Source organism: Calliphora vicina, chromosome 2, assembly GCF_958450345.1.
Source record: "Calliphora vicina chromosome 2, idCalVici1.1, whole genome shotgun sequence".
In the NCBI taxonomy this organism is placed as follows: Eukaryota; Metazoa; Arthropoda; class Insecta; order Diptera; family Calliphoridae; genus Calliphora; species Calliphora vicina.
In genome coordinates, this window is record NC_088781.1 from 137,224,538 (window position 1) to 137,368,716 (window position 144,179).

General features: G+C 24.5%; 1 protein-coding gene across 1 annotated transcript; it reads right to left on the reverse strand.

Annotated features, from left to right (window-relative positions):
• Positions 1 to 13,400: 13,400 nt before the first annotated feature.
• Positions 13,401 to 74,875, reverse strand: obst-B (obstructor-B). Its single transcript, XM_065500082.1, has 5 exons — positions 74,805 to 74,875; positions 47,929 to 48,115; positions 42,162 to 42,280; positions 13,828 to 14,224; positions 13,401 to 13,759 (listed from the first exon to the last, which is right to left on the reverse strand). Exons 1-5 carry the CDS (start codon positions 74,842 to 74,844, stop codon positions 13,609 to 13,611), a joined length of 894 nt encoding a protein of 297 aa, XP_065356154.1. The 5' UTR covers positions 74,845 to 74,875; the 3' UTR covers positions 13,401 to 13,608.
• Positions 74,876 to 144,179: the final 69,304 nt, after the last annotated feature.

Below are 144,179 nucleotides of genomic sequence, written 5' to 3' on the forward strand. Positions count from 1 at the left end.
TCCTTTTTTCATTTGGACCAATATTTACTGAATTATAGCCATTTTTATGTTTTACTTGATTTTCATATAAAAATCGATTTTTGGTTGAAAATAGAAGTGATCACAGATGATCGTCCTTTTTCCATTTGGACCAATATTTACTGAATTATAGCCATTTTTATGTTTTACTTGATTTTCATATAAAAATCGATTTTTGGTTGAAAATAGAAGTGATTACAGATGATCATCCTTTTTCCATTTGGACCAATATTTACTGAATTATAGCCATTTTTATGCTTTTCTTAATTTTCGTATAAAAATCGCTTTTTGGTTTGAAATATAAGTGATCACAGATGATCGTCCTTTTTCAATTTGGACCAATATTTACTGAATTATAGCCATTTTTATGTTTTTCTTGATTTTCATATAAAAATTGGTTTTTGTTTGAAAATATAAGTGATCACAGATGATCGTCCTTTTTTCATTTGGACCAATATTTACTGAATTATAGCCATTTTTATGTTTTACTTGATTTTCATATAAAAAACGATTTTTGGTTGAAAATAGAAGTGATCACAGATGATCGTCCTTTTTCCATTTGGATCAATATTTATTGAATCATAGCCATTTTTATGTTTTACTTGATTTTCATATAAAAATCGATTATTGGTTGAAAATAAAAGTGATCACAGATGATCGTCCTTTTTTCATTTGGACCATTATTTAACGACTTATAGCCATTTTTATGTTTTACTTGATTTTCATACAAAAATCCATTTTTAGTTGAAAATAGAAGTGATCACAGATGATCGTCCTTTTTCCATTTGGACCAATATTTACTGAATTATAGCCATTTTTATGTTTTACTTGATTTTCATAAAAAAATCCATTTTTAGTTGAAAATAGAAGTGATCACAGATGATCGTCCATTTTCCATTTGGACCGATATTTACCGACTTATAGCCATTTTTATGTTTTACTTGATTTTCATACAAAAATCCATTTTTAGTTGAAAATAGAAGTGATCACAGATGATCGTCCTTTTTCCATTTGGACCAATATTTACTGAATTATAGCCATTTTTATGTTTTACTTGATTTTCATAAAAAAATCCATTTTTAGTTGAAAATAGAAGTGATCACAGATGATCGTCCATTTTCCATTTGGACCGATATTTACCGACTTATAGCCATTTTTATGTTTTACTTGATTTTCATACAAAAATCCATTTTTAGTTGAAAATAGAAGTGATCACAGATGATCGTCCTTTTTCCATTTGGACCAATATTTACTGAATTATAGCCATTTTTATGTTTTACTTGATTTTCATACAAAAATCCATTTTTAGTTGAAAATAGAAGTGATCACAGATGATCGTCCTTTTTCCATTTGGACCAATATTTACTGAATTATAGCCATTTTTATGTTTTCCTTGATTTTCATATAAAAATCGATTTTTGGTTGAAAATGGAAGTGATTACAGATGATCGTCCTTTTTCAATTGGACCAATATTTACTGAATTGTAGCCATTTTTATGTTTTACTTGATTTTCATATTAAAATCGATTTTTGGTTTGAAATATAAGGGATCACAGATGATTGTCCTTTTTCCATTTGGACCAATATTTACTGAATTATAGCCATTTTGATGTTTTACTTGATTTTCATATAAAAATCGATATTTTATTGAAAATAGAAGTGATCACAGATGATCGTCCTTTTTCCATTTGAACCAATATTTACTGAATTATAGCCATTTTGATGTTTTACTTGATTTTCATATAAAAATCGATTTTTGGTTGAAAATATAAGTGATCACAGATGATCGTCCTTTTTCCATTTGGACCAATATTTACTGACTTATAGCCATTTTTATGATTTACTTGATTTTCATATAAAAATCGATTTTTGGTTGAAAATATAAGTGATCACAGATGATCGTCCTTTTTCCATTTGGACCGATATTTACTGAATTATAGCCATTTTTATAAAAATCATATAAAAATCGATTATTTATTGAAAATATAAGTGATCACAGGAGATCGTCCTTTTTTCATTTGGACTATTATTTAACGACTTATAGCCGTTTTTATGTTTTACATGATTTTCATATAAAAATAGATTTTTGGTTGAAAATATAAGTGATCACAGATGATCATCCTTTTTCCATTTGGACCAATATTTACCGACTTATCTCCATTTTTATGTTTTACTTGATTTTCATATAAAAATCTATATTTTATTGAAAATAGAAGTGATCACAGATGATCGTCCTTTTTCCATTTGGACCAATATTTACTGAATTATAGCCATTTTTGTGTTTTACTTGATTTTCATATAAAAATCGATTTTTGGTTGAAAATAGAAGTGATCACAGATGAACGTCCTTTTTCCATTTGGACCAATATTTACTGAATTATAGCCGTTTTTATGTTTTACTTGATTTTCATATAAAAATCGATATTTTATTGAAAATAGAAGTGATCACAGATGATCGTCTTTTTTCCATTTGGACCAATATTTATTGAATTATAGCCATTTTTATGTTTTATTTGTTTTTCAATCGATTTTTTATTGAAAATCTAAGTGATCACAGATGATCGTCCTTTTTCCATTTGGACTAATATTTACTGAATTATAGCCATTTTTATGCTTTTCTTAATTTTCGTATAAAAATCGCTTTTTGGTTTGAAATATAAGTGATCACAGATGATCGTCCTTTTTCCATTTGGACCAATATTTACTGAATTATAGCCATTTTTATGTTTTACTTGATTTTCATATAAAAATTGGTTTTTGTTTGAAAATATAAGTGATCACAGATGATCGTCCTTTTTTCATTTGGACCAATATTTACTGAATTATAGCCATTTTTATGTTTTACTTGATTTTCATATAAAAATCGATTTTTGGTTGAAAATAGAAGTGATCACAGATGATCGTCCTTTTTCCATTTGGACCAATATTTACTGAATTATAGCCATTTTTATGTTTTACTTGATTTTCATATAAAAATCGATTTTTGGTTGAAAATAGAAGTGATTACAGATGATCATCCTTTTTCCATTTGGACCAATATTTACTGAATTATAGCCATTTTTATGCTTTTCTTAATTTTCGTATAAAAATCGCTTTTTGGTTTGAAATATAAGTGATCACAGATGATCGTCCTTTTTCAATTTGGACCAATATTTACTGAATTATAGCCATTTTTATGTTTTTCTTGATTTTCATATAAAAATTGGTTTTTGTTTGAAAATATAAGTGATCACAGATGATCGTCCTTTTTTCATTTGGACCAATATTTACTGAATTATAGCCATTTTTATGTTTTACTTGATTTTCATATAAAAAACGATTTTTGGTTGAAAATAGAAGTGATCACAGATGATCGTCCTTTTTCCATTTGGATCAATATTTATTGAATCATAGCCATTTTTATGTTTTACTTGATTTTCATATAAAAATCGATTATTGGTTGAAAATAAAAGTGATCACAGATGATCGTCCTTTTTTCATTTGGACCATTATTTAACGACTTATAGCCATTTTTATGTTTTACTTGATTTTCATATAAAAATCGATTTTTGGTTGAAAATAGAAGTGATCACAGATGATCGTCCATTTTCCATTTGGACCGATATTTACCGACTTATAGCCATTTTTATGTTTTACTTGATTTTCATACAAAAATCCATTTTTAGTTGAAAATAGAAGTGATCACAGATGATCGTCCTTTTTCCATTTGGACCAATATTTACTGAATTATAGCCATTTTTATGTTTTACTTGATTTTCATAAAAAAATCCATTTTTAGTTGAAAATAGAAGTGATCACAGATGATCGTCCATTTTCCATTTGGACCGATATTTACCGACTTATAGCCATTTTTATGTTTTACTTGATTTTCATACAAAAATCCATTTTTAGTTGAAAATAGAAGTGATCACAGATGATCGTCCTTTTTCCATTTGGACCAATATTTACTGAATTATAGCCATTTTTATGTTTTACTTGATTTTCATACAAAAATCCATTTTTAGTTGAAAATAGAAGTGATCACAGATGATCGTCCTTTTTCCATTTGGACCAATATTTACTGAATTATAGCCATTTTTATGTTTTCCTTGATTTTCATATAAAAATCGATTTTTGGTTGAAAATGGAAGTGATTACAGATGATCGTCCTTTTTCAATTGGACCAATATTTACTGAATTGTAGCCATTTTTATGTTTTACTTGATTTTCATATTAAAATCGATTTTTGGTTTGAAATATAAGGGATCACAGATGATTGTCCTTTTTCCATTTGGACCAATATTTACTGAATTATAGCCATTTTGATGTTTTACTTGATTTTCATATAAAAATCGATATTTTATTGAAAATAGAAGTGATCACAGATGATCGTCCTTTTTCCATTTGAACCAATATTTACTGAATTATAGCCATTTTGATGTTTTACTTGATTTTCATATAAAAATCGATTTTTGGTTGAAAATATAAGTGATCACAGATGATCGTCCTTTTTCCATTTGGACCAATATTTACTGACTTATAGCCATTTTTATGTTTTACTTGATTTTCATATAAAAATCGATTTTTGGTTGAAAATATAAGTGATCACAGATGATCGTCCTTTTTCCATTTGGACCGATATTTACTGAATTATAGCCATTTTTATAAAAATCATATAAAAATCGATTATTTATTGAAAATATAAGTGATCACAGGAGATCGTCCTTTTTTCATTTGGACTATTATTTAACGACTTATAGCCGTTTTTATGTTTTACATGATTTTCATATAAAAATAGATTTTTGGTTGAAAATATAAGTGATCACAGATGATCATCCTTTTTCCATTTGGACCAATATTTACCGACTTATCTCCATTTTTATGTTTTACTTGATTTTCATATAAAAATCTATATTTTATTGAAAATAGAAGTGATCACAGATGATCGTCCTTTTTCCATTTGGACCAATATTTACTGAATTATAGCCATTTTTGTGTTTTACTTGATTTTCATATAAAAATCGATTTTTGGTTGAAAATAGAAGTGATCACAGATGAACGTCCTTTTTCCATTTGGACCAATATTTACTGAATTATAGCCGTTTTTATGTTTTACTTGATTTTCATATAAAAATCAATTTTTGGTTGAAAATAGAAGTGATCACAGATGATCGTCCTTTTTCCATTTGGACCAATATTTACTGAGTTATAGCCATTTTTATGTTTTAGTTGATTTTCATATAAAAATCGATTTTTGGTTGAAAATAGAAGTGATCACAGATGATTGTCCTTTTTCCATTTGGACCAATATTTACTGAATTATAGCCATTTTTATGTTTTACTTGATTTTCATATAAAAATCGATTTTTGGTTGAAAATTTAAGTGATCAAAGATGATCGCCCTTTTTCCATTTGGTCCAATATTTACTGAATTATAGCCATTTTTATGTTTTACTTGATTTTAATATTAAAATCGATTTTTGGTTGAAAATAGAAGTGATCACAGATGATCGTCCTTTTGCCATTTGGACCAATATTTACCGACTTATAGCCATTTTTATGTTTTACTTGATTTTCATATAAAAATCAATTATTGGTTGAAAATAGAAGTGATCCCAGATGATCGTCCTTTTTCCATTTGGACCAATATTTACTGAATTATAGCCATTTTTATATTTTACCTTATTTTCATATTAAAATCGATTTTTGGTTTGAAATATAAGTGATCACAGATGATCGTCCTTTTTCCATTTGGACCAATATTTACTGAATTATAACCATTTTTATGTTTTACTTGATTTTCATATAAAAATCGATTTTTTATTGAAAATAGAAGTGATCACAGATGATCGTCCTTTTTCCATTTGGATCAATATTTACTGAATTATAACCATTTTTATGTTTTACTTGATTTTCATATAAAAATCGATTTTTTATTGAAAATAGAAGTGATCACAGATGATCGTCCCTTTTCCATTTGGATCAATATTTACTGAATTATAACCATTTTTATGTTTTACTTGATTTTAATATAAAAATCGATTTTTGGTTGAAAATATAAGTGATCACAGATGATCGTCCTTTTTCCATTTGGACCAATATTTACTGAATTATAGCCATTTTTATGTTTTACTTGATTTTCATATAAAAATCAATTTTTGGTTGAAGATATAGGTGATCACAGATGATCATCCTTTTTCCATTTGGACCAGTATTTGCCGACTTATAGCCTCTTTCATATTTTACTTGATTTTATGTTTTAATGTGATCACAGATGATCGTCCTTTTTCCATTTGGACCAATATTTACTGAATTATAGCCATTTTTATGTTTTACTTGATTTTCATATTAATATCGATTTTTGGTTGAAAATATAAGTGATCACAGATGATCGTCCTTTTTCCATTTGGACCAATATTTACTGAATTATAGCTATTTTTATGTTTTACTTGATTTTCATATAAAAATCTATATTTTATTGAAAATAGAAGTGATCACAGGTGATCGTCCTTCTTTCATTTGGACCAATATTTACTGAATTATAGCCATTTTTATGTTTTACTTGATTTTCATATTAAAATCGATTTTTGGTTTGAAATATAAGTGATCACAGATGATCGTCCTTTTTCCATTTGGACTAATATTTAACGACTTATAGCCATTTTTATGTTTTACTTGATTTTCATATAAAAATCGAATTTTGGTTGAAAATATAAGTGATGACAGATGATCATCCTTTTTCCATTTGGACCAATATTTACCGACTTATCTCCATTTTTATGTTTTACTTGATTTTCATATAAAAATCGATTTTTTATTGAAAATAGAAGTGATCACAGATGATCGTCCTTTTTCCATTTGGACCAATATTTATTGAATTACAGCCATTTTTATGTTTTACTTGATTTTCATATAAAAATCGATTTTTGGTTGAAAATAGAAGTGATCACAGATGATCGTCCTTTTTTCATTTGGACCAATATTTACTGAATTATAGCCATTTTTATGTTTTACTTGATTTTCATATTAAAATCGATTTCTGGTTGAATAGAAGTGATCACAGATGATCGTCCTTTTTCCATTTGGACCATTATTTAACGACTTATAGCCATTTTTATGTTTTATATGATTTTCATATAAAAATCGGTTTTTTATTGAAAATAGAAGTGATCACAGATGATCGCCTTTTTTCCATTTGGACCAATATTTTCCGACTTACAGCCATTTTTATGTTTTACTTGATTTTCTTATAAAAATCGATTTTTGGTTGAAAATATAAGTCATCACAGATGATCGTCCTTTTTTCATTTGGACCAATATTTAACGACTTACAGCCATTTTTATGTTTTACTCGATTTTCATATAAAAATCGGTTTTTGGTTGAAAATATAAGTGATCACAGATGATCGTCCTTTTTCCATTTGGACCAATATTTACTGACTTATAGCCATTTTTATGTTTTACTTGATTTTCATATAAAAATCGATTTTTGGTTGAAAATATAAGTGATCACAGATGATCGTCCTTTTTCTATTTGGACCTATATTTACTGAATTATAGCAATTTTTGTGTTTTACTTGATTTTCATATAAAAATTAATTTTTGGTTTGAAATAGAAGTGATCACAGATGATCGTTCTTTTTCTATTTGGACCAATATTTACTGACTTATAGCCATTTTTATGTTTTACTTGATTTTCATATAAAAATCGATTTTTGGTTGAAAATATAAGTGATCACAGATGATCGTCCTTTTTCTATTTGGACCTATATTTACTGAATTATAGCAATTTTTGTGTTTTACTTGATTTTCATATAAAAATTAATTTTTGGTTTGAAATAGAAGTGATCACAGATGATCGTTCTTTTTCTATTTGGACCAATATTTATTGAATTATAGCCATTTTTATGTTTTACTTGATTTTCATATTAAAATCGATTTTTTGTTGAAAATATAAGTGATCACAGATGATCGTCCTTTTTCCATTTGGACCAATATTTACTGAATTATAGCCATTTGTATGTTTTACTTGATTTTCATATAAAAATAGATTTTTGGTTGAAAATAGAAGTGATCACAGATGATCGTCCTTTTTCCATTTGGACCAATATTTACTGAATTATAGCAATTTTTATGTTTTACTTGATTTTCATATAAAAATCGATTTTTTATTGAAAATAGAAGTGATCACAGATGATCGTCCTTTTTCCATTTGGATCAATATTTACTGAATTATAGCCATTTTTATGTTTTACTTGATTTTCATATAAAAATCGAATTTTGGTTGAAAATATAAGTGATCACAGATGATCGTCCTTTTTTCAATTGGACCATTATTTAACGACTTATAGCCATTTTTAATTTTTACTTGATTTTCATATAAAAATCGGTTTTTTGTTGAAAATAGAAGTGATCACAGATGATCGTCCTTTTTCCATTTGGACCAATATTTACTGAATTATAGCCATTTTTAATTTTTACTTGATTTTCATATAAAAATCGGTTTTTGGTTGAAAATAGAAGTGATCACAGATGATCGTCCTTTTTCCATTTGGACCAATATTTACTGAATTATAGCTTGATTTTCATATAAAAATCGATTTTTGGTTGAAAATAGAAGTGATCACGGATGATTGTCCTTTTTGCATTTGGACCAATATTTACTGAATTATAGCCATTTTTATGTTTTACTTGATTTTCATATAAAAATCGATTTTTGGTTGAAAATATAAGTGATCACAGATGATAGTCCTTTTGCCATTTGGACCAGTATTTAACGACTTATAGCCATTTTTATGTTTTACTTGATTTTCATATAAAAATCGGTTTTTGGTTGAAAATATAAGTGATCACAGATGATCGTCCTTTTTTCATTTGGACCAATATTTACTGAATTATAGCCATTTTTATGTTTTACTTGATTTTCATATAAAAATTGATTTTTGGTTGAAAATATAAGTGATCACAGATGATCGTCCTTTTTCCATTTGGACCACTATTTACCGACTTATAGCCATTTTTATGTTTGACTTGATTTTCATATAAAAATCGATTTTTGGTTGAAAATAGAAGTGATCACAGATGATCGTCCATTTTCCATTTGGACCAATATTTACTGAATTATAGCTATTTTTATGTTTTACTTGATTTTCATATAAAAATCGATTTTTGGTTGAAAATAGAAGTGATCACAGATGATCGTCCATTTTCCATTTGGACCAATATTTACTGAATTATAGCCATTTTTATGTTTTACTTGATTTTCATATAAAAATCGATTTTTTATTGAAAATAGAAGTGATCACAGATGATCGTCCTTTTTCCATTTGGACCAATATTTACTGAATTATAGCCATTTTTATGTTTTACTTGATTTTCATATAAAAATCGATTTTTGGTTGAAAATATAAGTGATCACAGATGATCGTCCTTTTTCCATTTGGACTAATATTTACTGAATTATAGCCATTTTTAAGTTTTACTTGATTTTCATATAAAAATCGATTTTTGGTTGAAAATAGAAGTGATCACAGATGATCGTCCTTTTTCCATTTGGACCAATATTTACTGAATTATAGCCATTTTTATGTTTTACTTGATTTTCATATAAAAATCGATTTTTGGTTGAAAACAGAAGTGATCACAGATGATCGTCCTTTTTCCATTTGGACCAATATTTACTGAATTATAGCCATTTTTATGTTTTACTTGATTTTCATATAAAAATCGATTTTTTATTGAAAATAGAAGTGATCACAGATGATCGTCCTTTTTCCATTTGGACCAATATTTACTGAATTATAAACATTTTTATGTTTTGCTTGATATTCATATAAAAATCGATTTTTTATTGAAAATAGAAGTGATCACAGATGATCGTCCTTTTTCCATTTGGACCATTATTTACCGACTTATAGCCATTTTTATGTTTTACTTGATTTTCATATAAAAATCGATTTTTTGTTGAAAATATAAGTGATCACAGATGATCGTCCTTTTTCCAATTGGACCAATATTTACAGACTTATAGCCATTTTTATGTTTTACTTGATTTTCATATAAAAATCGATCGGTTGAAAATAGAAGTGATCACAGACGATCGTCCTTTTTCAATTTGGACCAATATTTACTGAATTATAGCCATTTTTATGTTTTACTTGATTTTCATATAAAAATCGATTTTTGGTTGAAAATATAAGTGATCACAGATGATCGTCCTTTTTTCATTTGGACCATTATTTAACGACTTATATGTTTTACTTTAGTTTCATATAAAAATCGATTTTTTTTGAAAATAGAAGTGATCACAGATGATCGTCCTTTTTTTATTTGGACCAATATTTACTGAATTATAGCCATTTTTATGTTTTACTTGATTTTCATATAAAAATCGATTTTTGGTTAAAAACAGAAGTGATCACAGATGATCTTCCTTTTTCCATTTGGACCAGTATTTACCGACTTATAGCCATTTTTTATTTTACTTGATTTTATGTTTTAATTGATTTTCATATAAAAAATCGATGGTTATTTACCGACTTATGACCACTTTGATGTTTTATTTGATTTTCAGCTATTTATTACTTTCATTTAACAAGTTTTCTTGTTTAAATTTTATGTTTCAAAACTTTGCTTACCTTTACTTTACTTTTCATTTCACATTTATGTTTAAATTAATTTAAAATTTTAAAACTTTAAACATTTTTCCAACTCATTATTATTTTGCTACTATTCTCTTGACTTACAAATATATGCTATCAAAGTTACTGCTCAAAATAAGTTGATTCTTCAGCAAAAACAGCAAAAAAATCTATATATTTAGATGAACAATTTACGTGAAAAGTGGAAGAAAAATATTGCATGAGCGAAGTGTACAACTATGAAAATTTCAAAAACAAAGTGAGTGTATGAGTTAAAATGGATGGAGTGCTGCATTAGAATAGGTCGAATCTCATATAGATACCCTTCATCACATTGTAAAGAATTTAAACTTTTAATAAATGCAGTTTTAAATACAAAATTAAACAAAATTTGTTCACAACATTTATAGATATTGGATTATAGATAAATACACAAGAAAATGTTTTAACAAATTTAGAATTTTTGTAAAATAAAAAAATTTTTTTTTTTTTGGAATTTTATTTAATTTCAATCTCTTCAATATAATTCCTGAACATTAATTCCAATACGTTTAATTTTTGTGAATAACTCCATTACATACTTTCATAGAACCTCTTATTAATATTAATCTTGCGTTCATGGTAAAATTTTTAAATTAAGTACTACGAGCGTATGATTAATATTAATTACAGGTATAATTGAAAAACTTTCGATAAATTTAAAACTATTTGAGATATTTTAAAATTTTGAACCATAATTTATTAACAATACTTTAAGGCTTCTAAGTAATTATTTTTAAGCAATTTGAAATGAATAAATTCAAGAAAATAATTAAATCCAAAAAAAAAATATTTTTTAAAATTTTAACAATTTCCATTTAATGATTTTTTTGTAATAATAAGTAGTGATAATACAAATAAAAAGTCTATTTTTGGCAAAATAACGGAAATATAGCCATTTTTATGTTTTACTTGATTGTCATATAAAAATCGATTTTTGGTTGAAAACAGAAGTGATCACAGATGATCGTCCTTTTTCCATTTGGATCACTATTTAACGACTTATAGCCATTTTTATGTTTTACTTGATTGTCATTATTTTAAATATAGTATTTATTATATTTTGAAGTGGATGGGCTGGACGTATGATTAATATTTATTTGAGGTACAATAGAAAAATGTGAAATTATTTTAGAGCTCTTTGAGATATTTAGAAAACGTTTAACTGGTTTTACTGAACAATATTTAAAGTCTTGTAAAAGAAATTATGTTAAAGAAATCAGAAATATATTGAATTTGAAAAAATTGCTTAAAATTTTAATGTTTGTATTTTTTTGTTAAGAGTCTTTTTGTTTATAATTAAAATAAAAACCAATATTTGCGGATATTATAAGAAAATATTAATAAATATAGTAATTAAGACAGGTTTTTATTAAATTTCAAAATTAGCAAACCTGAACGTATGAATAATATTAATTAGGAGTTTAGTTAGAAAATGTTTAATAGTTTTGAAACTAATAGAGTTATTAAGAAGATTTAAACTAATTTTGATTAAAAACACTTGCAGTTTTCATAAAATAAACTTAATCTTTTTAAAAAGTAATACTTTTTGGGATATTTGAATCTTTCAATGTTCCAGAGTCTCTTTGAAACCTTGTATATTTAAACGAAAATTATATTTTCTATTAAAAATATAAAACATTTCCCAATAGATGTAAAACTTCAACTAAATTTATTTAATTCTTATATTCCATTACATTTCATCTTGGACAAACCCAACACAACTACCTTAAACTTCTGGCATTAGATCAAAGCAGCAAAACATAGGAAAAATATGTGCATACTTACCAAGACGCCACTGAGCTTATCTTGCTTTATTTTTATTATTATTATTTTTATCTGCTCTTATTTTTTTTTTTATTTTCTTCTTGAAAATGTATTAACAATACTTTTTTTTTGCTGCTGCTGATAGTTTTGCCAGTTTGATGGCAAAACTAGCAAAAGTTTATGTAGCATACCGTTAGGGGTTATGGGAAAATGTTGAAGTAGAAGGGGTAAACTACTTAATACTTTTATGTATTTGTTTTTGTTTTACATTAAAACTCTAAGTTTGTTTGCGTAGTTGTTGCTGTTAGTATTATTGTTGCAAGTGGATGTTGTTAGAAGAAAAGCACATTAAATGTATGAGTATTTTGAGTATGCAACTAACTATTTAAACTTTATGGCACATTCATTTATACATTGCTTTGGTTTGGTTTGGTTGGCTTCTTCTGCATTCAACATTTTAAGCATTTTGTATTCTGTATCTGCTATAAACTGAGATTTATGCATTTTTATCATAAATTCTGCAGCAGTAACGTTTTTATTATGAGCCATATAAACGTTTTTTTTTATTATATTTTCTTTTCTGTTTTTTTTTTATTTTGCAACATGTTTTCAGGGTGATTATAATAATGACATTGATGAGGAGAATCATGTAAATTGCAATAATGATGATGAGAGCAATGACGATGATGAATTTTTAACTTAAAGTTGAAAATTTTCTTTTTATTTCTTTTTTGTTTTGAAACCTAAAGTGTTCAATTGTGTGGAAAATGTGAAGGTCAATTTGTTTAAAGAGTAATGGTAGTTAAATCTATAAATAATGTTCTTTAAAGCAGGCAAAATGTGAAAAATCTTTAGGCATCTTGCGAATTAAAGTTTGATTTCTGATTTTAATTCTGGCCCATTTAATAAAAATTCTTTAAAATTCCTTTTTTCTTATGGGTCTAAAACAAACTAATATTTTTTTTTATTTTTTATAAAATTTAGTTTTTACTTCATTTTTCTTCTCATTCAAATACATAATTGTTTATACAAAAAATTTAACAAAAACATCTAAAAAATTTACAATTAACACACAATTCTTTTGCAAAACTAAAGCTAAACTTTATTATTTTAAATTAAAAGCTGCAAACAGCAGCTTTGCTGCAACACTCCAACAAATAAATTATTATTCTTCCTCCTCCTCCTCTTTAGCAACCACAGGAGCGTTCTTACGTCTATGAGGACCGCGTACACGTGTGGGTTTCTTGGCTTTGGGCTTGGGATTTTCCAATTCTTCCAATTCGGCATCGCTCAAACGATCCTTATACCAATCGGCACTAAAAAATAATAATAAACCATAAATAAAATCAGAAATTAATTCCTTAGGAATTTATTAAAAACCAACCATTCTGGCACATTACGAGACCACTCGCACAATTTCTTCTGTTCATCGAACACCTGACCCAATTTGCAGCCATTTCTGCGTGGTATCACACCATTCACACACACATAAAAGAACTGGCAATCATCGGGATCGGCATAACGGGGATGTGTGGCTGCCTCGGTTTCATTTACTTTGGGGCACTGGAATTCGAATATGTCTTCGGATTTGCAACCAATCACGCCCACCTCATCGGGCCAGGTGCAGATGCCGGTTTTGGGATTGAATACCAGACTTGAGGGGCAGGTGATCATATTGAATTTACCATCAACACAGTAGTAGAATTTATCGCAAGTGCCGGGTTTCTCGTGGCCGAAGTAGCCATTTTTACGGGGACAATGTTCAGAGGGTTGGGGAGTTTCTGTAAGGGAAATAAATTAAATTTAATTAATAAAATATTTCTTTAAAGCTGCTAAAATAATGAAAAATATTTGAAGTTATAATTTGGAAATTTGGATTTTTTAAAACTATAAAAAACTCAAGTAAATTTTAAATAAAACCTGTTTCATTCTATATTAAAATTTTTTTTTAAGATTTTCTGTTAATTAGTATTTTTTTTAAAAAAAGTAGTATTTTTAGTACTTTTTTTTTAAAAAAGTAGTATTTTTAGTACTTTTGTTAAAAAAGTAGTATTTTTAGCACTTTTTTTTAAAGAAAGTAGTATTTTTAGTACTTTTTTTAAAGAAAGTAGTATTTTTAGTACTTTTTAAAAAAAAGTAGTATTTTTAGTACTTTTTTTAAAAAAAGTAGTTTTTAGTACTTTTTTTAAAAAAGTAGTATTTTTAGTACTTTTTTAAAAAAGTAGTATTTTTAGTACTTTTTTAAAAAAGTAGTATTTTTAGTACTTTTTATTTCATTCATATAAAATAAAAATTTTAATACATATAAACATATGTTAGCTTAATTTTTAATTTGTTTAAATTTAGGACCTACTTTTTTTTTAAAAAAGTAGTATATTTTAATACTATTTTAGTCTCCTATAAAAACCTGTTTCATTTTATATTGAAATTTTTTTTTAAGATTTTCTGTTAATTAGTAATTTTTTAAAAAATAGTAGTATTTTTAGTACTTTTTTTAAAGAAGTAGTATTTTTAGTACTTTTTTTAAAAAAGTAGTATTTTTAGTACTTTTTTAAAAAAGTAGTATTTTTTTTAAAAAAGTAGTATTTTTAGTACTTTTTTTAAAAAAAGTAGTATTGTTAGTACTTTTTTATTTCATTCATATAAAATAAAAATTTTAATACATATAAACATATGTTAGCTTAATTTTTAATTTGCTTAAATTTAGTACCTACTTTTTTTAAAAAAAGTAGTATATTTTAATACTATTTTAGCCTCCTATAAAACTCAAATTAATTTTATATAAAAAGTTTTTCTAACTGAATTAAGGCATCTTTTATGAATATTTTACCAATTTAGTATTTTTAAAAAAAGTAGTATATTTAATACTATTTTAGTCCTATACAAAACTCAAATAATTTTTATATAAAAAATGTTTTTAACTGAATTAAGGCCTCTTTTAAGAATTTTTTCCAATTTAGTACTTTTTAAAAAAGTAGTATTTTTAGTACTTTTTTTTAAAAAAGTAGTATTTTTAGTACTTTTTTTTAAAAAAGTAGTATTTTAAGTAATTTTTTAAAATAAGTAGTATTTTTAGTACTTTTTTTTTAAAAAAGTAGTATTTTTAGTACTTTTTTATTTCATTCATATAAAATACTAATTTTAAATACATATGAACATATTTTAACTTAATTTTTAATTTGTTTAAATTTAGTACCTACTTTTTTTAAAAAAAGTAGTATATTTTAATACTATTTTAATCTCGTATAGAACTCAAATTAATTTTATATAAAACATTTTTCTAACTGAATTAAGGCATCTTTTATGTTTTTTTTTTATCAATTTAGTGTTTTTAAAAAAAGTAGTATATTTAATACTATTTTAGTCCTATACAAAACTAAAAAAATGTTTTTAACTGAATTAAGGCCTATTTAAAGAATATCTCCCAATTTAGTACTTTTTCTAACTGAATTAAGGCCTATTTAAAGAATATCTAACAATTTAGTACTTTTTCTAACTGAATTAAGACATAATTTTTGAATTTTTACCAATTAAGGCCTCTTTTAAGAATTTTTCTCAATTTAGTACTTTTTAAAAAAGTAGTATTTTTAGTACATTTTTTTTATTTTTCTAACTGAATTAGGGCATATTTGATGAATTTTTACCAATTTAGTACTTTTAAAAATAGTAGTGTATTTAACACTATTTTAGTCCTGTATAAAACTCAAATAATTTTTATATAAAAAATGTTTTTAACTGAATTAAGGTATTATCTAAAATTTTTAACAATTTAGTACTTTTAAAAAGTAGTATTTTTAGTACATTTTTTATTTTACCCCGAATAAAGTAAAGAATTTGAAATATAAAACTATGTTAACTTAATTTATTAATTTTGTATAACATTTTGCAAATTAGTAATTTTTTGAAAAAAGTAGTAGTTTTAATACTCTTTTACTTTTCTATAAAACACTCGTAGATTTTAAATAAAGCATATTTCTTTACTAAAAAATATTTTTAAACAATTTAGTATTTTTTTAATAAATAGTATTTAAGTACTTTTTTATACTATTCCTAAAAAATAAAAATATTAAATATAAAAATTGTTTACCTTAATTTTTCATATTTTTATTAATTTTACTAAATTTAGTACTTTTTAAAAAAGTTTTTTTTTAATAATTTTTTATTAAGGGTTTTATTAAAAACAAAAACTTTTTAATATTGCATTATTTAACTCCTTTGACATGTTAGTTTGTTTTTTAAGTTTTTTTTTCGCAATTTGGTAGTTTTTTTAAAAAAGTAGTAAATTTACTACTTTAAAATAGTAAATTTCAAATATATAAAAATATATTAACTTTATTTTTTATTTTTAATAATATTTTTCAAATTAGTAATTTTTTAAAAAAGTAGTATTTTTTTTATAAGCTTGCTTCTGTATAAAAAACAAGTAAATTTTAAATAAAATATGTTTATTTTAGTATTAAGAAGATTTTTTTGAATTTTTTTTTTATCAGTTTAGTACTTTTTAAAAAAGTAGTATTTTTAGTACTTTTTTCTTATACTCTTGAAAAGTACTACATTTTGTAATATAAAAATTCTTTATCATAATTTTTTATTTTTCTTATAATTTTTTCCCATTTTAATACTTTTTTAAAAAAGTAGTATTTGTAATATTGTTTTAGTACTGTTCATAACTAAAGTAAAATTTAAATAAAACCTGTTTCATGCTGTATAAAAATATTATTTAAATTTTTGTTCAATTTTGTTACTTTTTTAAAAAAGTAGTATTTTTAGTACTTTTTTTATTTTAAGAGTAGAAAAGTAGTTTAAAACACATTTAACTATAAATACAACAAGATTAGACTTTATATTTTAAATAAAATATGTTTATTTTAGTATTAAAAAGGTTTCTTAGATTTTTTTATCAATTTAGTACTTTTTAAAAAGGTGGTATTTTTAGTACTTTTTTCTGATACTCTTGAAAAGTACTACATTTTGTAATATAAAAATTCTTTATCATCATTTTTTATTTTTCTTATAATTTTTTCCCATTTTAATACTTTTTTAAAAAAGTAGTATGTATTTGTAATACTCTGTACATAACTAAAAAAAAATTTAAATAAAACCTGTTTCATGCTGTATAAAAATATTATTTAAATTTTTTTCAATTTGTTACTTTTTTAAAAAAGTAGTATTTTTAGTACTTTTTTTATTCTTAAAAAGTAGTATGAAACACAAGTTAACTATACATAAAACAAGTTTTGACTTGCATTAAGGAATTTTTTTACGATTAGTTTATCAATTTAAATTTTTTTTTTAAAAAGTAGGTTTTTTAATACTTTTTTATTTTACTATTAAAAAGTCTAGTAGACTATGAATAAAACTAGTTTTGCCTTGTATTAAGGAATTTAGTACTTTTTAAAAAAGTAGTATTTTTAGTACATACTTTTTTATTTTAAGAGTAGAAAAGTACTTTAAAACACATTTCAACTATAAATACAACAAGATTTGGCTTGTATTAAGGATTTTTTAAAATTTGTTTATCAGTTAAGTACTTTTTAAAAAAGTAGTATTTTCATACTTTTTTATTTTACTCTTAAAAAGTAGTATAAAAGCCTAGTGGACTATGTATAAAACTAGTTTTGCCTTGTATTAAGGATTTTTTAAAGATTTGTTTATAGGTTTAGTACTTTTTAAAAAAGTAGTATTTTTAATACTTTTTTATTTTTTTTTTAAAAAGTAGTTTTTTTAATTTTAACCATAAATACAACAAGATATGATTTGTTTTAAAGATTTTTTAATTTGTTTATCAGTTAAGTACTTTTTAAAAAAATAGTATTTTAATACTTTTTTATTTTACTCTTAAAAAGTAGTATAAAAGCCTAGTAGACTATGAATAAAACTAGTTTTACCTTGTATTAAAGAATTTTTAAGGATTTGTTTATCGGTTTAGTACTTTTTAAAAAAGTAGTATTTTTAATACTTTTTTATTTTTTTTTTAAAAAGTATTTTTTTTTAATTTTAACTATAAATACAACAAGATATGATTTGTTTTAGAGATTTTTTAATTTGTTTATCAGTTAAGTACTTTTTAAAAAAGTAGTATTTCTAGTATTTTTTTAGCATACTCTTAAAAAATAGTATAAAACATGAGTAAATTACAAATAAAATAAGTTTTAACTTGTATTACTATATTTTCTAAGATTTGTTTATTAGTTTAGTACTTTTTAAAAATGTAGTATTTTTAATACTATTTTATTTTACTCATAAAAAGCAGTAAAAAACACTAATCTATAAATAAAACTAAGTTTGAATTGTATTAAAGAATTTTTTAAGATTTGTTTATCAATTTTGGTACTTTTTAAAAAAGTAGTATTTTTAATACTATTTTATTTTACTCTCAAAAAGTAGTAAATTTTATGTATAACATGTTTTAACTTAATTTATGTTTTTTTTATAAATTTTTCCCAATTTAGTAGTTTTTTAAAAAAGTAGTATATTTAGTATTTTTTTATTTTACTCTTAAAAAGTAGTAAATTTGAATTATAACAATATTTTAACTTAGTGTTTTATTTATTTGTAAATTTTTCCCAATATTAAATAAAATGTGATGTTTCAACTTATTAACAATAATTAAGGCTATTATCATGATTTAGTATCAATTTAGTACTTTAAGTACTAAATTATATGTCTAAATATCTTACAAAAACAACAAATTGTCAATTAGATTTAAAATGTTTCACACATTAAAATGACTAGAAAATATGCCTAAAATTTTGCATAACTTGCATAACTCCTATGAACATAATTCTCAAATGTTACCAAATCTCCTGTTCACTTTTCACGTTTCATTGCAAAAAAAAATGTTTCATTAAGTTTATAAAAGCTGAAATTTGCAACAATATTTCATTGTTAATTTGTGTAAATAGTACACAATAAAACCAACACAGCCAACCAACCAAACACTCTAAAGAAATGTTAAAGCAAAAATGTCTAACGAAATAAAGTCTACTACTACCATAACTGTCAATTAATCTTGATAACATAATAGACTCTCAAAAAATATACCACACATTGCCATAGAGACACATATAACCGCAGTGGTTTTTTGTTCTCCAAACATTTTTCTTACAAAAGTTACCTGAAACTGCAACACAGAGTTACAGGGAGTCTAAACCAAACATTTTTTGCTGTAACAGAAGTTACATTGTAACAAAGTCACTTATAGAAGATTGCATACAATGACTTGCTTTCAAGTATTTGCTCATAGTGCTACAGTACAGAGTCTGCAAGTGTAAAAATTTCCTAAAGTAGACAAACATTTTGTGTAAAATTCATTTGTATTTTTATTTTTTTTCACCATTTATGTCTTTCTTCTTTTATTTTTAGTCAAACTCAAAAGGTTAGTAACACTTTTGTTTGGGCAACAAAATTGTGTGTATTAGACATGTTTCATAACCAATATGCTTTGACACAGACACTCTCTATCTCAAACACACAAACACCTAAACAAAAATAGCTTGAAATATATAGGTGTATGTGTGCTTGTATTGAAAGGACAATTACGTTTATTTTTGCCTTACAGGAAGGAGTTTTTTTCCCATTTGCTTTTACGAGTTGTATGTTGTTTTGTTTGTTTGTAGGAGTAACTGCATTTAAACTGGGTATTTGTAAAGGTTGCAGTATATTTAACTCAATACTTTTCCTATGTACACAGAGTTCGTTGCAAACTTTGTTCACTCATTTGCAGCAGACAGTGTTAGGTGGTCAGTCTGACTCCTAAAAGTATGCTTTACTTTGTTTTAACTGTTTTTATGAAAATTTTTGTTTAGATGTGTGTTGTTTTTTCATCTATAGAGCATAGCGCCGCTACAAATGCTCTCGACCATGCATAGTTGACATTTTGTAAATATTAACCTTTTATTGACTAAAAGATTTTCTTAACTTAGTACGAAATTCTTATAAAACTGGAACTAAAACTACTCAAAAGACTTAAATTATGCTTAAATCTTTATAATTTTGATAATTTGTTACTGCTTTACTTAATAGAGAATATTTAAAAAAAGTAGTATTTTTTTAATTTAGTACTTTTTTTAAAAAAAAAGTAGTATATTTAATAAGTACTATTATACTTTTGTATAAAACAAAAGCACATTTTAAATAAAACTTGTTTCAATTTGTTTGAAGCTATTTTGAAATTTTTTTTTTATAAATTTAAAAAAAGTAGTATTTTTAGTACTTTTTATTTTACTCTTAAAACGTAGCCCATTTTAAATGAACACATATTTTAACATATTTTCTAGTTTTTTTTAATAAATTTTACCCAATTTAGTACTTTTTTAAAAAAGTAGTATTTTTAGTACTTTTTATTTTACTCTCAAAACGTAGCCCATTTTAAATGAAAACATATTTCCTAGTTTTGTTTAATAAATTTTACCCAATTTAGTACTTTTTTAAAAAAGTAGTATTTTTAATACTATTTTTCTCCTCTTTAAAATACGATAAAAACTGTAAATAAAACAAGTTTAACTTAAATTAAGCCATTTTTTAAAATTTTTATCAATTTAGTACTTGTTAAAAAAGCATTAGTTTTAATAATTTTTTAATTAATTCTCAAAAGGTAGTAAATCTAAAAAATAAAATAATTTTTACTAATTTTTTCCATTTTTTATACATTTTATCAAAAATGCAATAAATTTTTTAAAAAGTAGTATTTTAATCCTGTATAAAACACAAAAATATTTTGTATAAAATTTAGCTCCACTAAATTTTAAATAAAACATGTTTCAACTATTAAATTTTTTAATATTTTTTTCATTTAGTACTCTTTTGCAAAAAGTAGTATTTTTAATACTTTTTTATTTTAATTTTAAAAATGGCAAAATTTTAAACGGAAAACAATTTTAGATTATTTTTTGATTCTTTTTAATAAATTTTATTGAATTTAGTACTTTTTGGAAAAAGTAGTATTTTTAATACTTTTTTTATTTTATTATTAAAAAGTATTTTAACTTAATTTTTGTTTCTTTCATAACTATTAACTACTTTTTTAGAAAAGTAGTATTTTTAATACAATTTTAAATCTGACTAAAAGACAAGTAAATTTTTTACAAATCCTGTATTATTTTGCATTAAAACATTTTCTGTGATTTTTTTTATCAATTTAGTACTTTTTTAAAAAAGTAGTATTTTTAGTACTTTTTTTATTTTGCTCTCAAACTGTAGTTTTGAAGGCATTTTCTATGATTTTTAATCAATTTAGTGCACTTAGTACTCATTTAAAAAAGTAGTATTTTTAATACTATTTTGCTCCTCTTTTAAAACATAAAAAAAACTTTAAATAAAACTGGTTTTAACTTAAATAAAGCCATTTTTTAACAATTTTTTAGTACTTTTTAAAAAATTATTAAATTTAGTACTTTTTTATTTATTCTCAAAATGTAGTAAGTCTAAAAAAAAAAATTTACTAACTTTTGGCATTTTTTTCAAATTTTATTCAAAAATGTACTAAATTTTTAAAAAAAGTAGTATTTTTAATGCTATTTTAAACCTGTATAAAACACAAGTAAATTTTAAATTAAACTTAGCTCCACTAAATGTTTTATCTATTAAATTTTTTAATATTTTTATCATTTAGTACTCTTTTGCTAAAAGTAGTATTTTTAATATTTTTTTTATTTTATAAAATTTGAAACGGAAAACAATTTTAGATTATTATTTGGAGTTTTTTAATAAATTTTATTCAATTTAGTACTTTCTGGAAAAAGTAGTATCTTCTAATAAATTTTATTCAATTTAGTACTTTTTGGAAAAAGTAGTATTTTTTTAAAACTTTTTTATTTTACTCTTAAAATTTATTTTAACTTAATTTTTGTTTCTTTTATAAATTTTACTCAATTTACTACTTTTTTAGAAAAGTAGTATTTTTATTACTATTTTAAATCTAACTAAAGCATGAGTAAAGTTTTTATAAAACCTGTAAATTTTTGTTTTAAGGCATTGATTAATTTGATTTTTAATCAATTTAGTGCACTTAGTACTCTTTAAAAAAAAGTAGTCTTTTTAATACTATTTTACTCGTCTTTAAAACATAATAAAAATTGTAAATAGAACTGGTTTTAACTTAAATAAGACATATTTTTTAAAGATTTTTATCAATTTAGTACTTTTTAAAAAAGTATTAAATTTAGTACTTTTTTATTTATACTAAAAATATAGTAAATCCAAAAAATAAAATTATTTTTACTAACTTTTGTCATTTTTTATAAATTCTATTCAAAAATCCCCAAATTTTTTAAAAAAGTAGTATTTTTAATCCTTTATAAAACACAAGTAAATTTTAAATAAAACTTATCTCCCCCAAATATGAATTAACATGTTTCAATTATAGCATTTTTTAAGATTTTTATCAATTTAGTACTCTTTAAAAAAATGTAGTATATTTAATACTTTTTTATATTGTTCCTAAAATGTAGTAAACTTTAAAGTAAATTTCAATTGTAAAATGCTACATTTTAATTTAATGCTATTTTCAAGATTTTTAACAATTTAATACTTTATTGTATTTGCTATTTGCTCTTAAAATGTGGTCAAATAAATTTAAAAAAAAGTAAAATCTTTAAAACACTAAAACAGTTTTCTAGTTTAAATTAAGGCAATTTAATACTTTTTTAAAAAAGTAGTAGTTTTAGTACTTTTTTATTTTATTTTTAAAAATTACAAAATTTTAAATGGGCATGAATTTATTTTTTAATAAATTTTACTCAATTTAGTATCTTTTCGAAAAAGTAGTATTTTTAATACTTTTTTATTTTACTCTTAAAAAGTACAAAATTTTAAATTGACAATTATTTTAACTTAATTTTTATTTCATTTATAAATTTTAATCAATTTACTACTTTTTTAAAAAAGTAGTATTTTTAATACTATTTTGCTCCTCTTTTAAAACATAAAAAAACTGTAAATAAAACTGGTTTTAACTTAAATAAGACATTTTTTAAAGATTTTTATCAATTTAATACTTTTTTAAAAAAGTATTAGTTTTAGTACTTTTTTAATTTATTCTAAAAAAGTAGTAAATTTTAAAAATAAAATTATTACAAAACTTTATTTAAATTTAGTTTCATTTAACGAATTTTTTAATATTTTTATCAATTTAGTATGTAAAAAAATTAGATTATTTTTTTTTTAATTTTTTATAAATTTTTCTCCATTTAGTACTTTTTGGAAAAAGTAATGTTTTTTAATACCTTCTTATTCTACTCTTAAAAAGTATTTTAACTTAATTTTTGTTTCTTTTATAAATTTTACTCAATTTACTACTTTTTTTAGAAAAGTAGTATTTCTAAATCTATTTTACATCTGCCTGAAACACAAGTAAATTTTATATAAAACCTGTATTATTTTGCATTAAAACATTTTTTTATGATTTTTTATCAATTTAGTACTTTTTCAAAAAAAAGTAGTATTTTTAGTACTTTTTTATTTTGCTCTCAAAATGTAGTAAATTTAAATGAGACTCATATTTGAACTTAATTTTTAGTTATTTTATCCAATTTACAAACATTTCATTGCCTATATGGGTTAATAGTTCGCTTTTTCTATGTGTTCTAGCACGTTTATATTGCATATTAACACGAAAACAGAAATTCTTAGTAGATTTTACAGCCTTGTTTTTAAGCAGCAACAATAACTGGTTGGAGGAAAAAAAATGCTGTTACACTTTGTTAATGTCATCTACTTTAAAACTGAACAAGATTTTCTATAAAACAAGCTCTCAAATACTCATCATGCAAGCACACATAGACATGGTTACAGGATACCCAAACATCCCAGTATTCCATTCCATATACCTACAAACACGAACAAACAATGATATTTTGTGAGCACAGGTTTCTATTTATGTACGTGTGTGTTTGTAAACTAAATTGTGCATTAGACTCCTCGTACAAACACATGCATAAAATACATGGATGTGATGGTGTAATTGTAAGCCTGTAAGTGTAGTCGCGTAAGTATTTGTGTGTGTTGCATTGTTCATCATGTTAAACGACAATTTAAGTGGTGTTTAGTGGGGTTTAGCTCTTGGAGACGTTGGTTTGAAATAACAGCCAGCCACTACTATAAAACAGTGTTTTTTCCCCGTTTCCTTTTTTTCTAGTTCATATTTCTATCGTGGCTGATTTTGTGTGTATGAGAGTGTTTGTGATAGAGTGTTTATTTTTCTGTATGAGTTGCAGTGTATTTTATTGAAGTTTTTGTTTCAGTGTGTGTGTGTGTTTTATTTTTTTTTTTGTATTGGTTAAAAGTAGTTTGTTGTTCTTAGTACTTAAAGGGATTTGAAAACTAGTTTCCCTATACAACTTTGCTTTTATCAATTTTTGAAAAAGGATTTTTTCTCATTTGATTTTAAATAAACAAGAAATAAGACTTTGGCGTTGAAAGCATAAAGTTAAGGGGACTATACAATATGATAGAAGCAATTTAAAACAAATTTATAATAATTTAATAAACTTTTTGATTTATTTTATAAAATTTTTCGCAATTAAAAACATTTTACAAAAAGTAGTATTTTAAGAAATATTGAAAACCGCTTTAAAATAAAAATAAAATTTAAATGAAACATGTATTAAATAAATTTAAGGTATTATTTTAAGATTTACACAATTTATGACTTTTTTGAAAATAGTAGTATATTTAATACTATTTTTTATCCTATAGAAAACACAAGTAAATTTAAAATTAAACATGTTTTAACTTGTATTAAGCAATATTTTTAAATTTTTTCTCAATTTGGAAGCTTTTTAAAATAGTAGTATTTCTAATACTTTTTTATTTTAATTTTAAAAAGTATTAAATCTTAAATTAACTTGCTTTTTGAATAATTTATAACATTTCTATGCTACTCTAAAGACTTAGTAAATTCGAAGTAAAAAAATTTTTTTTGAAAAAGTAGTAATTTACAAAATAAAAGGAATATCAAAAATTTTTAGGCATTTGTATAGATTATACACAATTTAGTACTTTTTTAAAAATAGTAGTATTTTTATACTTTCCTATAATACTCTGAATCAGTAGTAAATTTAAGGAAAATATCTTTGAACAAACTTTCAGTTATTTTTTTAATTAATCAATAGTAAATTTTAAAGAGGTCAACTTTTATCTATGATTCTGTTTTTTAGATATAACACAATTTAAACTTTTTTGAAAAAGTATTATTTTTAATACTTTTTTATGCTCTCTAAAAAAGTAGTAAATTTTTCACAAAATGTATTTAAACTTATCTTAAGGCATTTTCCGTAAATTTTACTAAATTTAGTACTTTTTTGAAATAGTACTATTTTTTATGCTCTCTAAAAAAGTAGTAAATTTTTAAGAAAATCTATTTAAACTCATCTTAAGACATTTTTTGTAAATTTTACTAAATTTAGTACTTTTTTCAAAAACTACTATTTTTGATATCTTTTTTATGCTCTCTAAATAAGTAGTAAATTTTTAAGAAAATGTATTTAAACTCATCTTAAGACATTTTTCGTGAAGTTTACTCAATTTAATACTTTTTTGGAATAGTACTATTTTTGATACTTTTTTTATGCTCTCTAAAAAAGTAGTAAATTTATTAAAAAATGTATTTAAACTCATCTTAAGGCATTTTCCGTAAATTTTACTAAATTTAGTACTTTTTTGAAAAAGTACTATTTTTGATACCTTTTTTATGCTCTCTAAAAAAGTAGTAAATTTGTTAAAAAATTTATTTATACTCATCTTAAGGCATTTTCCGTAAATTTTACTAAATTTAGTACTTTTTTGAAATAGTACTATTTTTTATGCTCTCTAAAAAAGTAGTAAATTTTTAAGAAATTGTATTTAAATTCATCTTAAGACATTTTTAGTAAATTTTACTAAATTTAGTACTTTTTTCAAAAACTACTATTTTTGATACCTTTTTTAAGCTCTCTAAAAAAGTAATAAATTTTTAAGAAAATGTATTTAAACTCATCTTAAGACATTTTTAGTAAATTTTACTAAATTTAGTACTTTTTTGAAATAGTACTATTTTTTATGTTCTCTAAAATAGTAGTAAATTTGTTAAAAAATTTATTTAAACTCATCTTAAGTCATTTTCCTTAAATTTAGTACTTTTTTGAAAAAGTACTATTTTTTATGCTCTCTAAAAAAGTATTAAATTTTTAAGAAAATGTATGTAAATTCATCTTAAGATATTTTTCTTGAAGTTTACTTAAATTAGTACTTTATTGAAAAAGTACTATTTTTGATACCTTTTTTATGCTCTATAAAAAAGTAGTAAATTTATAAGAAAATGTATTTAAACTCATCTTAAGGCATTTTCCGTAAATTTTGCTAAATTTAGTACTTTTTGAAAAACTACTATTTTTTATGCTCTCTAAAAAAGTAGTAAATTTTTAAGAAAATGTATTTAAATTCATCTTAAGATATTTTTCGTGAAGTTTACTTAAATTAGTACTTTATTGAAAAAGTACTATTTTTGATACTTTTTTATGCTCTCTAAAAAAGTAGTAAATTTTTAAGAAAATGTATTTAAACTCATATTAAGAAATTTTTCGTAAAGTTTACTCAATTTAATACTTTTTTGAAAAAGTACTATTTTTGATACTTTTTTAATGCTCTCTAAAAAAGTAGTAAATTTTTAAGAAAATGTATTTATACTCATCTTAAGACATTTTTCGTGAAGTTTACTCAATTTAATACTTTTTTGGAATAGTACTATTTTTTATGCTCTCTGAAAAAGTAGTCAATTTTTAAGAAAATGTATTTAAATTTATCTTAAGACATTTTTCATGAAGTTTACTTAAATTAGTACTTTATTGAAAAAGTACTATTTTTTATACCTTTCTTATGCTCTCTAAAAAAAGTAGTAAATTTTTAAGAAAATGTATTTAAACCATCTTAAAACATTTATCGTGTAGTTTACACAATTTAATACTTTTTTGAAATAGTACTATTTTTGATACTTTTTTATGCTCTCTAAAAAAGCAGTAAATTTGTTAAAAAAATATATTTAAACTCATCTTAAGGTATTTTGCGTAAATTTATTACTTTTTTGAAATAGTACTATTTTTGATACCTTTTTTATGCTCTCGGAAAAAGTAGTAAATTGAATTTTACTCAATTTAAAACATTTTTGGGGAAAGCAGTTTTTTAAGAACAGGAATCAGTTCTGTAGATTCTTATTATGCAATAAAAATATAATGCTGTATATGTTTATACACTATTGTTTTTAGGGGACGATATATTTATGCAATTTTGAATTATTTCTTAAGTTAATAATAAATTTCTTTTAGATTTCTCCTAATTTCGATATTATTTTTTCAAGCAATAGTTATTTTTTAACATTAAATTTTGTTCTACTTTAAGAACAAATCTGTTTCTAACATTTCTATTCTCACATATTAAGAAACTAAAATAGCAAAGAAATTAAACTTTATGCTAATGCGAAATAAATCACCTCGCTGTATGGCCACCCTCTTACACATTCTAATTTGTTTCTTTTTTTTTGCTCAGAATTTCATTGATAATTCCCATCACTTACGAGTTAATGAATTGATAAATTATCATCTACACAAAAACCAAAGCAACAAACGACTTAAAAACAAAATTCCCATCAAAATCATAGATCAATAAATCGCATTCCCCAATGTAACATAAAACCAATATTAAGCCAAGAAATATGTGTGTCACTTGTGTGACTACAAAAACTTTTGGAATGAAAAAAATAATAGAAACACACAGTAGAGAAAAATAAATAATGATACTGATGCATAAAGAAACAAACATTCAAACATATGCAGAATAATTGTACATCACAACGTATATTGAATATTAATATGCAAAACCATCATTCACAGCCAACAAACAGTCAGTCAAACGAACAAACACACACACACATTTTTATGTACAAAACAAAGAAGAAAGAGATACAAATTCAACAACACACAAGTTGAGAAATTTTCCCTATTGCCAATACAATAAATTGCTGGCGTCTTTTGTACACATTACATATATTACAGCTTAAACAACAACAACAACAACAGCAACTAATAACTAGTGTAGTTGATCATGTTTATTGGTCGATGAGGTTTGACCACATACAACTCAATTAGTATTCACAATACAACAAAGCAACAGCAGTAGTAACAACAACAACAACACCAATGACAACTACAATAATATTTTCATGACAGCAAAAAGCAAGTAAACAACACAACAACAACAACAATAAAACAAATAACTATAAAAACAAGTTTAAATTTGAGCATAGCTACAGCAACAACAACAACAAATAAACAGAAAAAAACTTTATGCTCACACGACTACAAGAGACATTTTTTATTAAAGTTCGTGTTTCATTGTTTTACAGTTCGTCGTTGGTCGACCATTGTTTTCGTACGTGTACGATACATGATATCGATGTTGTTGTTGTTATTGCCATAGTTGTTTACTTTTTGTTGTTATAATGTGTACAAAAGGAGTAGTGTGCATGTTTGTTTGTTTGTTTATTTTGTGTGTATGAATTTTGTAAATATTGTTTTTTGATCATTTGCTAGAGATGAATGTTTAAACATCATCATGTTTTACATGAGTTTGTATGTTGTAGTTGTTGTTTATAATTTGTAAAATGGAGTGCGTGTGTACATGTGTGTTCTCATATCATATCATTTACTGTTGTGTAGTTCATGTTCGTCTATACATATGTATATGTTTATTTTGTGTTTCATAGATTTATTTGCTTTTAGTCTTGTAAATTTGTCAATTTTTGCAAAGTTGAATTTTTTTTCTTAATTTTTTTTCCCCAGTTTTCATGTGAAGCAAATGTTTGTTTGCTCTTTTTTATTTTGGTTACTTAAATGTGTGTGCTGCTGGTGTTCCAGAGTTGAATGTATTGCAAAATCTTGTTTTTTTCCATTGACATTTTATCATTGTCACGTACATTGTAAACATAAATAAATGACCACTAAAAAATACAACAGCTACAACTCACCAAAAAAAAAAAAAAAACATTTGCAACAATAAGTATTAACTATAAACACAAAAAAACCCAAGAAAGTTTTTTTTTTATTTGATAAATGTTTGTTAGTAACTTGTCTAAAGTTTGTTTTTTTTAATATATTAAGCTAAAAAAAGAATTATATGTAGGGGTCATCACACTTGCACAATAAAATGGAAAAATTTTAATTTTATTGAAAAAGTTGCTCCTTCAAAAATTGTACAATAAAGTACAAAATTATTTCAGAAAAAAATTAGAAAAATTTCTAAAAAAAAATTTGCTACATAATTTAAACAGTACTACATATTTTTATTAAAACCTTAACAAGTACCTTAGAAAATAGCTCAGAAAAGTTTCAGATTTTCAGGTATTTATATAGAAAATGGCACAAAATAAATACCAGAGAATAAAAATTACATTTTATATGAATTTCACTACGATATCGAAATAAAAAAAAAGTGTATTGAAAATACCACTCCTTCAAAAAAGTACTAAGTACTAAATTTTCAGTAATATCTTAATAAATACATACATACCTCCACATAAATTAAATTTATATTGAAATTTACTGCTATTTTAGAATAATGAAAAATGGTATAACATACTATTTTATCAAAAAACAAGTAAGAAAGTATGGTCGGTCAAGCCCGACCATATAATACCCTACACTAAATAAAAGAGCAAAAGCATTTTTCTTTTAAAATTTCAATAATTAATATTTTTGAGGGATTTTCGGAAGTCTATATTAAAGTTAACTATGTTGAATTTTGTGAGTATACCAACATTTTTAAGCGCTTTATGCACGTAAAAGTGATTTTCGGAAGCGGGTCTATATGGGAGCTATGACTAATTATGGACCGATCGTAACAAAATTTGGTGACATGAATTTTGTGTATATAAAACTTATTTGGAGCGCAATTTGTGGAGATACATTTATAAATTAAACATTTATGACCGCTAAAGTCCAATTTCGGGAGGACATTTGTATGGGGGCTAGGTGAAATAATGGACCGATTTCAGCCAATTTCAATAGGCTTGGTCCTTGGGCCGTAAAAATAATATGTACCAAATTTGATCGAAATATCTTCAAAATTGCGACCTGTACTCTGCGCACAAGGTTTACATGGACAGCCAGCCAACCAGACGGACGGACGGACATCGTTCAATCGACTCAGAAAGTGATTCTAAGTCGATCGGTATACTTTAAGGTGGGTGTTAGACCAATATTTTTGGGCGTTACAAACATCTGCACAAACGCATAATACCCTCCCCACTATGGTGGTGTAGGGTATAAAAATCTTAAAAATTTGCCCAAACTGAAATAAATATATATTTTTGTAACAATTTACTACTATTATAGAAGGAAACAGAAAAAAGTATTGAAAATATGTACTACTTTTTTAAAATAAAGTATTATATAATGTCAAATCTTTAAAAAATATATAAAAAAATTTTTAAATACATGTTTTTAACTAAATTTAATGATATTTAAGAACATTACAAAGAGTAGTGAAAATACTACTAAAAATTAATAAATTAAGTAAAATCTTGGAAAAGTATCTTTAAAAATACCTAAATGGTAATCGAATATAGCTCTCTTACTTGTTTTACATAAAATTTACTAGTATTTTAGAATAATGTAAAAAGATATTAAAAATACTACTTTTTTTAAAAAGTACTAAATTAAGTAAAATCTTTAAAAATATATAAATAAATATACATTTTACTACTATTTGAGAATAGTATTAAAAATACTACTTTTTTAAAAAAGGTGAAAAAAGTAAAATTTTTTTAAAAAGCGTTTAAAATTCAGTAAAATCCAAAAAAAACAACTCAACAATTAAATACATAATCTAAACTAAATTTACTACTATTTAAGAACGTTACAAAAGAGTAGTAAAAATATTACTTTTTTAGAAATGACTAAATTAAGTAAAATCATGGAAAATATTAAAAAAATACCTAAATAATAATCAAATAATTTGTTATACATGCCATTTACTACTATTTGAGAATAATGTAAAAAAGTATTAAAAATACTACTTTTTTAAAAAAGTACTAAATTAAATAAAATCTTTAAAAATATATAAAATATTAAAAAAATATACATTTTACTACTATTTTAGAATAGTATTAAACTTTATTTAAAAATGTGAAAAAAAGTATTAAAAATTCTATTTTTTCAAAAGCGTATGAAATTTAGTAAAATCATAAAAAACAGCTCAAAACTTATTAAATACATGATCTAAACGAAATTTTCTGATATTTAAGAACATTACAAAAGAGTAGTAAAAATATTCTTTTTTTAAATATTACTAAATCAAGTAAAATCTTGGAAAAGATAAAAAATCTTAAAAAAAAATTACCTAAATAATAATAAAATAATTTTTTACATACAATTTACTATTTTTTAAGTATATTGTTAAAAAGTATTAAAAATACTACTTTTTTAAAAAAGTGCTAAATTAAGTAAAATCTTTAAAAATACATAAAAAATCAAGTAAATAAACGTTTTATAAGTAAATAAACGTTTTATTTACTACTATTTTAGAATAGTATTGAAAATACTACTTTTTTAAAAAAGTACAAAATTAGAGTAAATTTCAAAAAATAGTTCTCTAAATATAAAATATTAAACAAATATACATTTTACTACTATTTGAGAATAGTATTAAAAATACTACTTTATTTAAAAAATGTGAAAAAGTATTAAAATTTCTATTTTTTCAAAAGCGTACGAAATTTGGAAAAATCTTAAAAAAACAGCTCAAAACTTATTAAATACATGATCTTAACTAAATTTACAGCTATTTAAGAACGTTACAAAAGAGTAGTAAAAATATTCCTTTTTTAAATAATCTTGGAAAAGATAAAAAGTCTTTAAAAAATACCTAAATAATAATCAATGAATTTTTTTACATACAATTTACTATTATTTTAGAATATTGTTAAAAAGTATTAAAAATACTACTTTTTTAAAAAAGTGCTAAATTAAGTAAAATCTTTAAAAATACATAAAAAATCAAGTAAATAAACGTTTTATATAAATTTTACTACTATTTCAGAATAGTATTAAAAATACTACTTTTTTAAAAAAAGGTGCAAAATTAGTTTAAATTTCAAAAAATAGTTCTCTAAATTACTTTAAACATGTATTCTAATAAAATACAATTATTTAACTAAATTTCTATATCGTTGTTCACTACTGAGAATTTTGTTTACCACTAATTGTTATAAATTTGTTTGCATTTACCTACTGTACATTACCATTTATTTTTATTATGCTATTTTGCCTGTAAACTCTAAGACCTTTAGCTACTAACATTAGACATTAATATTTATCTAGTTTCATTACAAATCTCAAGAAAATTAACAAAGTTGAAAGAAAACATTAACATGAAAATAAAAATATAATACTCTTAAGAGTAAAACCTAACCATAACATAATGAAATTTAACAACATACATAGTTGTAAATAGTAACAAATACTTTTAATATAAACTAAAAAAACCGCAAAATTGATATACTCACTACAACCGCAAACTGGTGGTCAATAACCGACAACATTTTATATGGATGCCAGCGTATAATGCAGAGATGTGTGGACAATTTTTAGACAAATGTCTATATGGTGTTTACTGCTCATATATACTTATATACTCATTTATTTATTTTTTCTAGTATATATTAAAAACATGTTCGTACATGCATGTCTTCACATGTGTTAAGTTTTTAATATAACAAACACGTATACTATTACAAAATTCCAAAACATATATTCACACACTTGCATTTTGTATGTGAAAAAATAAACATAAAAACTACACAAATCTACCCACCGTCGAAACAACAAATAAAATAACAACATTATTTGCATATAAACAAATAATCAGCAAAATAGCAACAACAAAAGCAAGAGCAATAGCAACAGTATCAGTAATAAAACACAGTGGAATTAAGTAAAGTAATAGAAGAAAATTTCAAAATATTTACAGATTTGAAAAAAATTTTAAATTTTTTCGTATAGAAAACTGTCTTTTGTAAAGACTGTTTTCCTATACAAAACTGTATTTATGTTGAAATCAACTTTCCGTAGTTCTCAAATAACGTACATACATGATTCATACATCAAAATATCGGGAATTCTCCCGGCTCATTTGTTATTTAAAATCATGAAAATCGGTCCATAAATGGCTGATATATAAGCTGAAAATCGAGACAACCTCAATTTTTGGCCTATTTTTTATCTATATCTGGATTACTAAGTCACAAATATAGACAATATGGATATCTAACAAGTAAGAGCTATATTCTGCCGAATCTGATATACCATTCACCAAATTATACTTCAAAATACAAATTTTAAATATTTTTAGGTAAACAAAAATTTTTTTTTCCAAAGTTTTTTTTTGTAAAAATTTTTTTTTTCGAATTCTTTTTTTAATTTTTTTTTTTAAATTTCAAATTAATTTTTTTTCTTAATTTAAAATTTTTTTTTTGGTTTTTTCAATTTTTTTTTTGTGAAAAAAAAAATCGGTTTAAAATTTGACCTATTGTAGGTCCAACTTACTATGGTCTTATATACGTCGTTGCAAAGGTCTTTGAAATATCTATCATTAGATATCCATATTGTCTATATTAATGACTTAGTAATCCAGATAGATATACACACAGCCTCAAAAGTGAGTAAACACTAGAGAATTTTTTGATTTGTTTAAGATCATTTTAATCACTATAGTTCGATTTAAATTTTTTTTTTCAGAATCGAATCTATTATTCCACCCAATCTCCAACAAACCGAAACATTTAAATTTTAATCGATGGATAGATTTTAGGATTTTCATTATATTAAAAAAAAAATCATATAATTTTTGGTGTTTACTCACTTTTGAGGATCACTGTAGGTCAAAAATAGGTAAAAAATCGAGGTTGTCCTTGTTTTTTCCTCATATCTCAGCCATTTGTGAACCGATTTTGCTGATTTTAAATAGCAAACTTCTCGAAAGCATGTCTGACAGAACTATTGAAGATTTGGATGCCGAAGATATCTGGGTTCTACAGAAAATTGATTTCAACAGACAGACGGACAGACAGACAGACAAACGGACATTGCTATATCGAATCCGCTATCTATAAGGATCCAGAAAATATATACTTTATAGGGTCGGAAATGAAAAATGTAGAAATTACAAACGGAATGACAAACTTATATATAGCCTTCTCACGAAGGTGAAGGGTATAATAGTAATAGATATTTCAGTTATAGTCCATTGCAACGATGTATATAAGGCTATAGTAATTTGGATGTACAATGGATCAAAATCGGGAAAAATATTTTTTAACCCGAATTTTGTTTACCAAACAAATTTTCTTTTTATTTTTTTATAATTTTTATACCCTACACCATAGGGGAGGGTATAATGCGTTTGTGCAGATGTTTGTAATGTCCAACAATATTGGTCTAACACCCACCTTTAAGTATACCGATCGACTTAGAATCACTTTCTGAGTCGATTAAACGATGTCCGTCCGTCCGTCTGGCTGGTCGGCTGACTGTCCATGTAAACTTTGTGCGCAGAGTACAGGTCGCAATTTTGAAGATATTTCGATCAAATTTGGTACATATTATTTTTTCCACACAAGGACCAAGCCTATTGAAACTGGCTGAAATCGGTCCATTATTTCACCTAGCCCCCATACAAATGTCCTCTCGAAATTGCACTTTATCGGTCATAAATGTTTAATTTATATATGTATCTCCACAAATTCCGCTCCAAATAAGTTTTATATATAAAAAATTCATGTCACCTAATTTTGTTACGATCCGTCCATAATTAGTCATAGCTCCCATATAGACACGCTTCCGAAAATCAATTTAACGTGCATAAATCGCTTAAAAATGTTGGTATACACACAAAATTCAACATAGTTAACTTTAATATAGACATAAATCACACGACCCAATTTCATGGTGATCGGTCCATAATTGGTCATAGCTCCCATATAAGGTCCACTTCCGAAAATCACTCAAAAATATAAATTTTTGAAATTTTAAAAGCAACTTGTTTTTGCTCTTTTACTTAGTGTAGGGTATTATATGGTCGGGCTTGACCGACCATACTTTCTTAATAATTTGTTTTTTTTTACCTATTTCTCAAAGGTTTTAAAAAATGTTTCCCATCTGAAGTCATTGAGTTTAACACACCATCGTTTTCACTGTCTTTAAGTTTTCCTTATATTGATAACATCTGCTGAAAGCCTAGCTCCTGCTTTATTAATATTCCAAATTTTTTCTCCTTTACAGCTCCACTGTGCCTTCGACACCACAACTTAAAATTTCCATTTATATGTGAACACAATCACTAAAGCTAATATACAAATACATGCGGAATATTCACAACATTGAGAGTAAAATTGAAATAAACAATAACAAAAATCCAAACAAGAATTTTATGAGACAACAACAACAACATGTTAGAGCAACAACGCCAATCAAAACTAACAACATGTGAGTACTAAATTTAATGTATATTTTTGCATTAAACAGGAGAAAGGCCAGTAGGTTAAACGAATTGAATCTTTAAAAGAAAGGAAATCAATAAAATAGTTTTTAGTAAGAGATCTATTAGCTTCTTTTAACTTTATAGGATAGTTATTAGAGGCAATTGTCCATTAAAAAAGCTGTTTTAAAAGTGAGACTCAAAAACCTTTTACTTTTGTAAAGAGATGATCTCTTTCAGGTTTTTATAAGTTTCTCAAAAATTTAATTTTCTCCTAAGTCCTTGTTTTTTTTAGTACAACAAATTGCTCAATTTCAGCTTCATTGAAATTCCTTTCACAAACCATTTCAGACAAATTTGAAAACATAACTTGCTAATTTTGATCCAATTCTTGTAAACATCTGCATGTCAGCCATAGAGTTTCTAAATTTCTAAATGAATTTTAATGTTTTTTATTTGGTATTCCAAAGACGCTTACTATTTGCAGTAGTTGGCTTTTTAACATAAATTGTTTTAAGTTTGGTTGGAGTTGTGAGTTGTTTATGTCCTCACATAAATTCAACACTCTTTTAATTTCTAGGTTGATATAATTTAAGCCATTTTCTATATTTTTATGTTATTTTCCTACATATTTCAAAACTTTCCTTTAGATTACAAATAATTTATTTAGTTTAGTTTTTGTTATTTACTATTTATATTATTAACTTTGTGCAAAAAAAAGGAGTATATTGTTTAACAAAAAAGCTTAACTTTTAAATTGCATGTTGTGTTTTTGTGTTTAACTTTTTAATGTAAAATTTCAAACTATTTTTCTAATTTACTTTGGACTCAAAATAAATTAGTTAAACGTTCTGTATGTAATATTTAGAAATGTTCAAGTAAAACCCTAAAAATATTGAGCTATGTTTGTGTAAATCACTCTAACTTCCAAAATATAAAACCGAAAGTAATGAGTTTCAGCTAAAATATTTACCAATCTCCTGGGCAGTTTGGTATTAAAAATCAGCAAAATCGTTTAAGTAGAAAAAAAGTTATCTTCGAAAATGTGAAACAATTTAAGTTTGTTTGTGTAAATCACTCTCACTTCTGAAATATAAAACCAAAAGTAATGAGTTTCAGTTAAAATATTGGCCAATGTCTTAGGCAATTTGGTATTGAATATCAATAAAATAGTTTAAGTAGAAAAAAAGTTATATACGAAATTGTGAAATAATTTCAATTTGTTTGTGTAAATCACTCTCACTTCTGAAATATAGTACCGAAATTAATGAGTTTCAGCACGAATATTTATCAATGTCCTAGGCTGTTTGGTATTGAAAATCAGCAAAATCGTTTCAGTACAAAAAAAGTTATACACAAAATTGTGAGACAATATCTTAAACAAATTTGGTTATTTTATGAAATACTATTTTCAACATTGTTAATGATGTATATCTTGTTGTTGTAATGTGTAGATTATTTCGGATCAATAATGTTGTTGTTATTGTACAACAACATGCTTACATTAACATGAACTTAATGGGTGTTTGCTCGTATGTATGTTGAGACAAGTATAATTTCTGAAATTTTCTTTTGTATTTAAACTTGTTTTTGTCTAATTCCCCCTTCAGACTTTTTCTTCCATTCTAGTTAATTGCACAAAATTTAATGAAAATTAGATTTTAGTTTTGTACAGTCATCAATATGGAAGCGAGGGTGATTCTTGTAATTTTGTTGATTGGTGTAGAGTATTTAAGATCCGCTAAAGCCACTTTTAAAATTTAAAAATAATTTTATTTTTTTCTTTCCCATGCAAACTTTTTCTTGTATTAAAACTAGAGTTATGTGTTGTAGGGAGTTTGATGTTTTGGTAGTTTTTGAAATAAAATTCTATAGAAGTTATTTTTAATGTGAGGTTATATTTGAGCATTAGATGAATGTATTAAAAAACAAATAGAGGTTTTGTTATATAGAATGTAGAATTGAAAATAACTACAAAACCAAATAAATAAATTATATTTAAATTAAATGAATATAGCTGATTAAATCGTGATCTATTTGACTTTAACTAAAGTTCTTGGAAATATAATCTGAATTCAATGATCAACAAATAGTTTAAATTAGTAATCGGTATTTGCAGCAATAAAGGGCCGATTGCAATCAAAAACTACTTGTTGATTTTTATTATTTTTTAATAAATGTTTGGTACTTCTTAAAAAAAGTGTTTTTACTTTTTCCAAAAACTACTTTTAGTTATTTTTTTAAAAAGTATTTTTTTACTACCTTTTGTAAAAAAAATACTTTTTTGAACTTTCTTTAAACGTTATTTTGAGTGCATTTTTTTAGAAGTTATTTCTTAAAAGAACTATTGATACTATTTTTACTACTTTTCTTAAAAATTCATATTTAGTACATTTTAAACCTTTTCCTTAAAATAACCTTTTAGTATATTTTTCAAAAGTTATATTAGTACTATTTTAACTACTTTTTTGAAAAAGAGTTTTTTACAATTTTCAAAAAAATACGTTTAAGTAATCTTTCCAAAAAGTACTTTATAGTAGTTTTTCAAATAAGTAATTTTTCAAGAATTTATTTTTCATACATTTCCTAAAAAGTACTTTTTAGTACATTTCCTAAAAAGTACTTTTTAATACATTTCCTAAATAGTACTTTTTAGTACATTTACTAAAAAATCCTTAGTACTTTTTTAAAAAAGTACTTTTAGTACATTTCTTAAAAAGTACTTTTTAGTAAATTTCCTAAAAAGTACCTTTTAGTACATTTCCTAAAAAGTACTTTTTAGTACATTTCCTAAAAAGTACTTTTTAGTACATTTCCTAAATAGTACTTTTTAGTACATTTACTAAAAAGTGCATTTTAGTACTTTTTAAAAAGTGCATTTTAGTACTTTTTTAAAAAGTGCATTTTAGTACTTTTTTAAAAAAGTACTTTTTAGTACATTTCCTAAAAAGTACTTTTTAGTACATTTCCTAAAAAGTACTTTTTAGTACATTTCCTAAAAAGTACTTTTTAGTACATTTCCTAAAAAGTACTTTTTAGTACATTTCCTAAAAAGTACTTTTTAGTACAATTCCTAAAAAGTACTTAGTGGTTTTTCAAAAAAGTACTTTCCCTTAAAAGAACTATTTAGTACTTCATAGTAATTGTTCCAAAAGTATTTTTTTAAAGTACAATACTTTTAAGTAATTAGGTAAAAAAGTACTTTTAAGTAATTCTTACAAAAAGTACTTTAATGTCATTTTTTCAAAAAGTTTTTTTTTGTACTTTTTCTAAAACGTATTTTCTATCAAAAGTACTTTACATTTTTCAATAAAGTACTTTTAAGTAATTTTTCCAAAAAGTACTTTTAAATTATTGTTTCAAAAAGTACTTCTAAATTATTGGTACAAAAATAACTTTCAAATAATTATTTTCCAAAAAGTAGATTTTAGTAACTTTTTGAAAAAGTAATTTTTAGTACCTTTTTTATTATGTACTTTTAGTACTTTTTTTAATAATTTTCTCAAAAAAGTACATTTAAGTAGTTTTCCAAAAGTACAAAAAAGAGCTTTTCCTTAAATGAACTATTTAGTACTTTATAGTAATTGTTCAAAAAGTATTTTTTTTAAAGTACAATACTTTTTTTTAGGTAAAAAAGTACTTTTAAGTAATTCTTACAAAAAGTACATTAATGTAATTTTTTCAAAATGTTTTTTTTAGTACTTTTTCTAAAACGTATTTTCTTTCAAAAGTACTTTACATTTTTCAAGAAAGTACTTTTATGTAATTTTTCCAAAAAGTACTTTTAAATTATTGTTTCAGAAAGTACTTTTAAATCATTGTTTCAAAAAGTACTTTTAAATAATTTTTTCCAAAAAGTAGATTTTAGTACCTTTTTGAAAAAGTTGTTTTTAGTACCTTATTTGTTATGTACTTTTAGTACTTTTTTTAATACTTTTCTCAAAAAAGTACATTTAAGTAGTTTTCCAAAAGTACACAAAAGTGCTTTTCCTTAAATGAACTATTTAGTACTTTATAGTAATTGTTCAAAAAGTACAATACTTTTAAGTAATTAGGTAAAAAAGTACTTTTAAGTAATTCTTCCAAAAAGTACTTTAATGTAATTTTTTCAAAATGTTTTTTTGTACTTTTTCTAAAACGTATTTTCTTTCAAAAGTACTTTCCATTTTTCAAGAAAGTACTGTTAAGTATTTTTTCCAAAAAGTACTTTTAAATTATTGTTTCAAAAACAACCTTCAAATAATTTATTCCAAAAAGAAGATTTTAGTACCTTTTTGAAAAAGTAATTTTTAGTACCTTTTTTATTAAGTAATTTTAGTACTTTTTTAATATTTTTTTCAAAAAAGTACATTTAAGTAATTTTGAAAAAGTACATTACATATAGTAATTTTTCAAAAAAGTACTTTTCCTTAAAAGTACTATTTAGTACTTTATAGTAATTTTTCCAAAAAAAGTATTTTTTCTAAAAAGTACTTTTTTTTGTAATACATTCTCTCAGAAGTACTTTTTTCAAGAAAGTTCTTTTAAGCAATTCTTCTTAAGTAATTCTTCCAAAAAGTACTTTAATGTGATTTTTCCAAAAAGTTGTACTTTTACATTTTTAAAGAAAGTACTGTTACGTAATTTTTCCAAAAAGTACTTTTAAATTATTGTTTATAAACAACTTTCAAATAATGTTTTCCAAAAAGTAGATTTTTTTTTACCTTTAGTAATTTTGAAAAAGCAATTATAGTAATTTTTCAAAAAAAGTACTTTTTCTGAAAAGTACTATTTTGTACTTTGTAGTAATTTTTCCAAAAAGTATTTTTTTCTAAAATGTACTTTTAAATTATTGTTTCAAAAATAACAATGAAGTAATTTTTTCCAAAAAGTACTAAAATTTAGTTTTTAGTACTTTTAGAACTTTTTCAATACTTTTTTCAAAAAAGTGCATTTCAGTGATTTATAATAGTTTTTCAAAAAAGTTCTTTTAAGTAATTTTCCTTAAAAGTACTATTTAGTACTTTATAGTAATTTCTGCAAAAAGTATTTTTTTCTAAAAAGTACTTTTATTTAATTTTTCCAAAAAGTAGTTATTAGTACTTTTTCTAAATACATTCTCTCAGAAGTACTTTTTTTCAAGAAAGTACTTTTAAGTATGTAATTGTTACAAAAAGTACTTTTAGTCATTGTTTAAGCAAGGTTTCTGTCAGTAAATAATTGTTTAAAAAAAAGAATAATTTTAGGTACTTTTGACATGCTGCAAAAAGTACTTTCTTTTCAAATTCAATGTTTATTCAGAAATACTATATCCTGAATTTATACAAAACAATTTTGATTTTAATGAATTTTTAAACGTATTTTAAGTAAAAACCATTTTTGGTACTTTTTGATAAAAAAAAGTACCAAAAGAAGCTTTTTCTTTCAAATTCATAAAATAAGTGACAAAATTTAATTTCTGAATGTATAGAAAAATATAATATAATAATATAAAAAACATATTGGTACTTTTAATGGCACCCTTATTTATTATAATATAAAAAAGTTCTTCTATAAATTGTTATCCTCTCCCTTCTCTCATGTATATTTTACAAAATCCCTGAAGACCATTAATTTATTTAATAAAAAATAAACTTCCGCTACTACCTTTTCAATTTATACTTTTAATTTCCTTAATAAAAAATAATTGGAATTATTTATCAAGGCAATTAATTTAAAACTTTACAAAATACTTATTTAAGCAACATAAAAAACTCTAACCCTAGCTATAATACTTAAAATACAAAATAAATAAATATAATTTAACAAAAAACTACATTAAATATTAAACACTCAACACAAACCCTTATAAAAAACCTAAAAACTTATCTTACATTAAATTAATTTCTCAGAAAACAAAAACCAACTTGCTTAAATTGGCCAGCTCAAAACAAACAAAAAAAAATTATCTTAAACCACATTATTTAACAAATTAATGGTCAATTTTGGTTTAAATATTAGTAAAGATAAAACAAAAATGAAAATAAATAAACTTCAACTTAAAAAAGAAATTGTAATAAAATACTTAAAATATTACACAAATAACAATAATTTTAAACCAGAAATTGTTATTAAATCTTTTTCAAATCTATTTCCTCATTAAATATTTATGTTCTTTGTTTATCAAGGGAATATCCCTTGATAATTCCAATTCCAATTGCCGTAATTTAAAATTAAAATTTCAAATATATTACTTACGCAATTCTGATCTCTTACTGCAATCGATATTATAGGGCAAATCGCATTTCTCATCATTGGGACTGTAATCGTTAAATACCATGCCATCAGCGCATAATTTTTCAGTCGCCACACCATCACTGTAATTAATTTTTGGGGAGTTAGAAAGATACATAGTGATTAAATTAGACAGCATATCACATGTTAAAGAAATAAATATAGAAAAAACAATAAATGTAGATTAGAATTTGGTGACACACTAGTATCAGGGGTATACAAACACACAAATAATATATAGGTACACTAACACAGATATGGCTAATTAGAAACAATTGAATGTGCATTTGATGATGGTTTACACTAGCTGGTGATAAATATTTAATATGTGGCACAAACCTGTTTTATTCGTTTAAAGATTAAAATCAGCCTTTTAAAGCCCCCCAGAAAACTAACCCAAAATTTACACAAAAACTGTAATTTTACACAAAGTGTTTGATTTCATAAAAAAAATCAAATTTTACAAAAAAAGCTTAAATTTCAATTAAATTTTACACAAAAACTAATTTTACAAAAACACAAATATTACACAAAAACTGTAATTTTACACAAAATGTTTGATTTCATAAAAATATTCAAATTTTACAAAATGATTAAATTTCAATTACTATATGATGTAAAAAGCCAAATTTTACACAAAAACTAATTTTACCAAAAACACAAAAACTTTATTTTCACTCCAATACACTAAATATAACCAAACAAAAATATATTTCAGGCAAAAATAATGCACAAACACAAATTTTAAACAAAAACTAGAATTTAACGCCAAAATAACTAATTCGAAAAAAGTACGCCAATTTCACACCAGAACACTAATTTACAGAAACACTTAAATTGTACTTAAAAGCTCAAATTTTTCAGGACAAATCAAATTGCGCACCAAAAAAAGGGAATTTGAAACAAAAACGCTAATTTCGCATAAAAACATTAATTTACAGAAATACGTAAATTTTTACACAAAAACTCTAATTTCACACAAAAAACACAAATAAATGCATACCAGAAATGCTATTTTTTGAAAAATCTTAAATTTTACACAAACAACTCTAAATTTAAAATTGTGTAAAATTAGCGTCTTTTGAAAAAAAACATTAATTTACAGAAATACGTAAATTTTTATACAAAATCTCTAATTTCACACAAAAGACACAAATAAATTCATACTTAAATTTTACACAAACAACTCTAAATTTAAAATTGTGTCAAATTAGCGTCTTTTCAAATTCAAATTTTGTATGTAAAATCAAAATGTATGTTCTGTCAAAAACGCGTTATATTACTACTGCAATCATTAATTTTACACAAAATACGCAAATTTTACAAAAAATCGAATAATTTATAAAATTTTAAATCCAAATTAATTTGAAACGCTTATTTTATACTAAAACTCTGTAATTTAATAAAATAATTACACTTGTACACCAAAACTCAAATAATATAAAATTCCATTTTCACACCTAAAATTCAAAAGTCTTAAAAAAATACATACTATCATTTTACACCAGAACGAATTTAAAACAAAAACGTTAATACTATACAAAATTTTAATTTCTCACAAAAAAAAAAAAACAATAAATTTCAATAATTATTTAACTTAAAAATTTATATTTACTAATTTTACAGAAAAAATTAAATCAAAATTTAATTTCAAAAACATTAGTCTAAAATGCTAATTTATGACAAAATTTCCAATTACCCTTCAAGAAAACGCTTATTTCTCACAAATTTTACAAAAAAATTTAAATTTTACAAAAAAATTTAAATTTTACAAAAAAATTTAAATTTTACATAAAAATTTAAATTTTACATAAAAATTTAAATTTTACATAAAAATTTAAATTTTACATAAAAATTTAAATTTTACATAAAAATTTAAATTTTACATAAAAATTTAAATTTTACATAAAAATTTAAATTTTACATAAAAATTTAAATTTTACATAAAAATTTAAATTTTACATAAAAATTTAAATTTTACATAAAAATTTAAATTTTACATAAAAATTTAAATTTTACATAAAAATTTAAATTTTACATAAAAATTTAAATTTTACATAAAAATTTAAATTTTACATAAAAATTTAAATTTTACATAAAAATTTAAATTTTACATAAAAATTTAAATTTTACATAAAAATTTAAATTTTACATAAAAATTTAAATTTTACATAAAAATGTAAATTTTACATAAAAATGTAAATTTTACATAAAAATGTAAATTTTACATAAAAATGTAAATTTTACATAAAAATGTAAATTTTACATAAAAATGTAAATTTTACATAAAAATGTAAATTTTACATAAAAATGTAAATTTTACATAAAAATGTAAATTTTACATAAAAATGTAAATTTTACATAAAAATGTAAATTTTACATAAAAATGTAAATTTTACATAAAAATGTAAATTTTACATAAAAATGTAAATTTTACATAAAAAAATTCATAAAATAAAAAACGCAGAACTTCATAGAAACTTAATTTCACCAAAGAAAAAAAAAACGCTAAATTCATATCAAATACGCTTATTTTGCGTACAAATTCATATTTTTCTTAAAAACGCAAAGTTACGCAAACGTAAATTTACACAAAATTTTAATTTAAAAAAAAAACCCTAAATTTATTTCAAAAACGCAAATTTTATATGAAAATTAATATTTCTTTAAAAAAAATCTAATTTGACACAATTTATATGACACATAAAAATCTAAATTCATACCAAAAACTCTGGTTTTATACAACGCTATTTCAACATTAAAGGGCTAATTTTAAAACAAATGCAAAATTTAAAATTCAAATACAAAACGACTACAAATGGAAAAATTTAGATTTTTTCACTAAACGTTAATTTTACATCCAGCAAATAATTAAAAAAATCTAATTTGTAAAAAATTCACAAAAAAACGATAAATTCGTGAAAAATTCCAAATTTTATATAAAACTCAATTTACACTAAATTATCTAAATCTTTAGCGTTTTTGGTGAACAAAAATTTCTTGGAAAAACGATAAACTAATAATGCTAATTTTACACTAAAACGCAAATTTACACAAAAACTATAAAAACGCAGATTTTACGCTAAACCGGCTATTAGACATAATTTTACATAATAACGCCAAATTTACACAATCGGATGTTTTGATAGATAATTATGAATAAGTGAAAAAAAAGCAAAATTTTAATTTAGAAATGTGTTTGTCATTCTGTTCAATGATCAAATTGGAGAAATTAAGTCAATATCATAGATACTTTTAATTGTTCAATGGTTTTTTGTCTAGCTCTTTAAATATTTTTGAAATGATGTTACGTTGTTTTGCATTTTAGATGACAATATAAACACTATGTAAAAGGGCAAAAACATTTTTGTTTTAAAATTTCAATAATTTATATTTTTGAGTGATTTTCGGAAGAGGGCCTTATATGGGGCTATGACCAACTATGGACCGATCACCATGAAATTAGGTCGTGTGATTTATGTCTATATGAAAGTTTACTATGTTGAATTTTGTGAGTATACCAACATTTTTAAGCGATTTATGCACGTTAAAGTGATTTTCGGAAGCGGGCATATATGGGAGCTATGACTTATTATGGACCGATTGTAACAAAATTTGGTGACATGAATTTTGTATATATAAAACTTATTTGGAGCGGAATTTGTGGAGATACATTTATAAATTAAACATTTATGACCGATAAAGTCCAATTTCGGAAGGACAGTTGTATGGGGGCTAGGTGAAATAATGGACCGATTTCAGCCAGTTTCAATAGGGTTGGTCCTTGGGCCGAAAAAATAAAATGTACTAAATTTGATCGAAATATCTTCAAAATTGCGACCTGTACTCTGCGCACAAGGTTTACATGGATAAAAATTGTAATTTTACACTTTTAAACAAAAACGCTGATTTTACACCAAAAATTAGTTTTGACTCAAAAATCAAAATTTCTTAAAACGTTACTAATTTCATTAAAATTTAGTTTCAGAACATCGTTAATTTCTATCAAAAAATCCTTGACCTTCTACAAATTTCTTTAAAAAAAATAAAATTTCACACCGAATGGAAAATTTTACACAAAAAAAAACGTAAAATTCACGCAAAATGCTAAAACTCCAAATACGACAAATAAATACCAAAACCGTAATTATACACAATAGCAAACATAAAAATTGTAATTTTACACTTTTAAACAAAAACGCTGATTTTACACCAAAAATTAGTTTTTACGCAAAAATAAAAATTTCTTAAAACGTTACTAATTTCATTAAAATTTAGTTTCAGAACATCGTTAATTTCTATCAAAAAATTCTTGACCTTCTACAAATTTCTTTAAAAAAAATTCAAATTTTACACCGAATAGAAAATTTTACACAAAAAAAAAACCGTAATTATACACAAAAGCAAACATAAAAATTGTAATTTTACACTTTTAAACAAAAACGCTGACTTTACACCAAAAAATCAGTTCTGACTCAAAAATAAAAATTTCTTAAAAACTTTACTAATTTCATTAAAATTTAGTTTCAGAACATCGTTAATTTCTATCAAAAAATCCTTGGCCTTCTACAAATTTCTTTAAAAAAAATAAAATTTCACTCCCAATAGAAAATTTTACACAAAAAAAAACGTAAAATTCACACAAAATGCTAAATCTCAAAATACGATAAATAAATACCAAAACCGTAATTATACACAAAAGCAAACATAAAAATTGTAATTTTACACTTTTAAACAAAAACGCTGATTTTACACCAAAAATTAGTTTTTACGCAAAAATAAAAATTTCTTAAAACGTTACTAATTTCATTAAAATTTAGTTTCAGAACATCGTAAATTTCTATCAAAAAATCCTTGACCTTCTACAATTTTATGAAAATTATGCCAGTGTAAACTCTGCTTATCCAAATATTTCATACATTTTGCCAACTACACTAATAAATTACTGTGCAAAAATGTTACTGAATGTGTATGTGTGTGTGATTTTCTAAATCTCCAAACACACATATTAAATATTTTCTCTTACATACACACAAAAACATTCACACACTCCTAGTAAGTACATACATCCCCAGGGGGCGTATGTGAAATGGAGATTTCAAAGGTAATTCTACATTTAATTGAGTGTTTCTTTTATTTTAGTGTGTGAGAGTGTTGTTTCCCCTTGTTACATCACTCGCTCTGCTGTAGCTCTGGGTTTATAGAGATTTTTTGTTGTTGTTGATGTTGTTGTTGTTTTTACATTTAACGCTGGGGGAATTTTCTTAATGTGTTTTTACATCATTTAAACTCTAGTAAATGCAGGGGTGGTAGAGTGAGAGTGTCTATGGCAAATTTTGTGTATTAAATAATGTTGTGTGTGTGTTTATTAAGAAGTGCTTAGGGATTTAATGATTTTACACAAATACTCTAACAAATAAACTTATACATTTCTAAACAAGGTAATTTTTTTTGTGTTCTTGTTGTTGTTAATTTTGCTATTGGCTTTGCTTGTGTTCGGTTTATTAATGTCCTTAATTTGAAAAAGTGTTAAAGTAATTATATTTTATTAAGTGTCAACACAAACATAATTGACAGCCAAAATAATTTGTAATAGAGTCTGGGAGTGTGCTTAACAGGCATTTGAAGGGAAATTGCTTAGGAAATATGTAAACAATTTAAGGAAATTAATTCTTTTTAATATAATTAATGTTTTCTCTTTTTGTTATAATGAATAAAAATGTATACTTACACACAAGCATAATATTTATCACATTGCTCATCGCTGGGAAAGAAACCAATGGGCTCGGGACACTGTTTGGTGGGCTTGTAATCCTCTGCTACTGGTGGTGGATCGGTGGGTCTTTTGGGTAAATGCCTTTGGGAGTGTGGATGACCGGCACCCGCTCTAAAGCCGGGACGTTGGGCCACAGTGCAACCTTAAAAGAAAATCAATAAAAAATTATATATTAGAAATTTATGGGAAATAAACATGAACTAGGAAATTGAAATTATATTTTTAGTAAACACGTCATTTGTTGCAAGTGTTGAGTTACACAATAAATATGATTTTATATATTTTTTTTTAGTTTTTTCATTTTTCTCAATTCTCTGATGATATAAATTATGAAACGGAAATGTGATTTATAATTTTTGTAAGCCCTACACAAGTGTTTTAGGACTTAGTAAAGAGTTTGAAACAATAATTTCATATTAAACTAAGGGCCTCATTTTATAAAACGAAACGACAAACGTTAAACAAATTTTATATGGAAAATATTCAAGTTTCAAACCCTTTCCCCAGTATTCTTCATACAAATTGCTTACGTTTCGGAACGCTTCGTTTTACAAAATGAGGCCCTAAAAGAAATTTTCAATTTTTTTTTAATAAATTAGGGAAATTTAGAATTTTCAAAAATTCGAACTTAACTTCGAAGTTATTATTTTTAGCCAAAAATAATTAATTTAGCTTTTTTATAGTAAACAAAAGCATTATTTTGTATTTTGACAAGTTTTAAATTTTGGAAAACAAATAATTCCAAATAATAATTTCAAATTCTTTAATATTTAGCATGAGTATTCAAAATATTATTTTGTTTTAGAATATTTGCAAAAATTCCTAATTTATTTAACTTTATAACAAATTTGTGTAATTTTTTGAAATAGAAAAAATTTAATTTTTAAATTTTTACAAAATTTAAATTTTCGAACATAACTAATTTCAAGAAAAAATAGTCGAATTTACATTTTTCCTTATTATTTTGCATAGTCATAAAATTTTTTATCATTTTATCTTAATTTCGAAAATTCGAACTTGATTTCGAAATTCAAATTTATGTTCGAAAATACTACTTTTAGCTTGTTTATTAAGAAAATAAAGATATTTGTTTGTTTTAAAGAAATTTACACATATTTTCGATGTTCGAAAAAAGCAATTTTAAATTTTCGTTTCATTTTGTCAGGTTTTCAATGTTCGAACATAAACAATCACATGAAAAACTAATCAAATTTAATTTGTATGGTATAATTTAGCTTAAATATAAAACTGTAAACTTTTTAGCTTAATTTCGAAAATTCGAACATGATTTCGAAATTTGAATTTATATTCGAAAATACTACTTTTAGCTTGTTTATTAAAGAAATAACGATATTTGTTTGTTTCAAAGAAATTTACAATATTTTCGATGTTCGAAAAATGCAATTTTAAATTTTCGTTTAATTTTGTCAGGTTTTCAATGTTCGAAAATAAACAATCACATGAAAAACTAATCAAATTTAATTTGTATGGTATAATTTAGCTTAAATATAAAATTTTAAACTTTTTAGCTTAATTTCGAAAATTCGAACATGATTTCGAAATTTGAATTTATGTTCGAAAATACTACTTTGAAAATAAAGATATATGTGACATCTTACATTTTATCGATGTTCGAAATAAGCAGTTTTTAATGGTTTGCTTAATTTTTTTAACATTTTGCCATATTTTCAAGTTCGAAAACAAATAAACACAAGAAAAACTGGTGAAATTTAAATTTTTTGTACTATTTAGGTGGAATATTAGAATTGTAAACATTTTAGTTAAATTTCGAAAATTCGAACTTGATTTCGAAATTTGTATTTATGTTCGAAAATACTATTTTTTGCTTGTTAGTTATGAAAATAAACATATTTGTTTGTTTCAATGACATTTACAATAATTTTCGATTTTCGAAATAAACAATTTTAAATTGATTGTTTAATTTTTCAACATTTTGCCATATTTTCAATATTCGAAAACAAATAAACACATTAAAAACTGGTTAAATCTACATGTTTTGTATTATTTAGCTGGAATATTAAAATTGTAAACATTTTACCTTAATTTCGAAAATTCGAACTTGATTTCTAAATTCGTAAATACTATTTTTTGCTTGTTGGTTATTATAATAAAGATATTTGTTGGTTTTAATCACATGATCACTTATTTTGAATATTCGAAATGAGCTGTTCCCAATGTTTTGTTTTATTTGTTAATATATTTTCAGGGTTTCAATGTTCGAAAATAGCTAATCACAAGAAAAACTGCTAAAATGTACATTTTTGGTATTATTTATCTGGAATATTAAAATTGTAAACATCAAGTTCGAAAATTCGAACTTGATTTCGTAATTCGAATTTATGTTCGAAAATTCTACATTTTGCTAGTTAGTTATGAAAATTAAGATATTTGTTGGTTTTAATCACATGATCACTTATTTTGAAATAAGCTGTTCTCAATGTTCGAAAATAGCTAATCACAAGAAAAACTGGTAAAATTTAAATTTTTGGTATTATTTAGCTGGAATATTAAAATTGTAAACATTTTAGCTAAATTTCGAAAATTCGAACTTGATTTCGAAATTCAAATTTATGTTCGAAAATTCTACTTTTAGCTAGTTAGTTATGAAAATGAAGATATTTGTTTGCTTCAATTAGCATTTTGAAAAGTTTTCAATGTTCGAAAGTAAGAATAGAAGATAAAATTTTCTGTATTTTATCGCATAATCATTAAAAATGTTTAGCCTAAATTTTCAAACTTGATTTCGAAATTTGAATTTATATTCGAAAATATCTAAGTTTAATTTTTTTACTATGATAACAAAGTGATTTGTAAATTTGTGTTCATTTTTACATGTTTTGAATTTTCGAAATTAAAAATTTTGAAATTTTTACTTTGTACTGTATTTTATTTTGTGATTATACAAATTTTTAACTTTTAGCTTAATTTAGAAAATTCGAAATTTCAATTTATGTTCGAAAATTCTATATTTTCCTTCATTATTATGAAAACAGAGAATTTTGTTAATTTTGTTGTAATAGTTACATAATTTCTATTCTCGAATTTATGAAATTTTAAATTTTCAATGTTCGAAAATAAAAAATCACAAGAAAGTCTTTTTTCTTCATTGTTTTGTTTGCATTTTAGTTTAATTTCGAAAATTCGAACTTAATTTTGAAATTTCAATTTATATTCGAAAATGCTTTATTTTACTTCATTATTATGAAAACAAAAGAATTTGTTAATTTTAGGTTAATTATTCCATAATTTCCATGGTCGAAATTATATTTTTAAAATTTTTCAATGTTTGAAAATAACAAATCACAAGAAAAACTGGTAAAATTTACTTTTTTCTTCATTGTTTAGCTTGAACATGATTTTTTTTGCATTTCAGCTTAATTTCGAAAATTCGAACTTAATTTCGAAATTTCAATTTATGCTGGAAAATACTTTATATTGCTTTTTTATCATAAAAACAAAGAGATTTGATATTAAATATAGTTTTTTTCTGTATTTTAACGCACAAGTAACAAAATTTTAACTTTTTAGCACAATTTCGAAAATTCGAACTTAATTTTGAAATTTCAATTTATGCTGAAAAATACTTTATATTGCTTTTTTATCATTAAAGCAAAGAGATTTGCTATTAAATATAGTTTTTTCTGTATTTTAACACATAAGTACGAAATTTTTAGCACAATTCCGAAAATTCGAACTTTATTTCGAAATTTCAATTTATTCAATATTGTTTATTTCTCCATACTATTAAGAAAACAATGAGCATTTTTTATTCAGTAACCTTTTTACATATTTTGCATTTTTTAATTCAAAATTTTTCGAATATTCGAACTAAATTGTGCAATTTTTGATTTAATTAAATAGTATTATCAAAATTTCAATTTGTTCCTCTCTTTAGATTTGATTTGTTTTATATTTTATTCAAAAATTCAACGAATTTTTATACATACTTATTTCAAAATTATTTTATTGTAAATATCTTAACTTTATTTCGTTTCAAAATTCTTTTATATTCCAACTTTAACTATATGTGTAGAGTCCTTAAAATTCTTTAAGCTGGTATCAAAAATTCTTCTTTTGTTTTGTTTATATTCTTTACAAACTGTGTAACACATGTCAAGTATAACAATATGATCCTTTAAAAGTTATCCCGGTTTTTTTTTTCTTTGTTTGTTTGTAAATAGAATTCATACATTCATATACATACATATGTATACATAAATATGTTTGTATGGAGAAAAATACAATTACAGTGTTCAACAGCCACTGTTACAATTTCTCTACCACTGTCACGTTATTTATTATTTACTGCACCGAAAAAAAATTGCTACTGTTATTTATATAAAAGAAAAATAAGCTAAAAATGCAACAAACACAATATAAAGTTGAAAGTGTCAGTATGTCAGTGTATAAAAATCAAATACAGTGAAACCGTTAAAGATTGAAAAAAAAACATTTTAAATATTATAAAAAAAATTCATGAATTTTTAAAAGTTTTTATTATTATTTTAAAAAGAATATTTTTTTTTCTAAAAATTTTTTAAATATAAAATTTACCTCTAGGGAATTTTTATAGGTTTAAATCTAATCAAATTTAAAAAAAGCCCTTAAAATTAAAATATCCCTCTAAGGGAATTTTTTTAAAAAAAGAAAATTTAGAAAAAGTTTACAAATTCGTTTTAAAAGTTATATTTTTGTTTTAAAACAAATAAAATTTAAAAAAAATCCTTAAAATTAAAATTTTCCTCTAAGGACATTTTTTTAAAAAATTTAGAAAAATTCGTTTTAAAAGTTATATTTTTGTTTTAAAACTAATAAAATTTAAAAAAAAATTCTTGAAATTAAAATTTCCCTCTAAGGAAATTTTTTTAAAAAAGGGAAATTTTGAAAAATATTTCCAAATTTGTTTCAAACGTTATATTTTTGTTTTAAAAATAATAAGAATTTTGAAAATTACCTTAAAATAAAATTTCCCTCTAGGGAATTTTTTATTAAAAAGGGAAATTTTTAAAAGTTTTCCAAAGTTGTTTTGAAATATATTTTTTTTTTGTTTTAAAAGTAATAACAATTTAAAAAAATTCCTTAAATCTAAAATTTTCCTCTAAGGGAATTTTTTTAAATGAAGGGAAATTTAGAAAAATATTTCCAAATATGTTTTAAATGTTATATTTTGGTTTTAAAAGTAATAATAATTTAAAAAATTCCCTTAAAAACATAATTTCCCCCTAAGGGAAATTTTGTTGGTTTTAAATCTAATCAAATTTAAAAAAAACCCTTAAAATTAAAATATCCGTCTAAGGAAATTTAAAAAAAAAGAAAATTTAGAAAGAGTTTACAAATTTGTTTTAAACGTGATATTTTTGTTTTAAAACTAATAAAATTTAAAAAAAACGTTAAAATTTCACTCTAAGGAAATTTTTTTAAAAAAGGGAAATTTAGAAAAATATTTCCAAATTTGTTTTAAATGTTATATTTTTGTTTAAAAATAATAAGAATATTGAAAATGACCTTAAAAATAAAATTTCCCCTTAGGGAATTTTTTATTAAAAAGGGAAATTTTGAAAAGTTTTCCAAAGTTTTCCAAAGTTGTTTTGAAATATATTTTTTTTTTGTTTTAAAACTAATAAAATTTAAAAACAAATCCTTAAAACTAAAATTTCCCTCAATGGGATTTTTTAAAAAAAAAAGGGAAATTTAGAAAAATGTTTCCAAAATTTGTTTTAAACATTATATTTTTGTTTTAATGGTAATAATAATTTAAAAATTTCCCTTAAAAACATAATTTCCCTTTAAGGAAATTTATTTATTAATAAGGGAAGTTTTTCAAATTAAAAAATTTTTTTCTGAGAGAAGAATTTTTTTAAAAATTGTATTAATTTATTTTTAATGTATTATTATTGTTTAAAAATTAAACAAAATTTAAATAATTCTTTAAAAATAAAATTTCCCTTTTAGGAAATTTTTTATAAATAAGGAAAATTTTTAAATAGTTTGAAAATCATTCTTAACTTTTCATTCATGTTTCAAAAACGAAATTTTTTATATAAAATTCTATAAAAATAAAAAAGGGAATTTTTTATTTTAAGAAAAAATTATAAAAAAATTTTTGAAAAATAAAACTTCCGTCTAATTGGGCCCATACACAACACCATCATTATTGAGCAATGAAGTGATTGTGCAATTAAGCTTGAAGCACACATTACTCCAGCATGCTGGTACAAAATTAATTTTTTATCAAAAATTTTGTGGAAAAGTTTGTAATGAATAATGATAAACAAAAACGAAAAATGATAAAAAAAAAACGTGTTTGCATGAAGAAATGATTAGAAAACAAAGGAGAACTAGGACACACTAAACTTCTAAAAGAAGATGGTACATTTTTCTTCTCTGGAACGTTCCTGATCTTCCAAAAATGAAGTTTATCGTAATACCACAACGAAGACTCCAAAACATCATCTGTTCCTGCAGTATTCGAAAATCGTTGATTTTTTTTACCATTCTTGCTCTTGGCCCACATCTTTCAATTGTTCTACCATTTTATTGTAGCATTGTTTTTTTAATTCATATGCAAGGCATTGTTTTATAAACTTCGATAAATTCTCCCCAAAATATTTTTTTTCTTTGGCATTCATATTTTTTTTTTTTATTTTTTGATGTTTATGTCTGACGATTTAAATTTTATGATCTAATTTTACAACACACGATTCAATCAAAAAAATATCAAACTATTTTTGATAAAGCACCAGCAGCTGGTACAATCACACCACAAGCTCATACACGATCAATCAGCTGGCACAATCACTTGATTGCATGGGCCCTATAAGAGAATTTTTTATTATTAGAAAAATTTAAAACAAATTTTGATATTCAATTTGTTTTAAAAATTATATTTTTTTGAAAAATTTCTTAAAATAAGAATTTCCCTCTAAGGAAATTTTTAAAATTTAAAGAAATTTTTTTGAAAATTCAAAATTTTACCTTTAAAAAATAAAATAAGGAAATGTTATTCAAACAAGGGATGTTTTGTTTAAGTTTATTAAATATTAAGTCCTTTTTGTAATGATTTTACTGTTTATTTATTTTTTTTTTCAGCAACTCTTTTCTTTTGTTGTATTTATTTCCTTGATTTCTATCTAGTTGAAATTTCTATTTTATATAATTTTTTTTTTTACTTTATTTTCCAAAAAAAAAATATATTTTATTCTTTGCTATTGCACAATTTTTGGTATTTATTTTGTCTTTATTTTTACAATGTGACATTACAAGGGCTTGTTTTAGTTGTTTGATTCTTAAGTTAGATTTAATTGTTTTATTTATTCTTTACAACTACTATTCATTATAGATGTCAATTGAAAGACTTTTTAATTTAACCTAAGTGACAATAATTTAGAAATTGTTTTAAAATTTTCAAAACCAATAAATACATAGTTTTGAAATGTGTCATTAAATTAATTAAATGTTTAAATATCAAAGTTTAATTCAAAAACATTTAACAAAGAAAAAATCATTATACAAAAATTTATTTAAAATTTTAAAATGTTTGTAAGTTTTTGAATTTTGTGTTTAACATAATTACAAATAAATATTATTTGGAAAATTTTACTACAATATAAACACAGTCTATGACTATTAATATTTAGTTTATAAGACTCTTTTCCCCTTCCTTTCCTTTTCCAAAAGTATATATTTCCGTTTGTCTCAGTCTTTAAATAAATATTATTTTTCTGCATAATCACTTCTCACAAAATGACTTTCTATTCAATGAATGAACAAAATACGTTATATACTCATTCAATTAATTAAAATAAAATTAACTTTATGTTAGTTTATATTTACATGACGTATAAACTTTTCAAGTGAAAGTGTTTTGTTTTGATTTTTTTATGCCAACATCATTATAATCATTAGACAATGATTAATTATTATGATTTCTTGCTTAACTTAGCATTTGACATTTGCTATGCATATGAATGAATACATGTAGTTTTAGTAAATACGATTAATAATTTATTTAAACAAAATAGACATAAACAAATTATAGTAGCAAAAGTTTAGTCTAACATTTCAAGGTTAGAGGAGATTTAAGGAGAAACTATGAATATAAATAAAAAGGTGTAAACATAATTTTGACACTGTTTACAACATTGTTTACCTAAGGTAAATCATATTTTATTTAATTTAGCTAACTGCAATTCATGTATTTTGAAATAAAATCACTTTATTTCTTAAATTATACATTATTTACATACATTTTATCGCATGTAAATAATGTAAAATTTAGTATTGTTTCCATAATTTTCATTTTACACCAAAGGTTTCTTAAAAATGAGTATTAAAAGAATTGTTGACATCATGTAAATTATGTAAGATAAGGTTTTTATATGTAAAATTAAATTATTTACTTGTATATGTCACAAATTAAAAGCTTTTCTTAATAATTTTTGTTACAATTAATTCTTTACATTGTTATTATAATATTTTACACCATGTAAATAATGTATACCTAAACAATACCAGCTATAATTCACTTAATTAATAATACTAATGATTTAGAAAGAAAATTTTACACTGTTTACACATATTTTACATAAGGTAAATTATGTAAAATTTAGTTTTTCTTATTTTTTTCACATAACTAAACAATTTATTTAGTAAATATGTTTCAAATGAATTATTGACATGATGTAAATTATATAAAATATTGTTTTTATATGTAAAATTCAATAATTTACTTATTTTCTAAACAAATGCTTGAATTTTTGTAGACAATTTTGTTAAAATTAATTCTTTACATAGTTGACCTAATATTTTACATAAGGTAAATAATGTTTTTTGTAAGTGTATTAACTATAATTCATATATTTATTATTAAAATTACTTAAAAAGGGAAATTTTACATTATTTACCTAAATTTTACATAATGTAAAATATGTAAAATTTAGTTTTTCTAAGAAATTTTACTTATTAAATCAGTTTTCTTATTAAATATGTGTATAGTACCTTTTAAGTGAATTATTGACATGATGTAAATTAGGTAAAATTTTGTTGGTATATGTAAAATTCAATAATTTACCTATTTTCTAAATAAATTCATGATTTCTTCTCATAACTTTTGTTAAAATCAATTCTTGGTTGACACAATATTTTACATAAGGTAAACAATAATTTCTTTAAATTAATTAGCAATAATTTATGTATTTAGTTACAAAACTACTTTTAAATGGAAATTTTACATTGTTTACCTAAATTTTACATAATGTAAAATTTCGAATTTCTTGCATATTTCATGTATTTAAGCTATTTCCTTAATAAATATCAGTACATAAGTAATTCAGAGAACATTTTTATTACTTTTCTGTATGTAAATTTCAATTATTTACATACTTTTTTTGAATATTTTTTTCCACTAAGTAAAGCTATTTCAATAATTATTGTTGAAAATAATTCTTTACATTGTTAATCTAATATTTCAAATAAGGTAAACTATATTTTCTTTAACTTAATTAACTAGAAATCATTTATTTTGTCATAAACCCCCTTAAAAATTGAAATTTTACATTGTTTACCCAAAGTTTACATTATGTAAATTTTCGAATTTCCTTTATTTACACTTATGTAAACGAGTTTTTTTTAATAAATATGTGTAAAATGTTCACTTACAGAATTTTTTACATCTATGTAAAATTCATTTTACTTATGGAAATTTTTGAGTTTTTATGAACTTTTGTCCTTTAAGACACTTTAAAATATTTTTTACTAAATTTAATTATTTACATTATTGACACAATATTTTACACTAGGTAAATAATGTAAAAATAAAACATTTCCCAACCTTACTTAATTACAAAAGTTTTTTATATAAAATTGGCTTAATATTTAGTTTAAGGGAAGATTTTACACAAATTTTACATCATGTAAATTATGTAAACAATATTAAATTTTTTATATTCTAATTATTTACTCTAGTTTTTAAAAGAAATATGTAAAATAATTTCTTAAATAATTTTTTGACACAAATTTTACATCATGTAAATTATGTAAAAAATTTAACATTTCAAATATTGTACATATTTACTTTAGTTTTGTATACAAAATTTGCACCTTAAGTTCTAAGTCATAATTTGACACATATTTTACATGATGTAAATAATGTATTGTAAAAATGTGTAAATTTCACACATTTTACTTGTTTAAAAACTTGTTAAAAATATTAATTGTGAATATTTGACACACGTTTTACATGATGTAAATAAAGTAAAAAAAAATTAAAAAATTTCATTCAAATATTTTACATATTTATCAAATTTTTTTGTACAAAATTTGCATCTTATTGATAATTTGACTCATATTTTACATGATGTAAATAATGTATTGTAAATATTAGTAAATTTCACACATTTTACTTATCAATTGTGAATATTTGACACACGTTTTACATGATGTAAATAATGTAAACAATTTGTAAATATTTACCTTACACTTATTTACTCATGTTTTTACACAAAATTTCCAAAATAAGATCTTAATGAATATTTTACACAAATTTTACACCATGTAAACAATAGTAAATTTCTCCCATTTTACTTATTTACTCACTTTTTTCATAAAAATTCTGTATAATAAGAACTTAACTAACATTTGACACAAATTTTACATGTAATGTAAAAATCATCATCAAGAAAATCTTTAACATTTCACTGATTTCTTAGTATTCAAAATATGTTCTTGTTTTTAGTGAATATTTTACATCATAATGTAAAAAATATTTTATTTCACTTATTTACTTATTATTTAATTCAAAATGTGACTTTTGTGAATATTTGACACAAATTTTCAATTATGTAAATCTGTATAAGTTCTTTATAAACATTTGCCACAAATTTTACATCATGTAAACAATTTAAAAAGTTAATAAATTTTGGTATTTTCTTTTTTAAAAATATTTTAACTACTGATTTTAAGCTGATGGTACCTTTGTTTTAATTTCAATTTCTGCTTAGTACCATTTTTTCCCACAAATAAGTAAATTTTGCAAATATTTGTTCCTTAATCAAGCAACAATAACTTCCGTCAAATACCAAAACACAGCAGAAAAAAACTTCATACACTTTATAAAATAAAAGTTGTTCATGTTGTGTTTTTGTGTTTTTTAAATAAATGTGTAGCTCTTTTTTACAATCATGGTCAACAGGTTGTTGAGACAATTGAGTCTGTCCGTCCAGACAGAGATAAAATACATACTTACAGCCAAACAACAAACAACTTGTGAGTATTTTATATCTGAAACAAGATATAAAATTATACACCCTGGCAATAAAACTGAAACTAAAAACGTGCAGTTGAACAAAAAAGTAAGCAACCAAAAAACAAACATGATCCCCAACAGATGTGTTTGACTTTCAACTGTCAAACAATTAGTGCACAACGAGATTTTGTGTTTTTTTTGGAATTTTTTCACGGATTTTTTTTTTTTTGCTAAAGTAAAGTTACAGGTAAAAATAGCAACAACAAGATTTAACATTGAAAAACAACTTGCAGCTATAAATACTATGTATGTATAAAGGTGCTAGTGACAGTGATTCCACTCCAGATAGCATTAACAAGACACTAAATGCAAAGCAATATCATTTTTTTTTATTCAGACTCCCCTTGAAATTGTTAATACGGGGTGTAAACTGTGTTCATGAAATTAAACAAACCATGAAATGCACTCTAAATATACAAGGTTGAGATTTAAGTGTTTAAATTGAACTTAATTTAGGAATAAACTTGATAATATTGAAAATAAATAAGTAAAATTTGAAAAATGTTGTAATATTTACATTATTTTTATGAGGTAAAGAAGTGTCAGATATTCCTTTGAAACTACCTATAATCATGTTAGTGTTAGCTTTTTAAATTATTAAAAATTTTAATTCTAACTATCTTACTATGTAAAATATGACATTTTTTCTAAAAATACTCATTAATTTATATTAATCATACGCCACAGAGTTTCTAAAATTAAAATTTAATATTTTATATGCTATATTTTAAGTTTTAATTAATTTTCTCAAGGAAAATGTTTTAGCGTTCAATAATTGACACAATCTAAATAATGCAAAATAAATTTTATAGATGTAAATATTAAATACTTTAAGTTTTCAAAAAAACATTCACTAAATTTTCATTTAAATCAAAATATTTTGTGTAAAATCTGTGGTTTACATTGCTGTCATACTATTTTACACAATGTAAACGATTTGTTTCACAACTAAACCTTTAATAAGCCAGCTATTTATGAAGAATAGCTCTTGAAAATAAGGATTTTACATTGTTTACACATATTTTACATTATGTAAATAATGTACAAATTAGTGAATTTATCTTATTTAAGTAGTTTTTCATATGATATATGAAATAATTTCTAATTGATTTTTTTTTACAAAAATTTTACATCATGTAAATAATGTAAAAAATAGTAAATTTCTTATATTTTGCTTATTTAGTGGATTTTATTATACAAAATTTGCTTAATAATTTCGAGGTAAATATTTGACACAAATTTTACATGGTGTAAATAATGTAAAAAAAATATAGAATTTTTTTCATTCACTTTTTGTATATTTTACTTAATTTTAAAAAATATTTTTTAGAAATTTTACATCATGTAAATAATGTAAAAAATATTACAAATTCTCATACTTTACTTATTTACTTAATTTTTTTATAAAAAATTTGCACATTAAGTACTTGAGGATAATTTGACATCATGTAAATAATGTAAAAATTAGGAAATTTCACACATTTTACATATTTACTTCCTTTAATCGAAATATTTTATGTAAAATCTGTGGTTTACATTGTTTTCATACTATTTTACACAATGTAAACGATTTGTTTAACAACTAAACCTTTAATAAGCCTGCTATTTATGAAGAATAGCTCTTGAAAATAAGGATTTTACATTGTTTACACATATTTTACATTATGTAAATAATGTACAAATTAGTGAATTTATCTTATTTAAGTAGTTTTTCATATAATATATGAAATAATTTCTAATTGATTTTTTTTACACAAATTTTACATCATGTAAATAATGTAAAAAATTGTAAATTTCTTATATTTTGCTTATTTACTGGATTTTATTATACAAAATTTGCTTAATAATTTCGAGGTAAATATTTGACACAAATTTTACATGGTGTAAATAATGTAAAAAAAATATAGAATTTTTTTCATTCACTTTTTGTATATTTAACTTATTATTAAAATTATTTTTTAGAAATTTTACATCATGTAAATAATGTAAAAAATAATACATTTCTCATACTTTACTTATTTACTTAATTTTTTTTATACAAAATTTGCACATTAAGTTCTTGGGGATAATTTGACATCATGTAAATAATGTAAAAATTAGGAAATTTCACACATTTTACATATTTACTTCCTTTAATCGAAATATTTTATGTAAAATCTGTGGTTTACATTGTTTTCATACTATTTTACACAATGTAATTTGTTTAACAACTAAACCTTAACCTATTTATGAAGAATAGCTCTTGAAAATAAGGATTTTACATTGTTTACACATATTTTACTTCATGTAAATAATGTACAAATTAGTGAATTTATCTTATTTAAGTAGTTTTTCATATGATATATGAAATAATTTCTAATTGATTTTTTTACACAAATTTTACATCATGTAAATAATGCAAAAATACGATGTAAACAATGGTAAACATTGTACATTTCTCATATTTACTCCAATACGTTATACAAAATTTGCTCATAAAGTTCTTAGTGTTATTTTACATGATGTAAACACATAGTTTACATCAAGGGAATTTCTCTTATTTTTACCTTGAAATTATGAAACTTAATGATTCTTTAAGAAAGTTAACACCCTGATTTTTTCGTCAAGAATCATTCAAATGTTTGTCTTTAATAATACAACTTTAATTAAAGTTGTGCTCCTATGAATTCCAAGAAATTATATATAATTACTTATACTTAAACAATGACTTGTCTTTACGACTTTAGCTCTTTAATTAATGCTCCTAAAATATGTTTAATATTCCCTAAATTTTAATTAGAATTTAAATTCTTAAGAAATTTTACATTTTCCTTTACAAACCATTCCAAAATGCAGCAAATCCTGCTCAATTCTCTTGAAATAACACTTTCCTCTATTCAATGCTGCTTTCTAAACGCTTTGTACTCATTCAGCAAACATTATATACTTTCATAGTTTATAGTTTTAATTACTTTCGTAGGAATTGCATTTAATTTTACATCTTTTCATTATTACAAACATACTTATACTTTGTACAACACTTTCATACATATATTTACATTCATTTACATATAAAATACAAGTACTTTTAGTAACTCATTAACTAACCTCTTAACTAATGCAAAATTAGAAGAGAAAAAAACTTTGACATAAGAGACCGTTCTGTTTAAAAAAAAAGTCTGTCAACTTTTAACCAATACACCACCACCATATGCTGCTAAAAAACTAGTTTTGAAATAAAACAAATTTTCTTTATACAAAAATATGTGTGTGTGTAATAAATGTTTCGTAAAGGAAAAGGAAATTGACTTTATGATTATAAAGAAGAAAAAAACTAAAACACTTGACACACTAAAAATAACTAAATTATAAGCGGGTTTGACAAAAATTACCAACAATCTAACACACTCTCATATATCCTAATGAATGTGTTTGTGTGCTTTACACAAATACATACATATATCGTCACCTAAAATGCAAAAGGGCCCAACATCACTTTTCAAAATTTTACAGGAGAGACTAAAAACTAAATAAAATTAAAAGTGTTCTGATTTCAAATATAATTTTCTTTTTAAAAATAAAAAGCTAAAAACTCAATTTTGAATTATTTGTTTGTTACGCCCTTTTAAATTTCAGCTGACGATATGTAACATCCATACACAGATTTCCACTTTAAGAAATGTAAGTAACTATGTTAAGGATGTTGTCGTAGTATTTGTTATTTGAAATGTTTGTATGTGTAAGCAACAGTATTAATGCTTTTGTGTAAAGTTTTTGACATTTTCAAGTGTCAATTAATTAATCCCTCAACGCTAATTTTCAAAACTTCTTAATTTGTCCCATCATGTTAATGAATGATTTACATAGAAACCCACACACAACATTTATAACTAGTTAAACATGCCAGCAACAAATTTACTAAATATGAAGGAATATTTAGATATTTACAATAGTATAAACAAAATTCCCCTTTTTCACTACAAATCCTTTTTGGTCCCTTATTAGAGATTGTTTAAAAGTGCTTAAACCTTCAGTTCTAAGTATTCTTGACAGTTTTGTAACTATTTCTTTGTTTAAAGGTTGATATATTTCTATTTAACTAATAAATAAGTACTTATTCATATTTTTAAATCAAGTTCATTAATAAGTAGTTCACAGATAATTCTAACAAAAATTAAGAGAATCACCTTAATTTAACAATAAACTAGAGCCCTTTAAATAAGAAAACAATAACAAAGTCTCGTGTTTTAAATCCTTAAATAAAAAAAAAATATTTTGAAACTAATTATCAACCCCAATATTTTGTATAATAAATTAACATAAAATTCTGTTTTAAATGAATAAAATTTCATTAATTTATTTAGAAAATTTCCACATTTTGTATTAAGAAACTTAATTAAAGTATTGGCTTTTACTCCTATTAAAAATTTATTTTAAATGTTAACCAGTTCTCAAGTTATGATAATTTTACCATAAAATTCCATAATTAATATTAATCATACGTCACACAGTACAAATTCAAAAATCAATGGAAAGCTTTTTGATTTAAAAAATTAAAATTTTTAAAATTTCTATTCTTTAAATATTTCTTGGAATTATTAAGCTATTTTAGTATATTGTGTGTTTAGCTGCACAATTTTATATCAATTAAATGCTTTCTGGAATAAATTATTTTATTTAGTTGCAAGAAATCTGTAAATTTTTAAGATTTTATTTTTAAAAAAGTGACGTATGATTAATATTAATTGAGAGGTTAGTTGAAAGTTTTGAGAATAACTTTTGAACCCATAAATATGGAAAGATGTTTGTGTAGTCATGCAATAGCTGAGACTTGTGGGTAATGATAATTAGGTTAAAATATTACTGAACTTTAGAGTTATATCTACATTTTTTAGTTTTTATAAAAATTTAAAATTTTCTTAATTTTTATTTTTCAATATTTTTTTTTAAGAATTGAACAGTTTTAATATATTTTGTATTCAGATTGACGAAAATTTATTAACTAACTGTTATCTTTATTGAATTCTGCCGTATTATTTAAATAAATCCTTAATTTTTAATCATTTTTGTTCTAAACTTGGTGACGTATGATTAATATTAATTATGAGGTTAGTTGAGAAATTTCAATGTAGATTTCGAATCGATAAATGTATTGAATTGCTTATTTCAGCTAATAAAAGCTAAGACTTTAAGCTTATGAAAATTTAGTTAAAATTCTACGAATGTTTGAAGAGATATGCTAATTTTTTTTTAATTTTCTTAAAAAATCTAAATTTTCCAAATTTTAATTTTTTTAAAATTGTTTAATTAATTGCTCAGTTTTAATATATTTTAATAATGTCTTTGAAAGACAATTTTCTGTAAAGAAAACTGTCTTTGAAAGACAATTTTCTATAAAGAAAACTGTCTTTGAATGAAACTATTCTATAAGAAAACTGTCTTTGAAAGATACTATTCTTTTTGAAAGACAATTTTCTATAAAGAAAACTGTGTTTTTGAAAGACAATTTTCTATAAAGAAAACTGTCTTTTTGAAAGACAATTTTCTATAAGAAAACTGTCTTTTTGAAAGACAAATTTCTATAAAGAAAACTGTCTTTTTTAAAGACAATTTTCTATAAAGAAAACTGTCTTTTTGAAAGACAATTTTCTATAAAGAAAACTGTCTTTTTGAAAGACAATTTTCTATAAAGAAACTGTCTTTTTGAAAGACAATTTTCTATAAAGAAAACTGTCTTTTTGAATGACAATTTTCTATAAAGAAAACTGTCTTTAGAAAACAATTTTCTATAAAGAAAACTTTCTTTAGAAGACAATTTTCTATAAAGAAAACTGTCTTTTTGAAAGACAATTTTCTATAAAGAAAACTGTCTTTAGAAGACAATTTTCTATAAAGAAAACTGTCTTTAGAAGACAATTTTCTATAAAGAAAACTGTCTTTAGAAGACAATTTTCTATAAAGAAAACTGTCTTTAGAAGACAATTTTCTATAAAGAAAACTGTCTTTAGAAGACAATTTTCTATAAAGAAAACTGTCTTTAGAAGACAATTTTCTATAAAGAAAACTGTCTTTAGAAGACAATTTTCTATAAAGAAAACTGTCTTTAGAAGACAATTTTCTATAAAGAAAACTGTCTTTAGAAGACAATTTTCTATAAAGAAAACTGTCTTTAGAAGACAATTTTCTATAAAGAAAACTGTCTTTAGAAGACAATTTTCTATAAAGAAAACTGTCTTTAGAAGACAATTTTCTATAAAGAAAACTGTCTTTAGAAGACAATTTTCTATAAAGAAAACTGTCTTTAGAAGACAATTTTCTATAAAGAAAACTGTCTTTAGAAGACAATTTTCTATAAAGAAAACTGTCTTTGAAAGACCCTATTCTATGAGATAAAGTAAAATTTTAATACCATGGGCCATAGGTGTCAATTAAAAGTTTGAAAAATGTTACTATGATTTTTGTAACCTTTGTTTTTCGATTTAATTTGTTTATAGCTACTTTAGCATATTTTTTTAGCTTTAAATTTGTGATTTTCTTACTTAATCTAGCTTTGAGTTGTTGTTTAAAAATTACTTCATTCTATAAGTAATTAATTTGTCTTAAAGGCTTAATTTTTTTCCCTAAATATTGTATTGTGTCTTTTTGAATTTAAACTTTAATAATCTTAAGAATTTCTTAATAAATCATAAGTGTCTGCACGAGTATTTGTGTAAAGTTTGCTATCCTTGTAGCAAACAAAATACTGTTGACTTCCTCTAATATTAAACCATAATATCCGGTTTATGAATGGAGTTTCCTTGCCATACTTCTCCGGTACAATTTAAAGATGCCGTAAAGACAAATTAAGCCGGTTAGAGCAGGGGAAGTTTGATACACAAATGTTCTCATGTACATACAAGAATATTTGTAAATATATGTATAGTAAGTGGAAGTCTGTAAAATGAGTTAGATTTTCATGTTCATTGTTGTCGCACGTGGTTGTGTTTTGTGAAATTAAGGTTTTTTTTGTGTACTAAAGGAGCACAGTAAAAATATTACCCTGTTTACGAGATGAATTTAAATGTTATAGATATAGTTTTTAAATAGTCAAAAATTATTAAATTGCTAGGTAATTTTGAAGCTCCTTAAAGTAGGCAACAAAAATGACTACAATTCATAATTAGTTATTATGTTTTGTGTGTTCTTTTACTTATTTTTGGAAATGGTGTTTGCCTTTCCTTTAATTCTTTTGCTCTATTCAGCACTTTATTATTTTTAGCTGATTCATTTCAAATTCTAATGCAGTTAGAAGTTTTCCCCAAAAATTCATACTTAAACTTGTAAGTACTTACAGCAAAAGTGTAGCTAGTAACAGTTTTACATTAGAATTTCTCATGCATGAGTGGTTAATGTATGATGATGTATAAGTGCTTAAATATTAAGAGATTAGTAAAAAGGTTGGCTTTAATTGTTATAGGAATTATATATATTTATAGATGAAATCAATGTAATTTGTAAAAGGCAAACAATGAGAAAGTAATTCCAATATTAAATGTAAGTTTCATTTACTTTACTTAAATCTAAGAACTTCTATGAAACATTTACTTGCATTAGAAATTTTATATCAATTCAAAACATTACCTTAAGTAATGATTATTTCTAGGCTTAAAATAATGTCTCTAGAAAACAGTTTCTGTCTTTCAAAAAGACAGTTTTCTTTATAGAAAATTGTCTTTCAAAAAGACAGCTTTCTTTATAGAAAATTGTCTTTCAAAAAGACAGTTTTCTTTATAGAAAATTGTCTTTCAAAAAGACAGTTTTCTTTATAGAAAATTGTCTTTTAAAAAAAAAAAACAGAGTCTTCCACAGACAGTTTTCTCATAAATACGTTTCTTCCAGTCTTCCTAAGAGAGTTTTTTGTTATAGTAAAGTGTATTTCTGTGATATTACTAATGCCTTATAGTAAAGTTTCTTCCCAAGATTGCTAATATGTTTAAATTGCGAAATATGTCATGCAGATTTTTCGAGTGATTTTTTTATTTTCCTTTTATTTAAATGATATTTTGAATTTTTTGTAAGAAAATGTGTTTTAATTATTTATCTGTGATACTACTAATGTCTTAGCTTTAAAAAAACTCCAACATGTTGATTGTTGTTTCACTAATTCAAAAGTTATAAAGCATTTAATAAAAATACTCCATAATTAATATTAATCATACGTCACAGGTTACTAAAAATGATAATAATCATATAACTTCTAAACTACTCAGAGGATCTACTTAAAACTTGATGTATTTATAGAGCAGTAGTTAGACATTCAAAATCTTCTCTGCAGAAATTTAAAAATTAAACACAGGGGTCCAACACAGGTTTAAAGTTCAAATTTTTATTAGTGAATTGTTTCAATTATGAACTAATTTTAAATATATTACGGCAACAAATGTAAACTAGTTTTAATTAGTTGGACATAATGTATTATAAATGTTGAATATTGATTATTTGCTACTGTTTAATTAATATAACAAAACCAAAAAAAAAATAATTTCCTTTAAACACATATTATGTAAACATACAAAGTCTGCATTCATTTCATATATCCAATGGTTGTTGCTCTCAAAATAATAATATTTATGTGTTATTTACACTTTAGCAAAAATAATTGTTGGCCTACTTTTAGGCACTTCAATTTATGTTTAATTTATAGCCTATATCAATGGTTTTCATATCTCTGGCAGTTTATCCTTTAACCAAATTTCACTAATAATATAACCATATTTATTTACATTATGTATAACAATTTTGTAGCAACATTTTGTAAATCATATCAAATCCCTTTTTGATTTAAATCTAGCTGCATATTAATTTTGTTTAATAACAAAATATTTTATAATTAAATAATTTTTGACATAACATAACAACAAATACGTTTAAATAAATGTATTTTGTTATCAAAAATTTTGTATTATTTAATACGATTTAAATTGATAATTTCAGCTTATTGTGTTTATAAATAACAGGGTTTATTTTTACATTTGTAGAGTAATGTTTTAGTTTAATTGTTAATTTTATTTTTTTTTGGAATTTTTGTAGTTTGCGCTCTAAATCGTTTTTGATTTTTGATTAGAGAAAAAATATTATTATTATTATTTTGCTATTTAACTGCGATTACAATGAAAATTGTTTTGAAAATACGTAAAACGTGATTTTCCTAATTATTTCGGAATTATGTAAATACACATAGAAAATCATGTCACTATTTATTTATAAATAACATGTTGGCACATGTTTATGTTTATTTAGTTTTAAAATTAGTAAAAATAAAAACAAAAGAGCTGCCTGAATATAACACCATATACGGGAAGTATTATTTAGACCCGGTTTTAAATGAATTTGCAAAAAAGGTTAATCAGATTAGATTTAATATATGAATGTTATCGTGACTTTAAATAAATAGAAAGTAACTTTAGTTACTCGTTGGTTATAGACTAAACTATAAATACAATAAAAAAATATAAAGTTTTCTTATAGATAACAGTCTTTAGAACACAGTTCTCTGAAAATTGTATTTATAAGACAGTTTTCTTATAGAAAATTGTCTTTACTAGACAGTTTTCTTATAGAAAATTGTCTTTACTAGACAGTTTTCTTATAGAAAATTGTCTTTACTAGACAGTTTTCTTATAGAAAATTATCTTTACTAGACAGTTTTCTTATAGAAAATTATCTTTACTAGACAGTTTTCTTATAGAACATTATCTTTACTAGACAGTTTTCTTATAGAAAATTATCTTTACTAGACAGTTTTCTTATAGAAAATTGTCTGTACTAGACAGTTTTCTTATAGAAAATTGTCTGTACTAGACAGTTTTCTTATAGAAAATTGTCTGTACTAGATAGTTTTCTTATAGAAAATTGTCTGTACTAGACAGTTTTCTTATAGAAAATTGTCTGTACTAGACAGTTTTCTTAAAAAGAAAATTGTCTGTACTAGACAGTTTTCTTATAGAAAATTGTCTGTACTAGACAGTTTTCTTATAGAAAATTGTCTGTACTAGACAGTTATCTTATAGAAAATTGTCTGTACTAGACAGTTTTCTTATAGAAAATTGTCTGTACTAGACAGTTTTCTTATAGAAAATTGTCTGCACTAGACAGTTATCTTATAGAAAATTGTCTGTACTAGACAGTTTTCTTATAGAAAATTGTCTTTACTAGACAGTTTTCTTATAGAAAATTGTCTTTACTAGACAGTTTTCTTATAGAAAATTGTCTTTACTAGACAGTTTTCTTATAGAAAATTATCTTTACTAGACAGTTTTCTTATAGAAAATTATCTTTACTAGACAGTTTTCTTATAGAACATTATCTTTACTAGACAGTTTTCTTATAGAAAATTGTCTGTACTAGACAGTTTTCTTATAGAAAATTGTCTGTACTAGACAGTTTTCTTATAGAAAATTGTCTGTACTAGACAGTTTTCTTATAGAAAATTGTCTGTACTAGACAGTTTTCTTATAGAAAATTGTCTGTACTAGACAGTTTTCTTATAGAAAATTGTCTTTACTAGACAGTTTTCTTATAGAAAATTGTCTTTACTAGACAGTTTTCTTATAGAAAATTGTCTTTACTAGACTGTTTTCTTATAGAAAATTGTCTTTACTAGACAGTTTTCTTATAGAAAATTGTCTGTACTAGACAGTTTTCTTATAGAAAATTGTCTGTACTAGACAGTTTTCTTATAGAAAATTGTCTGTACTAGACAGTTTTCTTATAGAAAATTGTCTGTACTAGACAGTTTTCTTATAGAAAATTGTCTGTTTTTACAGTTAGCTCTTTGCTCTAAATTCCCCAAAATATATTTCAATAAAGGATGCAAATAAATTCGTCCTTGCTGGCTGTGAAAAATTTCCCTTCACTTTGACTAGTGTGCATTTTGCATTGTTTTTGTTGTTGTTATTTACAACAAATATTGATAAATTTCACAAGAGAAAAACTAGTTCATTTCAGATACGTACAAATGAGTACTCTCGTACAAGTGTATTGTTTGTTTTGTCAGTTTTATTGTTATTATTTTTATTCGATATATTTTTTCGTTTTTTGTGTGCAAAATACGTTTACAAAATATTTTGGGTTTAAAATTTTACCCAGTTTTTTTTTTTGTTTTTGCATGTTGCTGTTGGTTTTAAGGGTCTGATTATGCATTAACATGCTCAATATGGGATTGCATACAAAAACACAAAACATATGTATGTGTGAATTGTTTAAATGTGTATGTGTGTAAATGAGTTAGTATGGGTTTAAGCTGTTTTACATTTTTGTTAAGTTTATGCCAATGTTGTGCATTGTCAACAAAAAACCACAAACAGGAAATAAGGGGGGACCGAGATAGAGGCACAGTAATGTTGCTTATTTATATATATTGAGATAAACTAAATAAACCAGAGAGATATGCAGTCGTATTTAGTAGTTGTAGCTGAAATACTTTATTTAATAATATTGGAAAAAAAAACGTAGTTCGATTGTGGATTTTCAATATTGTCAGTAAACTTACACCGTTTTCTAAGTAAAATTTGAAAACAAAACCACTACTGAGAGATCCAAAACATTCAGAAAATTTAACTTGTAGCCAAGCATTTTGAATAGAACTAGATATTTTATAATGGTTACTCGATAGCCGATTACAACTACTTTGAGTAATTGATGTTAAAACTTGATAAAAGCCTTAAAGAATATATAAAATCTTTAATTGTTTAAATACATTTTTAAAAATCATAATATAAGACAAATTTCCTAATGGTTACTTAGTAACCACTTAAAAAAAATTAAAAAAACTGTAAAAAATGTTATTTGCAAACCTTAAATTTAGTTGCAAATTTAAAAGAAAACAATTTTGGATACAAAAAATAATTAAGACTAACATCTATAGCGGGTACCCGATAACCATATTGTAAAATTTGTTCAAAAAATACTTGAAAATCTGGTTAATGTGGCTAATTTGTTCGCGAAAACATTAAAATTGTTTGGTTATCATGATTTAGTTAAGTTATAGTTATGGTTACTTAGTAAACATATCAGGTATCAAGTAACCATTTACAAAATTTCACTTAAATTCGTTTTATTTTCTTGTTTTCTAGTTTTAATTTGCAAGATTTATATTGGTTACTTAGTAACCATTTATGAAATTTCACTAAGAACCGTTAAATTTTATTATTTTTTGTTAAATTATTATTTCGTAAGATAACCACAAAACATTTTTGGGCATAATAATTTATTAGGCGTAAAATCTATAGCGGTTACTCGATAAGCAATAATAAAAATGTAAAAATAATATTTGGAAATCATATTAAATTGCTTAAAATATTATTTAAATTCTCATTTGTTTTCCAAAATATTAAAAAATTGTTAAACTAGCATGATTAAGTTAAAATTTAATTATGGTTACTTAGTAACCGTTTTAGTTTTAAGGAATATCAAGTAATAATTGTTTTCCAGCTATCATGTGTGAAATTTTAAAATTTTAAAGGTTTTTGAAACGAGTAATCACTAAATTTATGTCGGTTACTTAGTAACCATTTAAGAAATTTTACATATATTTTATAAATTTTATTATTTTTCACAAAATTACTATTTTATAAGCTAACTAAAAGGCATTTTTGAGCATAAAAATTCATTAAATATACAATTTAAAGCGGGTACTCGTTAATCGAAACCATTTAAGAAATTTCATGTAAAATCATTGAATTTTATTATTTTTTGTTAAATTATTATTTCATAAGGTAACTACAAAATTTGTGAGCATAAAAAATCATTAAATATTAAATTTTTAACGGGTACTCGTTAATCGAATAATAAAAAAACCCAAAAAATACTTGCAAATCTTAAAATAGAGTTATGGTTACTTGGTAACCATTTTAGTTTTAAGGGATATCAAGTAATAAATTATTGTTTTCCAGCTTTCATATGTGAAATGTTAAAATTTTAAAGGTTTTGAAACGAGTACTCATTAATTTTATATTGGTTACTTGGTAACCATTTAAAAAATTTCATTTAGTTTTAATTAATTTTATTATTTTTCAGTAAACTACTATTTCATGAGCAAACTAGAAGGCATTTTTGAGCATAACATATCATTAAACAAAAAAATTAGGACGGGTACTCGTTAATCGAATAATAAAAATACCAAAAAAAATACTTTCAAATCTATCTAAGATGCTTCAAATATTATTTAAATTCACATTCATTTTCCTAAATATTAAAAATTTCATAAGCTATCATGATTTAGTTAAAATTTAAATATGGTTACTTAGTAACCGTTTTAGTTATAATGAATATCAAGTAATCGCTCAATAAATCTTACTTAGATTGAATTTATTTTATTGTCTTCCATTTTACATTTGTGAAATTTTGAAATTTTAATGGTTTTGAAACGAGTACTCAATAAATATATATCGGTTACTTGGTAACCATTTAAGAAATTTCACTTATTTTTCATTATTTTTAAAAAATTATTATTTTATAAGGTAATTGCAAGTCTTTTTTAGCAAAATAATTCCTTAAACATGCAAATTATAGCGGGTACTCGTTAGACGATCAATAAAAATATCCCAAAAAATGTTTGCAAATCTAGCTAAGATGCTTCAAATACTATTTAAATTCACATTCATTTTCCAAAATATTAAAAATTTCATAAGCTATCATGATTTAGTTAAAATTTAAATATGGTTACTCAGTAACCGTTTTAGTTATAATGAATATCAAATGATCGCTCAATAAATCTTACTTAGATTGAATTTTTTTTATTGTCTTCCATTTTACATTTGTGAAATTTGGAAATTTTAAAGATTTTGAAACGAGTACTCAATAAATTTATGTCGGTTACTTGGTAACCATTTAAGAAATTTCACTTATTTTTCATTATTTTTTATAAATTATTAGTTTAATAATTGCAAGACTTTTTTTTTGCAAAATAATTCTTTAAATATAGAAAATATAGCGGGTACTCGTTAATCGAATAATAAAAATACCCAAAAAATACTTGAAAATCTAGCTAAGATACTTATAATGAATATCAAGTAATCGCTCAATAAATCTTACTTAGATTGAATTTATTTTATTGTCTTCCATTTTACATTTGTGATATTTTGAAATTTTAATGGTTTTGAAACGAGTACTCAATAAATTTATATCGGTTACTTGGTAACCATTTAAGAAATTTCACTTATTTTTTATTATTTTTTATAAATTATTATTTTATAAGGTAATTGCAAGACTTTTTTTTAGCAAAATAATTCCTTTAACATACAAATTATAGCGGGTACTCGTTAGACGATTAATAAAAATATCCCAAAAAATGTTTGCAAATCTAGCTAAGATGCTTCAAATACTATTTAAATTCACATTAATTTTCTAAAATATTAAAAATTTCGTAAGCAATTATAATTTAGTTAAAATTTAAATATGGTTACTTAGAAACCGTTTTAGTTATAAGGGATATCAAGTGTTCGCTCTAGAAATCTCACTTATATTGGTTTTAGTTTATTGTTTTCCAGTTCTTATGTATGAAATTTTAAAATCTTAAAGGTTTTTGAAACGAGTACTCGGTAAATTTATATCGGTTACTTGGTAACCATTTAAGAAATTTCATTTATTTTCAATGTTTTTTTATAAATTATTAGTTTATAAGGTAATTACAAGGCATTTTTTAGCACAAAAGTTTATTAAAACTAAAATCTATAGTGGGTACTCGATAACCATATAAAACAAATTTCCAAAAAATATTTAAAAATTTTTAAAATATATTGTACTTTCTCATTTGTTTTATAATATGTTAAAAATAACTTAAATTAATATGATTTACTTAAGTTTCAGTTGTGGTTACTTGTAACCATTATAAACAATTTGTAAAAACAAGTAAAAATTTATATTAAGAAACCTTTAAAATTATTGGAGTTTCCAAATTTAGCATTTTTGAGCGCAAAAAATTGTTAAGAAATTTATTTAAAACGGTTACCCGGTTAATCGAATCATATAAAAAAAAATAAAATTTCTTTGTAAAACAAAATACATTTAAGATTAAACAAATTTACTTAAAACAGGTTTTATACCCTCAAATAATTTGTTAACAAAATCGTTTCATATTTGTAAAATCTTACATGATTTGAAAACTTGTTCACAGCCAAAAGATGCTCAACTTTGGCCTACTAAAACTGAGCCGGCATTTAAACTAAACACAACTTTAAACAAATATTTTGAAAGCTCAACTCTTTTTCTATTATTATAACAAGTTTCATTTAGATCGTAATATTAATTCAGAAATTATATATTCATTATTTTTTTAAAGTTTTTACTTGAAGACACCAGATATCTAGTTACTTTTTTTCATCCCATTAAGGCCAATTAAGTTCAATATCAAAGAAATTTATTTTTAAAAAAACCCGTTTTTCTGGCACTTATTAAGAAATCTCTTAAATTTACATATTTTAACGTCCTTAACATTTAAACTAATTAAATTTTTAAGCAATTTTATTATCATACAATATACGCAACTTACCTATAGCCAAAGCAAATATGCATAACTTGATAAACGCCATTTTTGGTTTTGGGATTTATTTAAAACTGAAATTATAGATTTTTTATTAAAAACTTTGTTAATTTTAAGTACTGCACGGTTTAATTAATTACAAATTCTTTAACAATTATTATTTCTTTTTCTTGTTTTTTTCTATACAAATTTTAATCCACACCTTGTTTTGGTTTTTTTTTAAAGAAAAAACCTTTATATTATTATTAATTTTATTTCAAATTTGTTTTTTCACTTTTTAATTTACGATTCGCTCTCTTTGCGTTCACTCAAAAGACTAGAAGTCAATGAAGGTTGTTTCCAAGTTAAATAATGTTAAATAAAATAAAAAGTTATCTATTAAACAAAAAAAAAAAACTTGTAGTGGAAAAAACACAAAGTTTTACTTAAAGTCTTGGAATGACAAAAAAAAACTCAAATCTTAAGCAGCAGAGACCATTTTTATGAAAACCACTAAATACTGGTTAATTTTAGACGGTAATTGGAATGAATGGTTGGCTGTTTGGTTTGGTGCTGGCTGGCGGTGGTGGTATTGGAAATGTCGGTTGTTTGTTGTATGTATTGGTGTTAGTGTTACCCGTTTTTAAATCACGTTTTTTGTTTAATAAATATTTATAGTTTTTTCAAAATTCACTTTGGTCTTTTACTGCGAAATGCAATTGTTATTGGCTATAGTTTTGAGCAGAAATTAAAAAGAGAGAATTCATTTTGAAATCAAAAACAAGTAAGAAAACTTTAAAAAAAAGTTTTATATCCTTCGCCAAATGATACTCTAAAATAAAAATTAAAATTTTGAAAAAAAAAAATTTCAAAATTTTTATTTGAAAATTTTTAAACAAAGAAATTTTTTTAATTTATTAGTAAAAAAAATTGTATGGCAAAATATTTGTTTTTCAAAATTTATTTTTAATTTTAAAAATTTTTTTTAAATTGAAATTTTTGGCTATAGTCTTTGAGCAGAAACTAAAAAGATTGAATTAATTTTGAAATCAAAAACAAGTAAGAGAGCTATATTCGTCTGTGCTGAATCTTATATACCCTTTACCAAATGATACTCTAAAATTAAAATTTTGAAAAAAAAAATTTCAAAATTTTTTTTTTAAATTTTCATTTGAAAATTTTTAAAAATTTTTTTTTTACTAATAAATTAATAAAATAATTTATTAGTAAAAAAAATTGTATGGCAAAACTTTTTTTTTCAAAATTTTTTTTAAATTGAAATTTTTGTCTATAGTTTTGAACAGAAATTAAAAAGAGTGAATTCACTTTGAATCAAAAAACAAGTAAGAGAGCTATATTCGTCTGTGCTGAATCTTATATACCCTTCACCAAATGATACTCTAAAATAAAAATTTAAATTTTGAAAAAAAAAATTTCAAAATTTTTTTTTTAAATTTTTATTTGAAAATTATTAAACAAAGAAATTTTATTAATTTATTAGTATGGCAAAACTTTTTTTTAATTTAAATTTTTTTTTTTTAAATTTAAATTTTTTTGTGAAAAAAATTGAATGAGGTAAAATTAATTTTGGTAAAAAAAAAATCTGGTTAAAAAATATTGTTCCCGATTTTGACCCATTGTAGGTCCAACTTATTATAATCGTCGTTGCAAAGATTTTTGAAATATCGATCATTAGATATTCATATTGTCTATATTAATGAGTTAGCAAACCAGATATATATCAAAAATAGGTAAAAAATCGAGGTTGTCCCATTTTTTTTTCGTATATCTCAAATATTTGTGGGCCGATTATCTCGACTTTAAATAGCAACCGAACTATTCTTCATACTTTAATGGATCTTTTTGCCCAGAACTGCCATATTGCTTCCCTTCTTCTTTCGGTACATACTTACCCATATATATTACTGTATGAATATGGATGTTTAAATAATAAAACTTGAAAAACATAAGCTCACGATAGAGAACGCGACACACTTTGAAAATCAAAATTAAATATTTAATGTGCTTATTGTAGTTAAACACAAAAACCATACTCCTACGATAGCGAATGCGACAAATATTGAAAATCATAAGGTTGAAAAATATATGGGAGCTACTCAATCAGCCATTTCAAACGTTTGCATACAGCAGGATTCATTCAAAAGCAGGGAAAAATGGGTACTAAGCGAATTGAGTACCTTGCATGTCTGAAATGCTGCTTTAACGCTATAAAAGAAAATCATTTTTGCACTCAATCATTACTAGCGATGAAAAATTAATCCATATAATCCAATAACCCGAATCGACACCAAAGCCAAATATCCATGGCGTATTTGGTGGGACCAAAAGGGCTGCTGAAATCTGACCATTACAGGGAACCTGTAGCGAATGATTCGAAATAGTATTGGCCGAAAAATGCCCAGAAATGCGACCAGACATTAAACCATAATATTCCACGATGATAACGCCCGGACACATGCTGCAATACCAGTTAAAAACTATTTACAAAGAAGTGGTTGGGAACGCGACATCCTTAGGACTTTGAAGTGAAAATAAAAATTATGCAAAAATCTTGATTTTTCGTTTTATTGTCTTCAATATATTACTAATAAAAATGGGATCTAGAACGCTACAAAAAACTAAAATTCGTTTTTGAATGCATGCCGAAAAATGCAATAAATCTGTGAATTGGAGCATAATTTTTTAAAACAATTTTTTTTGCATCTAAAATTTTCAAATATTTGCAACGTCTCAACTGCTTTATTGCAATATTCTTCATACTTTAGTGGTTGTTTTGACCATATGCATGTTTAAATAATAAACATAATGTTACTAAAGCGAACGCGACACACTTTGCATATCAAAATAAAATATTTAGTTTGATTTTTGTAGTTGAAGCCAAAAAGTAGACATCTACGATATCGAATGCGACACATTTTGAAAATCATAATATTGGGATTACAATATATGGCGTATCTTTTGAACGCGATTTTTGTTATTAATTACTTATATGTCATTTTGAAGGGTACATATCTATCGTTATTGAATGCATGCAGAAAAATTCAATAAATCTGCGAATTGGAACATAATTTTTTAAAACTATTTTTTTTTGCATCTAAAATGTTCAAATATTTGCGTTGTCTCAGCTGCTTTATTGCAATATTCTTCATACTTTAGTGGTTGTTTTGCCCATATGCTTGTTTAAATAATAAAAATATATGTCTTAGAAAGAAATAGCGAACGCGACACACTTTGAAAATCAAAATAAAATGTTTAGTGTTAATTTTGTAGTTAATGCCAAAATTGTATACACTTACTATAGCGAATGTGACACATTTTTGAGTTGAATAGCACAATAAAGGAGTCCTGTTGATAAACAATTTGGGTACAAGAACGCGACATTAGAAAATTAATAAAATGAAATGAAACAGTTTCACAAATTGAGCTATGTTTGGCATCTTTTAAGTCTATTTCACAACCTTACACGATTGCATTCTATGCAAGTTATGTGTAAACTGTTTTATTATTTAAATATGTAGTTGTTTTTCTTAATATCTTTTGCATTGTTCAGCTTTTTTGTAATATATATTAATATTAAGTATGTATTGGCTGTTGTTGCCTTGCTGCATTATAAAGTGTTAACCATAGTTTAGCGGTCTCATGTTTTGTTAAACCAAGAGGTTGCGCGACTGCGCAATGTTATTGTGGTTTATGTAAAAACAAAAAACAACAAAATTAATTGAAAACCAACATGAAACCAGTACTAATGTGTGTGTGCCTAAGTTGTTGTAATTAAACAAAAACCAGTTACTTTTGTTTTAGTGTGTTTTCGTTTGTTTGTTGTTGCTAAAAATACAAAAAAAAAAAAAAAGTGCCACAAAAAACATTTTAGAGAATGTAAACACACAATAAATAAATAAATATTGAACTCTCAATTGTATTTCGTCGTATTTACTCGTTAGCATGTAAGCCGGTTTTAGTTTTTTTATTTGTAGTTTTTTGGTTTTTTTCTTTGATTTCTTTGTTGTTGTTTAAATTGACTTTACCAGTGTAAAGTTTACTTCATTGATTATGCCTCCCACGTATGCTACAAATACTTAAGCTGCAATACAATAACAAAACCATACAAATCTAAAAGCAAAATCTTATGCACTTACCAGTAAAAATTACCCAGTTGGAAATTTAAAAGTAATTTCACTGTATTGCCTATGGACTTTTCCATAGAAAGGGATCAAAAATTAAAATGTTAAAAAAGTAAATCTAAATGTTTATAGAACAATTACAAAATTTGCAACTAATCTTAATTGCTATCATGAGAAAATATGCCTGAAAACTTAAAATATTTTTATGAAATTGCACTATCGAGTTGAACGGCTGCCTGCAACATTCATCATACTTATCAACATTTCCAGGGGTAGACTTTTACTTATAAACAATGTTCATAACACGCTGTTATTAACATTGTTTATAAGTATGACAACATTTAAGCAAATTTAAAAGCTCTGTTTGATCATTGTAGAAATAGATAGATGAATAGGGTATATCGTGTATGGTAAGTTTCCAATTGTATTTCAGAAGTTTCTAATAGAATTTCAGAACTTTCCATTTATATTTTAGAAATTTCTAATTATATTTCAGAAACTTCCATTTCAAATATCTGAAAAACAATTAAAAAATTCTGAAATATAATTAGAAACATTTTAGGTATAAATTAAAAAGTATGAAATACAAATGGAAACTTCTGAAATATAATTTTAATATTCTAAAATACAATTAGAATATTCTGAAATATAATTGGAAATGTCTGAAATTCAATTAGAAACTTCTGAAATATAATTGGAAATGGTGTAGTGTGCTTTTAAAGGTCGTAATATATGTATGTGTATTAAAATAGAGTGGCTATTTAAACTATAAAATAATCCAATTTATTTAAAGAAAATAAACCACCGTTTTTAAAAGGTAAAAACGTAACAATATATTATTTCTTGCTCTTAGGTAATTTCAATAATATTCCTTATTTAGTATTTATTTTTTAAATATTTATATCATGATTGCACATATCTTATTTTGGCAAAAAAAAATTTTACATTTAGGTAAAAAAAATTAATGCAATTTTTTCGAAATTGGTCCATTTCTAAGACGTGATAAACATCACTGGAAAAGTCTTTCACTTTATATACAAATAAAATCATAATAAACAAAGTTTGAATAATGGTAAATTTATAATTTGATTTTGTTCATGTTCATGTTCTTGTACCTAAATCATATATTTTTAACAATACTCCGCTATCGTTCTTATCAAGTGTGTGTAAATTGTAATTCAAATAAAAATTTTATAGTTTTAACTATTGTAAAAAAGTTACTGCTTATAATCATGCTAAACATTTTATTATGATTTTTAAAGTGTGTCGCGTTCGTTATCTTTATTAAAAAACAAATGTTTTTATTATTTTAACATGCTTATGCAGAAAGTTAGTACAAGTAAAAAGTTTGCCGAAAGAAGAAGTTACAATGAGATACTGTGCAAAAATAGAGATCCACTAAAGTATTAATGATATTGCGATAATGCAGCTAAGAAGACGCCGTGAAGAGCAGACGAAATTGGAAACAGCTAAAGAAAGGATAATTATGTTAAACGAATTTGACAACTTTTAGCTTTATACCAGCAAGCTAACATTTGGAAAAGCAGTAAAATATGCAAAAAAATGCATTACTAAATATAAATATCGCCTGCTAAATCTAAAGCAAATATTTCAAAATTACAACTATTTTTGTCGCGTTCTTAATCCCATTTTTATTGTTAATATATTGGATACAACAAAGCAAAGGGCTACTAAAATGGAAATAGTAAACAAAATGTAAATATTTTTTGTATTTTTTTCACTTCAATAGCCTACGAATGTTGCGTTCTTGTCGATTTGGAATGGAATCAAAATAAACCAACAGGATAACAATCCAAAATTTGTACGAATATCGCGTCCACTTCAACATAAAACTTTCAAGTCATATTGAAAAATGTTTTACGATAAGTAGTTTAACAACAAATGGGTCCATTCTAATGGTCACCATCACACAGTGGAGCTGAATCAATTTTTAAATACCTATAACTCTGAAATTTTAAGATATAAATAGCACACGCAAGCATGTTTTTTCAAGACCTAGCCTAGAGCTTTCCAAAAATATAAAAATCTTTGAAATCAAATGGCACGTGTTTAAAAATTTTACATGTCGAAGGTACCCCAATTCGAGCGCCCATAGGGCCGCCCCATTTTAATAACATAAACTCGAATACTCCCTGGCTACGCCCACGTAAAATTTTATCTCGTTTAGAAATGCCAGATTTATTTCCAGATAAATTTGATTCTGTCCCACTGTGCATTATTACGTCAATAAATGTATTTCTAAAATTTAGTACTATTTTTAGTACTAACATTTTTTACTATCTTTAGTACTAAAATTTAGTTCTATTTTAAATATATACTATATTTAGTACTAAAATGTTCTACTATCTTTAGTACTATTTTTAGTACTAAAATTTTGTACTATGTTTAGTACTACCTGCAGTACTCATATTTAATACTGTCCTAAATACTATCTTTAGTATCAAATTAGTACTACTTTTTAGTAATAAAATTAATTACTTTCCTTAGTATCATCACTAACTTTTAGTATGTACTATATTTAGTACTAAAATTTTATAATGCCTAAATATTAATATTTAGTACAAATATAGTACAATTATTAGTACTAAAATATATTACTATCTTTAGTACTATCTGCTATCTTTAGTAATAAAATCTAGTACTATTTATAGTAAAAAAATGTAGTACTATTTTTAGTAATTAAATTTAGTACTATCTTTAGTATCATTAGTATTAACATTTAGTACTAAAATTTTGTATTTTCTATAATACTATATTTAGTACAAAAGTTTAATAATGCTCTAAATACAATTTTTAGTACTAAAATTTAGTACTTTTTTGTAAAAAAATTTAAAAATATTTTTAGTAATAAAATTTAGTACCATGTTTAGTACTCAAATTTAAATACTATTTTTAGAAAAAAATCATTTAGTACTATTTTTAGTAATACAATTTTGTACTATCTTTAGTACTAACATTAAGTACTATATTTAGTACTAACGTTAAGTACTATTTTTAGTACTGAAATTTTGTAAAATTTTGTATTTAGTACTATCTGTAGTACTCAAATTTAATACTGCCCTAACTAAATAGTGTATTGAGTACTAAAATTTAGTACTATTCTAAATTTTGCTACTAATATATTATACTATCTTTTTGAAAAAGTTTGGTCCTATAATGCAGTGGCACGTTGTGAATTTATTTGTTTTCGACAATCACATGTGGCTCCTCTGAACCCCAAATATGACAATTTTTTTCTCTCCTATACAGCTACATTTTTACTATAACCAGAAACTGTCAAACTGTTATATCATTTATTTTGTTGCTATTTCTTTACGGCTCAAATGGCGGAATTTTGAGACACCCCCTTATAAAAATATGAAAATTATTCAGTACAAATTCATGCTGAAATGAATTGTCCCTCACTAGATGTCAACATGTCACCATCGATCGACATATTTAATTTACAATATTTCTTTTAAACCAATAAATGTCTTAAATATGTACATTATTTTTAAGTACAAGTTGCGCATTTAATTGCAGCAATTAATTATTGCTTAAAAAAAAATGAGGCAAACATTTATAGGCTAAAATTTAAGAGAGAGAGAGAGAGAGCAAAGAAAAATATTCATTAAGCTAAAAGCACAAATACAGTGTTTAACAAGCTGCAGCAATGCAGCAACAAATAGTTGATTTTTTAAAAAATTTATTAATAAAGAACACACTACAACTGCAGCCGAAAATAAAAGAATAAATAAATTATATTTTATGAAGCCATTGCAAATTAAAAGTTTCAGGCACAGGCACTCACATACAACATTCAAGGGAAATGCAAATGAAATTAAAAGGAAAAAGAGACAGAGATAGATAGAGGGGGAGAGGGAGAGGAAACAGAAAATATGTACAATACATATGTATTTATATGTAAAACGAAACAATGCGGAAACGGATGTATACTTTTAACACTTAATTGTTTTTATTGCATTTACAACCGATATAAACAGACACACACTCTATTTCTCTTTTTCGATGGCGTTGTTTTTTGTATTTTTTTGTACTTACACATGTAAATAACAAAATAAATATTCAATTGTATCAAATGGATTTTAAGTTTTATTAATGTTGAATTATAAACTGTGTTTTTTTTCGCAGTGCTTACATGCATTTGCTTATACATTTTTTTACTTGGAAAAGTTTACAAGGATTCTTTAAGTTCTCGACTCTGTGGGGTTTGTAACCAACAAACCCTGGCTGTAGCAGCATCACCAGCACTACCACTACTTTATTTACATCCTGTTTATGGCAACAAAATAACTGCAACAACATTTACAGTTGCAGTTGCAGCTACACAGGCACAGCAATTGCAGTTAAAACTGAAACCGGGGGAAAACAAGAAAGGGTTTACCACATATGAAATGTTGCGAATGTAATTAACACATTTAATGCCTTGAATAAAGAAACGTAAAGTCAATTGAATAAAATTTTTATTTTTTTTTTTTCATTTCATTCCATAAAAACCATATTAATTTCTGTGAACGGCTCACAAACTTGCAACTTCCACGTACTCTCACACACACTCACACCCATTTAACATTATTACAATTGTGCATCAGGCATAATACCTGCCACTTTGCCAAGCGGTTTAAATGTATGTATGAATGTGCGTTCGTTCGTTCGTCTATATGTTTATGAAGTTAATGCAACAAAAAAGTTGAAAACTAAAGAGTGGAAAATAAAAACTTTTTTTTTTACAGCTAAAAGTGCGTGAATGTGGTATTTTTATGCCACAATACCACACATTGGTTGTTGCCTTAAGAGAATCTTTATAAAGTGTAGAGAGCAAGTACTATGTATGCAACGGAAATGCTTGCCACTCGTGTGTGTGTGTATGTGTGTTTGGATGTGTTTGTATGGCTGCACGTGCATTTTTGTGTAAGAATTAAAGTCTTTAACAGGATACATATTAAAACTTATACCAACGTATCTACCTATACTTTGTATAAATGTATGTCAAATTAATAAACACCAACACTCAAATAAACACACACACGTACTCACACATATTACTACATTTTCCACCTTCACATACATTGTTGTAGTGTTTGCAAGTAAAGGGATTTTTCGTAATATTAAATAAATGAAATTCCATTAACTTAAGTATTTTAAGCAAAAACGAAAGAAAAAACCTACAACAGCAGGTTTTTATTAACAGATTTTTATTGAATGATAAAATTGAAGAAAAATTATGACAGCGTTTATCTAGCAGCAGATATGTTGTGCGTTAAGTGAAATAAAAACTTAACTGATTTTAATGAAAAGGAGTGTTGGTTGCCTTGAGTTGAATAGAGAACTTTAAATATATATTCAAAATACGTAATAGAAATTGGTTAAATACTTATAATTGCATAATATATGCAGCAGTTATATATTTTAGGTAGTATTTTTTCTGTTATCTAGGGCCTTAAACCATTTCTGAAGCGTGTTAATTTTCAATAGCAAAATTCTCGAAAGTTTATCTGATTATAGGTGCTAAAAATAGAGTCGTGAGTTATCCAGTCTTCATTTATTAAATTTCTATGGAATTTGTTTAAACTACAGCTAAATTTAAAAATTCGAAAACTAGACGTATGATTAATATTAATTCAGAGGTATTAACACTACATTAAACATATCTTCTTTTGTATAAAACATAGGCAAGTTTAAAAAACTTCTACAGAAAGCTAAAAATATAATAATTTCTTATATATTAACAAAAACAATATCATATATTACAAATACTGGAAAAATGGACATCAAACTTTAAATTAATTTTTTTCTTTTTTAAACATTTTTTTTTTCAAAGTTGATTTATATTTTAAATTAAAAATCATATAGAACAGGTTTTAATTAATATTCCAAATACTTGTTGTAAATTTAAAAAAAAAACTTTTGCACAATTTCTTTTTTAGAGCTAAATTCTCAAAAGTTTATCTAATTATAGCAGCAACATATACGTTTGTGAGTTATCCAGACTTTTTTATTCAATTCCTATGAATATTGTTTAAACTACAGCTAAATTTGAAAATTCTGAAACTAGGGGTATGATTAATATTAATTCAAATGTATTAACACTTATTATCTATAACTTCTTGTATATAAAACATAGGCAAGTTTTAACAACTGCTACGGAAAGCTGAAAATATGATCATTTATAATATATTAACAAAAATAATATCAACTATTACAAATACTGGAAAAATGGAGATCAAATTTTAAATTTATTATTTTTTCAAAAAAAATATTCCTTTAAATTTTTGCACAATTTCTTTTTTACAGCTAAATTCTCGAAAGTTTATCTTATTATAGGGGCAACAATAAGCTTCATGAGTTATCCAGGCTTTATTTATTCAATTCCTATGAAGATAATTTAAACTACAGCTAAATTACAAATTTAGAAACTAGACGTATGATTAATATTAATTCAGAGGTATTAACACTACATTACCCATAACTTCTTTTATATAAAACATAGGCAAGTTTTAATAGCTGCTACGGAAAGCTGAAAATATAATAATTTTTAATATATTAACAAAAATCATATCAACTATTACAAATACTGGAAAAATGGAGATCAATTTTAATTTTTTTTATTTTTTAAAAAAAATATTCCTTCAAACTTTTGCATAATTTCTTGTTTATAGCTAAATTCTGAAATTTTAAAATTCATAAACTAGGCGTATGATTAATATTAATTCAGAGGTATTAACACTTGATTAACCATAACTTCTTTTGTAAAAAACATAGCCGAGTTTAAAACCTTCTACAGAAACCTAAATATATGATAATTTATAATATATTAACAAAAACAATATCAACTATTTCAAATACTGGAAAAATGGAGATAAAATTAATGTAAATAAATTTTAATTTTAAATTTTTTATTTTTTCAAAAAAATATTCCTTCAAACTTTTGCATAATTTCTTGTTTATAGCTAAATTCTCGAAAGTTTATCTGATTATAGATGCAGCAATAAGGTTCGTGAATTATCCAGGCTTTATTTATTCTATTCCTATTGAAATTCTTTAAACTACAGCTAAATTTTAAAATTCAGAAACAAGGCGTATGATTAATATTAATTCAGAGGTATTGACACCTTATTAACCATAACTTTTTTTATATAAAACATAGGTAAGTTTTAAAAACTTCTACAGAAAGCTAAAAATATGATAATTTCTAATATATTAACAAAAATAATATCAACTATTTCAAATACTGGAAAAATGGATCAAACTTGAATTTAAAATTTTTCATTTAAAAAAAAAATATTTCTTCATAGTTAATTTATATTTTAAATTAAAAATCATATAGCACAGGCTTTAATTAATATTCCAAATACTTGTTGTAAAATTTAAGCAAACTTTTGCACAATTTCTTTTCTATTTTTGTATTTCTATTGCTCATATTTCGTATTTTTCTAAAAGAAAATAAAATTTTCTTCAAAAAAAAAAACTAAAAATATAACACAATTTACCATTTTATTTATGCTAACGTTGAAAAGCATCCAAAAATAAAGGCCAGCATAAAGAATTTAAACTACAGCAGCCAGCATACCAAAAACTCTTAGCACGTTCTCACCAATGTTGCCATGATATTTAACACCTCTTAAGTTCCACATGCATTCAGACAAACAAAAAACTTGCATTTCGTTTCCATTCATAATACTAAAGTTTTTCTTTTGCTCCTGTTTATGTTTTCTATATTTCTTTGGAAACATTTTAAAGGTAAAATAATTGTGTTAGCAGAAATTCGTGTGCAATTTTTACTCAGTGACTACTGCTGCATACAAGTACATTCTTGCTTGTATGCTTTACGAATAGAGTTTATAGAAAAACTGTTAAAAATTGTTAGATACTGTCATGTTCTATTTAGTTTGAGGTTTCTATTTTGCTTAACTGCAAAAACATTATTATTATTATTTTTACTATTTTTTTTTTGAGGAGAATAAATATCAAAAACCTTTTAAAATGTAAGAGTCGGCCAGTTGTATACCCCAAAAATAAAAGGAAAGATTAAAAATAAAACTACATTTTATGTTGGACGAAAATATACGTATTGTATAAAACAAAATAGGTTTTGAAATTGTTGCGGTTATTCCAGAAATTGTTACCGAGTCTTTGGCTCAGGCAATAACAAATAAATAAAGACTATTACACAAATATTTATACATACATACTCTTCACCAGCCAGCCACCTGGTTTTTTATTTGCTGGGCTTATATTTAAATGCAGTTAAATGCCAAAAAATACTCGTTTTGTACAAAGAAAAGGATTACAAACGGAAGTTGTTTTTTTTTGGGGAATTTCATATCATCCTCCCAAAAAAAAAAAAAAAAAACAAGAAGGAAGCTTTTTTAAGGTCTATTCATTTTGAATGAAAATTGTTTGGTAAACCGTAGATGATTTTAATCTTTGTTAAAGAAATTCTGTGAAAAAAACCAAATATAAAGTTTTTTTTAACGTTTTTGTATTGAAATAAGAGACCTGAAATTTATATAGTATTTAAGGGATTATATGGTAAAGAAAAAGGATTTAAATCATGGTTTCATAAAAATTATAATAAAAGTAGGAATAAAAGAGATTTTTGATAAGAATTTAAAAAAAAAATTGTTTAACTGAGCCGTTAAATGTAAAAGACACAAGAAAAATCATTAAAAACAGAAAAGTACCTTTTTTGAAAAGTACCTTTTTTGAAAAGTACTTTTTGGAAAATGTACAAATTTTAAATATAAACTATTAATATCAAATGCAATATCTGAAAAATATTTCAAATTTCTATTGAATTATAAAAAAAACACAAAAAGCTTTAGCTAAAAGTACTTTTTCAGAAAAAGTAATTTATTTATATTTTCAAAAGTTAAAAACATTAATAGAACGAATATTTTTGAATACATAAAGAGATTTCCTGGCATTTTAATTGACATTTTAATACTTTATTTTTAAAATTGTTCTATTAATCATAAAAAACCCAAGAAAAAGGGTTAAAAACGAGTAAACAACTTTTTTAAAAAAAGTACTTTTTAGAAAGGTACTTTTTAGAAAAAGTACTTTTTGAATTTTTGAGAATTTTTTAAGTTATTTATTTTCTTTTTATTAAAATGAAAGTAATTAGAAGCCTTAATAAGAAAAAGTGATTAAATACGGAGAAAGGTACGTTTTCTTTAAATTAATAAAAAACTAACTAAAAATGCTAAAGCTGTAATCAGCAAGAAATGCACGATGATCTAGTCAATTAAGGAAAAAAGTACTTTTTCTTTAAAGTAATAAGCAAGTACATTTTTGATTTTATTTTAAAAATTGTTCTATTAAACATAACAAACCCAAGAAAATGGATTAAATACGAGAAAACAAATTCTCAAAAATTTTAAATAGTACTTTTTCTAAAAGTTACCTCTCTAAAAAGTACTTTTTGAATTTTTAGAGAATTATTAAAGTGTTTCTCTTCTCGTTATTAAAACAGAAAAAATTTTAGCCTTAATAAGAAAAAGTGGTAAAATACGGTTGTTTAAAGTAATAAAAAATCACTAAAATAAAGTAATTTTTTTAAATTGTTTAATTAATCATTAGAAACAGAAGTATAATCTCTATAATTCGAGAAAAATACCTTTTTTAAAAAAGTACTTTTTAAAAAGGTACCTTTTGGGAAATGTACTTTTTGAATTTTTTTGAAACCGTATTTTGGAAAGACTTTATGTATTTATTTTTAAAAAATAATTAAAAGCGTCTAAAAAGGTACCTTTTGAAAAAAGTAAGAAAAACTAAGTTGTAGTCTTAATCAGCAAAAAAATTAATTTTTATTCAATATAATAAAAACAAAAAACATAAAAAAGGCTGAAATACGAAGAAAGTAACTTTTTTTTTAAAAAGTACTTTTTACAAAATTACCGTTTTGAAAAAAAAAACATTTTCAATATTTCGGACAGAAATTAAATTTTGTATGTTGGTTTTTTAAAAATCGTTTTATTAATTATAACAAACACGATAAAAATTGCTGAAATATGTGGAAAATAACCATTTTTAAAAAAGTACTTTTTAAAAAAATTTCTTTTACAAAAAGTACTTTATGCTTTTTTTTGTACACTTTCAATATTTATACAGATTTTTTTTACGAATTTCCATTTTGGAAAGAAATTTAAAGTGACTTAAAGTATTTATTTGAAAAAGGTAGTCAGAATTTCTAAAAAGGTAGCTTTTGAAAAAAAGTACTTTATGTTTTTTTTTATATTTTTAATTTTTTTTTGTGAAACCATATTTTGCTAAACAATTTAAAGTTATTTTCGGTACTTAATTGCAAAAAGTAATTTTTGAATATTTTTTTTTTAATTGAAAATATTTAAATTTTTGGTAATAAATCGGTATTTTGGAAATAAAACTAAATCAAAGGGGGCATTTACATTATGACTTTAAGTCATGACTACAAATCATGAGTATTTTTTTGTACTAACAAATTGTGACGTCTAAACAAAAGGCAAGTTTTCTGTTTTTCAAGACTTTTTTTGATATTCAGCTTTGAGCTCTTTTCTGATTGGTTGTTGAAACGATTAGGTGCCAAAAAAAGGCAAACATGGTTGACAAAAAAAGGCATCGTATAAATGCTAGGGGATTTTCGTAGGGGTTTTAAAAGAGAAACAAAAAAAAAGACATGACTTTAAATCATTAAATTTTAATGAAACCATGATTTAAATCCTTTTTCTGCCATCAAAGTCCCTAAAAAATCAATTTGAAGTCATTATCGTAACTTATTTGGAAAAAAGTACTTTTTGATAATTTTTTAATTGAAAATGTATGTAATGGCATCACGTGAAAACGGCTGGATCGAATTGGCTGATTTTTTTTTTATTCGATTCGAAATTTTCAAGAGATGGTTTGTAAAGAAAAAAATTCAAAAATTACGTGTAAAACTCGGATTTTTTTTTTGTGTCCAGTCTACTGTAATAAAAAAGCACCCTAAAGTATGCAGTACAAATTTAGATATTTTATTTGCAAATAAATAAGAACAGGCAGGTGAAGAACTAACATCAGTAAATTTGACCGCAATTTAACCTTCGCTTTACCAATACCCACCAGGGTGACCACATCGTTTTTATTGGTTTAATATTTTTTTTAATTTTGTTTCGATTTAAATGAAATTTATACTCACTGAACAAATTTTAGAGTTCTATAGAATTTAATAGAAACATTTTAAACTTTTTATAAGGTTTTTTAAATTTTTAAAATTTCGTTCGTCGCATATATTTATAGAAGTGTAGTGTCACCCGGGTGGGTATTGGTAAACCATGTACATAAAAAACCTTTGGTAAAGCGAAGGTTAAAGCGATTTAAAGTATTCATTAAGAATAATGGTAAAATAAATTTAAGTGCAAAAGTACTTTATTTTTTTAACATTTTCTATATTTTTAAAGTTATTTTGATGAAACCATCCATATGTTGGTAAAAACTTTAAATCGAATTTTCGTATTTATTTGAAAAAAGATTTTTTTTTTGATTTTTTTAAAAAAAAAAATCAATATTACAAATTTGTTTAAGAAAAAGATATTTTGGAAAGAGTAGAACCTAATAAATTCTCATTTACAAAGATTTTTGTTTAAATAAACACATTATTGAAAGGAAAAACGTAATTTTTAAAAGGTAATTTCCCCTAAATTGTAATAATTAAAAGGAAATAAAAATAACAAACTTTAAGTTGTAGACTTAATTAGAAAAAAATTACCTTTCTGTTTAAAGTAATTAAAAAAAAATTAAAATAAAAATCGTTTTATATATCATAATAAACACGATAAAAAAAGGCTGAAATACCAAGAAACTAACTTTTCTAAAAAAAAGTACTTTTTAAAAAATTATTTTTTTGAAAAACTACTTTATGGATTTGTTTGTACATTTTTATACATATTGTTAGGTTTTAACCTTTTCAAAACGTACATATTGTTACGTTTTAACCTTTTCAAAACGTTTGTTTATTTCCTTTAAATAAACCGGATACTTTTGTTTGCAAATAAAAGCCGTTTATTAGTTTAAAAATTGTAACAACTCTTTATTTATTTAAAATGTACAACAACAGAATTAAATAGTCACTCAATGTTTTTTTATATACATTTATAAATTCGCAGAAATACAGACACACTTTATCTGATAAACTCACTAACGACTGCAACCTCTGCCACTATTTATAACACTGTCATCTGCACTCTAGATGTCTCTTTAACTGTCTAGAGGTTTCCAATACATACGCCATCTGTGGTGTACTTTCTACAATGTTCTTTAACTGAATATTCGAATTCGAATGTACGGTCGCAGCAAACAGCGTTGCCAACTTACGATCAATGGCCAACTGAAAGCTTTTATTCAATGTTAATAATGCCCACAGATATGTTACAGTTTGCTATTACAGCACTGCTATTTGAAAGCATTCTGCTACTTTTAAATCAGCTGTTAAAATCGTTACATTTGAATTCAAGTACAATTTTGTAACAATATCTTTTTACGGATTTGCATTTTGGAAAGAAGTTCAAGGCATTTTTTTTGCATTTTCTATATTTTCAAGTTTTTTTTTTGTGAAACCCTATATTGTTAAACAATTTAAAGTTATTTTCGGTACTTATTTTCAAAAAGTACTTTTTGAGTTTTTTTTTAAATTGAAAAAATATTAAAATTTTTGGAAATAAAATTTAAAGCAAAAATCGGCTATTTAAAGCTATTATCGGAACTTATTTGGAAAAAGTACTTTTAAGGTCTCATTTTATAAAACGAAACATTTGTAACGTTTTGTTTTTAGACCCGGTTCGGTTGATATTTAAAATCGAGACAATCGGGCCACAAATTACTCAAATATAAGAAAAAAACCAGGACAACCTCAATTTTTGGACTATTTTTGATCTATATCTGGATAGACAATATGGATATCTAATTATAGATATTTCAAAGTCATTTGCAATGAGTCAAAATCGGGAAAAAATATTTTTTAACCCAAATTTTTTTTTCACCAAAAAAATATTTTTGTCATAATTTTTATTTCACTAATAAATTAAAAAAAAATTTATAAAAAAATTTCAAAAAAAAAATTAAAAATTAATTTTGAAAAAAAAAATATTGAGTTTAACTAAAAATATTTTAATTTTAAAGTATAATTTGGTGTAGGGCATAAAAGATTCGGCACAGGTGAATATAGCTCACTTACTCGTTTTTTCATTAAATTATTCATGAAACTTCTAGAAGATGGCGCTGTGTATATAAATAGTAACAGCGAGGTGTGATTGAGTCAGTGTATCGTATTCGCTGTTATAGTTAACATCAACTGTATTACCAGTCTGTAGTATAAGAGATTGTCTTAAATTTAATTTTTGTTTTATTTTTAAATAAGTGGGATTTATTTTATTTTTGTTTAATTCTCTTTGAAAATAATATTTTTTTGTTTTAGCACATTGAAAATATATTTTTGTTAACAATTATTAGAGTTTATTATATTCATACACATTTTTAATAATTTCTTTTAAAAAATATTTAAAAATTATTTCAAACTTCTTAATATTTTCCATATAACTCATACGTCTTCATGTTCAACAATAAATATCAATCATACGCCATGTTTATATTTAGTTGTATGCAACAGAGTTAGTATGTGTGCCACATATCCTAAAATACATATATTGCTACATGCCTTAATGCAAAACATAAACATATTTCATGTCTTCTTTACATTCAGATGTTGCACGTCATACATTCATACAAGCACACAGAAATGTTGCATTTAATATGACATTTGAAACGTGTTTAAAATCCACTCCAATTCGTTGCTTTGAAAAAAAATAAAAATTTGTTCAACTTACCAAACAATAAATCAAAAATTTTCTTAACAAAACAACAAAAGAAAAGTTGTTTTTTTTCGGAATAAAAATCCTTAAAAAATAACTACGAATGTATTCATGTTATATAGAGTTGTTGGTATGTGAATTCACAATGTATGTTAGTGTAGGATTTGTAATCATCTAAACTATTATTAGGTAAATAAACAAGTTTTTTTTTCCTCCAACTACTTTTCTTTTAACCCTAAAAAAAACTTTTGTTGAATTTTGTAATAAAACCGGAAATGTGACATTTAAAAGTTTCTTTTATTTTTTTTTGCGCTTACTCTCTTTTTATTTCCTCATATAGCTTGTGTTTGTGAGTTAAGGTTTAACTTCCGTTCCATATCAGTTCTTATTATTCATGGTGTGTGCATCGTTCTTATAGTTTAGCTCATCAACAGTATTTAGTTGTATCCAACTACTTAAGTATGTCTTGTTGCAAGCCAAAAGGTATAAACACAGCAAAAATGGCAAAAAAAAGGGAAAATTGTTGAACGAAAAAACTTTAATTCAATGTTACGTGTTGAGCATACTAAAGGACTTCTTTAAGTTTGAGAATAGAAAATAAAATAAAAACACAAAGTTGAAAATACTTGGCATAACAATTGACAAAATTATATACAATGTAAAAGGTCCGTTGGCTTGAGATTGAAGAGTGGTAATAGATATTGTCGTTAAACAAATCAATTGGAAAAGTAAAAGTGTAGAGAAATACCTACATATATTTCATAAAAAGGGAAATTTTTTCAAATTGGGGAAATTTTCCAAAAATTATGTAAACTACATAAAATCAATGCAAAGTTTCGTTAATATAGCTTAAAACTAAAATTTCCCTTAAAGGGAAATTTTTTTAAATCAGGGAAATTTCCAAAATTTTTTAATATTTTCCATATTTATTTAAATTTAAGCAAAATAATCTATAAATTTTATTAAAATCCCTAAACATAAAAATTTCCCTTTAAGGAAATTTTTTAAATCAGGGACATTTTCGAAAATTTTATACTATTTTACATATCTATTAAAATTTAAGCAAAATAATCTATAAATTTTATTAAAATCCTTAAACATAAAAATTTCCCTTTAAGGGAAATTTTTTTAAATCAGGGAAATTTTAAATATTTTGTTATATTTTACATATTTATTTAAATTTAAGCAATATAATCTATAAATTTTATTAAAATCCCTAAACATAAAAATTTCCCTTTAAGGGAAATTTTTTTAAATCAGGGAAATTTTCAAAAATTGTTTTAAAACTCATTTTCTTCAACAAGTGTAGTAAAATCCAATAACAAATTCTTTTATTATGCATAAAACAAAAATTTCCCTTAAAGGGAAATTTTTTCATATCCGGGAAATTTCCAAAATTTTATAATATTTTACATATTTATTTAAATATAAGCAAAATAATCTATAAATTTTATTAAAATCCCTAAACATAAAAATTTCCCTTTAAGGGAAATTTTTTGTAAATCAGGGAAATTTTCAAAAATTGTTTTAAAACTCATTTTCTTCAACAAGTGTAGTAAAATCCTATAACAATTTCGTTTATTATGCTTAAAACAATAATTTCCCTAAAAGAAATTTTTTGGAAATCAGGGAAATTTTGAAAATTAAATAATATTTAAATTACCTTTTTAAATCCAAAAAAATAGTCTATACATTTCATAAAATTTCTTAAAAATAAAAATTTCCCTTCAAGGAAATTTTTTTTAAATTAAGGAAATTTTCAAAACATTTATAAATATTTGTTTTCTTTGACAAATGCCATAAAACCCGCTCCAAATTCTGTTAATATCTGTTTAAACTAAAATTTCCCTTAAAGGGAAATTTTTTTAAATCAGGGAAATTTAAAAAAAATATTCCAATATTTTACATATTTATTTAAATTTAAGCAAAATAATCTATAAAAATTTCCGTTTAAGGGAATTTTTTTTAAATCAGGGAAATTTTCCAAAAATTTTCTAAAACTCATTTTCTTCAACAAGTGTAGTAAAATCCAATAACAATTTCTTTTATTATGCTTAAAACAAAAATTTCCCTTAAGGGAAATTTTTTGGAAATCAGGGAAATTTTGAAAATTTTATAATATTTAAATTACCTTTTTAAATATAAGCAAAATTGTCTAAAAATTTTATAAAATTGCTTAAAAATAAAAATTTCCCTTCAAGGAAATTTTTTTAAAATTAGGGAAATTTTCAAAACTTTTATAAATATTTGTTTTCTTTGACAAATGCCATAAAACTCGCTCCAAATTCTGTTAATATCTGTTTAAACTAAAATTTCCCTTAAAGGGAAATTTTTTAAATCAGGGAAATTTTGAAAATTTTATAATATTTTACATATTTATTTAAATTTAAGCAAAATAATCTATAAATTTTATTAAAATCTCTCAACATAAAAATTTCCTTATAAGGAAAATTTTTTTAAATCAGGGAAATTTTCAAAAATGGTTTTAAAACTCAATTTCTTCAACAAGTGTAGTAAAATCCAATAACAATTTCGTTTATTATGCTTAAAACAAAAATTTATCTTAAAGGGAAATGCCATTAAACTTGATACAAATTCTTTAAACTAAAATTTCCCTTATAGGGAAATTTTTTGAAATCAGGTAAATTTCAAAAACGTTTTAATATTTTACTTAATAATATAAATCTAAACAAAATAATCTACAAATTTTATAAAAATTTCCAAAAATAAAGAGACTTTTAAGGGATTTTTTTTTAATTAAGTTTATTTTTAAATATTATTTCAAATATAATTTGTTATCTCCAACAAAATTTTGTTAATACAATTTAAAACAAATCATCTTCAGAATTCATATTCTCTCCCTTATATTTTAATCATTTTAATTTACAAACTCTTTTTATTTCAATTAAACAACTTAATTTTCCTATTTAGTTTAATTTAATATCCTCTTTTTTCAGCTAAAAACTAGAAAAAACTTTTTGGTTTTATAAATTATGTGTGTTTTAGTAACAATAATTATTTTTGTGATTTTATTTATTTTTTTTTTGCTTTTCGCTTTGCTGCATGTTACAACATGATTACATTTGTAAAAATCTTCACACTTTGCCTGCAGGATGACATTTTACATTTCCGCTTCCCTTCCCTTTCCCCACCAGCATTTATGACTAGAGTTTGTGCTGTTTCATTTTGCCACTCTATGCTCTGGCTCATTGTATGTATTTTATGTTATAAATTTATTTTTTTTCAAAATATTATTATAATCACATAACCTTTAGCGTTGAAAAACGAGAACAAACGTTGTGTTCTATTTTTGTTTTTGCTGCATTGTTTCAGTTGTCTGTGTTTGTTTTTTTTCTATCTCTGTTTGCGTTTTTACATACTGCCATCACCGACAACAACGCCAAAATCTAGAAAAAATAAAAAGATTTGTTAATTCGCAGCTAATTAAGTTCAAAGCATAGTTTCAGGCTTACAGTTAGTTATTCTTCATCTGTGTATCTCGCACTCTCTCTCTCTCTCTTTCTTGTCCATTATATTTAGTTTTTGTTGCATTTACTGTCAGTGCTGCCATAAAGACCGTTATAAATAAGCACTCGAACACATAGACATTGTACCTAAGCTGTCTGAAATACATTTATAGTTACACAGTTATACACAGGCATTAACATTTTTGTGGTTTTAATGCAACCAGCCAAAAACAAAGTTTTGCAGATTTAAAAATGGTTGATTTTTTAAACAAGGTATTAAATGGTTAAATTAATAATGAAAAAGAACCAACTAAATATTTATGGTTTTAAACGAAATAAATTAAAAATTATTGAAATTTGCGTAAAAATTATAATTTCCCTTAAGGGAAATTTTTTCAATGTGTGAACATTTTCTAAATTTATAAATAAATTTGTTTCTTTAATTATAAGCTATAAACTACATTTAAAACTGTGTTAATAATGCCAAAAATTATTAAAATTTTTATAAAATCAAAAATTTCCCATAAAGGACATTTTTTTTAAATCTTGTAAATTTCAAAACTTTTATAGTAATTTTGTTACAAACTTAATTATAAATAAAATAACCCAAAAATTATTGAAAATTGTGTAAAATAAAAATTTCCCTTAAATAGAATTTTTTTTTTAAATTAGGAAATTTTCAAATTAAGAAAAAAATTGTTTTTTTTAATGAATACTAAAACTTACTTAAAATAAATGATAAACAAAAATTTTAAAACAAAAAAATCTTTTTAAGAGAAATTTTTTAAACCAAAAAAATTTTAAATAAATTTCTAAAATTTTAATTACTAATGGAAACATTATTTAATTTATATTTCAAATAGTATTTAAAATTTTATATTTCTTTTACAAATTATTGAAAAATTTCTAAAAAAAAATAAAAATTTCCTTCCTTCAAAATTTGTATATTTTTAAATTTTTTTTAAAAAAATGTTCTTAAACTGTAGTTAATTAATCTATATATATATATAAAAACAAGTAAGAAAGTATGATCGGTACACTAAGTAAAAGAGCAAAAACATTTTTCTTTTAAAATTTAAAAAATTTATAATTTTTGAGTGATTTCCGGAAGTGGGCCTTATATGTGGGCTATAACAAATTATGGACCGATAACCATGAAATTAGGTCGTGTGATTTAAGTTATGTTGAATTTTGTGTGTATACCAACATTTTTAAGCGATTTATGCACGTTAAAGTGATTTTCGGAAGCGGGTCTATATGGGAGCTATGAATAATTATGGACCGATCGTAACAAAATTTTGTGACATGAATTTTGTGTATATAAAACTTATTTGGAGCGGAATATAAATTTAACATTTATGACCGATAAAGTCCAATTTCCCTCCCCACTATGGTGGTGTAGGGTATAATGAAATGGTCCATGTATGTAAAGGCATCAACTGAGAACGGCTGGAGCGATTTGGCTGATTTTTTTTTATTCGATTCGAAATTTTCAGGAGATGGTTTGTAAAGAATAAAATTCAAAAATTCCGGGTAAAACTCGGAAATTCTTTTTTTGTGAGTCCAGTCAACTGTAATAAAAAAGCTCCCTAAAGTATGCAATACAAATTTATATATTTTATTTGCAAATAAATAAGAACAGGCTGGTGTGCGTGGGTTGGAGAAACTTGAAGAACTAACATTAGTAAATGCTACCGGGCGAAGCCGGAGGCGATCAACTAGTAATACATAAAACTAAAATCTCCCTTAGAGCATAAATACACAATTTTTAAATATGTACCTAAAATTTTATTGAAAAATTTATAAAAATTTAAATTTAAAATTTTCAAAATTTTTTCATCAAAAAATGGTTTCTTAAATTAGTGCTACGAAAATCAGTAATAATTTTGTCAATAACGCTGAAAACAAAAATTTCCCTTTAAGGGAATTTTTTATAAACGAGAAATTTTTAAAAAAAAATTTTATATTTTATTTACAAATTTAAATATAAACAAAACATACTAAAAATTATTAAAAACTTTCTAAAAATTAAAACTTCCCTTAAGGGAAATTTTCGAAATTAAATAAATTTTTTTAAATAAGCTTAAACATAAAATTTCCTTTAAAATTTCCAAGAAACATGTCAGGGAATTTAGTTAAATTTTATTTCATAAAACCATTTTTGAACCAAATTAAAGCATTATTATAGTCTACATCAAATTAACATTCCTAAGCCTGAAAATATGCAATCACGGTTATGGCGTTTTCCTTTCTGTCACAATATAATGCCAACATTATTTGTACTATTTATTAAAGGTTACTCATACCCTCATTTCGATTTTAACATTAAATTTATATAATTCTTATAACTATTCCAAAATTATGATTTATTGTAAATAAAATATGCCACTTTTTACTTAAATCACTTCAATAATGCATTTTTTATAACAATAAATAAATTAACATTTAAAAGCCTGAATGTAGGCAACACAACTTTAATATTACAGAAGGTTTTAGTCCTGGCTAAGTTCAGCAGAAGACCTTCAAACAATGAAGTGGTGATAAAAAATAGTTTTAAAATGACTTTTACTACGATTATACGTAGCCTATTCGCAAATAAAAATTATTTGCAATTAACTAACTCTCTGTTTATACGTAACTTTGGTTACGGAAAATTCTTAATTTTTTTAAATGCATAAGTGAAAGAATTAAAAATTCTTGTCTTAAAATACGAAAGAAAAACTAAAAACGTTAAAAAATATGGCAATGTTTAAAATCTAATTTGCAAATAGTGTCGTTAATCAGGAATTGTTTTCGTGAGTTAGCTATTTGCAAATAAAAAAATAATTCACTGTTTATACGGCAAATTTTTCTAATTACAATATTTTTTATTTGCGAATAAGCCTTGCGTATAAACGTAGCATTTGTGCACTTATCTATTTCTTTCCAAAATATGTTATTTTAAAGCTTTTGGATAGAAAAATCGTGCAAGTTTTTGAAATATAAAATTTTATATAGAAACCAAAAATATGGCTAACATTTTTAGGAATATCTGCAATCAAAAATAATATAAATAAAACATATTTTAAAAAGCGCCAGTTTTATAATAATAATTCTCAAAAATTTACCCTTTAAAAGCATAATTATTTATAAGAATTTTTTATAAAAGCTAGTAGTCCTGAATAAGTTTATCAGAAAACTGCATCTTTAGAATTTCACCTTTATAAGTTTTATTTTTATAATTTTTTTTTTCGATTTTAACATTAAATTTGTATAATTCTTATTCAAATGTAATACTTTTTACTTAAATTTAATTTTTAAAGCAATAACCAAATTAGCATTTATAAGCCTAAATGTAGGCAACAAAAGTAATTATATTCACTATTTACTGTTAGAGAAGGTTGTAGTCCTGGCTAAGTGCAACATAAAAGCTTAAAGCAAAATAATCGTGATCAAAAATTGCTTTAACATTACTTTGCTCACTTATCCAACTCTAACCGGTTATTTGTTAAACATTGCAACAATTTTTAAATGTTTTTTGGAGAGAAAATCTAAGAAAACTTTTAATAAATTACACAATTTAATATTCTTACCGAAAGACATTAACTACTTTTTTAATTATATCTGCAATCAAAAATACTATAAATAAAACTTATTTTAAAAAATGCCATTTTTATAATAATAATTCTTAAATTTCCTACTTTAAACAAATGATTATGTATAAGCCTGAAAATAGGCAATAAAAGTTAATATATTAACACTTTAGTGTTCGAATAGGTTGTAGTCCTGGCTAAGTGCAGCATAAAACCTTAAAATCAGATAATCATGATCAAAAATAGCTTTTAAACTGAAAGCTTCCTATTTAGCTGGTCACATTTCTTGCAACGTGATGAATTTAAATACATTTCTCAACTTTCCTTTTTTTTTTGTTCCTATTTAACACATAATTTTCCCTTAATAATGTTGATGAATAAAAACGCACTAAAAATGAATGTATGAATTTCTAAAAATAAAAATTGCAACTAAAACACATTTCCTTCAGGTTGTCATTTACACTGGTTCTAAAGATACTTAACAGTGGCTACAGCACAAAAGCTGTCTTTTATGTCTGGCTGCCTTATTTAATGTTATAATTTTTTATATTATTTTTTTTCTTGTTAATGCCACAAAACTTTTTCATAAAGTAGCCATAGCTGGGTTTTTATTTATTTTTTTTTTGCTGTTGCATTATTTCAGTTTTTTTGTACATATTTGTTTGGTTTACACAAAAATGTGTTGAAAAGTTCTACAATAAAGGTTTTGTAGTCAAGTGGTATTAGTAGATATTTTGTATTTTTTTTTTAAATTACAGTAATTGTAATACTTAGTTTGTGTTTATAAATTCTAGTACATAATTTGTTGCCACGTAATGTTGCTTTAATTGCCTAGATTAGAGAAAATTTCAGTAATAATTAAACATTTTTTTTTGTTTGTTATTATGTTAAAATACCTAAAATTATGCTATAAAATTTTTGTATTCATAAATTGTGTATAATTGGAAAAGGTTTTGCGAAATTTATGGGTAGCATTAATTGTGTTCATGCTGAATTTATTGAAAATAATGCAGCACATAAAGAGGTAAATAATTTTTGTAACAGAAAACAGTGAAAGAATTAAAATATTGGAAATATTGTTAAAATACAAAACGTAAAATAAAATATTTAGTCCAATCTTTATTTGGAAAATAAGGTTGGCAGACTAGGTCAGACTGTAACCAAATAAAAAAACTTTTATTTACATAGATAAAATACTTATATTTTTTTCTCCTTTAAAATGCTTTATTTATCTTTTTTAGCCATTTTATTATTATTGTTATTTAATATTATGTATTTATTTTATTCCACCCACTATTTTGTTAAGCTTCACAGTTTGTTTTGCATTTTGTTTTTGTTAAAAGAATGAACAGTATTTAAAGCAGTATAAATATTTCCATTTTGTAGTGCCTACTTTAAGGCTTATAAATGTAATATTTTTTCCTTTAAAGCATTTTATGCTGTTACTCTGTAAAACATTAATACTTATATTGTAGGTATTTTACATAGTTACATATACTCTGTATTATGTCGTATTGCATTAACAAAACATGTCTGCATTTTTACTCACACACACACATAAACACAATCTCTCGCACACACACGCATTTAAATAAATTTAATTTCGCAGCTTGAAAAAGATGCAGTAATGTGGCCTTCCTAAAGGCCTTATTCTGAAGCCACAAACCATCTCTCGGCCGTTGAAAAACATTCACCAACAAAAACATTTCTGGTATACCAATGCTTCTGAAAAAAATTTTTAATTTTTTAAACGAGTACCCATGCAAGTTTTATTGGTTATCCGATAACCATCTAAAAAATTTCACTGAAATTAATTTTATTTATGATTATTTTAACAGCAAAAAAAATAAAAGAAAATGTAAGATTTGTAAAACGAATAACCATGTAAATTAAATTGGTTACCAAGTAACCACTTAAGAAATTTGAATTAAATTTATTTTATTTATTCTTTAATAGATTAATGTTTAATAAGAATTATTTTACAAAAATTGTATGGTTTTAATCCGAGTACCCATGTAAATTATATTGGTTACTTAGTAACCACTTAAGAAATTTCTCTTTGAAACGGTTTATTTCAATATTTTCTGGTAAATCAATGTTTTGAATAAAAATTTTTAAAAAATAGAAGATTTTTTAAACGAGTACCCATGCAAATTATATTGGTTATCCAGTAACCACACACAAAAAATTCACTGGAATTAATTTTATTCATTTATTATTGTTTTAACAGCAAAAAATAAAAGAAAATGTAAGATTTGTAAAACGAATAACCATGTAAATTAAATTGGTTACCAAGTAACCGTTTAAGAAATTTGAAATAAATTTGTTTTATTTATTCTTTAATAGATTAATGTTTAATAAGAATTAGTTTACAAAAATTGTATTGTTTTAATCCGAGTACCCATGTAAATTATATTGGTTACTTAGTAACCACTTAAGAAATTTTTCTTTGAAACGGGTTATTTCAATATTTTCTGGTAAATCCATGTATTGAAGAATAATTTTTAAAAAATAGAAGATTTTTTAAACGAGTACCCATGCAAATTATATTGGTTATCCAGTAACCATCTAAAAAATTTCACTGAAATTAATTTTATTCTTTTATTGTTGTTTTAAAACTAAAAAATAAATATTTTATATTATTTCAACACGAGTACCTTTATAAACTGTAGTGGTTACCAAGTAACCATTTAAGTAATTTTACTTAAATTTGATAAAATTGTGTTATAAAAAATAATTTTAAAAATTTTATAATTTTAACGGAGTAAAATATTAGATTTTTTGAACGAGTACCCATGTAAGATATATTGGTTATCCAGTAACCATCTAAAAAATTTCACTGAAATTAATTTTATTCATTTATATTTGATATTAAATTATTGTTTTAAAAGCAAAAAATAAAAGAAAATGTAAATATTGTAAAACGAGTAACCATGTAAATTAAATTGGTTACCAAGTTACCAACCATTTATTTAATTTTGTTTATTTATTCTTTAATAGATTTAGGTTTTATAAGAATTAATTTACAAAAATTGTATGGTTTTAATCCGAGTACCCATGCAAAATATATTGGTTACTTAGTAACCACTTAAGAAATTTCTCTTTGAAACTGTTTATTTCAATATTTTCTGGTAAATCAATGTATTGAAGAATAATTTTTAAAAAATAGAAGATTTTTTAAACGAGTACCCATGCAAGTTATATTGGTTATCCAGTAACCACACAAAAAAAAACACTGAAATTAATTTTATTATTTTATTGTTGTTTTAAAACTAAAAAATATATATTTTATATTATTTCTACACGAGTACCTTTATAAACTGTATTGGTTACCAAGTAACCATTTAATTTATTTTACTTAAATTTGTTAAAATTGTGTTATAAAAAAGTAATTTTAAAAATTTTATAAGTTTAACGGAGTAAAATATTAGATTTTTTGAACGAGTACCCATGCAAGTTATATTGGTTATCCAGTAACCATCTAAAAAATTTCACTGAAATTAATTTTATTAATTTATTATTGTTTTAATAGCAAAAAAATAAAAGAAAATGTAAGATTTGTAAAACGAATAACCATGTAAATTAAATTGGTTACCAAGTAACCGTTTAAGAAATTTGAATTAAATTGTTTTTTATTTATTCTTTAATAGATTAAGGTTAAATAAGAATTAGTTTATAAAAATTGTATGGTTTTAATCCGAATATCCATGTAAATTATATTGGTTACTCAGTAACCACTTAAGAAATTTCTCTTTGAAATGGTTTATTTCAATATTTTCTGGTAAATCAATGTATTGAAGAATAATTTTTAAAAAATAGAAGATTTTTTAAACGAGTACCCATGCAAGTTATATTGGTTATCCAGTAACCATCTAAAAAAATTTCACTGAAATTAATTTTATTCATTTATATTTGATATTAAATTATTGTTTTAAAAGCAAAACAAAAAAAAAAAGAAAATGTAAATATTGTAAAACGGGTAACCATGTAAATTAAATTGGTTACCAAGTAACCGTTTAAGAAATTTAAATTAAATTGTTTTTTATTTATTCTTTAATAGATTAAGGTTTTATAAGAATTAATTTACAAAAATTGTATGGTTTTAATCCGAGTACCCATGTAAATTATATTGGTTACTCAGTAACCACTTAAGAAATTTCTCTTTGAAACGGTTTATTTCAATATTTTCTGGTAAATCAATGTATTGAAGAAAAATTTTTAAAAAATAGAAGATTTTTTAAACGAGTACCCATGCAAATTATATTGGTTATCCAGTAACCATCTAAAAAATTTCACTGAAATTAATTTTATTCTTTTATTGTTGTTTTAAAACTAAAAAATAAATATTTTATATTATTTCAACACGAGTACCTTTATAAACTGTATTGGTTACCAAGTAACCATTTAAGTAATTTTTCTTAAATTTGTTAAAATTGTGTTATAAAAAATAATTAAAAAAATTTTATAATTTTAACCGAGTACTCATGTAAATTATATTGGTTATTTTGTAATGCTATTTTAAATGTGAATGAGAATGTGTAAACAGGCCTACAAATTGAAGACCTAGCATTTTGTTCCCACTTTGTAACTACAGCAAATATACATACATACACATTTATACAATAAGTAGTAAAGTGGCAACCTATATAACAGGATTATAATATAAATCATTGCCTACTTTATGGCTGCTGCCATTGCTGCTACAATACTTGCACAATTGTTTGGCTAAGTATGTATTTTAAATGTTAAGAATACAGAAAAAAAATACATATAAATTGCTATACTTAGTACAGGTATGTTCAAGTAACAATAATATTATACCATACAAAAAAATTGTTTTTCAACAAATGTAAATAAAAGAAAACCCAACTTTATAGCACAACAAAAAAAGTTAACATTCATTTGTAAAAATTACAATATACATATTGAAAAAACATTAAAAAAGTTTTTTTTAACTTTTTATTTGTTATGTATGATTTGTACTTGTTCTAGAGTTAATGTTTAAATTTATTGTATTGAAATTAACTTAAATTAAAGCTACAGTTGCTAGATAATTTTTTGAACAGAACAGTAAAGATTTAAGAAAAAAGCAAATTGATAGATTGATATAGAATACAAAAAATTAATATTTAGTTGTAAGACTGAATATGAAAAACCTCTAATATGTTTAAAATTCTCATTACTCTAATAATTTTTTGTTTACACATTTTTCTATTTTACATTTTATTATAATTTTTTAAATAAATTTACTAATTTTACGCTCTACAATACTGTTTTATTTGAGTTCTTTTCATTTTTACACAAAAATTTATTTTAATTGTTTGTAGCAACTAAAGAAAACAGCCTAAAACTATGCTAAATAAAAAAACAACAATTTGCAATGGTTCTCTATGTGAGAGCCAGCAAGTAAATAGATGAGCTAGCATAACCGGAAATATGTAAACACTCACACATCCACATAAATAAATATATAGAATATATGTAGTAAAAATGTATGTCTACTATTTGCTTAAGTTTGGAAACGCCAGTAGTTTGTGGTTCAACACAAAATGTATGTTTGTTTGTTGCTATAAACGCATTTTCAACGTTAAAATTGTAAATGAAAATTCCAATAAACGGGTCGAGTCTCTTTGTTATTGTTATTGTTGCTTTAGTGCAAAATGGCCACCTCATCAACATCAACAAAACTCAACTAAACTAAATACATAGAAAATGGTATAGCAAACGCAGTTTGTACCATACTTGGCCACAAAAATTCTTTACTGGTTGCAAGCATCACTCAGTTGGTATTTTTATGTATATGTCTATGTATTAGTATTTGCATACGAGTGAAAATATGTCTATGTCAGTGTTTGTGTGAATTTGTTGTATTTTATGTTTTAAAAACTTTGTTAAATATTTGTCTTTATCTTAAATACAGTAAGTAAAGCGTAATAGTTTACAGTGGGGCCAACTAAATGGCTTATTTTTATTAAGAAATAAATAGTATTACCACTTTTATGGTTTTACATTGAAAAGCCATTTAAATTATAGCGTGGTTACTCAGTAACCACTTAAGAAATTTCACTTTGATTTGAGTTGTTTCAATATTTTCTGTTAAATCTTTACTTTTTAAGAAAAATTCTAAAAATTAAATTGATTTTTTAAACAAGCACCCATATAAGTTATATTGGTTATTCAGTAACCATTTAAGAAATTACACTGAAATTATATTTATTCATTTATTTGATATTAAATTTTTGTTTCAAAAACCAAAAAATAGAATAATGTAAGGATTTTAAAACGAGTAACCATGTAAACTAAATTGGTTACTCAGTAACCACTTAAAAAAATTCTCATGGAAACGGTTTATTTCAATATTTTCTGTTAAATGAATGGTTTTTAAGAAAAATTTTTAAAAAATATTTAATTTCTTAAACGAGTACCCATATAAATTATATTGGTTATCCAGTAACCATATAACAAATTTCACTGACATTCATTTTATTAATTTATTTTATATTTAATTATTGTTTTAAAAGCCAAAAAATTGAAAAATTTAAGGATTTTAACACGAGTAACCATATAAATTCAATTGGCTACCAAGTAACCATTTAGGAAATTTTACTCAAATTTGTTTTATTTTATCATTATTTAAGAGGTTAATGCTTTATAAGAATTAGTTTACAAAAATTGTATGGTTTTAACACGAGTACCCATGTAAATTGTATTGGTTACTCAGTAACCACTTAAAAAATTTCTCTTGGAAACGGTTTATTTTAATATTTTCTGTTAAATAAATAATTTTTAAGAAAAATTTTTAAAAAATATTTGAATTCTTAAACGAGTACTCATGCTAGTTATATTGGTTATCCAGTAACCATATAACAAATTTCACTGACATTCATTTTATTAATTTATTTTATATTTAATTATTGTTTTAAAAACCAAAAAATATAATAATTTAAGGATTTTAACACAAGTAACCATATAAATTCAATTGGCTACCAAGTAACCATTTAGAAAATTTTAATCAAATTTGTTTTATTTTATTATTATTTAAAAAGTTAATGCTTTATAAGACTTAGTTTACAAAAATTTTATGGTTTTAAAACGAGTACTCATGTAAATTATATTGGTTACTCAGTAACCACTTTAGAAATTTCTCTTTGAAACGATTTATTTCAATATTTTCTGGTAAATCAATGCTTTTGAGGAATTTTTTTTAATATTTGATTTTTTAAACGGGTAACCACGTAAATTGGTTATCCAGTAACCATATCAAAAATTTCACTGAAATTAATTTTATTATTTTACTGTTGATTTAAAACTAAAATAATTAAAATTTTACATTATTTTAACACGAGTACCTTTATAAACTGTTTTGGTTACCAAGTAACCATTTAAGTAATTTTACTTATATTTATTAAATTTGTTGTATAAGAAATAAGTTTAAAAATTTTATATTTTTAAACCGGGTACCCATGTAAATTATATTGGTTACTCAGTAACCATTTGAAAAAAAATCAGTTTTAATAAGTGTAATTTATTGTTAATCGATTAAGTTGTGCCTCAATCACTCAAATTGTTGCAAATATATTTCAATCTAGCCCACTGCTTAGCAACTTTAATTTCCTCCCCCCATAAAACTTATTCTATTGTGTGTGTTGGTGGGTGAGTGTAGTGTCTGGTGACAGTTGTTGCTTTTTGCATTTGATGTTGCTAGTTTTGTTGTTTAGACTTGGGCTGTAAATCTTTGACCAAACACTCGTTAGACTAAATCGTTGAGCTGTAAATACCATGTTGACGTTTGTTGTCGTATCTTTTTGTACAGTATTGCTGTGCATCCTGGCATTTATGTTTAACACTCATTGTCTCAAACTTCCATTTGTTTTTAAACCCCCCCACCCCAACCAAAAGCTCTTGTTAGCCTTAGTAGTAGTTTGTAAATGGAGTACATATAAAGGAAATAAAGTAAAGAAAATGCTTAAACATTAAAATAATTTTTTAAATAATAATAAAGTTTTTTTTGCTGGCAGCTGGCCGTTCATCTGTTTTCCAGGCTGTCTTTATGTCCGTTAGACTGCCATTTAAACCTTTCATTTACAAAAATAGAAAAAAAAATAATAAATAAATAAGAAGATGGTTTGAAATTAATTTTCTTGTTGCTTAAGTTTACTGGTTCATTCATTCATTCATTTTGTACTTTGCTGTGATGTGATGGTTAGAAAACGTTTATTTTCTAAAACGCCTTCAAGTTATGCAACATATTTTATTGTTGTTTTGTTTGTAGTTATTTTCTGCTGTGCATTTATTTATAAAGTCCCTCTTTTGCTTTCTCTCGCTCACTCTTTCTCTTTTCAAGTTTCTTAGTCTATTTGTGTGACATTATTATTGTTGTTGTAGTTGTTGTTGAAATAAAATATATAAAAATTATTATAAAAGTATTATTGTGGTTGCCATTGTTGATGGTTTAAGTAAATAAACTATTTGTAAGTGGATAAAATCGTTTTTATTTGCTGGTTCTCTAAAATAAATATTATTATCAGGGCTTTGGTGGTCGTTTATTATAAGTAGTTGTAGCATATAATATGAAAAAATAAAGCTTTGTTGCTTTGTTAGTTATTAGTTGGCAAATAAAGCAGTTTTAAAGGTTTTACTTTTTTAGCTTTGAGGGTTTATATATTGTTAGCATTCAGTTTTCTTTTAATTAACAATAATAATTAAAGTGTATTTAAGGGGCTTGGATTTAGAAAATATTGTTGCCTAACTTAAGGCTTATAATAAATGGCATACTTCATAGAAGCTGGAAAACTTTTACATTTAAATAAAACAAAGTAAATTAATTTTCACCATAATATTTATGTCATGGTTTTATAAGAATTAGTAATAAGACTGACTGAAGACTGAATACCCATGTTAATATATAATGGTTACTCGGTAACCACTTAGAAACTTTCACTTTGTGTCTGCTTATTCAATATTTTATGCTAAATCCTTGGTTCATATGAAATTGTTTTAAAATTTATTAAATTTTTTAAACGAGTACTTATGCAAAATGTTTTGATTACTTGGTAATCGTTTTAGAAATTTCTTTGAAAATTATTTTCTTTATTTATTTTAAATTAAACTATAGTTTTAAAAGCAAAAACTAATAAAAAATCATGGATTTTAAAACGGGTACCCAAGTAAACAAATCCGATTACCAAGTACCCATTTAAAAATTTTACTTAAATTTATTTTTTTATTATTTTGTTAAGAGATTATGGGTTATAAAGCAATAGTTTCAATACTTGTATAGTTTTAAACCAAGTACCCATGTAAATTACATCGGTTACTCAGTAACCACTTAGAAAATTTCACTTTGACTCTGCTAATTTCAATATTTTATGCTAATTTATTGATTCCTATAAACAAGTTTTTACATTTATCGAATTTTTTAAACGAGTACCCATGTAAAATATTTTGATTACTTGGTAGTCGTTTGAGAAATATCTTTGAAATTTATTTTCTTTATTTATTTTAAATTAAACTATTGTTTTAAAAGTAAAAATTAATAAAATTCAAGGATTTTAAAACGGGTACCCAAGTAAACTAATCCGATTACCAAGTATCCATTTAAGAAATTTTACTTAAATTTATTTTGTTTTATTATTTTTTAAGAGATTGTGGATTTAGACGCAATATTTTCAAAACTTTTATGGTTTTAAACCAAGTAATCATGTAAATTAAATTGGTTACTCGGTAACCACTTCGAAAATTTCACTTTGTGTCTGCTTATTCAATATTTTATGCAAAATCATTGGATCATAAGAAAATGTTTTAAAATTTATTGAATTTTTTAAACGAGTACTTATGCAAAATGTTTTGATTACTTGGTAATCTTTTGAGAAATTTCTTTGAACTTTATTTTCTTTATTTATTTTAAATTAAACTATAGTTTTATAAGCAAAAACGAATAAAAATTCATGGATTTTAAAACGGGTACCCAAGTAAACTAATCCGATTACCAAGTATCCATTTAAGAAATTTTACTTATATTTTTTTTGTTTTATTATTTTTTAAGAGGTTATGGTTTTAAAAGCAATATTTGCAAAACATGTATATTTTTAAACCAAGTAACCATGTAAATTATAATGGTTACTCGGTAACCACTTAGGAAATTATTTATTGTAACTTATTTCAATATTTTATTGTAACTTATTGGTTCATTGGAAAAAGTTTTAAAATTTATTGAATTATTTAAACGAGTACCCATAAAAAATATAATGAGTACTTGGTAATCGTTTGAGAAATATCTTTGAAATTTATTTTCTTTATTTATTTTAAATTAAACTATTGTTTTAAAAGTAAAAATTAATAAAATTCAAGGATTTTAAAACGGGTACCCAAGTAAACCAATCCGATTACCAAGTATCCATTTAAGATATTTTATTTAAATTTATTTTGTTAAGATATTGTGAGTTTTAAAAGCAATATTTCCAAAACTTTTATGTTTTTAAATCAAGTAACCATGTAAATTAAATTGGTTACTCGGTAACCACTTAGGAAATTTCACTTTGTTTTGGTTTATTTCAATATTTAATAACAAATCTGTGTTTCATACGAAAAAGTTTTAGAATTGAATACATTTTTTTAAATAAGTAACCATATAAAATATAATGGTTATCCAGTAACCATTTAAAAAATGGCAATGACAAATCTGTCATGGTAAATCTTGGCTTCATTGGAAAAAGTTTTGGAATTAAATAAATTTTTTAAACGAGTAACCATGTAAAATAAATTGGTTATCCAGTAACCGTTTAAAAAATGTCTTTTACATTTTTTTTCATTTATTTTATATTAAATTATTGAGTTATTAATAAAAATTATGATTGTGAAACATAAAACAATAAATTACACTATATTTACAAAATCTGTAGCCTATCTTAAGGCTTTAATAAGTATTTTAAAGAATAAACATTAAAACCTATTGCATTTAAACAATTATATATTTATTTTCAATTTATTTTTTTCCTTTTTAATACTTGTTAACGAATCTATTACTTTTAACAAGCATGTCTTTCAACCTGTCCTTATTTTTTTATGCTATTTCTAGATGAAACCTCAATTTTGACAAATGATGTGTCGCTATATTTAGATGTTTTTTTTTTCTTTTTCTAAACCAATATATAACACACTTAAGTAAGAATGTACAAAAATGAAAGTGCAAAACCTGGCCCCTTTTCTTCTTTATAAAAAAAATATATATATTGTACAAAACCCACACAGGAAAAAGGATTTTTTCTAACATTGACTACACTTATTTGCCACAAAATAAGGAAATCTAAAAAAAAAAAACAACTAACACAGAAAATTGACTTCGTTATGTGGTTTATACAGAGAAAGCATAAAAAAAAACTGCAACTTGGATGGATGGATATATGAATATACATACATCTATTTGAAATATGTGCAAATTTATAGATACTACTACAGGAAAAAAAATGTTTGCCTTAAAAACGTGCATAAATTGTGAAAAAGTAAAAATCTAGAGTGTGGTGTGTGGCAATGTGTTAAAATAAGCAGAAAACTGTTCTGTTTTTCTCTTGATTTCATCAGTAGTTTTTTCAAGTTTAATACCGACTAGCATACACTTTATCTTGTTTATCTAAGGATTATCAAAAGTAGTTAGGAAAAAAACTTACTCCAAATTATAGAGAGTTGAAGTGGTAACTGCAGCATAGTTGTTTGAAACAACTCATATGTATGCAAATTTAGTTAGTTTAGAAATATTGAAGTATTTTTTTTTTGGTGTGAATATGAATTTTTTTTAGTTTTTGAGTAAATAGAATTAAAAAGAAAAACAATTTTTTTTTCTTAACACCCAAAAGTAGGCTATGAATATTGTGCATTAAATTTAAAAGATTATGCAGAGAAGTATGTCAACGATTTTTGTTAGATTTAATGCGTCAGCCTAAAAGTATACCACATAAATGGCAACAAACAAATCACGTAAAAATATAACTGATATTTAGCAAAACAAATATAATTTGAATATTAAATTAAGACAAATGGAAATTTTATTAAACAAAAATTCTATTTTAAATATAAAACTAATGGATTAAGCAAAATTGTTAAAAAAAAATATTAAATTCTTAAATGATTGTCAAAATCCTTGCAATTGCAAACAATGAAAGTAATACAATTGACTTTGTGTAATATTATGTTGATGTTTAGCGGAGATTTTCCACTTGTATTCAGGACAAAAAAAGATGCAGGAGATTTTGGCCAATAATAGCAGTAAATACATATAAGAATATAGTATACGAATTGTATAAGAGTGAAAATTTAGCAAGTGGTTACTTAAGCATTAAATTCAATTACAGCTTTTGCTTTTGCTGCAATACATATTTTATATTGCCAGCAGTTTATAAGCAGGACAAGGAAGGGTAAGCATGAAGATGTTTATTTAAGCTATAATGCAACAAATATGGCTGACAATGCCAAAATAATATTGTATTAAATAAAATTGCCAGTAATGCTGGTAGATAGATAATGATCATCACGATTTTCACCATAATAATGCTGTTAAATACAATTTAAACTGTATACAACAGAATAGAAAAGAAAAGCTTAAGTTTTTTTTTGTGGATTTTTATTTTCCTATTATTTTTTTTTTAGTTTCGAATGGGTTGCTTCAACTATTGCGTACTAGTTTCAAAGAAAAACGTGCTTAAGCTTTGCCTCTACCATAATGCAACATAGTAACTAAATCGTTTGAAAACAAAAAAAAACAATACTATGATTAGCAATTTTTTTTTATACTTATTCTGGTTAAAGAAAAGAAATAGTTTAAAACTCTTACGTTTTTTTTATTTTCTTTTGAAGTAATATGTTCATAAAATAAAGAAAAACTATTTCAAAATTGTTACTTTGAGGGTTTGTTATTATATTACATAGATTTAACTTTTGTTATAAGCTAAATACAAAGAAAAATTATAAAAAATATAACAAATAGTTTATAGATTTTTAAGAATTTAAAGCAAACAAAGGCTTCCTTAAGCAAAGTAATTGTTATAAATACTTTAATAATAAAGTTTATTGAGGTTTCATAAGATTTATTTAAAAAAAAATAACATAATATTAACAGTTTATAAACAAAGAAGTAAAATATATACAAACACCTAAAAGTATGCTAAGCTATTTGGTTTACATTACACAGGCTCTAAGTAACAATGTTTAAAAAGCTTAAAAATTATAAAAATTTTATATAAATTAAAATTTGTTATATATTTATTGAATCTTATTACAATATTCTTTCTTTTAATATAAAATATGTCTAACTTTCCTCAGCAAATAGTCAAATAAATGGACACAAACTAACTGTCAAAAGTTGAAGTCAAAAGTGTAATTCATTGTAAAATTTTTCATTAATATAATAAATGATTAAAATTACTTATATATTTATTAAAAGTACACACAATTTCCTAGGTTTTAATATAAAATATGTCTAATTTTTCCTAGAATTTTATGGAATAAATGTACTTACTCAAAACGTCCATTGCTAAAGGTTTGCTTTGTGGTTTTTTGCAATTTTTTTTATAAAAATATTAAATAACTAAAATTATTTATATATTTTTGAAATGTTAACAGAATTTCCTTTCGAACGATATAAAATATTTAATATAAATGGCAATCATAAAATTGCATGCTTGTAATTTAATTTTTTTTTTTTTTAATTTTTTTTTATTTTTAAAAATATTTAATAATTCTAACAAAATATTTAAATTATTTATATATTTATTAAAACTACATACAATTTCCTTTTCTTTAATATATAATATTTCTAACTTTTCATTGCGATTGTTCAAATAAATGTACACAAACCAAACGTCCTTCGCCAAGGGTCCACCAACTTTCAATTTTCCCAAGACCCCAAATAACTTTTATAAATGATTAATACATTAATATATCCCCTATAGTGTAAATTAGGTTGCTATTCAAAATTGAGAAAATCGGCCTATAAATGGCTGAAATATTAGCAAAAAACCCGATTACCTCTATTTTGTCACCCACATTTTTGTTCAATATTTTTACACCAAAATTTTTTCACCAAGAGTATTTGAAAGTATACTTGCTAAAGGGTATATAAGATTCGGCACAAACGAATATAGCACTCTTGTTATTAAATACAAAAAGGCCTCCATTTCAACAGTTTAAGCACAACATAGTTAAATATATAAAAACGCCTTAAAGTATGCTATAGTTTTTATTATATGATCTCTAACTAGCTATATTTAAAGATTTTGTAGATAAAATTGTTCAAGTTTCTCTAAAATTATCTAAATCACTTGTTAACAAGTTAATCTTAGGTTTATTTTAAACATCTGGTAGTTAATTTTATAATAAATAATTGAAAATATACTTACTTTAGTTTGCAAATACTAAGAGAATTGGAGTATTACTTTTAATGGGTTTAAAACTATGTATAAGAACAGCTAAAAACTGCAGTAATAAAATTTTATAGGCTACAGCTGTTGTTCTTAATAATCAGCTTAAAATTAAAAGAAAGTTTGAAGTTAAAAAAAAGTTAAAAATTAATTTTAAAATGTAGTTTTAACTGTATTAACTTAACATGAAAGCCTTGTCTACTAAAGTTTGAAGAAGTTAAAATTTAAATGCAAATGTAATTTTAAATACACGACTTAACTTAGTATGGAAGACTTGTCTACTTTACAAAAAAGTAAAATTTTAAAAGTTATTCTTTTGACACCCTGTAACTTTGACACCCTATAACTCATGTACTCTTCCAACAGGGTGTTTATAAGTCACATTTTCTGAAAGCTTAGGTCCTTTTCTATAAGCTTTATATGCAACTTTATTTAATCGGACCATTAGATTGATAGTTATATTTTAATTACTTTTATAAAGCATTTGTTTTAAATGGGTCGTATGATTAATATTAATTACCCATATTTTATACAAAATCTCTTATAACTTTTAAAAAATCTATTAAAATTTTATAATATTTAAGGCATTCAATTATTTAAATCTTAAGTTTTCTATATTAAATAGGAATAACAACAAAACTTTATAAATATTTAAAGAAACTTATCGTTAAACCAGACTGCAATGTTGATGATGGTTTTAAGAAGGGAAAAGTAGTGTTAGAAATCGAATTTAAATTAATAACTTAAATTTTAAATCAACCTTTACAAATATCATAGTAAGAATTGTGCTAAATTTCCCAATTATTGAAAAATTTACTGACATTTATTGTTGGGGGATAAGGTAGTTCCTATGCGCATTTCACTGGTTGCTTAGGCCAGATCATCAGGAAACCTATTTAAAAATATATTTTTTCAAAATATTTAGCTTTAAAAAAATAGGTAACAAAAATACTACCATTTTCAAAATTTACAAAATAATTTAAATGTTTCAAATTCTATTTCTATTACATTTTAAATTTCTCTTTAAGAAAATATAGAATTTTTAAAATTTTATAGAAAGTAGTAAAATATACTACCTTTTCAAGAAGCTATAATAATGTTAAAAATCGCAAAAAATACTTTAGATTCTATTGAAAGGCATTTAAATACTTATTAAAACTTAAAGTTTCTCAAAACTATAGAATTTTCTTTATTTTTTTAAAAAAGTAGTAAAAACACTACCTTTTTTAAGAAGACAAAATAATATTAAAAATCACAAGAAAACATTTTAGATTTTATTGAAAGGCATTACAAATTAATGTTTCCCAAAAATATAGAATTTTCTACGTTTTATAAAAAAGTAGTAGAAAAACTACCTTTTTCAAAAAGCTAAATTATTGTTAAAAATATTTATAAACAATTTAAATTTTATAATAAAGTATTTAATGACTTATTCAAGCATTGATTTTTTAGTAGTAAAAATACTACTTTTTTAAGAAATTTTAAATAATCTTATAAATCGCATTTTAACAACTCAAAACTAATTTTTAATTAATTAGTTAGTTTTTAATAGTAGTTTTTACCAAAATTATTTTTATAATAAAAGTGTTAAAAATACTACCCTTTTCAAAAAGCCAAAATAATGTTAAAAATCGTAAAACAACACTTAAGATTTTTTTTAAGGTATTTAAATACTTATTAAAACTTAATGTTAACAAAAATAAAGAATTTTCAAAATTTAATAAAAAGTAGTAAAAACACTACCTTTTTCAAAATGTAAAAATCATGATTAAAATCTATTACAAACACTAAATATTTTATTTAACAGCAATTAATTACTTTTTAAAACCTAAAATTTGCCAAAAATATTGAATTTTTAACTTTTTTTAAAAAAGTAGTAGAAATACTACCTTTTTAAAAAAGCCAAATTAATGTTAAAAATCACAAGAAAACACTTTATATTTTATTTAAAACAATTTAATTACTTTTTAAAAACATAGGTTTCCCAAAAATATTGAAATTTCTATGTTTTATAAAAAAGTAGTAGAAAAACTACCTATTTCAAAAAACAAAATTAGTATTAAAAATCACATTAGAAAACTTCAAAGTTTATTTTATTGCAATAATTACTTTCTAAGGCATTTTTTCTGAAAAATTATTTAGTAGTAAAAATACTACGTTTTTCAAAATTCGAAATTCATATAAAACTTTATTTCTTATTAAGTTAAATACGTCTCAAAAGCTAAAATTATAAAAAGTAGTAAAAACACTAACTTTTTCAAAAAGCTAAATTAGAGTTAAAAATCGCATTAGAACATTTCAAATTTAATTTTAGAGCAATTAATTACTTTCTATGTCACTTTTTCTAAAAAATTATTTAGTAGTAAAAATACTACGTTTTTCAAAATTCGTAATAAATATCAAATTTTATTTCAAATTAAATTAAATACTTCTCAAAAGCAAAAATTATTAAAAAAATATTGAATTTATTATATTTTATAAAATCGATATAATTATTTATTTTATATAAAAAGTAATAAAAACACTACCTTTTTCAAAAAGCAAAATTAGAGTTAAAAATCGCATTAGAACATTTCAAATTTAATTTTAGAGCAATTAATTACTTTCTATGGCACTTTTTCTAAAAAATTATTTAGTAGTAAAAATACTACGTTTTTAAAAATTCGTAATAAGTATCAAATTATATTTCAAATTAAGATAATTACTTCTCAAAAGCAAAATTTATAAAAAATATTGAATTTATTAAATTTTATAAAAAGTAGTAAAAATACTACGTTTTTAAAAATTCGAAATTAATATAAAATTTTATTTGAAATTAAGTTAAATACTTCTCAAAAGCAAAACTTATAAAAAATATTGAATTTATTAAATTTTATAAAAAGTAGTATTTTTTTAAAATTCGAAATTAATATAAAATTTTATTTCAAATTAAGTTAAATACTTATCTAAAGCTATATTTGTAAAAAATATTGAATTTATTAAATTTTATAAAAAGTAGTAAAAATACTACGTTTTTAAAAATTCGATATAAGTATAAAATTTTATTTGAAATTAAGTTAAATACTTCTCAAAAGCAAAACTTATAAAAAACATTGAATTTATTCAATTTTATAAAAAGTAGTATTTTTTTAAAATTCGAAATTAATATAAAATTTTATTTCAAATTAAGTTAAATACTTCTCTAAAGCTATATTTGTAAAAAATATTGAATTTATTAAATTTTATAAAAAGTAGTAAAATACTGCCTTTTTTATAAAGCAAAATTATTGTAAAAAACGCTTTAAATTATACATAATTTAAATTGTAACTTTATTAAACATTTTGTATTATAAATTTGAACAAATTTGCCCATGACCAAAAGTATACATATAATTACAATACAAAGCAATTTTATATTTTCCTAATTATTCAAATTCTTTGTAAATCTTAGTAATATGTATATAAATACAAATAATTGTCTTTTAATTAACATACAATACATAAATAACATGTTATAAAATTTGTGGTTTATTAATATTGAAATTCTTTTCCAACAATTAATTGAAAATACCAAAATATTTACTTGCTAAACTCTATAACAAATGTAAACACAAGATAAAGCAAATACCTAAACTAATAATTTATTAAGTTATTTCATTAATCATTTACTTAACTCATGATTACATAAAAAAAATTGCAATTAATAGCAAATTAATAACAAGTATACGACACTCTGGCCATTAAAGTAAATTCAAATAATTTCATAGAGAACTGTAAAATTATTTCAAGTTTTATTTTCTTTAAATTAAATGTAATTATAATAAGAAATTCTTAAACTATTCTTAAACTATTTACTATAGGTAAAAAATTAAAAGTGTTTATTTAAGTAATAACAAACAAATATTAATCATACGCCTTCATTTATAAACAAAAATAAAAACTTTCTCATAGTTTTAAGCATATTTTGTTTATAAAATTATAGTTATAACTAGTAAATAAATAGCAATATTAACTATTTTCTTAAACTTTTTATTCTTTGTTGTTTTTCTTTTTATACTTTACTTCTGAATGAAAAATAAAAAAAACTTATTTCTTTATAAAAATCTCAAATAAGCTGTGCATTATTGTTCATAAAATACTTGCACTTCCTTTTATGTTGCCTCTTTTTTTTTTGAAAATTTTTTTCTTCAACTGACATTGAAAAGTTTTTCTTTGTTGTTTTTCCATATTGCTGGTATTCTGTGAATATAATGAAAAAATAAATTGTAAAATTTTGTAATAATATTCGTGTCTTAAGGGTTGATATATAATTTATATATCAAAGCCTTTGGGCGCAATATTAATTTTTTAACACTTTGTAAAGCAAAATTATTACAACGAGAAGAATAAAACCCATAACTTCGCAGGAAAGTTCAAGGGTTTTTTTGTTAACTTGATTATTTACGGCAAAATGCAAAAAGTTAATAAGAAAGGGGTAGTAATAGAAAAAAAAACAATTTTAATACATATTTCTATAACCAATTTTATATATCTTTAGAAAAAATTATTTTTTTAAAATTTTAAAAAAAGTAGTAAAAATACTACATTTTTCCAATGTTGAATTATGGTAAAATCTCACTATAAACTTTATTTTCAATGATAATTCCATTTCAAATTACTTTTTAAGCATTTTTTTCCAAACCAAATTTAGTAGTAAAACTACTACTATTTTCAAACACAAAATTTTTGTTAAAAATCTTATAAAAACCATTTGAAATTAATTTTAATGTAACTAATTATTTCTTAACCCCAATTTTTGATAACAAAAATCAAATTAAGAACATTTAAAAAAAAATTAGTAAAAATACTACCTTTTTTCAAATGTCAAATTATGCTAAAATCTTACTTTAAACTTTATTTTCAATGATAATTCCATTTCAAATTACTTTTTTAAGCATTTAAAATTTTTTTTAAAAAAGTAGTAAAAAATACTACCTTTTTCCAAATGCCAAATTATGATAAAATCTCACTTTAAACATTATTTTCAATGATAATTCCATTTCAAATTACTTTTTTAAGAATTTTTTTCCAAATCAAATTTAGTAGTAAAACTACTACTATTTTCAAAAACAAAATTTTTGCCTAAAATCCGATTTAAATTTTTTTAAGTAATTACTTCTAAAAACCAATTTTTTCCACAACAAAAATCAAATTTAGAACATTTAAAAAAAGTAGTAATAAAAATACCTTTTTTCAAATGCCAAATTATTTTAAAATCTCACCTTAAACTTTATTTTTAGTAATAATTACATTTCAAATGACTTTTTAAGCATTTAAAATAATTTTAAAAATTTTTTTTAAAAAAGTATTAAAAATACTACTATTTTCCTAAATTATGGTAAAATCTCACTTTAAACTTTATTTTCAATGATAATTCCATTTCAAATTACTTTTTAAGCATTTTTTCCAAATCAAATTTAGTAGTAAAACTACTACTATTTTCAAACACAAAATTTTTGCTAAACATTTTATAAAATCCATTTTGAATTAATTTAAAGGTAACTAATTACTTCTTAACCCTAATTTTTTTACAACAAAAATCAAATTTAGAACGTTTCAAAAAAAAATAGTAAAAATACTACCTTTTTGCAAATGCCAAATTATGGTAAAATCTGACTTTAAATTTTAATTTTAATGATAATTTCATTTCAAATTACTTTTTTAAGCATTTAAAATTATTTTTAAATTATTTTTTTAAAAAGTAGTAAAAAATACTACCTTTTTCCAAATGCCAAATTATGATAAAATCTCACTTTAAACTTTATTCTCAATGATAATTCCATTTGAAATTACATTTTAAGCATTTTTTTCCAAACCAAATTTAGTAGTAAAACTACTACTTTTTTTCAAAAACAAAAATTTTTGCTAAAAATCTGATAAAAAACCATTTGGAATTTATTTTAAACTGATTAATTTCCTTAATCCTAAAGTGATTAACTTTTTGCAACAAAAATCGAATTTAAAATAATTAAACAAAAGTAGTAAAAATACTACCTTTTTTCAAATGCCAAATTATGGCAAAATCTCACTTTAAGCTTTATTTTCAATGATAATTCCATTTCAAATTACTTTTTTTAGCATTTAAAATTCTTAAAAAAAAAGTAGTAAAAATACTACCTTTTTTCAAATGCCAAATTATGCTAAAATCTTACTTTAAACTTTATTTTCAATGATAATTCCATTTCAAATTACTTTTTTAAGCATTTAAAATTTTTTTTAAAAAAAGTAGTAAAAATACTACTATTTTCCAAATGCCAAATTATGGTAAAATCTCACTTTAAACTTTATTTTCAATGACAATTCCATTTCAAATTACTTTCTTAATTATTTTTTTCCACACCAAATTTAGTAATAAACTACTACTATTTTTAAAAACAAAATTTTTGCTAAAAATCTTATAAAAACCACTTTAAATTTTTTTTTAAAGTTACTTATTACTTCTTAAACCCAATTTTTTTAAAACAAAAATCATATTTAGATCCTTTAAAAAAATAGTAAAAATACTACCTTTTTCCAAATGCCAAATTATGGAAAAATATCACTTTAAATTATATTTTTAATGATAATGGAATTATCAATTAAATTAAAATTACTTTTTTAAGCATTTAAAATTATTTTTAAATTTTTTTTAAAAAAGTGGTAAAAAATACTACTATTTTCCAAATGCCAAATTATGACAAAATCTCACTTTAAACTTTATTTTCAATGATAATTCCATTTCAAATTACTTTTTAAGCATTTTTTTTCCAAACCAAATTTAGTAGTAAAACTACTACTATTTTCAAACACAAAATTTTTGCTAAAAATCTGATAAAAACCATTTGGAATTTATTTTAAAGTGATTAATTTCTTTTTAAATCCAATTTTTCGCAACAGAAATCGAATTTAAAACAATTAAACAAAAGTAGTAAAAATACTACCTTTTTTCAAATGCCAAATTATGGTAAAATCTCACTTTAAACTTTATTTTCAATGATAATTCCATTTTAAATTACTTTTTTAAGCATTTAAATTCTTTTTAAAAAAAGTAGTAAAAAATACTACCTTTTTTAAATGCCAAATTATGCTAAAATCTCACTTTAAACTTTATTTTCAATGATAATTCCATTTCAAATTACTTTTCTAAGCATTTAAATTCTTTTTAAAAAAAAGTAGTAAAAAATACTACCTTTTTCCAAATGCCAAATTATGATAAAATCTTACTTTATTTTTAATGATAATGCCATTTCAAATTATTTTTTAAGCATTTTATTCCAAATTAAATTTGGTAGTAAAAAACTACTATTTTCAAACACAAAATTTTGCTAAAAATATTATAAAAACCATTTGAAATTTATTTTAAAGTGATTAATTTCTTTTGAAAACCAATTTTTCGCAACAGAAATCGAATTTCTGTTTTCAAATACAATGATAATTCCATTTTAAATTACTTTTTTAAGCATTTAAATACTTTTTAAAAAAAAGTAGTAAAAAATACTACCTTTTTCCAAATGCCAAATTAGGATAAAATCTTACTTTAAACTTTATTCTCAATGATAATTCCATTTCAAATTACTTTTTAAGCATTTTTTTCAAAACCAAACTTAGTAGTAAAACTACTACTATTTTCAAACACAAAAGTTTTGTTAAAAATCTTATAAAAACCATTTGAAATTAATTTGATGTAACTAATTACTTCTTAAAAACAATTTTTTGACAACAAAAATCAAATTTAGAACATTTCAAAAAAAAATTTTGTAGTAAAACTACTACTATTTTCAAACACAAAATTTTTGCCTAAAATCCGATTTAAAATTACTTCTAAAAATCAATTTTTTCACAACAAAAATCAAATTTAGAACATTTAAAAAAAGTAGTAATAAAAATACCTTTTTTCAAATGCCAAATTATGGTAAAATCTCACTTTATATCATATTTCTAATGATAATTCCATTTCATATTACTTTTTTAAGAATTTTTTTCCAAATTAAAATTTTGCATAATTAAAAAAAGTATGCTAAAATCTTTATTTAACATTTTTTAATTTATATTATGTCAGTTAATTGATGTTTAAAACAATTTTTTCCAAAAATAAGGGCTTTTTAAAAACCGTTAAAAATACTACCTTTTTCGAAACAATAAAATTAATGTAAATTATCTCATTAAATTTAATTGTAAATGATTACCCTGTTTAAGTTATTTTTTTGAACATTTTTCATTAAACATTTTTAGTAGTAGAAAATATAACCTTTTTCAAAATGTTAAACATTTTTTTAAATAATTTTGCAATTAATTTTAAATCAGTTATGAGTTTGAAAATAAGTTTTTTTTAATTTTTAAACATTCTTTAAAAAAAGTAGTAAAAATACTACCTTTTTCAAAAAGTCAAATTTATGACAAAAATATATTAAACATTTATTGGAAATGGTAACAACATTTAATATAAAATTTTGAAACGTTATTTCCAAAACAGAAACAAGTAAAAATTCTACCTTAACACAGAGTATTTTTAATCCAATTTTGATTGCCTAATTTTAGGCTGCTTACTTAAATTTAACTAATTTTAATAATATTTAAAATTCCTATGGATTTTAAGCAACATTTCCGTTATACTTCAGTTCCATATTTGAGTGCTTTGCTTTTATTACAATACTTTAAAATATATGTATGTATGTTGAATTTTTCCAAATGCATTTCCTGCTTAAATTTAATTTCCTAAAATGGCCAGAAACCAACAAAAACGCGAAACAAGAAAAAAGTCAACAAACCCATTTAAAAATTTATGGTGTGTATAAAAATCGACGCTTCCGTTTCATTGAATTTTAAATAAATGACATTTAAATGCCATACACTTAAATTATAAACACAAACATACATACTCAGCAGCACACACTCTTTTAACCATTACAATTTACATACATACATACATATATGCTGCATATAATGAAAAACCAAAAAACATCCCCTGATTATTTTTAGCAATTTTATTTAATTTACAGCTCTGGCTGATAGTTTTTATCACATTACTAAAACAATTATCAAAAAGTTGTTAAATGCATTGACAACAAAAACACATTTAATTCCTACATTCATACAACAAAAAAATTTTTATTTTTTTATAACCGATTTTTTGCTTAAAACACTTACACATATTTGCAGACATTTACCGAGATTTATAGAAAAACTAACAGTCATAAAACTTTATGAGCTGCTAAATCATAGTAACTATTTTTATTTTTTCAAAAAAAAAATACTCGTAATAACCAAAAGACATGCCATTAAAAACTGCACTATATGGGGAAATAAAAAAATCTATAGAGAATAATATTTCAAGCACAAAAAAGGTTTAAAGGTTGCAACTTGAAAGTAATAAAAATTTCAAAATATTTTCTGACTGTTTTAAACTGGAATTTTATTAAATATTTATAAAATTTCTTAGATGTTTCTATATAGAATGGAAAACTTGAAGTTTATAGCTTGAAATTGCAGTAGTAGGGCTAAATTAATCTTTGTTTTTAAAAAGTTATAAGGGATTTTGTAAGATAACATTATAATTAATATTAATCATACGCACTAGGCGGGCCTATTTTTAATTTTATTTTAAACTATATGAATGTTCTAAGTTATAGGGGCTACCTTTACTAAATTTACAGGAACAATAGAAGAGGGATTAAGCTTTCATAATCTTATAGATAAACTAGCTTGACCCGGTGCGCTTCTCTACCCCTGTCGAAGTAAAATAAAAAAAAATGTAAAAAGATTTTATAAGCAAATAAATGAATATAATTAATACCGGAATTTCTTGTTTGTGATTAATTGCATACTATGCCGTTGAAGGTATACAAAATATCCTGTGATTTTAAAAAATCTTGAAGCTTTTTTTAAGACATTCGCCTATTTTTAGTCAGACTCCTTATAATGATATGAAAACTATTTATTATAATAGTTAAAGTAATGCTTCAAATGAGTTATTTTGTTACCATTGTATATAAAATATATAAATATTCGAATATCAAGTGAATCTAATTGTAAGAGTCTTTAAATTTTGTGTAAATTACGTTGATGCCAGTGTCCTGTTATGCCAGAAATTAAGAAGGGGTGCCACACCCCTTGTTCCCATCCGTCCCATTTTTGGATAAACTTAATGTACTGATAAAAAATTGATTCGTAAAAAGTTTGAAGGCTGTCGTAATAATAGTTCTGCAGATATTCGAAAATACTATATACTTTGTATGGGAAGTTCCACGCCCACTTATCCACTCCCGCCCATTTTGTAGCGATTAACTAAAAATTTTATTTGCTATTTGGGCAAGTTTCATAGTTTAGCTAGCATGCAATAAACATCCGGCTCCTATCTCGTCGGCAAACGGTGTAGGTTCTTTTGTTACGCTAAACTCATCTTTCAACAAACTACAGATAATCATATTTTAAAATTTGCATGCTTTTTATTATAGAGTGAAATAGTGAAAGGACAGACAAATAGAAAAAGAATGGATTTTTAATAGAAACACTAAGCAAAAATTCTTGATTTGCGTGTAGATCTTAATACGCATTTACCCCTCCCAACCGTGATCATGTGATAAGTATGTATTTTGCGCAGATAAAAGAAATTTTCAAACATAATCCCTAATATAACTCACCCTATACTACAGTGTGTTCAAAAATCAGAAATCAATTTTGTTTAGTAATTCATTTTAACTTCAACAATTTATTGAATAAGAAAAATAACCATATTATACAAATTTTTAATTATTTTAGTTCAACTACTGTTAAATATATCATTATTATGAATAGGAAAAAATATATATATAAATTAATCATAAAAAAAAACAAAAATTCATCGAAACCAAAAAAAATTAAGGACAAATAATCTTTGTGCAATTAAAAACAGTTTACGTTTATCAAATTAACGAATGAAAATGGTTCATTAAAATAAAAAAAAAGGTAAAAAAAAAATACAAATAAATGCCATCATCACTAGGATTCGAACCCGGGACTTACTTTTAAAATGTCATATATGTATATATATTTGGGGTATGCAAAAATGATTTTTCTTTTTCGAAATTATTATTCTATGAAATCATAAAATAATTAAAATATATAAAATTTTGATTTAATTAGAAATAAAATGAAAAAAAAATATTGATAAAATAATAATAAAATTATAAAATATTTGATTTAATTAGAAAAAGATTGATTTTATGTTATTTAATAAAAAAAAACACAAAAAAAATTGCCGACGTTGGGACTCGAACTAAGAACGTTACGATCGTGGAACATCCGCGCTACCGTTCATGCCACGTAACTCTGTTATTAACAGAAGTGTAATTATAAATATGTTTTAAACATTTAACACAACATGGTAAATTATAATTTTATCATTTACACTGTTTTTATCGATACCGTTAGTTATATTTTTTTTTCACAATATTGAAATAAATAAATATTATATTAAAGTAATTTGCGCGCTCATTTAATACTTTAATATATTATTTAGTATCTAATTGCATTATTTTTACTACACGATTCAACTATTTAAGTAAACTTTTTATTATATTAATAAATTCAGAAAATATATTCAATCTTCAAGATCATTTAAAAGCAAATCTGTTAATAATGCATTGAGTGACTTTCATTAACAGTGCTGTTACTTTAACTGTTGCTCAAAATGTTAATAACATTTACATTGAATTTAGTTATTTAATTAATCTTGAAAATTGTATATTTCCTTAATTTATTCAGGATATGTAAATACAAAAAAATAGTTTTTTTTTACTCACTTTTGGCTGGATTCCGTTGAAAGATCTTTCTCAGGCTCCTGCTTGGGTTGAAAATGTAAAAAGTTACTTATTGTTGTTACTTATTGTTGTTGTTTTTTTTTTTTTTATAATGTTACGGAATAACATTTTGGAAATAGTTAACATTATCTTTTAATAATTATTTAACATTTCTTTTTTTTTTCACCAATTTATTTATAGATTTTTGTATTGTTTGTTTTGGTCGCATATAGATCATTTTTGCACTTTTTATCTTTTGACATTTATTATTAATCTTTAACTCTTGTTTTTAATTGCACATTTTCATATTAGTTTAACAATTGCCCATTTTAACATTAATAATAGAAATAAAAAAAAATACTAAAATTTATAATAAAATTAACTAAAATTTGAACAAAAGTGTGACATATTCAACAAAAATTAATGAATTTGGGGTAACTTGAAACACTTGGTAAGTCTTGAATTAATTATTTATATACAAAATTGATCATTTGGTTTTTTTCTTTTAGTGCCAATTTCTTTTCTTTAATTACTAAACAAACACAAATATTGAATGTAAAGTGCTTAAATTCTTTTCTTTTTTTTATATTGTGATAAACAAGAATTTGGTTTTCACTTTCCTAATAAAAAAACTTTATTTCATATAAATTTACTTTTAAATTTTCACCATATTTTGGGCCATTTAATTTTGATCTTTTAATTTTTAATTTTCATTTCAAATAACTTGCTTTTTTGGCCATCAATTCTTATGCTTTTTATTACATTTTTTTTTTTTTTAAATTTCCTAGCGCACTAACACTTCACATATAATTTTGTTGGTAGTTTTAGTTAGATTTTGATGTTGATGCTGAGAAATTTTGGTGGCTGTTAATGATGATGAAAATGGATAGTTTGCTGGTTAATTCTGGCAGAGAAAAACTTAGTTGGGAGACGGGTTTTGACCGAGGGTTCCCCGCTGCCCTCAAATCTCCAATATTGAAATTGGAACAACGTATTTTCCCTACAAGAGAGGTTTATCCATAACGAAACCAAATTTGATATTGTATCTAAAGCAGTGGTAAAAAAATTAACAACTATTTAGGGTTATGTTGCACAACATCTCGCATGTTTTTCGTTATTTACCTTTAATATAGGTATCTAATAAAATAAAAATGATGTTAGAACCTTGAATTATTAGCTCCTGACAGGAAAAGGAATTGGATGTATAGAATGGGCAATAAATCTCTTTGTCCTCTAGGCCTCGTTCAATTTCTAGTTTCATAGAATAGTTAGAAAATAAAATTCCTATATTATTTCAATTTTAATTTTATTCAAAAGTAATTTACCTTATTTTCGTGACAAATATGAACAAATCTTCGCTCCTTGATAAAACCACAAATTTCTGAAGAATTTAGGTTAGATAATTTTACTTTTATAGAAATTATCAATATTCGGCGATTCAAATAAAACTTTTATGTTTCAGGAGTTGTTTTAAAAAAATGCAAGAAGGTTATAATACAGTTTTTGGTTTTTATACCCTCATACATTGGAATGAATACGCTAATTCAGCAATTTTACTAGTAAATATAATCACAAAATTTACACACTGATACATACTAATGCATTCATCATAAAAACATAACAACATAGTTGTTACCATAAATTTACAACTGTTAAGATACTGCGTTATCATTTGGCTTTGCTGTGTTTAAACAGAAGAACATTTTATGCACTTTGTTAAAGGTAATTTTATGTATTATTATTATATTTTAAATTTTATAATTTATAATTTACAATCTAAATCTATTACTTTTCTCTTAGGTAAAAATATGTTGGTGATGAATTTGTAATATTATATTCGATAAAAAGTAGCTATGCCAAACAGTATGAAAGGGTGTAATCATACGAGGTGTAAACAAAAAAGAACAATATACATATACGTATACATATACATATACATATACATATACATATACATATACATATACATATACATATACATATACATATACATATACATATACATATACATATACATATACATATACATATACATATACATATACATATACATATACATATACATATACATATACATATACATATACATATACATATACATATACATATACATATACATATACATATACATATACATATACATATACATATACATATACATATACATATACATATACATATACATATACATATACATATACATATACATATACATATACATATACATATACATATACATATACATATACATATACATATACATATACATATACATATACATATACATATACATATACATATACATATACATATACATATACATATACATATACATATACATATACATATACATATACATATACATATACATATACATATACATATACATATACATATACATATACATATACATATACATATACATATACATATACATATACATATACATATACATATACATATACATATACATATACATATACATATACATATACATATACATATACATATACATATACATATACATATACATATACATATACATATACATATACATATACATATACATATACATATACATATTGTAACTTTAGCTTTTATATGGGCGAGTAATTGAAAAGTTGTTGGTTTCAAAATATAATAAAATACCTCAATGATGCATGGCCAGAATATTACCACCCATTAGTCCCTATTGGAAACTTCACACACGTGCTTGATAGACTAGCTAGTTCGGGCAAAAGGGGCGGGGATCTTGTTTCCTAGTAGACGTAAAGCCGTACAAAAAAAAATCACGTGTGCTAAAAGATGCCCTAATAATAAAAAAAAAACCATATATATAAATTTTCCCTTGAAAAGACCTTGTAGGACCAGATGGAAAAGCCCTGACCTCATTACCCTCCCAACCTATGGACTCCCTTGTGGTCTATATACAATTTATGTGGGAATCCCCTAATACACTTTACCTGTTTTCTCTGACTTCGAAGTTTTTACCTTAAATTATAAACTATTTCATATTTAAAAAAAATATATCTAATTTATTATCAAGCAAAAATTCATAGTTATGTAGTTAATTATAAAAACAAAATAAGCAAAATAACTCTTTCTGTTATATCTAAGGGTGAATACTTAAATACATGTTATTGCAAAGATATCTTATTAATTTCTCTTAAATTCATTAATTTGAGAATCTTAATTAAAACATAAAAGATGTCTTTGCAATAATAAAAAAAAATTTTATAACAAAAAAAAAATATAATTAAGAGAAACCAAAAATAAAAAAAAAAAAAGAAGTATAACAGATAGCAACAACAGTAAATAAATAATAAGAGAACAAACTTACAATTTTTATGTATGACTCCAACGTAGCTTGAAGGCCTTCAGCATGTCGATGAGCATTATAGTGATCTCCTATTTGATTCTATATTTTTTTTGTGTTTATACTTAGTAGAATTAATAAGTGTTATACTAATCTTTTCTTTTACAAAAGTGTTAGGGTTTCCGTTAATAAAAAAAAATTGTTAATTATACATATGGGGAAATTTTGTATAATAGGGATATTTATAAACAGGAAAATAAAGTAATAATGGTAGGAAGTAGAATTTTTTAGAAAAAAACTAATATTTTTAGTGTAGATTATAAATTTATAACTATAATTTTATAGTTAACTTAATATTACATAAATTATTGGTTAGAAATTATAGTTAGATGTCGGATTTTAATCAGAATTGAGGCTAATTATAAAAATAATCAAGTTTTTTTTTTAAAGTTTTAGTTTAAATATATTCAGAATAAAAATTTTTAGTTTGTATGTTTTTAGTTGATATAAGGAATAATTTAGAGTAGAGTAGTAGTTTTAGTTAGTGGTTCAATTTGATTAATGAGGATATGTGATTTTTGATGTTATAGTTGTATGGAGTCGGTGAACTTTATGAGATCGCAATGGACAGGTATTTGATAACAGGGGTATTCTTGTTTCTAATTTCTCGTTCCAATCTGTGTAAAATAAGGTAGTACTCTCGGGAATTTGGCACAAAAGTGATGCTTGGGAAAAGTGCATTAATCCGGATTCCCGGACCCTTTCCCGATGGCCTAAATGAAATAAGTTCCAAATAACTTACAACCAAAATCCTATTACATAATTAATTAGTGGTATTACCTTGTATGGCCGGAATTTAATAAAAAAAAATTAAAGTTGGGTAGGAGATTTTGTTCCTTAGTGATGGGTTAATATAAGGAATTCTCAGTTTCCTTATTTTTTTTGTTAAATTCGGTTTAAAATAAACACACAAAAAAAAAACTGCACTTTTCACTTATATAAGTAATTGGCATAAGACACGTTTTTTATTTATTTTTTTTTTCTTTTAATCAAAATTGAATACCGCTTTGTACTATATCGTTAGCAAACCAAAATTAGAAAGAACAACTTAATTAAAACCTGACTGACATATCACTTCTTCTTTGACCGCTTATTGCATTCTATATTTTCTATATTTCTCACTTTTCGAACATTAAAAGCTTTGTTCTTTAAGAACAAGAAGGATAGAGGGATATATTTATCTCGCTCATCATGTATAGCATATACATGAAATATACATGATACAAGAGTAATTAAAGCAATCAAAACATGATTGCCAATATTCTAATCTTACAAGACAGTGATGAGCTTACCAACATATTACGGACTGTCAATAGGGGGAATTTTGTTCTTTTCCCTAAAACTTGGGGGAATTATTAAAAAAAATAAAAATGTTACATCAATTTACTAATGTTGTTGTCAATGATATTTGTAAATAAAAACAATACATACACATATCGAAATGTTTATGATTAAAAATATTTATAAGAAAAAAATTTTGTCCTATTATGAATTTCTTTATTTCTGTGAACAAATGAAAAATTATAATTTCCCATATTACAAAACAGGTGTTGTAGAATTTTTATTAAAAATGAAACAAAAGCTGAAGTCAAATGCGAATATCTTTGGCATGGAATTTGCCTAGGTTTTTCCCTGACATGTCTTGCAGTTCATAATAATTGGATCCATGTTTGGCAATAATTTTAGCCTTTTCAAACTGATTGGCTAATTTGCTATTGAAATGGTCTATAGCTTTTGACTGCGCAAAATTTCTACGAAATACAATTTGACCGGGCTTGTAATGAACTGGGCGAGCACGAAGATTATAAGTCTTAACATTTCTTTCATATGATTTTCTTATATTATCCTGAGCCTTTTTTCTGACCAACTCCAATTTTTCATCTGTCTTTAAATCTATGTGTGCATCTTCCAATAAATTCAATGATCTTAAAAGCTTATACGAATTTCCATTTACCAACATATTTTGCCCAAACAAAAGGAAGTATGGTGAGAAACCAGTACTAACATGTACAGAGTTTCTCAGAGCACAACTAATCGCCGAAAGATTCTCATCCCAGTTCGTTTGTGACGGTTTAACATATGCCCGTATGGCAGCTAACACAGAGCGATTTACTCGCTCGCTAGCGTTAGCTTGTGGGGAGTAAATTGCTGTAAGGTTATGAAAAACGCCATAAGATTTTAAGAATTCTTTAAACAGATTCGATTTAAATTGCACCCCATTGTCAGTGGTAACCGATTCGGGAACTCCGAAAATGTGAAAGATGCGTTTCTCCAGAAATTCAACAATAATATTGGCAGTGAATTTTTTTATTGGCTCAAGAAAGTGAAATTTAGACAAATGGTCTAAGACTATTATAATACCAACATTGCCAGATGATGACCTAGGATACGGTCCTAAAAGATCAAGATAAAGTTTTTGAAAAACTCGGACAGACGTCGACTGTAGACCCATTGGAGGTCTTAATATTTTATTTGTAGCCTTCGTTTGTTTACAAACGTCACAATTTAGTACGTAATCTGAAATCTGTTTAGTCATTTTTGGCCAAAAGAAAAATGTTTTCACACGCCTTAGTGTTTTTCCTACACCACCGTGCGCGCAAAGAGGATGATCATGAGCCCTTTTTATCAAGTCCTCTGTTAGTGCAGAAGGAACCCACAGTTTCCACGACATTTGCTCTTGGACTTCGTCGCCGGATGAGTGTTCAATTTTTTTATATATAAATCCGTTATCAATTTTAATATCTGGTATATATTTACTTTTTTCCTGAAGCCTCGTTATCAATGACAAATATTCTTGTGACTTAAATTCATCTGATTCTAAATCTATCTCAATAGAATTCTCAATTTCGTTAGCAAAAATAGTTTCCACGTTTACAACCTGAATACCCTCATTATTTTCCGCAAACATTCGGGACAACGAATCTGGAACAATATTCTGACTTCCCTTTCTGTGCCGTATCGTAAAGTGGAAGCCCTGTAGCTTAAGCGCCCACCTTGCAAGTCTACCGTGCAAATCACCCTGGTTCATTAGCCACTTGAGTGAGGCGTGATCCGTTATGATCTCAAATGTGTGCCCCTCGACGTAAGCTCGAAATTTCTTTATTGCAGTCACCGCAGCTAAACATTCTTGCTCTGAAACAGTGTAGTTTCTTTGGGCAGATGTTAGTTTTTGACTCATATAAGCTACAGGTACTTCTTCGTTATCGTCATTTGTCTGCGCCAGTACGGCCCCAATCCCATATTGACTTGCGTCGCATTGGATGGAAAATGGACGGGAAAAATCCGGGTTGTGCAATACCGGTGCAGAACATAATGAATTTTTCAATTCTTCGAATGAAAATTTGGCGGCGTCGGACCAGATAAATTTGTTGTTTTTCTTTAACATATCTGTTAACGGAGCTGTAACGGTAGCGAAGTTGCGGACAAATCGTCTGTACCACCCACAAATCCCCAGGAATCGCCTTAATTGACGGACGGACTTCGGAAGCGGATAATCCCTAATGGCTTTAACTTTGTCCGGGTCTGTCCGAATCGTGCCATGGCCTATTAAATGTCCCAAGTATTTTACTTGTTTAAGTACGAATTTACTTTTTTCAATGTTAATAGTCAGATTCGCTGTCCTCAAATGAAACGATACTTCATGCAATAACAAAATGTGTTCTTCGAAAGTCTCAGTTATGATGAGCAAGTCATCTAGATATATAAAGACTTTGTTTCGCAAATGTGCCGGGATAACCTTGTCCATCAATCTGGACATCGTCTGTGGCGCGTTACACAAACCAAAGGGCATGGTTACGAACTGGTATAATGGACGACCAGGCACCGTGAAAGCTGTCTTCTCCTTTGACTCTTCATCCAATGGAATTTGCCAGAAGGCATCCTTCAGGTCAAGACTCGTAATGAATCTTGCTTTTGGGAGCCTGCTGAGAATTCCATCAATTAAGGGCAAAGGATAAGCATCTTTCACGGTGACACTGTTAAGTTTCCTGGCGTCTAAACACAGGCGTACCTTCCCAGGCTTGTGCACAAGTGCCACAGGCGACGACCAAGGACTTTGGGACTCCTCGATAACCCCTAATTGAAGCATTCTATCTATTTCCTTGAATAATAAATCCTCCACGGCAGGCGAAACTGCGAAATACCTTTGCTTTATGGGTTTATTATTCGAGGTATCAATAAAATGTGTGACCAATGTAGTCCTACCAAGACCTTTCTTTGAGTATGAGGGAAATGAACTAATAGCTTCATCTAATTTAATCTTTTCGTCTATACTCAGATCATGACCATTAGAATCAGATATTTCAGGTTTCAAATTTGAATTTTCTATTTCCGAAATTTTCTCACAAAACAAGTCTCTCGCTAAATCAAAAGTGTGTACAAAATCTACACCTAAATATAAATTTTGACTCAAATTAGGTACTATCAGAAATTTTAAAGTTTCGGATCTTCCCCTAAAACTAACAAGAGTGGTAACCCTACCGACTGTAGAATGTTGTGTACCATCAGCAGTTTTAAGATAAACTTTAAATTTTTCAAAAGGGTATTTATTCTCATATAAAAACTTTTTTGCAAAATCTGATGCGATGCATGATACTGTAGCTCCGGTGTCAATCATCCCTACTACATCTTCATTAAAAATTCGGATTGTTGCAAAAGGTCTTAAATCAAATTTACTTTTGTCTGAGATTATAGCCGAACAAACACTTCTTCTATTCTGAATTATATTTTTCCAAAATTTTCTTAATCTCTTAGTTGATCTTTTTACTTTTCTATCATTATTTTTCACCACTATTTCCTCACTAAATATTCTTAATTTTGCTTCTTTATATTCTTTTAATCTTATGTGGTAAGGTTTTAAATAAGTAGGAATAACAACTGTTTTAAAATATTCAGTATCATTTACTTTACTATTTCCTACTGAATGAGATTTGATTGAAGAAGAATTTACATTTGAGTTCCCCGGGACTGAAATTTTCCCTTCGAACTGTGGTCCGGGTAGTTTTTTGGAAATTTATTGCATTTGGCACAATTCGGTTTAAAAATGTTTGGAGTACCGCAACCATAACAAAAAATTTTTCTATCCCCTAAACAATCTTCAAATTTATTTCTTCAATTTCAATCATATCTGTACTAACTGGTGGATCATTTTCTAATTCCGATACTATTTTATGTGATACAAAAGTTCTATTGGATCTATATCTACTTAACTCTTCTTCTAAGATCTCGTGTTTTCTTACAAAATCCCTTAATTGAGATATAGAATTAATATCGAAATGCAAAATTTCTTTTCGAACCTCTGGCCGCAAATTGCGTTTTAAAATTTCAATTAAATCATATTCATTTACTGGAACTTGCAAACGATCTGTGATCTGTAAAATGGCATCATAGTAGGAATCGAATTTTTCACCGTTTCGTTGTTTTCTACCACGCATCTGTTCTCTTAAGTCAAAATCGGTTCGCCGGTCTTTAAATTGACTTCTCAATTCTCTGCAAAGTGTATCCCAATCTACTCTAGCTACGGTAGCATGAAAACGCCAAAACCAATCAATGGCTTTATCGCTAAACAACATATGAATATGTTGGCAAAGTGTATTAAAATCTCCTCTTAAACTCTGAACTGTTAAAGCATGAACGCGATATATAAAATTGTCCACCGACAAACTATTTTCGTCCTGGCCACTAAACTTCAAATGCCATCCTGATATGATGGAGGAAATTTTATCTGGTGTCCAGTTTAAAGTAAAATTTTGATTACTTACGATTTGGTCTAAAATTAGGTACATTTAATGAATTTCTTGGACCATTCTCAAAATTACGACTTCCAATACTACTACGATTCCCATAATTGTTTCGAGATACAAAATTATGCAAAGAATTAGTATCCTGACTTATTTTCATACTAGCCAACTGACTTCGAACGGCTTCATTTATGAGATTTTGCAGTGAATTGTCGCTAATATCATGTAAATTTTGTCTTTGAAGTGATTGTGTATGTTGTGATTGTGAAACATTTAGTAGATCATCTAATAATCTACCATCACTATTAACACGAGCTCCCATGTTTGAGGCTGGTGTTTGATACATTGTGAATTCTAGTAAATTACGTTTAGGTGGTTTTTTCTTCTGATTAGGGACTTTAGGAATCGCACCCTGATTAACATTTTGAAAATTAGAAGCAGATTGGACAGTAGCTGGTTCGATATCAGCATTTTCTAAAATATTATGACATTTAAGTCTGGTCTGTCTACATGCAGTAGCACAAATGGGACAACTTTGTGTCTCTTTAATGACTTTTACAATACAATCCTTATGAAAAATATGACTACAAGGAGTCGACACTACTACATCATCAATCTCAAAATCCTTATTACAAATCGAACATTGTGATAAGCCATGATTATTATCCCCTTTTCAGTACTTTGGTTTATCGACATATTATAATGTAAGTATTAAAAAAAATATTAAGATATTAGTAAAACTTCGTAATTAGTCTTTAAAAACAGGTTGTATATGTGTATTTTGTTATGCAATGAAAAATATATTATAATAAGATCTTTTAAAAAAAATTACAAGGAAAAATTGTTATTCGGACATGGACTAAGATAAGGACGCAAATTATATCTAGGAACAAAATAAAAAGTGGTCAATCAGAGCTATATATGGTTTATGCTTCATAATTGCTATTCCGAAAATTTATCCTATCCTTATATACTATTTCGTCCGTACATTAGAGTTTTTCCTAGAATGAAATTTGTTGATACAATCTTACTTGACAAAAAGGAATGAATAATCATTCAGTTTATATAGGACTGCATAAAACATACACTATCTAGTTTTAATACAGTAATATCCAATATTTTTGAACGGTATTTCATTCTTGGTCAAAACCAAACAAAAACAACACAATTGTAAAAATTATATCAAAAAAAATATCTATCTTTCTACAATTTCTTTAATAAAATTTATGCTAGAATTTTGTATAGGTCCCAAAAATTAACAGATACTACAATAAAGATGGTATTATAAATAAAATTTGTTCCAATTTGTGTAAACAAAAGTTGCTAAATATCATGTAACTTTCGGGCCCCACGTTGGGCGCCATTCTTTTGTAACTTTAGCTTTTATATGGGCGAGTAATTGAAAAGTTGTTGGTTTCAAAATATAATAAAATACCTCAATGATGCATGGCCAGAATATTACCACCCATTAGTCCCTATTGGAAACTTCACACACGTGCTTGATAGACTAGCTAGTTCGGGCAAAAGGGGCGGGGATCTTGTTTCCTAGTAGACGTAAAGCCGTACAAAAAAAAATCACGTGTGCTAAAAGATGCCCTAATAATAAAAAAAAAACCATATATATAAATTTTCCCTTGAAAAGACCTTGTAGGACCAGATGGAAAAGCCCTGACCTCATTACCCTCCCAACCTATGGACTCCCTTGTGGTCTATATACAATTTATGTGGGAATCCCCTAATACACTTTACCTGTTTTCTCTGACTTCGAAGTTTTTACCTTAAATTATAAACTATTTCATATTTAAAAAAAATATATCTAATTTATTATCAAGCAAAAATTCATAGTTATGTAGTTAATTATAAAAACAAAATAAGCAAAATAACTCTTTCTGTTATATCTAAGGGTGAATACTTAAATACATGTTATTGCAAAGATATCTTATTAATTTCTCTTAAATTCATTAATTTGAGAATCTTAATTAAAACATAAAAGATGTCTTTGCAATAATAAAAAAAAATTTTATAACAAAAAAAAAATATAATTAAGAGAAACCAAAAATAAAAAAAAAAAAAGAAGTATAACAGATAGCAACAACAGTAAATAAATAATAAGAGAACAAACTTACAATTTTTATGTATGACTCCAACGTAGCTTGAAGGCCTTCAGCATGTCGATGAGCATTATAGTGATCTCCTATTTGATTCTATATTTTTTTTGTGTTTATACTTAGTAGAATTAATAAGTGTTATACTAATCTTTTCTTTTACAAAAGTGTTAGGGTTTCCGTTAATAAAAAAAAATTGTTAATTATACATATGGGGAAATTTTGTATAATAGGGATATTTATAAACAGGAAAATAAAGTAATAATGGTAGGAAGTAGAATTTTTTAGAAAAAAACTAATATTTTTAGTGTAGATTATAAATTTATAACTATAATTTTATAGTTAACTTAATATTACATAAATTATTGGTTAGAAATTATAGTTAGATGTCGGATTTTAATCAGAATTGAGGCTAATTATAAAAATAATCAAGTTTTTTTTTTAAAGTTTTAGTTTAAATATATTCAGAATAAAAATTTTTAGTTTGTATGTTTTTAGTTGATATAAGGAATAATTTAGAGTAGAGTAGTAGTTTTAGTTAGTGGTTCAATTTGATTAATGAGGATATGTGATTTTTGATGTTATAGTTGTATGGAGTCGGTGAACTTTATGAGATCGCAATGGACAGGTATTTGATAACAGGGGTATTCTTGTTTCTAATTTCTCGTTCCAATCTGTGTAAAATAAGGTAGTACTCTCGGGAATTTGGCACAAAAGTGATGCTTGGGAAAAGTGCATTAATCCGGATTCCCGGACCCTTTCCCGATGGCCTAAATGAAATAAGTTCCAAATAACTTACAACCAAAATCCTATTACATAATTAATTAGTGGTATTACCTTGTATGGCCGGAATTTAATAAAAAAAAATTAAAGTTGGGTAGGAGATTTTGTTCCTTAGTGATGGGTTAATATAAGGAATTCTCAGTTTCCTTATTTTTTTTGTTAAATTCGGTTTAAAATAAACACACAAAAAAAAAACTGCACTTTTCACTTATATAAGTAATTGGCATAAGACACGTTTTTTATTTATTTTTTTTTTCTTTTAATCAAAATTGAATACCGCTTTGTACTATATCGTTAGCAAACCAAAATTAGAAAGAACAACTTAATTAAAACCTGACTGACATATCACTTCTTCTTTGACCGCTTATTGCATTCTATATTTTCTATATTTCTCACTTTTCGAACATTAAAAGCTTTGTTCTTTAAGAACAAGAAGGATAGAGGGATATATTTATCTCGCTCATCATGTATAGCATATACATGAAATATACATGATACAAGAGTAATTAAAGCAATCAAAACATGATTGCCAATATTCTAATCTTACAAGACAGTGATGAGCTTACCAACATATTACGGACTGTCAATAGGGGGAATTTTGTTCTTTTCCCTAAAACTTGGGGGAATTATTAAAAAAAATAAAAATGTTACATCAATTTACTAATGTTGTTGTCAATGATATTTGTAAATAAAAACAATACATACACATATCGAAATGTTTATGATTAAAAATATTTATAAGAAAAAAATTTTGTCCTATTATGAATTTCTTTATTTCTGTGAACAAATGAAAAATTATAATTTCCCATATTACAATATACATATACATATACATATACATATACATATACATATACATATACATATACATATACATATACATATACATATACATATACATATACATATACATATACATATACATATACATATTCAAGCTAATTTGAATTTAAATTTGCTTGAATAATAAAAATAATTATATTATGGAAAAATAAAACGTTTCTAATTGAAAAAACAAATTTTCATTTCTTAAATAGAAATTAGTACAAAATAGTAAATAAAAAAACAAATATGTTGTATTGAATATTGAAGTTTGTTATTTATGAAAAAAAAATCTTGCTACAAGCGCCCTACATTTTCCCCCCGCCAAAATCAGATTTGGGGGTTTGAAAAAAAGCGTCAAAACTGATACCGCTTGTAGCTAAGTAGTTTCTAAAGTCGAATATCCTTGGCGTGGTAAACTCCAATCAGCTTTCCATTTAGGTCCTCTAATTGGTAATAACAATAACCTGTTTTCTTGCGTATCCTTGCCTTAACAAACAGTGGTGCCAATTTTGCATTATAGCCTTTTCCTAAATCACTCTGTCGAAAATTTCGTCTGAATACTTCCTGGCCTACCTCATAGCTAGATTCTCGTGATCGAAGGTTATATACATTTTCGTTTCTTGCCTGTTGTCTCTCAATATTCTTTACAGCCCTGTTCCTGATTATTGCGAGCGAATCTTCACGGTCAAAGTTTATAGATCTATCTTCCAGCATTTCTAATTTGCGTAGGAGTGCATATGATTTACCGTTGGTAACCATGTGCTGTCCGAAAGCCATGTAGTAAGGAGAAGTACCTATTGCAGCGTGCACAGCAGAACGTAAAGCACAACTGATGCTGCTCAGATACTCATCCCATGTACTCTGATCGATTTTAATGTACGCCCTTATTGCTGAAAGAACTGAGCGATTGACACGTTCAGATGCATTGGCTTGGGGCGAGTATACCGCTGTATAAACATGACCAATACTATAATCCTGCAGGAGTTTGTTAAATTTAATGGATTTGAATTGTGATCCGTTATCTGAGACTAAAGTTTCAGGTGTACCAAATGTATGAAACAGGTCTTCTAAATATTTCACAATCACGTCAGAAGTAAACTTTTTCACAGGTTTCAAAAAATTAAATTTTGAAAAGTGATCAAGGACGATAAAAATTCCAATATTGCCAGATTTTGAACGAGGATATGGTCCTAAAAAATCAACGTAAAGTTTTTGAAAGAATCGCACAGTATTAGAAGTTTTACCCATGGGTGGTCTCATAACAAAATTCGGATGTTTTGTACCTTTGCATACGTCACAAGCATTCACATATTCTCTCACGTCAGTCACTAAATTAGGCCAGTAATAAAATCTACGTATTCTTGCTAATGTTTTGGTTATTCCCCCGTGAGCCGATAAAGGACTATCATGTGCTTTCTTCAAAATTTCTGGAATCATAGTCCTTGGAATCCAGAGCTTCCAAGCTAGGTCATCCTGCAGGTGTTCTCCTGAACAGTGTTCTGTCCGTCTGTACAAAAAGTTATCGATGATTTTAAGGTCTGGTGTTTTGACTAAATTTGCCCTAACTTTGTCCAACAGTTGCTTGTATTCTGTACTTTGGAAACCTTCGGATTCAAGATCCAGAAAAACGCCTGTGTCATCTACTTCGGACAAATTAAATCCCAATACTTCGGACAAATCATCGGTGTTGGTACGCGAAAGTGCATCAGGAACTATGTTTTTACTACCTTTTCTGTGTTCGATTTTAAAATTGAAGCCCTGAAGTTTTAATGCCCATCTTGCCAAGCGCGAATTCAAGTCAGTTTGGGACATGAGCCACTTAAGTGATGCGTGGTCTGTGATCACAGTGAACTCATGGCCTTCCACATAAGCTCGAAATTGCTTAATGCTTAGCATTGCTGCCAAACATTCTTGTTCGGTAACCGAATAATTGCGTTGGGCTTGGTTGAGTTTCTTAGACATAAATGCTATCGGAAACTCTTCACCTTCCGCAGTCTTCTGAACCAATACGCTTCCTATACCAGTGCTACTAGCATCACAGTGTATATAAAACGGCTGTGAAAAATCAGGGCTATGTAACACTGGGGCTGTGGTCAAGATTGACTTTAATTCTTCAAAAGCTTTTTGTGCTTCATCGCTCCAAACAAACTTCCTTTTAGTTTTTAATAGGTCTGTCAAAGGGGCAGTTACAGATGCATAGTTTCTAATGAACTTCCGGTACCAACCGGACATACCCAAGAATCGTCTGATTTGACGTACAGATCTAGGCGTCGGGAATTCTGTAATGGCCGAAATTTTGTCTGGGTCTGTTTGAATTACCCCGTTTCCAATAATATGGCCAAGATAGTGAACTTCTTGGACGCAAAACTTAGATTTTTGTACATTAATTGTAAGTCCTGCGTAACGAATTTGCTTTGATATTTCCCTTAAAACTTCTAAGTGTCGACTAAACGTATCCGAAACAATCAATAAATCGTCTAGATAAACGAACACCTCTGTCCTCAAGTTCGCCGGAACCACCTTATCCATTAGCCTCGACATAGTTTGAGGCGCATTGCAGAGGCCAAAAGGCATAACCTTGTAATGGTACAAGGGGCGGCCTGGGACAGAAAATGCCGTCTTATCTTTCGACTTTTTATCAAGCGGGATTTGCCAAAATGCGTCCTTCAAGTCCAAACTAGTTATAAATTCCGCAGTGGGCAATCTGCTAAGTATGCCATCAATATTTGGCAGAGGATAAGCATCTTTAACAGTTACTGAATTTACCTTTCGACTATCTAAGCACAATCTGACTTTACCTGGTTTTCTAACGAGAACGATTGGTGAAGACCAAGCGCTGTCTGACTCCTCGATAACGTCATTCTCCAACATACGGTCAAGTTCCATGTAGATCAATTTTTCTATAGCTGGAGAAACAGGGAAATGTCTTTGTTTTATTGGAGATGTGTTACCAACATCAATAACGTGAGACAATATTGTTGTTCGACCTAAGCCTTCCTTAGAAAACGAGGGAAAGGTGTTAATTACATGTTGTAATTGTAATTTCTGAGATTCAGAGAGTGGTCTTTGGTCTACATTATTCTCGTTATTATTTGTGTTTAACTCACAACTAACAGAAGAAATCAGTCCTGTTGGCAAAAGATCAAATACGCGCCAAAAATCTATACCCAAATATAAATTTTGCGACAAATCCGGTACTATATATAATTTAATTTGTTTCGTAATTCCACGGAAAATAACATTTGTTAGAACGTAACCACATACTGTTTGTGTGTTTCCGTCAGCAGTTTTAACAAAAGATCGAATTTTTTTGAAATCATGGTCAGAGTCTAAAAAATCTAAAGCAGCTTTCGAACCAAGGCAGCTAACTGAGGCACCAGTATCCAACAAACCTACCCAATCCTTGTTAAAAATCTTAACTGTAGCGTAAGGACGAATATCATTAGGATTATCAAAAATTGAACTTAATAACTTGTGCCTAGTTTGTTTGACATTTTCCCAAAAATTCTTAATGCGATCAGAAGAGCGTTTTCTCTTAGCACTAGGAATAGTTTCGTTAAAAATTTCAGCCCTTTTTGCCTTGTATTCTGCTAAACGTACATGAAAAGGTTTTAAATATGTTGGAATTTGAGTACAAGAACTTGTAGTTTTATCGGAGTTAGAAATATTAGGTAAATTTGATAGAGGTTGTAGAGTATTTAATTCTAAATTTTCATTTTCATAAATTGTTCTCAATAGAAGAGCTGGTTTTTGGTCTAAATCGGTTTGGGTTGAAAAATCTTGTAATTTAGTTTTATCTTTAATAATATAACAATTTGTAGTTTTGTCACTAGAGCTATTTTTGGAAATTAATCCGTGCTTGTACTGGTTGTCTTCATCCGTTTGTGTGTACTTTTCAGTACACCGGATTTGGAGTTTTTTGAATTATTACAACTAGCACAGTTTGGTTTATACACATCCGGTGTTCCACATCCGTAACAAAAAACCCTACGATCATCTAGACAGTCCTGGTATCTATGACCAACCTTTTGACAATTCCAGCAAATTAATGCAATTGCTGAAACTTCGCTGTCGTCGATCAATTCCACATCATCTTTTACTATCTCGTGTATCGGTCTACGCTGAATCATAGGTTTATTTAAAGATTGTTTTCGACTAATGTCCACTAAAAAGAACTCTCGCCTGCGGCAAATATCACGCAAATGGGACACAGAATATATTGGTATGTTAAGAATTTCGTGTTGGATTTCTGGCAACAAATTTCTTCTTAATATTTCTACCAATACGTTTTCTGGCAATGGTGTAGATAAACGATCTGCAATATCCACTACAGACTCGTAAAAGGTATCGAAATTTTCATTTTGTTTCTGTTTTCTATCCCTAATCATCTCTCTAAAATCTACATCAGTCCTAGAATCTTTGTACTGATGTCTAAGGGCAGTGCAGAGATCACCCCATTGAATTTCTGGGACAGAACGATGGTATCTCCAGAACCAATCGGATGCTTTAGCATCAAATAAAGTGGACATGTGTCTGCATAAGAGATAAAAATTGCCATTTAATGTCTGTTGCGTTAAGGCTTCTACCCTATAAATGAAATTATCTATTGACATTCCCTTTGCATCACCCGAAAATCTAATTTTCCAGTTATGAATTATGTGTCCAACTTTATCTGACCTTAAAGATGAATCTAAAGATCCACTAACATTAAAATTTCCTGAACGGTTTGTTGAATGTTGATTACCAGCTGCATTGGAAGGCAGACCTAACAATTGTTCCAGTGTTTGACGTTCTACTGAAGGCAAAATAGGGGCTTGAGGATCAGAATTACGGTTGTGTACTTCACGATTAGCATCTCTATTATCCGGATTGCTATTGGATGAGTTATTTAAACTCATGCGTCTAAAACCTGCTTCTATGTTTTCCTCAATTAATCTTGTAAGTTGCTGGCTAAGGCTTGTCAACATTTCAGCTTGTTGAGCACCTACAGCAGCAGTTACCAAGTTTCGAACATGCTCTCTTTGTTCTTGTGGAGAACTAGATGACATGACTGAAGTATTAGATTCTAAAACTTGGTTTTGACCTGATTTTGGAGTTGAAGGGAGATTAAAATCCAATTGCTGAATGCGTTGTGCCTGTGATCTAGTAACAATAGGAGGTGGTGGAGCAGATGGAGTTCCAATTGGATTTAATTTCGCATTACATGTGGGACAAACTTGCCTTTGTTTAATTTGTTTTTGAAAACATGATTTATGGAAACTATGACCACAAGTGGATTTGCAAAGATATGATGAACAACTGATAGCGTTTGCACAAATACCACAGTTTGGTAAAGTGTTGCCTAAAGCAACTAAATCTTCAGTGCTTC

Bases quoted from the DNA above. Each gene is read 5' to 3' on its own strand.
- obst-B (XM_065500082.1), bottom strand. From the start codon at position 74,844: ATGGCGTTTATCAAGTTATGCATATTTGCTTTGGCTATAG. The intron at 48,116-74,804 runs GTAAGTTGCGTA...TTTTCTTTTAAG, and splicing joins CATATTTGCTTTGGCTATAG to GTTGCACTGTGGCCCAACGT. The intron at 42,281-47,928 runs GTAAGTATACAT...AATTAATTACAG, and splicing joins GATAAATATTATGCTTGTGT to TGATGGTGTGGCGACTGAAA.